Source organism: Cervus canadensis, chromosome 8, assembly GCF_019320065.1.
Source record: "Cervus canadensis isolate Bull #8, Minnesota chromosome 8, ASM1932006v1, whole genome shotgun sequence".
In the NCBI taxonomy this organism is placed as follows: Eukaryota; Metazoa; Chordata; class Mammalia; order Artiodactyla; family Cervidae; genus Cervus; species Cervus canadensis.
The window spans coordinates 85003262-85147440 of record NC_057393.1 but is presented as its reverse complement, the minus strand read 5'-3'; the positions used below and the strand labels follow the sequence as shown (position 1 = coordinate 85147440).

The 144179-nt window shown below is 44.5% G+C and overlaps 2 protein-coding genes across 9 annotated transcripts in view; both read right to left on the bottom strand.

Annotated features, from left to right (window-relative positions):
- The window catches only part of B3GALNT2 (beta-1,3-N-acetylgalactosaminyltransferase 2), a 54384-nt gene extending 21970 nt beyond the window's left edge, over positions 1-32414 (bottom strand). For 2 of the 4 annotated variants that reach the window (XR_006270938.1, XM_043477053.1), the window contains exons 1-5: positions 32053-32309; positions 19598-19745; positions 13458-13558; positions 9145-9338; positions 4082-4177 (exon numbers count right to left, since the gene is read on the bottom strand). Coding sequence is in view for 3 of the 4 variants with exons in the window: in XM_043477053.1 (XP_043332988.1) it covers positions 4082-4177; positions 9145-9338; positions 13458-13558; positions 19598-19745; positions 32053-32164 (651 nt within the window). In the remaining variant the exon portion in view is untranslated. Of the gene's footprint in view, positions 1-4081; positions 4178-9144; positions 9339-13457; positions 13559-19597; positions 19746-32052 lie in introns of all 4 variants that reach the window. The other 2 variants (XM_043477052.1, XM_043477054.1) reach the window with 2 other exon arrangements.
- Positions 32415-74239: 41825 nt separating this feature from the next.
- Positions 74240-141910, bottom strand: GNG4 (G protein subunit gamma 4). 5 transcript variants are annotated; one of them, XM_043477040.1, is made up of 5 exons: positions 141447-141910; positions 141202-141281; positions 110332-110441; positions 107547-107655; positions 74240-78095 (listed from the first exon to the last, which is right to left on the bottom strand). In XM_043477040.1, exons 4-5 carry the CDS (start codon positions 107643-107645, stop codon positions 77967-77969), a joined length of 228 nt encoding a protein of 75 aa, XP_043332975.1. In that variant the 5' UTR covers positions 107646-107655; positions 110332-110441; positions 141202-141281; positions 141447-141910; the 3' UTR covers positions 74240-77966. The 5 variants fall into 5 exon arrangements, with proteins under 5 accessions (XP_043332975.1, XP_043332977.1, XP_043332974.1 ...); XM_043477042.1 differs by lacking the exon at positions 141202-141281; XM_043477039.1 differs by lacking the exon at positions 141202-141281 and having other exon boundaries at positions 110332-110546; positions 141447-141909.
- Between the last annotated feature and the right edge of the window lie 2269 nt (positions 141911-144179).

The following is a 144179-nucleotide window of genomic DNA, read 5'->3' as shown; positions in this document are numbered from 1 at the left end:
GTGAATGCTTGGATATGAAAGCTGAGGATAAATTTCATGATTCTGGTTTGGATACCTGAAAAACAAAAGGAGATACTATGACCCAGGACTGAAAATACAGGAGGTGAGAATGGGTGGATGGAGATGCTATCACCACTAGAACACCCAGGGGAACTTCCAAGTGGAGGCGTTCAGCTGAAGTGCATACAGAGTTCATAAGAAATATGGGCTGCAGACAGTAACAAACAGGTGGTAACAGATGAAACTGCCTAGAAGAATGAATAAAATAAACAGAAGGCTGGATATCAGCTCTTAATGATTAATGTTTAAGAGGAAAAAAAATGAGGAATAGGGAAGAAGGACAGGGTCAGATCAAGCAGAACCAGAAGGATGTATATCATATTGGGTTGGCCAATATGTTCACTCTGGTTTTCCCAAAAGACGTTACGGAAAAACCCAGCAAACTTTTTGGCCCAACCCAACATAAGCTAAGAGAAAACGGCAGTCAACTCAGGTAAGGACTCAAAGTGTCCCCTGGAGGTAGCAATTAGGTCACCAGGAATCTTTGTGATTGTAGTTCCAAATGAACCATATCAAAGTAAAAAGCTATGGTAACCCCAAAAAGCTTCAGCTTGAAAATAGAAATCTGGCAAATATGACAAAGCAAGTAATTCTCTTGTCCAGTCCATTCGACTGACGCTTGGCACCTGACTGCTATTTCTCCCGCCTGGCGCCCAACTCCATCTTCCTCGACTGGGCCCCAGTATAAGATCCGTAATATTGAGCAGGGACTTCCCTGGTGGTCCAGTGGCTACGGCTCAGTGCTCCCGATGCAGGGGGGCCCAGGGTAAACCCTTGATCAGAGAACTAGATCCCGCAGGCCGAAACTAAGAGTTTGCATGTCGCAATGAAAGATCCTGCCTGATGCTGCAACTAAGACCTGGGGCGGCCAAATGAATAAATATTAAACATGTTAAATTGAGTAGTTACCATAAACACTCATTGGCTCAAAAAGTGATCCTGGTTCATTCACTCAACTTACAGAACCTGCCAGTTGTTTTGTTATGAGGGAAGGGAAGAGCTCTACCTTCTCCACCTCTCCTATACCTGCTCCATGTCACTGTTACATTTCTGTTCCCCACTTCTCTCAAACGCCTTCTTCCTACTCTCTGACACAAAGTAATCACTAAGCGAGGAATCTCTACAGATGTGTAACACCTTATTTATGACAATTCCCTGCTAAGATCAAGAAATTAAAGTAAAAGGTAGGGAGACTTCTGGTCTTGAGGTCTATTGGACTTGAGACTTGAGTCTTGAGACTATTGGACTTGAGGTCCAGTGGTTAAGAACCTGTGCTCCCAATCGGGGGCCTGGGTTCAATCCCTGGTCAGGAAACTAAGATTCCACATGCTGCACAGCATGACCCAAAACAAGTATCCCTTGAAAGCGCATATCAAATATGCAATTGCTTCTGAAAATAAAAACATAATTACAAAAGTAAAAGGTGGGAAAGAACAGCACAGTGCAGACTGTAAAAAAGAGCTCTCAAGTTCTCTCACCTGTAACATAAGTGAGCTATCTGCAACCCATGTGGTCCTTCTTCTGTGTCCTATTTCTAACTCATCATGCAAACCAACAGAGTAGCTTAAACATACACAGTATTTTTGCGCCTGTAACCATTAACAATTTCTTATGGCCTGCAGAGATGACTACCGCTGAAGAATTTCAACTTCCATAAAAAATAAGTATGTAAGTACCCATGATACTGACAATACTGTCTCTAGTGACTTGGGTTTAATGAACAGTCTTTTTATTGCAATTAGTTTCCAGGTTCAGGTGCACTACCAAGAGAAATATGAAATTAGAGAAATACTTTAAGAGGAACACACAGCAGTCTCTATTTAAATGTGCAACGCCCCCCGCCACTAAGAATTCTGCTTTAGTGAGTCACACAACAAAAATTCTGCAAGAACCCTGCTTATTAGCTGACAAGCCACACTGCTGACATGTTACTCCAGCAGACTGTGAAGTCTAGAGAGAATATGATGATGAACAAATTATCTACTTCTCCCTCGCAACTGGGATCAATGATCTGTTTTTCTTTGGTTATTCTCTGCTGATGATATATAGGCAAACCTACATCACTATCACTTTTTTCTGTGCAACTAAGTCCAACGAGGGCTTGATGCGGCAAAAATGAATATATACGTGAAATTAAACAGGCTTGCAATAAAACCAGGATTTTGTATAAAAGGAAAGTATTTTATTTTTTTAAAGTTTTTTATTTCAATAAGGCTAATAAGGCTATTTCAGGACATTTAAAAAACAGATATATAGAAGAAAATAAAATTCATCCAGACGAGATCGGGAGCGTTCAGGGTGGTATGGCCGTAGACACAACTGAGCGACTAAACAACAGCCCTCACCAGTACACAAGCTGCCTCAAGGGTAGGGATTGTTGTACTATGTCCTCAAGCAGACCCAGCGCTTGGCATACACTAAGTGCTCAAAAAATATTTTCTGAGTAAATGAGTTAACAGATCAAAGAATGACTTCCTTCAAAAACTGAAATCCGGCATTTCCCTGGTAGTACAGTGGTTTGGGTCCGTACTTCTAAGGTAAGTGATGTGGGTTTGCTCCCTGGTCAGCGAACTATGATCTTACATGCAGCAGAGCAACTAAGCCTGTACCCTGCAGCTACTGAGGCCACACGCCACAGCTAGAGTCCCCACGCTGCAGTGAAAGACCGCGCATGATGCAACAGGGGTCCCCTGTGCTGCAACTAAGACCTGACCCAGACAAATTAACAAATATTTTTAAAAACTAAAAAAAATTAAGTTCTTGGTGAAAATGAACAATGTCTCAAAAAAATAAAAACTGAGATCCAACACTTGGCCAATCCTTAGTTGAACCACTATTCTTAATTAAGAGATACCTTTGATGGTGCATACTTCCTTTAAATAGGGAAAAAGTTCATATATGAATTTTAAAAAGGACACAAACAGGTACACTCATATAATGCTGATGACTATTCAAATGGATACAAACTGCTAAACTATTCTCCAAAAGAAAATCATACGCCTCAAAAATATGTAGAAATTTGAACCCACAATTCATCCTAAGAAAACAAGCAGTTTGGTACCCAAAAGAGAGTGTAATGATGTTCACTACAGTCTTTTTTATAACACTAAAAACTTGGAAATTTTTTCTGTTTCAGTTTTGTTTTTCTTTACATGTTTTTCAACAGAAGTTCACATATAGGTGAGATAAAGGAGCTCGCTTTGACTGTCATGGAATTAACATACACAGTTTGACTACCAGTACTCAGCTCCAAAGATCCGCAGCACATTATAAAATGCGTGACTTTGCTGTTGCTCAAGTGTGAACAGCACCCACGTGACCAGTGGCAGAAAAAGGCTCCCTGGTTAGCCAGCAGGGCTGGTCAATCATCCAGCTTCCACATCTTAACTCAGCTTTGGTGTCACTGGGTGAACACCGAAGTTGACAGACGGTGTCTGCCAGAGAGGACTGGGAAACTGAGCCCTGCACAGCGGTTCCAAAACACTCTGCTCAGAAAGACAGACTGGAATAGCCTGGAAAGGCTGAGGCTGGCAGCTAACGGTCTGTTCATGTCTAACTGTGTCGTACACAATGTGATACAGCCACATATGGGCTTAACTCCAGGGCTGATGAGGCCCTGGCAGCAGAGGAACAGTTACGGTTCCAACCTTGCCATTAGCCTGTCCGCACTTCCCTCCACCTCCTTGTTGTTTAGATAAGCAACCATGAACAGTATCAGTGTCTCTCTAACAACCACACCTACTACTGGCCTTTGTCACTAAGGCAGTCATGCAGGTTCCGCTGAAGCAGCCATGGTGACATGCAATGCTTCTCAAAGCGTGGTGGGGAACCTTTGGGGCGCCATGAAGCTCTCTGGTTGGTGGGAGGAATGCAGAGGGCTGCGGCTTAGTACACCCCTGCTGTAGTGGCATCTGTCACGCTGGAGAGCTGTCCTGGCGGGAGAGCATCAAAGGCCCGCCTCTAAGCACATCCCCAGGGCGTCACGGCCCACGGCAAGACCAGAGTCTCCCCGTTACAGTACCTCAGGTAAGATGAACTGCTCCACGGGTTTGTACCACAGCTTGTTCACCTGCACACCACAGCTCGGAGGGCTGAAGCGGGCAGTGAAGAGGGCCTCCTACAGGGTGGGTGGGGAGAAGACAAGGAGAAATACTTCACATCAGACGCAGCAAGTTTTCACACAGCGGACATTCTAAATTCTCAGTGGCCCCAACCATGGCTACTAACATTGAACTACTGTGGCGTAGACATCATTTGGGCTTTCCAGGGCAGTCATGGTTATTAAGTAAAGCTATTTAAGATCACCAAGGCTGTCATGAAGTTCTAAAACGCTAAATATAAGCCACATAATCTTAAAAAAATAAAAATGACACCTTGAAATAAGGAGCATCAAGGAAAATGTAAGGTGTTAAGTTAAGCCAACTTAACTTAACTTAGTTAACTCCAACTTAGTAAACTTAACTCCAAAGGGTTAAGAATAAACTGAAAGATCATAGACTTCCACATAGAACAGAGGTACTCAGGAATCACCCTTCAAAAAGAACCTTTAGAAGAACAAACAGAAACAAAAATGGGAACATTAAAAAAAGACTGATTCTCATTGTGTCTATTGTTTTCTTTGGGTCCTTCCTTTTTGTTTTAGGCAAGAACATTTCCTTCTTCTCATAGCTATTCTTAGATACCAATTTGCTACAGGAGATGCTTCTGTTAAAGCTATCAAGACCATGCAGAAGTTCAGAATGAAGGGAGTTTAAATGAATTAAGCCTATTTCTTTCATCAACATCAGTCTATGGCAATGCAGTGGCAATACTTTATATACCGTGACTAACTGTGAACCCACTGCAGTCCACCAGATCTCAGTCTCTTTGGAGAGACTCTTTGGACTCTTTGGAGAGTCCTTAACCTCTCTTTGGGTAAAAAAATATGGCAACTAAAAATTAAATCAACATGATAAAAATATTGTACATCTGAATCAAACTACTTGAGTGACAACTCAAAAAGACTATAGGGGCTTCCCTGGTGGTTCAGTGGCTAAGACTCCATGCTCCCAGTGCTGGGGGTTCAGGTCTGATCCCTGGTCAGGGAACTAGATCCCACAGACTTCAATTAAGGCCCGGTGCAGCCAAATAGATAAAGAAATAAAAGAAGTTTAAAAAAAAAAAAACCCACTACATATACTAAGACAATTAATCATGAAAAAAATTCAGGATTGATCCTAATTTCTAGGTAAGGTTGACAGTGGAATTCAGAGTACTGCTCTTGCAGTTACCTATTTGAGCTTCAGTATCAATGCAACCTTTAACCACAATGATATATGAACTCCTATACTTAAGCAATAAAGCTCTCTTCACTAGAATCATAATGGCTGGAATCGTCATTAAGATTTGCTCCCTCTCTTATATTCATGTCATTAAACACATTTACAAACTAAACAAGTTCTTTAGAGGATGAAGGAATACAACAAACAAAAAATCTAATATTAAATTGATCTGGGTGTTTATTGGTGACTCTGACATTGTATGTTAATAACAATCAAACTTAACACACAAAAATTTTTTAAACATGCCTAAAAAAACTGTACAGTGTTCTGCTTCCAGTGACAACAAGCCAAGTCTCCTATAGATAACAATTACGAATAGCAGACAATACATTAAAAAAAAAGAAAAGATCTGAAGGCACTGGAACATACACAAAGGACACACACTGGCGGAAAAGCAATACCCAGAAGGTGAGAAAGTCACTGGATCTGCTTCCCCTATTTTTTTTTTAATGGCTCTCTGTCTGAGGCATACCTCAGGGGGCAAATAATTCTGAAATAAGAACTGCAGTCTTTCTGGTTGCAAATCAGAAGACAGAGTGGAGGCAAACACACCGGCTAACAAGTGAGGAAGAAGAACCCAGAAAGGAAAGGGTCACAGAGTTCTCAGTCCTTCCTACGAACCCTGTCCTAGACTGCGGCTGAGTCAGGAAATACACATTTGAAGCAGAATCTGAGCAGCCCATCTAAGTCCAAGAGAACCGACCAGAGACGTCAGCTGCTGCTCACTGCAAGGGAGAGAGGGTTCAGAATCTATGCCCAGCAATTTAACTGACAGCTAAAAGGAACAAACAAAGCAACTCTCCTCAAAGACTATAACAGGACCCACAATCCTACAATGAATTATTCACAGTATCTAGGATACAATCCAGTTACGCGATGTAAGATAAAACAGGAAAATGTTGCTGTATGCAAGAGAAAAGATGATAATCAACAAAGACAAGCCAAAATGACTCAAATTTAGTATAGCAGACCAGATTTTAAAGCAGTCATTAATACTCTAGCTCAAAGCCACAGAGAAAATATGCTCAACATGAATTTAGAAAAATAAGAAACTTACAAAAATGGGTTATTTTGGAGAAAAGGAAACTACACGTAACTGAAATCCCAGAAGGAACAGACAGAAATGGGGCTGGGAAAAAATTTTCTTTAGGAAAAAGAGCTGAAAGTTCTCTAAATTTGCTAAAAGACATAAATTCACAGGTTGAAGAAACTTGGCAAACCCTGAGCAGAACACACAGAGAAAAACCACACCAAGATATAACACAGCCAAACAGCATAAAACCAAGTATGTATAAGGAGAAAGTCTTTAAAGTAGCCAGGACGGCCTTCTCCTCTAACATACACTTAGCTGTTTAGAGCACAAATTACAATACTGTGTTGTGTGATTTATAGCATACATGGATATAAGGTATATGGCAATTAGAACAAAAAGATGGGGAACAGTAAATGGAATTATATAGTTGCAAGGTTCTTATATTTTACACAAAGGGGTACAATGCTAAAGAAGACTGAAAAAAGTTCAGGACATACATTGTAATTCTTATGTCAACCAGACTGACACAAAATAACACAAAGAGCTGTAGCTAAAAGGAAAATGCTATGCTAAGTCACTTCAGTCCTGTCCGACTCTGAGCGACCCCACAGACGGACCCTCCGTCCCTGGGATTCTCCAGGCAAGAACACTGGAGTGGGTTGCCATTTCCTTCTCCAATGCATGAAAGTGAAAAGTGAAAATGAGGTCACTCAGTCATGTCCGACTCTTAGTGACCCCATGGACTGCAGCCCACCAGGCTCCTCCGTCCATGGGATTTTCCAGGCAAGAGTACTGGAGTGGGCTGCCATTGCCTTCTCTGTAAAAGGAAAATAGAAATATTAAAATGGAATTCTAAAAAATACTCAACCCAAAAGAGGTAGAAAAGGAAGAAAAGAGAAACAAAAAACACAGGATAAACAGAAAACAAATAACAAAAAGAAAAACTGAAATCCAACCACTTTAGTAATTGCCTTAAGTGTAAATGGAATAAATAGCCCTTGTAAATAGCAGGGATTCTCAGACTGGATAAAAAGGAATACCTAACTATATGCTGCCCATAAGAAACACAATTTCCAGCCATATATAAAAGGGATTAATACATCATGATCAAGAAGAATAGCAAGTTGCTTTAATACTCCAAAGTTAATAAATGTAACTCAACCACAATAAAAGAATAAAGGAGAAAAACCCCGGAAACATCCCTGTTGCCCATCAACAGAACAGATAAATACCATGTATTGTTGGAATACAACTCAGCAATTAAAAGAAGGAAGAGGAAAAATCTGCTGATACATACAATAACATGGATGAGTTTCAAAAACATCATGTTGAGTGAAAGCCTTACTCCGAAGAGTGCTTAGTATATGCTTCTATTTATAAATGAACTCCTACAATAGGCAACACTAGCCCGTGGTTTAAAAAAAAAAAAATGAGAACAGTGATTGCCTCTAGGGAATGGGGCAGGGTGACAGGAGGCTGGATTACAAAGGTTTATGTAGTTTATGCACATTACACTCTGTGATTTTTTCAAACCATAAACAAATATTAAAATCTAGTTAATGATAAGCACACTGAAGTGTTTAGGGCTGAAATATTACTGACGCCTGCGAGTTAATCTAAAACACACTTTTTTTTTTTTTTGGCTGTGCTCTGCAGTGTGTGGGATCTTAGTTACCTGACCGGGGATGAAACCTGTGTGCCCTGCCTTGGAAGTGCACAGTCTTAGCAACTAGACCACCACTTTTTAGGAAAGTCCCTAAAATATACGTATTTTTTAAGATGATAGATGGATGAATGACTATAGATGTCATAAAGCAAATACAGCAAAATGTTAACTACTGTAGAATTTACTTGGTAGATACATGGCGTGCGTGCGTGCTTAGTCACTCCAGTCGTGTCTGACTCTCTGCGACCCCATGGACCATGGCCCGCCAGGCTCCTCTGTCCGTGGGATTCTCCAGGCAAGAATACTGGAGTGGGTTGCCATTTCCTTCTCCAGTGATAAAGTATGAAGTGAGTTGAAGTGGTGAGTGAAGTGAAGTCACTCAGTCGTGTCCGACTCTGTGACCCAGTGGACTGTAGCCTACCAGGCTCCTCCGTCCATGGGATTTTCCAGGCAAGAGTACTGGAATGGGTTGCCATTTCCTTCTCTGGATATATGGCACTCACTGTATAATTCTTTCAAGATTTTTATAGCTTAAAGTCCAGGGACAGATCTTTTCAAATATAATGCCTTGCTACACTCCTTCAGACAAACTCTGAACAAATCTGAGGAAACAAATGGGTTTCCTCAAATATCAGAAACAGTAAGCCCAGCTGTCTTAAACTTTTATTTCCTCTATGCTCTTATTATAAAAAAGATCTGACGTATCTGTTAGCCTGTATTATGGTGATAGACTTTTAGGGTTGGAAGGAAGAGGCAATCATACTTGCTTACACCTACGAGTCCCAAATATTTAATAGTCATCAACAGCTTTTTAAATTCCTTAGGCTTTCAGGGATTTTAGGTTGGAAATTTCTAATCTGGTCCAACTCCTCCTTTCCCAGGTATAACATGTTTATTCATCAGTAGTCTCTTCTCAAACCAGCATTATGACACATTACACTACAATGTACCTAATCATAAGGGAAAACAGGTGGAAGTCTCCCAACCTAAGCACTGCCACAAGGAAAAAGCTGATGATTTTGAAAAATAAAAATGGGGAAAAGCATGTTCGAAGCAGTGCATACCTCCTGTTCTGCCTGATAAAGCTTGACAGTGATGTTCCTCTGGAAACCCACATCACTGGCATCGTAAAACACCCCGAGACTCGTAATAACGATTGGATAGAGAACCCGGAAGCTCACGCTGACAACTCGGTCCTCAGAAAGCCCTGATGAAGCGTCTTCCGAAAGACTGAATGCTTCAATCTCCTGATTTAGAACTAAGGAAGTAATAATGAGAAAAGGAGTTTTACACAATCAAACACAATCTTTTACTTTACCAATATGAAGTACGCTTGATAGCAAAATCTAGATTTGTTATATAATTCTTTCACAAATGGCAATACATTTTTTAAGTGCTTCAGAAATACTACTGCTTTCAGAAAGAAAAAAAAAAAACTTTATTTTTTAACAACAAAATTTTCAGCCACATCTTAGCAAAATAATTATTAGAGGTACTTTAATAAACTTTTGCATATGCATATGTGCCTCTGTATGTATAAACACTATAGGGGAATATTAAAGGTTGGATAAATGGGGATATTAAATACAGTACTAACTGTAGTCATAAATAATGAGTACATTTAGTCTTGCTCTGCAAATTCCAAAAATCCTACTGCACGATGAGCAATTTCTGTGATGTCGGGCAGTTATCACCATACAGAAGTAACTGAAATCAATTCAAATGGCACCGAAAAATTCTAGCCATATAGTACTGACAAAGATAAACACGTTAAACACAGCATTTCTGACCACCACCTATGTGCCACATACCATCAAATTTAATCTTTACAACTACCCTATGTGCTTGTGGCATTATCTCCAGTTTACAGATTCAGAAAATGAACTCCAGAGGTGTATCTGATTAAGGTCACAGAAAGTGACAGAGCAGAAATCAAACCCATATCTACTGACTTCAGATTCAGGGCTCTTTCTATTTCCCCAGAGTCTAATCAATGACAAAAGCAGGCCTTTTGGGATAACCTTCTCAGCTACCATAAATGAATCAGGATAGACTACAGGAAATAGTTAATACGGCTGAAAATATCAACGCCAGCTTGAGAAATAATTTGAAAACTTATTTTAAAAGATTATTCTACATTCTTTGTATGTTTTAGAGCTATGATTTTCCAACTCTGCAGGTCACACAGTCCCTGATACAGGTTCCATTAGTTAAAAACATTTGCATTGTTTATAAAATATTTTATAAACATATTTATTCATATTTATAAAACATACATGCATTGTCAGTCAATGTATTCAATATTAATTAAGGTTACATTTTATTTTCAGATAAGCTGAAATTCCGTTTCCTTCCCACACTCCAGAGGATCATTTGGATCCCTACCTTAGAGTTCCTAGTGTGCTATTTTATGCTTAGTAGGTGCTCAATAAAATATGACTAAGTGGAATTGTTGGCTCCTGCTGCTGCTGCTAAGTCACTTCAGTCGTGTTGGCTCCTACCCACTTACAAACATGAGCAGGTGGGAAAAAAGGAGGGTACAGATTTTGTCATGGGTTGGGGCAAGCACTGGCCAGAGAGTCTAGACTCCAAATACACTAGACAGTAACAAAAATTTTTTTCTTTAATATTTTCAGTAAACAGGACATCCAAAGTGAAGCACATCTATTAAATTTAAAGATTATAACATACATATATTTATAAAATATACACATATTGTCAGTCAAGACATTCAATATTTAATAAAAATTACATTTTATTTTTGGATAAACAAAGTGTTTTCTTCCCACATTTACCCAAATGATCCATTAGCCTGTGGGAAGAAAATAGAATTTCTGTTTATCTGAAAATAAAATGTAATCTTAATACTGAATATACTGACAATATGTATATATTTTATAAATGAGAATGTGTAAATAAAATTATAACCATCTAGAAAAATTATTTTCTATCTAAAACAAATGTACCTTGAACTTCAAGCCACCTGGACACAGGATAGCCTGCTGCTTTGATAATCCTATTAATCAAACTTCTACACATCCAGGGTATTATGAAGATTAATGTTCATGATGACTTTAAGGTACTGAAATAAATCTAAATGCCATTTAAATCAAAGCGATAAAATCAGATTCTGAAAAACTAATTTAGCTATACCTATTTTTACAAATTGGTAACCTATATATTACATACGTGAAAATTTTCTATTAATGAAAATCTCCACTCCTTTACTATTAATGAATAATAGCACTTGAAATAATAGAAAGTCTGGTTAAAGGTGTCTTTAAATTTGGCTTGGTCTGGATTTGAATTTCAAACCTAATCTGTTCTCTTACATCATCAGTAATACAATATTTTATTAGGTTCATGGTCCCTTTGGGCCCTCAGTGAAAGTTAAAGGACCCTCTCCCCAGGAAAACACAATTATACATAAAACTTTACTTACAATGTTAACTAAATTCATAGACATCCTAAGTAAGAAACCTCTGTTTTACAATACAGACCTGAAAATATGGTCCAATTTATTTGAAAAGCTGATTACAACCCAATTTTATAAAAAGGTGGGTTTTAAAAACATAACAGTATTAAACACTGAACATATCCCAGAACTAAATACTTCATATGTATCAACTTATTTCATGCTCAAGTCAGTCCTGATACTGACAGTATAACACTTTTACCTCCAGTCTACAGATCAGGACACTGAGGTTGCAAGTGGTAAATAACTGTTTGAAGGTCATACAGCTAGGAAATGGCACAGCCTCGATTTAAAGCCAGGAAGCCTGACTCCAGAGCCCTTACTCCTGACCATTACTGTGCTGCTACCTACACAAGCAAGGTGCACGTAATTATACACACATGACAGCTCTTAAAACACCTGAAGTCATAACCAGTAGATTCAAGATGTGGGGAACTTTCATCTCCCTCAGAACCAGAGCTGAACATAATAGGAAATGCTAATAAATAAAGGTATAAAGTTATCACCTTCCTAAAATTGCTTCCCTGGCAACAGAGAGAACCTAATTAGGACCACCTGTCTTTAATCTCATCAGAGCTCCCACAAATTTTTAACTCTAAGGAATAAAAAAATATTATTGTTTTCTTTTCTTTTTTTTTTTTACTATTTGTTTCTTTTGTAGCTTAGGCAATAGTTCTTAGAGAAAGGTGATTCATAAGATCTGTATCAAGGCTATTATAAATCAACAGGCTGGTGAAATCAGCAGTTTTCTGTAAGTTCAAACTTTTCTAACTCAGGATTTATCTACACACAAGGAATTTCGAAATGCGTGGGAACCATACTGAAAAATAAACTCTCCTGGATCCTAAAATCATATATATATTCATAAGGAATCTTCACAGATGCGCAAAGTGGTTAGTCTGTCAGAAAGGATGAAAGATAAATTTCGATGAAAGTTTGATTTTAGTCTGCCAAAAACAGACCGCCATACTATTCATCTCAACAACTCTTCTTAACATCAAATTTGTACGGTAGTTCCCCCCGCCCCCCCGCCGCCCCTTAACTGCAGTTCCGCTTTCCCAAGTTTTCAGTTATCTACATTTAACTACGGTCCAAAAACATTAAATGAAAAATTCCAGAAATAATTCACGAGTTTTAAACTGCGGGCCCTTCTGAGCAGCATGATGAAATTCTGAGCCATCAGGCTTGGTCCTGCCTGGTATGTGATCATCCCTCTGTCCAGCACACCCCACCCATTAGTCACTCCGCAGCCGTCTGGGTTATCTGATCAACCATCCACGCATTGCAGTGCTTGTGTTCAGGGGACCCTTGTTTTATGTAAATAAGGCCTCCAAGGGCAAGAGTGGTGATGCTGGCAACTCAGATGTGCCAAACAGAAGCCAGAGTAGAAGTGCTTCCTTTAAGTGAAAGAGTGAAAGCTCTCCACTGAATAAGGGAAGAAAAAAACATCATAGTTGAAGTTGCTTAAGATCTACCATAAGAACAATAGTCTATCTGTGAAACTGTGAAGAAGGAAAAAGAAATCTGTGTTAATTTTGCTGTCACAATTCAAACTGCCAAAGTTACGGCCATGTGTGGTCAGTGCTTAGTTATATGGAAAAAGCATTAAATTTGCACAGTAAGATACTCTGGGAGACAGATCATACTCACGTAACTTTTATTATAGTATGCTGTTATAACTGTTCTGTTACTACTTACTGTTGTTAACCTCTTACTGTGCTTAATTCATAAATTAAACTGTATCACAGGTATGGATGAACAGGGAAAAACAGCACACATAGGATTTGGTTCTATGCAAGATTTCAGGCATCCATGGGCTGGGGGGAGGTCATGGAATGTATCACCCGTGGGTAAGGGAGGACCACTGTATACAGCAATGGTAGGGCTGAGGAAAAGACTTACCTGGATTCGTGATGTTGAGTAGTTTGCAGGAATAAGGATCCTCCCTGTCCTCCACAGGCACATTGCAGCCATGAGCACCTATTATGAACTTCACAAGGACACTGAGAGATGTGTTGGCATTAACATCAGTTACTGATCTTCACCTCGCACATGCATGCTTCTTCATGCCCATTTCAGAGCTTTTACTTTGAGACAACTTGTATTTATTAGGATTAATTCTAACTTTATTCTTCTGGTCTAGCAAAAAGGGGGAACAGGCAAATCAGAAGTTGCTAACTGCCAAGCGACTGACGTGGAAGCCCTCTACCACAGGACTATGTTAGAGCAAGCCAGGCAACCAGCACACATTCAGGCCATATAACTGCAAGCCATGGTAAAGACAACTTCTCATGCCCACACCTAAAAACTTGTCTCTATCAGTACGCTTCTTCACTCACTTCCTTCTCTTTCAGAAAGTGTTCCTTTTACTCAAGAGTAGCCTTTCTAGGCCATGGCAGGGAACATGGATTCGATCCCTGGTCCAATAAGATCCCACATGAGTCGCAACAAGAGAAGCCAACGCAATGAGATGCCTGTGCACCACAACTAGAAATTAGCTCCTGCTCACCACAACTAGAGAAAGCCCACGTGCAGCAACAAAGACCCAGCACCGCCAAAAAATAAATAAATTAAAAAAAATAATAATAAAAGCAGTCTTTCTATCCCAGGAGAGGACTTCTCCTCTCTGAGATCTTGCTTCACTAGCCACCTGTAACCCACGGTTCCTTCCCTACACATAATAAATATAATGAAGTCCTGATGTTAATCTTTATCCACCTTCCTTCCTTCCGTGTCCCCATCCTTTCTTTCCTTTACAGTGAAGTCCTATAAGGGAATAACTAAAATTGCAGACTCTGGTTTTCCCTTCTCATTTTATACCACAAAAATTTTAGTTTCAGCATGCACCACTCCCACAGAGATGTCTACTACGAGTAGAACTAGCGACCTGCTGCTCGATCCACACTCCTTACCCTCCCCTACTTGGCCTTCCTGGGCCTGGACGGGGCAGGTCTCCTTAGAGAGGTCTCCTCCTTTTTCCCGTGGCCCTGCTAGGTGGCTCCCCAGCTCCTCCAGCCCAGCCTGTCCACCGCGTGGACCTCACCCCAGGGCTTTGCCCATGGACCACTTCTTACTCAACTCAACTCTTTTTCCTTGCTCTCTTTGGACATTTTTTTCTGGCCTCGTCACACAGCATTTGGGATTTTAATTCCCCGACTAGGGATCAAACCCAAGCCCTCCGTAGTGGAAGCGTAAAGTCTTAACTACTGCACCACCAGGGAAGTCCCTCCCTGGACAATATTTATTCCTAAGGCTTCAACCAGCCTGGGAGTGATTCCTGAATTAGCATCTCTAGCTTGGACCCATCTTCTAAGGAAGAGATTCACAAATTCATCGTACATTTTCAGCTAGACGGCCCACAAACAGCTGTGTGCTACAGCCTGTTCCCATTGTACCATGAGGGCCAACTGTAAAATTTTCAAGAATTTTGTGAGCTGGTTATTAAGCACAGATTTTACTAAAAATTAAATTATATAAAGTTACAATTAAATACATTATATTAAGAACAAATGAAACCAATGCTCAGATTCATCATGTCTTCACTGTCTCACTATCACCTCTGCTCCTGAGGTCATGCCTATCTGCTGTACCTGTGTGGCGGGGGTATTACGATGCTGTGCCGCTGCTTACCTTCCCCAAGTCTGTGTCTAGAGACATACATAGCTTGGAACTGGCCACAGTGGTAATACTTACACCATGGAAACTGGCACGCACTACAAATAAAGGTTTGATTTATTGTTCTGTTGACTGTCCAGAGTTAAAGTGATGGAGAAAATGTTAGTAATGCAGATTACACTTAAAACTTGTGGATACACGTATAACTGATTCACTTTGCTGTATAACAGAGTAACACTACATTGTAAATCAACTATACTCCCAATAAAGATTCAGTTCAGTTGCTCAGTTGTGTCCAACGCTTTGAAACCCCATGGACTAAAGCATGCCAGGCTTCTTTGACCATCACCAACTCCCGGAGCTTGCTCAAACTCATGTCCATCGAGTCAGTGATGTCATCCAACCATCTCATCCTCCAAGATAAAATAAAAAGCCTCAAAAAAAAAAAAAAACAAAACCACACACAGAAAACTTGTGGCCATTCCACAGTGAACAGTACAAAAAATTGAGGAAATACTCTTCCATTGTTCAAAATGTATGATCTGATTCAGCAAAGAGGTCACTCACTTCATTGACTCAGAGTTTTGTCACATACCATAGTTGCCATTTTAGTTTTACACTTTAAATATTCATGTCAGAATTATACTCTTGTCAACTGCAGCAACAAGCTGGTTACAGATACAAAAGTCTAGCAAATGATGAAAACACTCTGAGAATCAACTGGCTATATGAAGTCAGAGACTTTCATAAACATTAGTTTCTGTCAATGATATGCTACACAGCCTTTGTGTCAGTAAAATTTATAACAAACATACACATACAAATAAGCATGCTTTTCTTCAGACAGCCGGTGGATAAACATTTAACAGCACACCCCTGACTGCAGGTACCTCAAACTCAACCAATCTACACCTGAGCTCCTTTCTCATGAAACCTGCTCCTCGCAACTAGTACTCTTTGTCTCGATGGATGATTTCATTATTCTCCAAGTTAGAAAGCTAGCAATTATCCTAGCATTCTCCTTCTCTTTCTACATTCCATAGCCTTATTTTCTTAAAAAGTCACCACTTTAGCTCAGCCCTTAGCAGTCCTTGTCTAAATGGGTCTCCCCCACCCCCGAACTCTCAACACACTGGCTCCTGCCACCTCTCAGTTATAAGCCCTCCCTCCTCCCCTTTTTACATGATATTCACTCTCTCTGCCCCTCTTTCCCTCCCCAGTGCTCTCACACTCATTCACAAACACATACACCCCCTCCTCCATAATCTCTGCACGCCAGCGTTACAGAACCACACAGAAATGTACGGAGTTTCCCAAACACTCCAAGCTATTCTACATTTACTTACATCACAGCACACATAACATTTTATTATACTACTACATCTCTTTCCTTCTACTAAACTCCAAGCCCCCATAAAGACTCGGGCTAGACTGGATTTATCTATACACAGCACGCCACCTGCACACAGGGTAATAAACACTTGAGAAATTGACAATTTACAGCTTCACTACAAAGGTTTTTAATTAAATAGGGTCCTTGAAATGTATGTGGAGTCTGGCTCCTTCAGCAAAATACAAGATTTGAAAGTAAGCCATAACCACAGAAACGCAAAGGCTTTCTTTTACTAACAGCCAATTATGCCAGAATCCTTTTTACAAACTAGTTGTTTAGAATAAAGGTATAAACAGAAATGAACAAATGTGCTAAATTATCGCAGATATTTACCGAATTTAAGCTACCCTAGTCTTACCAGGTCCACAAAATTACTCTGCCCCAGGAAAAAGCATTTAGCTAATATCTATTTTTATATAGATATCCCATCATTTTAATAAAACAAATCACCAAGCTTACTTAATTTAAAGCACTAATGCTATGATATCAAATAAACTATTGATGAGAGCCTGAATGTTAAACCTACTCATTATATGTAGCTCTCAATCATCCCCTCAATAGTAGCTGAGTGTCTTATTCTGCCAAGTTAGGTTCCAGGTGCTGGAAATACACCAGTGAAAAAAGCTGATGCCCCTATGCTCATAAAACATAGTCTAGTGGGGCAAGACAAAATTTGTAAATATACAGCTAAGTATAATAAACATGCTAGCTTGTGATATGTATTATAAAAAAAAATTAAGTCCAGTAAGTGAGGACAGAGCTGGAATGGACTGTTTAACACGGCACGGCCTGCTGAGGTGACCTCTAAGCAGAGGCCTGAAGACAGCGAGGCAGTGAGCCACGAGGACGTGCAGCGGAAGAACGGCACAGACGGGCATGGCAAGTGCAAAGGCCCTGAGGCAGGAGCACATTTACGGTATTCAAGACAGTAATGTGCCCAGTGCAGGGGGAGCAGACACAGACAAGGCCAAAGGCCACAACAGAGGCCTGGGACTTCACTCTGAGCAAGAAGAGAAGTTAGCGGAGGCACATGAGCAGAAAATTGGCATAATTTGACTATTTTTAAAAGGCTCACTCTAGCTACAGTCTGGAAAATAGAACATAAAGGATCAAAGGTGGAAGCAGAAAAGTTCAGACACAGAGGCTCCTGCAATAACCTAGGTGAGGGGTGATGGTGGCCTGGACCAGTGTAGTGGTTCTGACGGCAGTGGGGCAGGTGGGGAGAGGCTGGGTTCCAGATTTGATGGAAAGGAAACACTGAGAAGATACGCTAGTAGACTGGATGTGGGTCAAGATAACACTGTACTATGAATTGCAAAAACCTATTTTTCTGATGCTTCGACATTCCCACCAACAGGCTGTGCGCATCCTGCCCAGATGACCAGGTACACTCGGGTGACGAGGTTGGTCCTGCCACCAATTCGACCTCTTGCCACCCCCGACCCCAACAGTGACCTAGTGACATTCAAACCCAGCAATGAAACGCCCTCACGCCTTTTGCTTGTACTCTCCTCCCTGACCCCAAATAAAGGCGCCTGCTGCTGGGTCCTCCCTCTCTCTTGGCTCCCCACCTGCTTGGGTGAGTCCATTCCCTGGACGCTCCTCCTACATGGTTCCCTGCATTGGGGTGTTGGACCTCTCTCTCTAAGACCTGTGAGCATAATAAATCCTTTCATTTCCGATGCCTCAGGAAATTCCCAGTGTAATTTCCACAGCTGTATTGGAATGATCCTTAAAGACCCCACAAGGGAGACTTACGCCTCCATTCACAACACAAACACCAAAGTTTTTGGTCTGAGAAACTGGGAGAGAGGGGTCATTATTTTCTGAGCTGGGAAAGGCAATCAGAAGTGCAGGTTTCCAAGGTGGTTCTATAGCAGTGATGATTCCGAGGCCCTTCTATTAGCATTTTGATCATGAACTAGAGACACCTGTCTTGAAAAGAAATGGAAGCTGCTGTGAGTAAGATAGGAAATCTATGAATGTCACTACCGGTGATGAGAAAATTCACAACCACAGCTCCCTGGTAGAGCTGCTCGGTCACACGCATGCCAGCTGCGTGCGATCCTGAGGGCCTTCTCTGCTTCTCACTGACGAGAAGTCACCAGGAGTCCAGGCTTCTCTGCCTCTCCTTCACTAGCCCCTCACTGTACAACCTTCAGAGGCTGCTTTCCCTGAGAAGACTCAAAGACCTTGGGCTCCTAACCAATTACTGAGCCATCTAATGCCAACACGTGACATGCTGGTACTTCCCTGACGGTCCAGTGGTCCAAGAATCCGCCTTGCATTGGAAGGCGCTCGGGTTCGATGCCTGGTTGGGGAACGAAGATCCCACACGCCATGGGGCAACTAAACTAAACTGTGCACCACAACGAGAGAACCTGCACACTGCAACAAAAGACCCCGCGTAATGCAACTAAGACCCAACAGCCAAATAAGTAAATATTTAAAAAAACAGATATAGCAACTGTACTCCAATATAAAATGAAATAAAAAAAAACTGCAACATGTGATGTGCTATCAAAGCTCAAGTCTGGAAGGGTGGCTGAGAAAAAAAGAGGATGGCAAACTATACAAATTGTAGACCACACACAACTCAATACCACCGCAGAACAGAATAAACTAAGTGCATCTCTGTGAAGTCAGTCAAAAGCATATTTAGACACAAATTCATCTAATAGAAAACTACTCTGAAACAGAACCTTTTAAGGACTAGTCTTCTAAATAAAAGCAAAAAACCCCCAAAGCCAATAAACAAAAAGCAAACAAACTAACCAAACTAGGTATCTATAAAAACTAGGTATGTGAACCACTAAATATGGAATATAATCCTCTCCAACTATCTTTTGGCCTAAAATCCTGGTTAAGTTTACTTTTGGGGCTCAACTATGTGGAGAAAAAGCAAAATGGGATAGTCCTCTCTCCCGGGAAAAAGAGGCCACATATCTGAATTAATAGCTCTGACTATCCAAGAAGAGGTTTTTCAGAACACTTACTCAATACGGCAGGCAAGGTGTGAACTCAAGAAACCTACCGTTGACTTAACGCTGGATGTTGTATTAAATGCTTCAGCCAGGTGCTTCTTATCACATTGCGAAGTTGATGGTTATTGCGGGCTGACAGCACACCAACCACCACGTCATAGTGATTAGCTTTCCACTGAGGAAATAAGGCCAACTGATCTAGAAATAAGCAACAATAAGCTGAAATGTCATGTCTCAATTACTGTTAAGTCCAACATGTAGCATACAAATGTTTATTACAAATAATATAAATATATGTTGATGCTTGTAAAAAAAAAAAAAGACAAAGAAATACAAAGAAAAACATTTTTAAAGCACTCATAAACTCACCATGATATCCGCTGCTAACATTTTGGTGTAGCCTTTGTGTTTCCATACCTATACATGTATTTGTGCTCACACTGTATGTATGTAGGGCTTCCCTGGCAGCTCAGCTGGTAAAGAATCTGCCTGCAATGCAGGAGACCTGGGTTCGATCCCTGGGTCAGGAAGATCCCCTGGAGAAGGGATTGGCTACCCACTCCAGTATTCATGCGCTTCCCTGGCAGCTCAGCTGGTAAAGAATCCGCCTGCAATGCAGGAGACCCAGGTTCAATCCCTGGGTTCAGAAGATCCCCAGGAGGAGGGCATAGCAACCTACTCCAGTATTCTTGCCTGGAGAATCCCATGGACAGAGGAGCTGGTGGGCTACAGTCTGTGGGGTCACAGAAGAGTCGGACACGACTGAGCCCCTAAGCACAGCACAGCACGTGTGTAAATTCTTAAAAACAAGTGAGATGTTTCTCATGAGAATCAGTTCAGAAGGTCAATATGGCATAAACCGCACAACAGCAAGCAGCAAGAGCCAATTAAGCTACGGTCAGAATCCTGGCTCTTTAGCTATAAAAGTTATTTAACTTCTTATGCTTTAGTTTCCTTAAGCAGGAATGGGTGTACTAATACTTCTCACACAGTTGTTGTAAAAATTAAACGAGAGAATGTGTATAAAGGTCCTGCTTTGGTACCAGGCAAACCGCAGCAATCAAGCAACTAACAACAGGTGTGCTTCCAAAGGTGCAGCCACACATGAACATTGGTGACTAAGTGTGGGAGATACAGTTGAAGGACTACCATGCTGGAAAGAATCAGAACCCTTATTTATGCCAATAAATTCTACAGGCAGCAAACATTTATCACTTAATAGTCTAAAGAATGAAGAGGGGAAATAACATTTCTTTTTTTCTTTTACTTTTTGGCTGCACCACAGAGCAAATGGGATCTTCCTTGACCAAGGATTGAACCCACACCCCCTACAATGGAAGTCAGGAATCCTAACCACTGGACTGCCAGGGAAGTCCCTGAAATGCTTCTAGTTTGAAAAAAAAAAAAATCAAGTGACAAGTCTTTTTTTTTTACTGTCATATTTATGACTCATTTTCTATTGTCATTTAATGGACAAGATTACATTTTAAAAATCTGTCCTCAGAAAAAGATAGAAAGATATTTTGTCCCTATTTATCATCAGCAGTTTCAAAGCTTGTAAGCTAAAAGCCTATATATAGCTCTGATTAGGGATCCCATCTCATCTTTCTCCAGTGGTGAAAACTGATCCAAAATGTGTTCAAAAATAAATCATTGAAGGCCAGAGAGTGTTACTATACTAAACACAATGTTTTATATCCTATAGGATCTAGTTATTCAAAAGACAACAAAACTATGTTACTTCTTCAAGGGAGAATGATTTAAATGCTTATGTAAAATTAGCAATGACAACCCATTCCCTCCTCCTCCTTTATCAGAGAAATACTGGTAGTAAGTACATTTTATCGACAGCAGTGAGGCAAATGCAGTCATCCACACATAACTGACTGATTCTATAGCTGATATGCTGCACAGTATCAGTAAGAAGCTATTCAAATCCTTGTGCCTCAGTTTCCTAATCAGAGAAAACTGACACCAAAAAGCCTTTAGATGCTCTGTTTCATCTGTTTCAAAATGTCTTCTCAAAAGATTAAAAAGCTTTAAAAGATTAGAGGAAAAATTAAATGTATCCCAAATGCCTATCATTGACATCATGAGAAAACAAAGCTGCTGCACAAAAATTTCAACATAACTGAAACATCTCTTTAAATGCCAAACACCACTACCTTATTTTGGATCAGTAATCAAAATAGATCTTTTATTGATGGATTACATGAGGCATAATTCAACCTTTTCTTGGTAACAAAATCTCCTTAAAATTGTTCTCAAATCTCTCTTTCTCGACATTAATTCTAGCTGAAGCATCAACTCAGTTCCTTATCTTTCACTTGGACCTACAAGGGTATCCTAATGGTTTCACCCAGACCTCTTGAGATTTTTCTAAAAATAAACAAACAGACGCGAAGATAACCATGTGGTATGTGAAAATCTCACAGATTATCACTGTAAAGTACTTTTTGATCTTATTTCACCTCTCTCTGCCACTGCCAATCCTCTCTGCTTCTAATCCATGTCTAAGTTGCTTCTATTGAACTGTGTAACTTCATATACATTTCTCTTTTTCTTGCAGAAGAGAAGTACACGGCAGATTTTGGCCTTTAGAGAACTTCTACTTCCAGGAAAACAGTTTTCTAAAGACTCAACCGAAAAACTGTTACAACTAATTAACAAATTCAGTAAGATTACAGGATATATAATATACGAAAGTCAACTGTATTTCTATTCAATATCAAACTATCAGAAAGAGAAATTAAGAAAACAAACCCAATTTTAATTGCATCAAAAAGAATAAAATACCTAGGAATAAATTTAACCAAGGTGGCAAAAGATCTGTACACTGAAAAGTATAAGATATTAATGAAATCAACTGAAAAACATAAAACCAAAAGATATCCCATGCTAATGGATCAGAAGCATTAGTACTGTTAAGATGTCCATACTAGCTAAAGCAATCAACAGATTCAGTGCAATCTCTATTAAAATGTCAAGGACATTTTTTCACAGAAACAGAAAAAAAAATCCTAAAATTTGTATGGAACCACAAAGACCTTGAATAGCCAAAGCCACCTAGAGAAAGAAGAATGAAGCTGGAAACACCATACTGCCTGGTTTCAAACCGTATTATAAAGCTACGGGAATCAACACAGTACAGTACTGGCATTAAAACAGACACACAGATCAATGGAACACAACAGAGAGCCCCAAAATAAACCCACACATATATGGTCCATTCAATTACAACAAAGGAGCCAAGAATATACCACAAGGAAAGGACAGTCTCTTAAGTAAATGATATTGGGAAAACTGGACAGCCACATGCAAAGGAATGAAACTGAACCACTAACTTACCACTATACACAAAAATCAACTCGAAATGGATTAAAAACTTGAATGTAAGACCAGACACCATAAAAGTCCTATAACAAAACACAGGCAAGTAAGCTCCTTGACGGTGATCTTTGCAATAATTTTTTTTAGATGTGACACTAAAAGCAAATGTAACAAAAACAAAAATAAGTAAATAAGACTACATCGTACTAAAAAGCTTCTGCACAGCAAAGGAAACCATCAACAAAATGAACAGGCAACCAACTGAACAGAAGATATTTACAAATCATATATCTGATTAATATCCAAAACACATTAGGAACTCATACAACTCAACAGCAAAAAAACAAAGGATCCTAGTTAAAATTGGGCAGAGGATCTGAATAGACATTTTTCCAAAGAAGACATACAGCCTGCCATCAGGTATGGGAAACGATGCTCAAAAATCACTAATCATCAGGGAAATACAAATCAAAACCACAAGGAAATATCACCACACTTCCTGGCATGGCTATTATAAAAAAGGTAAGAAATAATACATGTTGGAGAGGATGTGGGGGAGAGGGAACTCTCGTGCACTGCTGGTGGGAATGTAAACTGATGCAGCCACTATGAAAAATAGTATGGTGGTTCCTCAAAAAATTAAAGATAGAACTCCCAATCGATCCAGCAAAACCACTACTGGATATTTATCTGAAGAAAATGAAAACTTCCACTAGAAAAGACATATGAATGGAGATGATATGCATGACAGTGAACACGGGGATGCTCACTGCAGCATTATTTGCTATAGTCAAGATATGGAAGCAACCTAAGTGTCCACTGATGGATGAATGAAGAAAATGGATTCTTTATACACGAAGGAATGTTCCTCAGCCACAAAAAAGAAGGAAATCTTGCCATTTGCAACAACACTCAAGATCCTGCAGACATTATGCTAAGTGAAGTAAGTCAGACAAAGACAGACTAATAAAACAAAACACGAAATTCATAGAGAACAGATTGGTGTTCACCAGAGGATGGGGGCAGGCATAATGGTATAAGGTACAAACATCCAGCTATAAAATAATTAAGTTCCAGGGTTGTAAAGTACAGCATGATGACAATAGTTAATAATACTGTATTGTGGAGAGTTGCCTGGTGGCCTAGTGGTTAGGATTCCAGGCTTTCACTGCTGGGGCCTGGGTTCAAACCCTCGTCAGAAAACAGATTCCACAAGGAGGGTCAAAAAAAAGCAAAACAAAACTGTATTGTATTTAAATGCTGCTAAACAGAGTAGGTCTTCAAAGTTCTCATCACAGGAAAAAGAGTGGTGACAGATGTTAACTAAATATATTATGGCTTACTGTATATATTTCAGAATATACACATGTATCAAATCATTCAGCTGCACAACTGAAACTAAGGTTTGTTGGTCAATTATACCTCAATTTTAAAAAAAGCCTGTGGTTTCTTCTACCACATATCATCACTGTGTATCAGTGCAACAGATCTGCGAATACTGTGTTAGACAGTATAAAACTCAAAGTAGACAGCTCCCTGGTGGCCTAGGGGTTAGGATTCAGTGCTTTCACTGCCGTGGCCCAGGTTGCATGGCGCAACCAAGATTAAACACACAAACCCCTCCAAGTGGACGCTACGTGAGAACACAGCCCCTTTCCAGTTCCCTTCTGCACTTTTCATCACCCTCTGCTCACTGTTACAAGCACAGGGTGGCTTGTCCGAGTCTCACATCTGAAAATTGGAAAAAAAAAAACAACAACAAAAAAAAACCCCAAACTAAAAAGTAAACACAGGCAAAATAAGATAATGCACAGAAAAAGAAATGTAGAGAGCCAACAAACTTATGAAAAACAGCTCAGCGTCACTGGAAGTCAAGTGTGAAGGACAGCAATAAGACACTAGTCTTCTCTCACATTCAAACGGACAAATATCTTCTTAAATGACAATGCCCTGATGGTTGGTATTTTCATACAGGCAGTTATTACCAGGAAAAGGCTACTCTCCTATGCTGCTGACGGGAATGTACTCTGGTACAGTATTCTGCGGGAAATTTCCCCAGGATACATCAAATACCTCAGAACTCTGTAACTGTTGTCCTTAGCTAAAAATACATTTTAAAGAAATAACCAGTGATGCATTAAAAGATCTCTATTCATCACAGAGTCATTTCTTAATAATGAAAAACTGCAAACTACATGAATACAACAAACAAGGCACTAGTTAAATAATGGTGTATCCATATGCCAGAATACTACACAGCCACTGACATTATGCTTTAAACATATCATTCAATATTGTCTACATCTTATTAAGAGAAGCAGGTTATGAGATCTATGTACATATGAGATCTATGTACATGTGTACATAGAGTGTGTTAGTTGCAGCAGTGTCCAGCTCTTTGTGACTCCCTGACTATAGTCTGCCAGGCTCCTCTGTCCATGGAACTCTCCAGGCAAGAATACCGGAGTGGAAACTTCCTTCCTACTGGAGCCATTTCCTTCTCCAGGGGGTCTTCCTGACCCCGGAATCAAACCCATGGCTCCTGCACCGCACGCAAATTCTTTACCACCTTAGCCACCAGGGAAGCCCTATGTACTACATGATTCCGTTTACATAAAGCACATAAAGCCGGCAAATCTCTGCATTAAAGATCAGGATCCTGTTACCACTCCTGGTCATGGGAGCACGAAGGAAGCCTCTAAGGTGTCGGCAGTCTTCCTGTCTTTAATCTGGGTGCTGGACACAGAACAACGCACTGGTTACAGCCTGGGAACGGAGTACGTCAAGGCTGTATACTGTCACCCTGTTTACTTAACTTATATGCAGAGTACATCATGCAAAATGCCGGGCTGGATGAAGCACAAGCTGGAATCAAGATTGCCAGGAGAAGTCTCAATAACGTTAGATATGCAGGTGACACCACCCCTATGGCAGAAAGTGAAGAGGAACTAAAGAGCCTCTTGATGAAAGTTAAAGAGGAGAGTGAAAAAGCTGGCTTAAAGCTCAACATTCAGAAAACTAAGATCATGGCATCTGGTCCCATCACTTCTGAGCAAATAGCTGGAGAAACAATGGAAACAGTGACAGACTTTATTTTCTTGGGCTCCAAAATCACTGCAGATGGTGACTTCAGTCATGAAATTAAAAGACACTTGCTCCTTGGAAGAAAAGCTATGACAAACCTAGAAAGCATAATAAAGAGCAGAGACATTACTTTGCCAACAAAGGTTCGTCTAGTAAAGTTGTTTTTTCCAGGAGTCATGTATGGATGTGAGAGCTGGACCATGAAGAAGACTGAGCACCGAAGAACTGATGCTTTTGAACTGTGGTGTTGGAGAAGACTCTTGAGAGTCCCTTGGACTGCAAGGAGATCCAATCAGTCCATCCTAAAGGAAATCACTCCTGAATATTCATTGGAAGGACTGATGCTGAAGCTCCAATACTTCGGCCACCTGATGCAAAAAGCCGAGTCACTGGAAAAGACCGTGATGCTGGGAAAGACTGAAGGCAGGAGGAGAGGGGACAACAGAGGACGAGATGGTTGGATGGCATCACGGACTCGAAGGACCTGAGTTTGAGCAAGCTCCGGGAGATGGTGAAGGACAGGGAAGCCTGACATGCTGCAGTCCATGAGGGTGCAAAGTCGGACACAACTGAGCAACTGAACAACAAATCCGGTTTGTGAAATTACATCAAGTTTACATTTATGTGCACTTTCCTGAATGTACATTATATATCAAAAAAATTTTAATACTAAATAATTCCCCAAACTTGTTTTATGTATGTACATTCAAAAACTGCCCAGTATAGATCATTTTTCTTTCTTTTTTTTAAAACTAATTTCAAAATTTTCTATAAGAAGCTTGTTTTACTTTTATAAGTAAAAAATTTAAATCATGGAATGTGAACAGATGGTCCATGAATGACAAATCCATTCATACTTTGCCAGTTTTATCCTCTTGATCCATTCCTTTAAATTACTGAGCACTTCCTACATTCACTGCTTTAGATGGCAAACATATAGCAATAAACAAATCTTCATAATGTCAAGAATCATTAAAACTATACAAAGCTCCCCAAAGGCAATGACCATTTCTCTTCTTTAATATGTAGTATACCCTGAGAGTCTGGCAATCTGCTAGCCTCTGCAATGAAAGTGGACATCGGAAATTTTATTGAAGACCAGTGGAGGTAGAATTCAAAACTGAGTGTTCAAAATAAGCTCAAAGATCCTTAAAACTGAGATTGAAATTTCCACTCTTATGTGCATGCTCTCAGATGACATCAACCACAGACAGGCAGAAACCCAGAAAATGAAGAAAACGTGCAAGTCCACCACAGATCTACTGATTAGGACAATCATTATACACACTACCAGCATGCTCTCACCAATTTCAGACGACACCCCCCTCCCCCTGCAAAAAAACCACCTCACTAGCATGGGCATTAGCCTCCATCAAACTACCACTCCTCTCTAACATTCACGAAGTGTTCACCATAAATCAGGCAGTGTTCTGGGTGTTTTATTAACAGAATCTTCACAATAACCCTATGAGGTCATCATCTTATAAATAAGGAAACCACAGAAGCGCTGAGACAAGATTAGCATTTAGGGATCATTTCAGATGAACCAGCCCTAGGTGAAACTACTAAGCAAGCTCAATTTGTCTTTGACCTTCTACTTGCCCCATGTCAGTTTCCATTTAACAAACTATGAATACCTTGAGGGCTGAGACTAAAAACCCAGCGCTCTAAGGATTTGTTGAACGGCTATGCTTCTTTCCTTTCTTGGTTTCCTTCTTCCCAAATATCCTAGAGAGAGAAGACTTCTTTTGTCACATCATTTTTCTAAGTTAACTGCTAAATTAATTCCTGCTAAGGCACAACCCAAAAGCAGCACATGAAAATCGAGATATCCTGTATCGTTCTTCTCCAGCTCAAATGGCTGGCTGTGCCTCCATAGTCCTCTCCTCACCCCAGATGCATGGGATTTCACAACAGAAGAGCTGCTTGCTCTTCATCAGCTGTTCTCCTGACCAGGTTTCACCTGTTCAAGGTCCTCTAGAACAGCGTGCCTATGTGCTAAGTCACTTCAGTCGTGTCTGACTCTTTGCGACCCTATGGACTGCAGCCCGCCAGGCTCCACTGTCCATGGGAGGATTCCCCAGGCAAGAACACTGGAGTGGGTTGTCGTGTCCTCCTCCAGGGAACCTTCCCGACCCAGGGATCATACCCGGGTCTCTTAAGTCTACTGCATCGGCAGGCGGGGTCTTTACCACCAGCACCACCTAGAAAGCCCCACATTAGAACAGCACCAGACACTAACCCACTGAGTCACTGCATTCAGCTTCCTGCCGGACTGTGACCACGAGCGACCTCCCCTGACCGCTCTCCTTAACACAAGAGCACACCATTCTGTCCTCTTGCGCTGCTTTATTTTTGCCACCACACTCATCACTCTCCCCTATGACAGTGAATAATTACTTTCCTATGTTCTGTCTTCCCTTCAAAATTGTAAACTGCATGAGGGCAGGGACATTATCTTGATTACTGCTTAAATTCCACACCTACAACAGGAGTTGGCAGTGAGGCAGCTCTCAAACATTTGCAGGGTCAGCTGCAAGTTAGAGAGGCTTTTTTAATATTCAGGGGAGATAAATCTCCCTTTTGAAAAATACTGCCATGACTTAATGAAACTGAAGACAGACAAAGAGGCAGAAAAGAGAACAAAAATGAAACTTAAAATGTAAATACAAGGGACGAATACTAACAAACTTTTGGGTTTTCTCTCTCACTTTAGGCTTAAGGCATAAGGGCTGAAATGTAAAAATGCTCAAATGTTTTAGTTTGAACTGGTGACAACATGATGAGAAAAGGATCTGTGGGAAATTTTAGCAATTGAGATGCTTCTATTGTTTTTAGTTTCAAAAGTACCAAAAGTGCAAAAGGAAAAGTTAGGACTCTCCAAGGTTTCATTTAGATTAAAATACTCTATTTACTATTTGACTGGATGTACAATATCCATTTAAAGTCAAAGTTAACTTACACAGCTAGTACTGAACTCCTCACTGAGAGCTGTGTCCCTTTCCAAGGTCCCCTTCCTCCTTTCCTTAATCTAGCCTGGTCTCACAAGATGACAGATAAGGCAGCATCAAAACTAATGGAGGGGGGTAAAACTTAACTCTTAAAATGAAAAAAACTGTTTACAAAGTTACTTTTAATACTTTGAGGTGAGCCCACAAGAATTAAAAAAAAAAAACAAAAAAAAAACTAGGAAGGAGTAACCCCTTTACCCCCAAGAGTGGTCCAGGGAAGACTGGCTTCTTGAGTGGAAGGTACCACAAGAGAGACAAGAGAGACCCAGTGTAGACTCAGGGCAAAGGGCGTGCCTTTGGGGCTGGGAGCACTATGAGAAAATGTGAGCATGGTGGGACAAGTTCCAGGAACAAAGACAAGCATCAAGAGGGTTGGATATGAAGCCATAAAACTTACAGACTGGAGCAAATAATTTTTAACACAAAAGACCCCAAATAGCCAAAACAATCTTAAGAAAGAAGAACAGAGCTGGAGGAATGAGGCTCCCTGACTTCAGACTACACTACAAAGCTACAGTCATCAAAACAGTATGGTAGTGGGACAAAAACAGACACATGCATCAGTGGGAAGAGAGAGCCCAGAAATAAACGCACACACTTATGGTCCATAATCTATGACAAAGGAGGCAAGATGAGACAATGGGAAAAAAATCTCTTCAGGAAGTGGTGCTGGGAAAATCGCACAGCCACATGTAAAAGAACAAAATCAGAACATTCTCTAACACCATAAACAAAAATAAACTCAGAATGGATTAAAGACCTAATGTAAGATTCAGTTCAGTCGCTCAGTTGTGTGTGACTCTTTGCCACCTCATGGACCGCAGCACACCAGGCCTCCTTGTCCATCACCAACTCCCGGAGTGTACTCAAACTCATGTCCATCGAGTTGGAGATGCCATCCAACCATCTCATCCTCTGTCATCCCCTTCTCCTCCCGCCCTTAATCTTTCCCAGCATCAGGGTCTTTTCAAATGAGTCAGTTCTTCGTATCAGGTGGCCAAAGTATTGGCGTTTCAGCTTCAACATCAGTCCTTCCAATGAAAATTCAGGACTGATTTCCTTTAGGATTGACTGGTTGAATCTCCTTGCAGTCCAAGGGATCTCAAGAGACTTCTCCGACACCACAGTATATAATCTTACATATAATCTAATGTAAGATTAGATACTATAAAACTCTTTGAGGAAAAAACAGGCAGAACACTCTTTGCCATAAATCACAGCAATATGTTTTTGAATCCATCTCCTAAAGGAAATAAAAGCAGAAATAAACAAATGGGATCTAATTAAACTTAAAAGCTTTTGCACACCAAAGGAAACCACTGACAGAAACAAAAAGCCAATCTACTGAATAGGAGAAAATATTTACAAACAATATGACCAATGAGTGATTGACATCCAACATATATAAACAGCTCATACAATTCACCATCAAAAAGCAACCCAATTAAAAAATGGGCAGAAGAACTGGAGACACTTTTCCAAAGAGGAAATGCAGATGGCCAACAGGCACATGAAAAGATGCTCAAGATCCCTAATCATTAGGGAACTGCAAATCAAAATCACATAGAGATATCACTCCACACTTGTCAGAAAGGCTATCATCTAAAAGAATACAGTGTTTTTGCATGTTTATGGACCCTAAAAGATATTTAGGTCATAAATATCCCAAGTACACTCTAAAAATAAATTCCAGTAGAGCTCACTCATCAAACCAAAAAAAAAAAAACTTGTAAAATACAAACACAATGAATCTTAACAGAGCATTATATATATATATATATGTGCTCTATATATATAGCACTCTTTCCTCAGGCCCATTTACAAAAGTCTAAAAAAAGAAAACAAAAACAAAATCCTAACCTGTTAAGTAAAATGTCCTGAAATGCTGCACTTTCATTAAATCATTTAAATAGTATCTTAATTCTATTCAGGTCACACAAACAGTCTTTTCAAAGAGCCTGTAGCTTGTCTAAGAGAAAAGGATTTTAAGAGAGTGTTACCAGAATAAAGAACTCCAATTATAACAATGAGACTGCTTTGAGGATTGCCAAATTAGTTTCTATACTTTCTACTTCTAAGTTAAGGCACAGAGCCATCTCAGGATTGCAAATATTCAATTCTAATCCTTAAAAATACTGCACAAGCAAACAACTGTCTTGGGAAGAAGTGGTAAGAAAAAAATTCCCAATGTAGTTAAAAACCAAAATGACTATTATCTCATCTTTACAACAGCCTTCCAGGCTTCTTTATATAATATGTCCTAGGGCAAGCCCTTAAAAAAGAAGACAAGAAAAAAAAAAAGAAACCTTAAGTCTTAGGAGCGGTGGAATTCATTAACAGCAAATCCACTGGGCTGTGGGCAAAGCATTCTATTTATCAGGCTGTGAAGCGAACATAAAGGTTTTCCCACGAAAGAAAAACTTTTAGAGCAAACGGTTAACATAGTTAAAGAACTCGATACTATCGTGTATGTTTCATTAGCAGGCTTTGCAAAGGAAACTCCCAGGAACAACTCCACTCACAGCCATTCCCTACTTCATGCCTAAATTTGTTCAACAGACTTACATCAGAGTTTTCAAAGAATACAAACTGCAATACCTTTTTAAAGCAAACTTATTCCTTAAAAGCAAAACCCAGCCACCTTTTAAAACACGCACAAAAGTGATCCCTGGCCCGAAGACCTCAAAGTCTTGACCGAATAAGACCAACAATTTGGGCAGGAAAAAAGCAACCTGGTAGCCCCTCGATGGGCTGACCAGCAGCCGCTCGGGGCAGAAGGACCCATGGGACATTGCTCCCGGACAGGCGCCGGGCGGCCCGGGCCAGGCCTGGGGACAGCCGGAGGACTCGCGGTCGCGTGCACCGGCCTTGTGGCCATTGAGAAACGCGGGGAGGTGGGAAGCGCCCTCAAGTTTGCCCGATGTTAACACCCCGCGGATAAAGAGGGTTATTTGTTTCATCTGCGGACCTTCGCGTCGGGCCGCCCTCCCCCCAGTCCGGGACCCGCGAAGGAAGCCGCCGGGAGGCTCGGAGCTGGCCTCCCCGCCTCGGGGCTGCCCGGCCCGGCCCCAGGTCCTCACCTGCCGGGCCAGCCCCCGAGGCGCGGGCGGGCGGCGGGGAGCGCAGCCGCAGCCAGAGGTGCAGCGCGGCCCCGAGCACACACGGGCACAGCAGCACCAGCCAGTTTCGCATTGGCCGCCCCCGCCGGCTCCACCTCGCGCCCCCGCCGCGCGCCGGGCTCTCCCGCGTCCCGGTGGAGAGAGAGGGGACCTGCAAGTCGGGAGGCCCAGGCGCAGCGGCCGACTCCCGCACGACCACTCCGGGGACACCCGCCCTCGCGCCCGCCGCCGTCTAGGTTCCTCTCGGCTCCAGGGCCCGCGACTCACGTTCCTCCGACCGCGGGCGGCGGAGGATCAGCCGGTCGGAGCCCCGCCTCCTCCGCTGGGCCTTCCCCCAGCCCCGCCTACCTTTTCTCTCGCTTGCCCCGCCCCCTTCTCTCAGCCCCACCCGCTCCCACAGCTAGCCGGGAGTTGAAGTCCCACCCTGGGCTCAAGAAAGGAGTGCACCAATCATTCCGGGGCTGATAAACCATATTTCCCATAATCCTAAGAGCTCGCTTCCGTCACTCGGCCGTCGCGAAGGCGAAGCGCGAGCATGCCCACATAGAGCATGCCCGTAACCTTCCTCGAGGCCTACTGCCCCCCGATGGCCGAGCCGAGGTAGTGCGGGACCGCCCTTAACCAGAGAGGGAAACACAGCTGAGGTGAAGTGTGCTGACAGCCTAAGGTGTAGAGGCTTAAGACTCTTCCTTTAAATCACACAGGGCTTCCTTATGCCGAATGCTAGCCTTGAGTGGGCGATGGGATCTTGCTGACGTCTCCTGGGCGCGGAGATCGGGGCGAGGCAGCCCAGTTGCCATCAGCTGTGAATCATCCAGTTTTAGTCCTGGTGCAGCGTGTCCCCGGCTCTTTGCCCTGTCCTGTCCTCTAGGAACTCCGTATGACTAAGATCGCGCCTAGGAGTTCAGTTGTGGAGTACGACAGTGACGGTCCAATCGAGGGTAAAATTCCACGTGCCCCGGTAAAATTCCACTGGCGCTGGGAAGTTGCAAGTAGAACGAGGTGCAGGCAAGCACAGCTGCTGCAGTGCGTGAGCCGGAAGAACGCGGGCTCCGAGACCCCTGTGCGCAGGACCCCTGCCGCGCTCCCTAGGGACGAAGTGCTGCCCGTCGGCCTGAGGGCTTGGCCCCTCCGGCTCGCCTCTGGTCAAACGCACGAGTGCCGTGGTTGAAGCAGTGAGTGAAGGGGCGAGAGGGTTAAGCTACCGATGTTAAGAAGGAGAGGGTGAAAACGAGCACCTGGCTTATGGTGTTCCGTTTATTTGTTTTTAAGGTTTCCCACATTGTGGAAACAGAAGATAACTACGGGGTTGACCAAAAATTTCGGTTTAAGTAAAAATAAAAGACGCGTTTTTCATTTCTACCAAGGACTCTATTAAACATTCTCACTAACCAAAGGAACATTTTGGCCAACCCAATATATTGTTGGAAAAAGCCTTGGTTGAAAGCCACAGAAAATCCACTCAAACAGGCTTAAGGGATAAAGGGTAATTTATTCAAGTCACTGAACAGGCCAGGAGGAGAGGTCTTAGGCACCGTCAGTACCATAGTCTCACTGAGTGGCAATTTAACTTCAGTAATTAAAATTACTTTTTATTTGATTGTTTTGTAATATGGTCTGTATTACGTTTAAAATTTGTTTTAATTGTCGTATAAAAGCTATAAGCCTAAGGAGTTTATACTGTATGTTTGTACTATTTAAGTAAAATAATAAAAATAATTTAATTAATATAGGGTCAGAAGTAATTTTTTCATCTTAAAGGAATTTGTATATTTGTTAGTTGTCTTATTTTATTATATCTCTATTTATTAAGGGCTTCCCTGATAGCTCAGTTGGTAAAGAATCTGTCTGCAATGCAGGAGACCCAGTTCGATTCCTGGGTCGGGAAGATCCACTGGAGAAGGGATAGGCTACCCATTCCAGTATTCTTGGGCTTTCCTTGTGACTCAGCTGGTAAAAAAATCAGCCTGCAGTAAGGGAGACCTGGGTTCGATCCCTGGGTTGGAAGATCCCCTGGAGAAGGTGACAGCTACCCACTCCAGTATGCTGGCCTGGAGAATTCCATGGACTGTATAGTCCATGGGGTCGCAGAGTCGGACACAACTGAGCGACTTTCACTTCATGAGTCATCTACCGCCTATGGGGTCACGCAGAGTCTGACACGACTGAAGTGACTTAGCAGCAGTCATCTCTTGCTACCTAACAAATTACTCCAAAACTCTTAAAATGACAACGGTCATTTCTTATGCCTCACAGGCGGGAGGAGAAGGGGACAACAGAGGATGAGATGGCTGGATGGCATCACCGACTCGATGGGCATGAGTTTGAGTAAACTCCAGGAGTTGGTGATGGACAGGGAGGCCTGGCGTGCTGTGATTCACGGGGTCGCAAAGAGTCGGACACGACTGAGCAACTGAACTGAACTGAACAGTTTCTGTGGGTCAGGAATTGAGGAACTAAATTTTGCTTCAGGATCTCCCATAAAGTTGCAGGCAGAGGTCAGCTGGGGCTGTGATCATCTGAAGGCCTGACTGGTGCTGGAGAACCCACTTCCTGGGTTGCTCACTTCCATGCCTGGCAAGTTGGTGCTCTCTTTTGACCTTTCTAAGTGGGTCTTTCCAACGAGCTGCCTCAGAGTCTCCACACCATGGCAGCTTGCTTCCTAAGAGCTGGAGACCCGAGAGACCAGTGTAGATGGCACAGTGCCTTTTATGATGAGTGCTGGATGACATGCACGGTCACTTCTGCAAGATTCTATTGGTCACACAAACCAGCCTTGATTCACTGTGGGAGTGACCACATGAGTGTGGAGACCAGGAGGCAAGGATGACTGGGGGTCACCTTTGTTGTTGTTCGGTTGCTAAGTTGTTGCTTACTCTTTATGACCCCATGAACTGTAGCATGCCAGACTTCCCTGTCCTTCACTATCTCCCAGAGTTTGCTCAGATTCATGTCCATTCAGTCAATGATGCCAACCAACCATCTCATCCTCTGTTACCCTCTTCCCCTCTTGCCCTCAGTCTTTCCCAGCATCAGGATCTTTTCCAGTGAGTCAGTTCTTCACAAATCAGGTGGTCAAAGTATTGGAGCTTCAGCTTCAGCATCAGTCCTTCCAGTGAATATTCAGGATTGATTGCCTTTAGGATTGACTAATTTGATCTTCTTGCTGTCCAAGTGACTCTCAAGAGTCTTCTCCAGCACCATTAGTTTGAAAGCATCAATTCTTCGGCACTCAGCCTTCTTTATGGTTCAAATCTCACATTCTATATATAACTACTGGAAAAACCAAGTGGGCATGTATGTGCTAGGTTTTGACTATATGGATCTTTGTTGGCAAAGTGATATCTCTGCTTCTTAGCTTCTTAATATGCTGCCTAGTTTTGTCATAGCTTTTTTCCAAGGAGCAAGTGACTTTTAATTTCATGGCTGTGTTCACCGTCTGCAGTGATTTTGGAGCCCAAGAAAATAAAATCTATCAGTTTCCACTTTTTCTCCATCTGTTTGCCATGAAGTGGTGGGATGGGAATGCCATGATCTTCGTTTTCTGAATGTTGAGTTTTAAGTCAGCTTTTTCACTCTCCTTCACCCTCATCAAGATAGTTCCTCTTTGCCTTCTGCCATTAGAGTGGTAACATCTACATTTCTGAGGTTGTTGATATTTCTCCTGGCAATCTTGATTCCAGCTTGTGAGTCATCCAGTCCAGCATTTTGCATGATGTACTCTGCATATAAATTAAATAAGCAGGATGACAATATATAGCCTTGATGTACTCCTTTCCCAATTTTGAACCAGTCCATTGTTCCATGTCTGGTTCTAACTGTTGCTTCTTACCCTGCATACAGGTATCTCAAGAGACAGGTAAGGTGGTCTGGCATTCCCATCTCTTTTAAGAATTTTCCACAGGGTCACCTTAGATGCAGGCTACTGCAATATACTGGGCAAATCTGAGAAACACTACTATTTCTAAGGTCATGCAGTGGTGAAGAATCTGCCTGCCAATGCAGGTGATGCAAGAGACATGGGTTCAGTCACTGGGTCAGGAAGATCTCTTGGAGTAGGAAATGGCAACCTGCTCCATGTTCTTGCCTGGAAAATTCCATGGACAGAGGAGCCTGGCAGGCTACAGTTCTTGGGGTTGTAAAGAGTTGTACCCGACTGAGTGTGCGCGCGCACACACACACGCACACACACTCTGATTCTAAACAGTCCGGGGAGTCTTTGTGTGTGTGTGTTACTCAGACGTGTCTGACTCTTTGCAACGCTATGGAGTGTAGTCCGCCAGGCTCCTCTGTTCATAGGATTCTCCAGGCTTCAGGGCACCAACATATTCTTCATGGCCCCTAAAAGCCCTAAAGACAAGAAAGAACAATTTGTCATCCTGTGGGAAACATGGAATTAGTAGGGTGTGATCATTGTCACCAATATCAGTGTGCCCTTGTCCCAGAATAAGGAAGGAGATAATGTCATGTCTAGAATTTCTTTTTTTTTTTGGTCGCTCCTCACAACCCATGGAATCTTAGTTCCCAGACCAGGGATTGAACCTGTGCCCCCTGCCGTGGATGCGCAGAGTCCTAACCACTAGACCACCAAGTAAGTCCCTACTATGCTTACCTGCTTTCTATATTTTAATTAAGGAAATTGTCAGAAAGTAACAATTGGTTGTTACTAAGGGCGTCCTGCTTTTTAATCTTCAGAAAGGCAGTAAAATGCCTCTCTTAAAATCCTAAAATTTTCATTGTGTGATTAAAGAATTATAATGAGCTAACCCCAAAAGAGGTATAATCCCCAATTTAGGTAGATCTATTAATTCATCAAATACTTACTTAGCACCTACTATGTGCCAGGCAATTTTGTAGGTGCTTGCAATAAATTTATGAACAAAAACAAAGGTCCCTGTCCTGTGATGGTGGGGGCGGGGGGCAGAAGACAGACTATAGATATAATCAAGAAACACATTTTACCAGCATGCGCTACAGAAAATATGAAAAGTAGAACAGGGACAGGAAATTAGGAATGTGGGACTGAAATGGGGCGGATTGTAGTATTAAATAGCAGTATTTAAACAGCTGTTCAGAATTAGTGAGCATTAAAGGGAGGAATAAACCAAAGCATCCTAATATATTAACTAATCACCATGTTCCTTCCAACTACCAAGATGCTTTAACCTACAGGGGAAACGTCACTGGTGTCTGGCAGGCCTATAACAGAGTAACTTTTTAGCATCTTCAGATATCACCACAGTGAGAGTGGCCTGTATCACCTGTTGACAGGACCAGTCACCCTTCTACCTCCTCGTTATCTTTTATCACCTGATAAACTTAAGACTAAAGTGAGTAAAGCGCATAAGAGATGATAAACTACAATGGAAAAGAACATTGAAAAAAGAATGCCTATTTATGTATAACTGAATCACACTGCCGTACAGCGGAAATTAACACAACAGGGACTTCCCTGGTGGTCCAGTGGCTAAGACTCCGGCTCCCGGCCACAGAACTGAGTCCCCGCATGCCACAGCTAAGAGTGTGCATGCAGCAGCTTAGAGTTCCCATGCCCCAACGAAGATGGAAGATTTTGAGTGCTGCAACTAAGACCTCATGCAGCCAAATAAGTAAATATTTTTTAAAAAGAGAAAGTAACGCAACATTGTAAATCAACTATACTTCAATTAAAAAAAAACAAAAAGCCCTGACAAAAGGGCTTCCCTGGTAGTTCACTGGTTAAGAATCCAGCTTGCAATGCAGGGGACACCAGCAGATCCCCGGTCCAGGAAGATCCCACATGCCACAGGGCAGCTAAGCCTGTGAGCTGCAACAACTGGGCCCACACGCAGCAACTACTGAGGCTGAGCGCCCTAGAGGCCATGCTCCACAGCAAGAGAAGCCGCCACGATGAGAAGCCCGTGCCCCACAGCTGGAGAGGAGCCCCAGCTCGCTGCAACTAGAGAAAGCCCCCACGCTGCACCCAAGACCCAGTGCAGCCAAAAATAAATAAGTATTTTTCTAAATTGAAAAAAAAAATTGGTCAAAAAAAGATCATGAGAGAGACAATCTGTATACTGGGAAGAACAAAAAATGTCAAACGCAGAGATGATGTGGACAGTCTGTGGAGTTAAGGTGCTCCTCGTCTAAGACGGGAACAAGATAACAGAGAATAAGAGTTAGGGAGAGGCAGACCAGCGAGGCTTGCTCACTCTGACTGCAATTCAGAGTGAGCAGTGCTACGAGAAGGGAACCCGGACTGTGATGGCAGCAAAAAGGAGGAGGCATTGGGCCCACCCCAAGGCACCCCGGAGGAGGCTATCCCTTGAAAACATAGGGCTGGGCCTTGAAGAGACCAGTTAGCCAGGCCAGAGGGGGAGAAGGGCATTCAGGAGCATCCCAGGCAAAAATAAACAAAACAGCAAGAAAACAACCCCAAGACAGTGTTGACATGGCAATTAGGCAAATGCAAGCAATTTGGCAGGACCATAGGAAAGTTTGGACTAGGAAATGGTGAGAAAGTGAAGAGAAGGCCCAGGCTAGATCATGATTATACGCTATGCTAAGGAATTTGGATTTTATCCTGAAGGCTCTGGGGAAGAATTTTTTTCTGACTACAAAAAGTTGCACAAAATTATAAAAGGGAGTTTGGAAAATACAGAAAAATATAAGGAAGAGATTCTTTTTTTTTCCCACTGCACTACAAAGCATTCAGGATCTTAGTTCCCCAACCAGGAATCAAACCCATGCCCCCTGAAGTGGAAGCTCAGAGTCTTAACCACTGGTTAAAGAAAGTTCCTTTTTCTGTTTTTTTTTTAAGAGAAGAAATTATATCACACCAAATACAAATCATATATTGCTTTTTCCATTAAAATTTTGCTATCATACTATAAATAACAAATTTACATCCACTTATTTTCACCTAACATATAAACATTTTCATATTTAATTAGGAGTCTTAGAAAATATAACTTAATTGAGTAATCATTTGTCTACACTACCTGGTCCCCTATTATTGGACATACAGGTAACACCCACTTTTCTCCTATAATAAATGATATTGGCACTTCTGTGCATAATACTTCACCCACATTTTGGATGATTTCTTTTTTAAATATTATTTTAAGGCTCTTTGTTCATGCTGGCATTGTATCAACATGTATGTCTTCCTCTAATAAGTACATTTCTATCTCATTCTACCTACATTAGCATTAAAAAAATTTTTAATTCAAGGAGCAAAGTATTTTTTCATCAATGAAATTAAATATTTTTATGTTTATTAGGTGCTTCTATTTCTTTGTAAATTACCTGTGTATTTTGCCTTTAATCTATTTGTAAGAGCCCTTTATATATTAATGATATTAACCCTTTTTATTTACATTTGTTAAAAATAGTTTTCTTATTGTCTTTTAATGACTTTTGATATATAAAACATTTAAAACTTTTATGAATTCAAATCATCAATATTTTCATTTTCCCATATTTTAGGACATTTCTAACCATAAGATCTGATCAATATAGGCGTATCTCAGAAATGTTGTGGGTTCTGTCTCAGACCGCTCATATTGCAATAAAGCAAGTCACACATATGTTTTGGGTTCCCAGTGCATATAAAAGTTATGTTTATACTATGCTGTAGCCTATTAAGCGTGCAATGTATTATCTCTAAAAGAATATTCATAGTTTAATTAACAAATATTTTGTTGCTATAAAATGCAAACTATCATCTCACAACTTAGGGTTTGGATAAATACCCGGAAGTGGAATTGCTGGATCATACGATACTTCTATTTTTAATTTTTTGAGGAAACTATACTGCTTTTCATAGTGACTTGGGGCTTCCCTGGCGGCTCAGAGGTTAAAGCGTCTGCCTGCAATGTGGGAGACCCAGGTTTGATCCCTGGGTAGGGAAGATCCCCTGGAGAAGGAAATGGCAATCCACTCCAGTATTCTTGCCTGGAGAATCCCATGGACAGAGGAGCCTGGTGGGCTACAGTCCACGGGGTCGCAAAGAGTTGGACACGACTAAACGACTTCACTTTCATCAATTTACACTCTTACCAATAGCGCACAAGGGTTCCTTTTCTCCACATCCTCACCAACACTTGCTATTTCTTGTCTTTTTTTTTTTTCTTGTCTTTTTGATGATAACCATCTAACATGTGTCAGGTGACATGTCATTGTGGTTTTGATTTGCATTTCCCTGATGATCAGTCATATTGGTCATGTTTTCAGGTACCTACTGGCCATCTTTTTGTCTTCTTTGGAAAAAATTGTCTATTCAGATCCTTTGAATAGAGTCTAGTTCTTATTTGCCAACCAATGAAGTAAAAATTACCCTTGAAAATCTCTTAAATAGCCAAAATAGTATGTGTGATTTTGTGTATGCAAAAATCTGTGGATTTTTTCTTCTAATTCTTTATCATTAATGTTTCTCTGTAGCTCTTCATTCACTTTCTTCCCTAAGGAAACCATCTTGCTTAGTCACTTAAACAATAAGTTTAATTCTTTGGGCTTATAGTTGCTGCTGCTGCTTTCACTCACTAAGTCATGTCTGACTGTTTGCAACCCCATGGTCTGCCAAGCTCCTCTCTCCATGGGATTTCCCAACAAGAATACTGGAGTGGGCTGCCATTTCCTTCTTCAGGGGGTCTTCCTGGACCAGGGGTTGGACCTGCGTCTCCTGGTTGGCAGGTGGGTTCTCAACCACTGAGCCACCTGGGAAGCCCAGGCTAATAGCTAGGAAACCTTTAAAACTAGTCAGATGTTCTTTTCAAGGGTTTCAGGACTACTAGGCAGCCTTTGCCTAGGGCACACACTGCTCAAATAATGTGTACTATTTAAATGATTCTTTTTAGAATCTCTTTCTTTTTTCAGCCAATAGTTGAATTCTTTTAAATTAAGAATTAGCTTAAATGATAATAAACAATCACACAATCTTTGTAGAAGACAACTTTTTTTATACCACCAGATGGAATTCTTAACATTTCAGTCTGAAGCATCTTGTGTTTTGATTGTCCTACTTGTTTAAGGCTTCTCCAAGATGAGTAGGAAAACAGATACTGCCAAACTGTTTTACAAAACGTGTTCAAGGAAGAGGAAGAAGGCTGGTGTAATGGGAGCAGAATGAATAAGGAGGAGAAGAATACAGGATGAGATTAGAGATGTAGTCTCAAGTGAGAATATGATATAAATCATGAAAGGGATTCTCACTTTTACTCTGAAATGAAAAGTAGTTACTTGATGGTTTTGAGAAGAGGAGTAACATGATCTGACTTGTGTTTTAGCAGGATCATCCACATTGCTGTGTTGAGAATGGACTGGGCGGGGGGTACCTACCAGGAGTAGCAGAGGGGGATGATGATGAGTATCGTTTGCACTTTGAGGCAGGCTGCAGCTGCAAGGGCCAACCAGGAGGTGGAGGGATGTTTCTAGACTTGAACCAAATAGACCAGGTAGAGCTAAGAGGATGCAGTGGTATACCTCAAGATCCCCCTTTCTGGATGGAGAGAGGACTGCTAATGACTCTCAACTGAATCTCCTTTTGGAAATAACTCTGAGACAAAGGGTGCTGCCTTGCCCAAGGGTACAGCTGTCTTCCAAGAAGCCACCTGCATACAGTGACTAGTTAAGTATGGTAAAGAGATCTGGGGTCATTCTGAAAAGCCATCCCATGGCCTCTGTTGCAATTGCATCCCAATTCAACTTCTTCCCCTGCCCAATTCGGCTTCCCTGTCACACTTACAGGGCTTCCCTGAGGGCTCAGCAGTTAAGAATCTGTCTGCAATGCAGGAGATGTGAGTTCAATCCCTAGATCAGAAAGATCCCCTGGAGGAGGGCATGGCAACCCACTCCAGTATTCCTACCTGGAAAATTCCATGGACAGAGGAGACTGGTGGGCTACAGTCCATAGGGTTGCAAAGGTCAGACATGAGTGAGTACAGACAGGCACTCCATTATAGGTGTCTCCAATAACCAATAAACCTCTTGTGCACACTCTGAGTTCAAGTCTGTTTCCCAGGAAACCTGATCTAACAGAGTGAGTCTATTAAAACATAAATAAAGGACTTTCCTGGTAGTCCAGTGGCTAAGACTCTGGGTTCCCAATACAGGGGGCCCAGGTTTGATCCCTGGTCAGGGAACTAGATCCCACATGCTGCAACTAAATATCCTGCATGCCACAACTAAATATCCTGCATACCAGCACAGCCAAATTAATAAGTTAAAGAAAAAAATACATAAATAAGACTATCCCACTTCTCAACCTAAAAGCCTACAATGGCTTATCAGTTCACTCACAGGGAAGCTAAAGTCCTCACAATGGCCTTTAGGGTCCTCTAACCTCATCCCTATTACCCTCCGCCTCTTGCCTTTGTTCCGGGGCCATACTTGTTTCTTTGCCGTCCCTTGAGAATGACACGTACATTCTTGCCTCAGGATCTTTGCACTTCGGCTCTGTCTCCAATTTCCTTCATAACTCACTCTTTCTCTTCCTTCAACTCAGCTAAATTGCTACCTTCTCAAGGAAGCCTTCTCCATCCCTTCCACTGAAAAGTATTAATACAACCTCCCCCCACTCCTAATCTCTATTATTCTATTCTACATCACTTATCACTCTCTAATATACTGTCCAGTCTACTTATTTTTATTTTCCCACACAGAGCAAGAACTTCCCTCTTCCATTTTTTTTTTTTTTTTTTTGCTGCCATGTCCCAAGACACACACTTGTAGGCATTCCATAAATATTTCTGAATGAATGACTGAGTGGATGAGTTAAGAAGTCCTTAGCAACTTGACTGCAGTAGAATCCATGATGATGTGTGATTACCCAGGGATAGTCTAATAGAGACACAAGGTTTTAGCTACAAGCAGAGGAAGAGGGGATTACAAAGGATGCTGAAAGAAAGTCAGAATACAGGAGGAGAGCAGGAGAAAGTGTCACAGATGAGAGTGAGGTGGGGAGGGAGGACAAGCAACTGAGAACAGTGCTGTCCATATACGAGGCAAGGTAAAGACTTATAGACTGGGGACTTCCCTAGGGTCCAGTGGCTAAGACTTTGAGCTCCCAATGCAGGGGCCCTGGGTTCAATTCCTGGTCAGGAAACTAGATCCCACATGCTGTAACTAAAAGGTCCTGCATGTGGCAAGGAAGATGGAAGATCCTGCGTGCTGCAACTAAGACCCAACACAGCCAGATAAATAAATAAATGTTAAAAAGAAAGGGTGAATGTGTCCCCCACATTCATATACTGAAATCTCACTCCCAACAGTGATGGGATTTGGAGGTGGGGCCTTTGTAAGGTAGTAAGGTCACGAGGGTGGAGCCCGCATGGTAAGATTAGTGCCCTTATAAGAAGAGACTAGAGAGCTAGGTCATAACCTTCTACCAATTTCTAGAACAAGAAATTTGCCATCTGCAACCCAGCAGAGGGTTCTCATCAAAATCCAATCATGCTGGCACCTTGATTTCAGAGTCCAGTCTTCATAACTGTGAGACATAAACTGCTGCCTATAAACCGCTCTGTCTATGGTACTTTGTTAAAGCAGCCAGAACTAATTAAGACAAAGACAGAAAGGGGCCTACTGATTTGATGTTTTAAGTAAGCGGCAGTATTTTGAGCTACTTAGGGCAGAAGGGAGTGTCCTGTGAGTTGAGGGAAGAATAAAATGCAATTAAGTAGAAATGGTGTACAGATTACCTTTTCAAGAAGCTTGATTGTGAAGGCAGGAAAGAGAATGGGAGCTAGGAAGAAGGCTCAGATTAACGACCTGTGTGGGTACTTAGTTGGGAGAGATCAGACTAACTCAAGTATTTTATATGATGTATGGAAAGATCCAGTAATAACCATATAATTTATCATCCACTTCAGAGTTTTGCGAGAAAAAGGACACCAGACAAGTGTTAATTGGATAGATGCCAGGACACCTGGGACTTGTAATAAACACGGATATGTGCTGTGCTATGCTTAGTCACTCAGTCGTGTCCAACTCTTTGTGACCCCACGGACTGTAGCCTGCCCGGCTCCTCTGTCCATGGGATTCTCCAGGCAAGAATACTGGAGTGGGTTGCCAGGCCCTCCTCCAGGGGAGCTTCCCAACCCAGGGATTGAACCCAGGTCTCCAGCATTGCAGGCGGATTCTTTACCGTCTGAACCACCAGGGAAGCCCAAGAATACTGGAGTGGGTAGCTTATTCCTTCTGCAGCGGATCTTACTGACCCAGGAATCGAACCGGGCCCTCCTGCCCTGCAGGCGGATTCTTCACCAGCTGAACCACCAGGGGCAGAGCTCCATCCAAAGCTCGGGTTCTCTATTGAAGGCAGTCCTCTGTGCACTTGGCAGTCGATTGCATTTTCTACCGGTAGGTGGCAGTAAAGAGCTTGCAGCTTTAAAAAGATTATTTTTTGAAAAGGCAACTAAGTATTGGTAAAGGCCGAAAAAATTGAAGCTTTTGAACTGTGGTGTTGGAGAAGACTCTTGAGAGTCCCTTGGACTGCAAGGAGATCCAACCAGTCCATCCTAAAGGAGATCAGTCCTGGGTGTTCATTGGAAGGACTGATGCTGAAGCTGAAACTCCAGTACTTTGGCCACCTCATGCGAAGAGCTGACTCACTGGAAAAGACCCTGATGCTGGGAGGGATTGGGGGCAGGAGGAGAAGGGGACGACAGAGGAAGAGATGGCTGGATGGCATCACCGATTCGATGGACATGGGTTTGAGTAAACTCCAGGAGCTGGTGATGGACAGGGAGGCCTGGCGTGCTGTGATTCATGGGGTTGCAAAGAGTCGGACACAACTGAGCGACTGAACTGAACTGAAAGGTTACTTTAGCCCCAGGCATATGCTCCAAACAGGAGATTTCAAAAATTGGGAAAATTGATTTTGTACCTTTTTATGAAAAGAAACATCTCTCTCAGCCCTCAAAGAGGAAATAATATCTGAGCAATTATAAAATATGTTAGTTGTGTTTTCTTAGTGAGTCATTTGACCTTTAAAATATGAACTTCTCTCTTTCTCCTAATACAGAGTAATTTCTATCAATGCCATCAGTTCCATTCAGTACATGCATTGCTTATATGAATACATTTCTTATTTGTACATATAAATTTTTAGTCAAGTCCAATTTGGATAGATCTTGGGGGACCTGGCTATTGAGAGGCTACAAATGTTTCAAAATGATTACAGATGATACCAAAATAATTTTTATCAAAAATAAGACAAGAGATAGCCAAAGATTAAACATTTTAGAAGTTGAAAATGATAAAGTGCAAGAGCACACATTAAGTCATCTTGGCAGAATTTAAGACTTAAAATTCAGAAAACAAATGTAAGAGAAAAAGACAGAATTAGAATATTCTTTGCAGGCCCATCAAAGCTGAGTTCAAAACCCAGATTCATATTTGTGAGTTATGTGACCTTGCGCAAGGAAAATACATAACCTCTTCAGGTCTCAGATTCCTAATCTGTGAAATGAGGCTCACAGGGCATACTTTGAACATTAAATTGATTTGAACATGGAATAAGAAAACATATGGGTGGACTTCCCAGGCGGTATAGTGGATAAGGATCTGCCTGCCAATGCAGAGGACACGGGCTCCATCCCTGGTCTGGGAAGATTCCGTATGCTGCGGCTCCCCAGCATACGGCCTCCCTGGAAGCCTCCCTGGAGGCCTCGCGCTTAGAGTCTATGCTCTGCAACAAGAGAAGCCACGGCAGTGAGACGTCCATGAGCCACAGCCCGAGAGGAGCCCCTGCTCGCCACAACTAGAGAGAGCGCTCATGCGGTAACGAAGACCCACTGCAGCCAAAAATAATAAAAGAAATAAATTAGTTAATTAATAAAGTAGAAAACATAAGAGTAAAGTCGATAAATGTTTCCTGCTCTCCTCTAAACATGAAGACAGCTAGACTAAAATGAGGCTATTACAATTTTAACTCTTAGAAAATATATCACAAAGATTAAGAAAATGAAATTCTAACAGTTGCTTTAAAACAAGCAAACAAACAATAAAACTCCCAAAAGGACTGGACATAACTTGTTTTTTTTCAACTTTACAACTCAATCCCAATTATTTAGTAAGAAGTTTCCTACAAGGGAACATGGGGACAAAAAATTGCAACGTTTTGATTAGGGCCAGAATTCAAACACCTAGTGGTGAGTCCTCTGCCTTTCTTAAACTTAATGAATTGTATTGCTCTGTCCTGTCCTCCACTTCCTCTTCAGCTTCATGGAAATGCTAAATGCCATCCACAATATCAACCATATCGAATTTCATGGGTGGTGGTCTCAGTGCTGAAGGGGTCTACCCCATACCAACGCCCTGTTAACATTAGAGGTCATGGATGTTGAGATGTATCCTTTGGCCAATCTGGAATTGGCAAAGCCAGAGTCACTAACGGCTTTGACAACGAATAAGAAGTGTCTGCTGTCTCTGCAAGACTCCCTGAAATGCCCTTATTCTAGGAAATTCTACTGGCTCACTTCATCTCATCATGCAGGCATCTTACCATCTCACATCATCACAAGCAGAAGAATGGTGAATATACTACAATAAGATACTTTGAGGGGAGTTCCCCAGTGGTCCAGTTACTAAGAATTTGTGCTCCCAATGCAGGGGGTCTGGGTTGGATCCCTGGTCAGGGAACTATATCCCTCATCACGTACCTAAGAGTTCAAATGCCACAATGAAGATCGAAGATTTCGAGTGCCATAACTAAGACCCAGCACAGTTAAAGAAATATTTTTTTAAAAGATATTTTGAGAGACCACATTTCTATAACTTGTATGATAGTATACTGTTATAATCATTCTATTTTACACTGGTTGCATTTATTAATGTCTTACTGTGCCTAATTTACAAATCAAACTTTATCATAAGTATGTATGTATAGGAAAAAACAGTGTATAGGAAAAAATAAACTGTATATAGGGTTTGGTACTAGCTGTGGCTTCAGGGTGCGGAAATTGGGGGCCTTGGAACATAATCCCCTGTGGATAAGGGGGCCTATTGTCCATATTTCTCAAATTACAAAATAATTTAATACCCTTTGAGTGACTTGGGTTTTATGCACAAAAGAAGACATTCATTTGTACCCTTCTCTGCCCTGATTTTTTTTCATCTTGTTCCTCCTTGTTCATTTGTTACCTGGAGATATGTGAGAAATCTTGCTTTTAGGAGATCAAAGAAAAAAGTTTTTCTCCCATACCTTTGTGTTCTGTTTAGGTTAAAAATCAACATTGTTTTTCTGTCTGCCTAAGGCACACTATTAAAATTACTTCAAAGCTTCTTGACCAAAATCTGTGCAGAGAAGCCTTATGGCAAATTGCAGCATGATAATTTTGTAAGAAATGAATTTCAAATGCTAGGAGGGAGGATGGTACTGGGTTTCCAAAATGACAGACATTACATTAATTCAGCAAGCGTATCTTAGAGGCATTCTGAGTCAGAGGACAGGATGATATTTTGATCTCAAAAGATAAAAGGGTAATTCCAAATAGCTAATTATGCATGGGGGTTCATTAGCCGCATTGGCATAACTATTAGGGTGAATTTCATCTGTGACAGTGGTGCCTGATCCCATCTTACACACTGCTAAACAGTTTTTCCTTCTGACTTATACACAATGAGATGAAGATGTCTTTCCCCTGATGACTAGTGTTGGGGTACAAAACCTATAATTACCATCCATGGAGACGGCAATCAGATGCTCTGGCGACCTCATCTGATCTCTATAAAGGATTTGGCAGTGCAAGTGGGGTTTCTCGTGAAGTCAGAAGACCTGGTTTGGAATCCTAAATCTGTCACTTACTAAAATCATAACTTCAGATGAGTTACTTCATTCTCTGAGCCTCAGTTGCCTTTTCAGTAGGAAGCGACAAAGAATGCCTACCTCATAGGACGTTTGAAAAAGTAAATATAATACTGCATGTGAAAACGCTCTGCAGGTGCCTAGAAATGGCGGTTTCCTTTCTTCGAGGAGGCTAGAGGAACGCAGAGGGTAGAGAGCTGTGTCAGCCAGTGACTGCTACACAAGAACCAAACCTCAGCTCAGCGTTCACTCTTGTTCATTATCTGCAAGTCAGCAGGGGTGACAGTTGCAGACTGGGAATTGGATGGGGTGGCTCTACCTTGCTTGCCTGGCTCCGGGGTTCGTGCTGAAGGGACAGACACTACCAGTCCATTTTTATGGCAGAGTCACAAGCACAGGTGAGGTTTCTTAAAGCTGAGGCCCAGACGTGTTAGGTCACTGCCTCCCACAGGCCACGCCCAGTGTGTGTTGAAATACACGCTACCTCCAGCAGGGGGCGCTGTGAAGCCACACGCAGAGGGCATGGATGCAGAGAGTGTGAGAACTGGGAAAAACAAGTCACTTCTCAGAGAAGCAAGAGCAGCCCCCTACCTCCTGGGTCAGTCAAGGTCAGGCTAATCGAATGCCCTGGTCCCCTGCGAGTGACGGGATCGGGGTGGGGGAGCGGTCCAAAGAGAGCGTGGTCTGAAGGGTCGGCCACTCCTCATTTGCAAAGCACAGAGGCCCCTGCAATGTCAGATGAACGCCTTGGTCTAAAAATAGACTAGTGACGAAGATGAAAATCATAACAACCATTTATCAAATGGCATTACAGAGGTCGATGGTGAGTATCTGCTCCCTGAATTAATGGACGCCCTGGGATTGTCTTCTCTTTGATCTGGTATCAAAGAGGACAGAAAGGACTCCGGACCGCTCACTTTACACTCCAGGAGGAACTCTGATACGATTCAAGGGAAGATGGAGCTTCTGAAGGACACATGCCGGGATGCTCTGGGGGAAGAAGGAGTGCTAGGCGGGACGAAGGAGAGGGCCACTGTTCCCCTCCTCTGCGTGGGCTTCTCTTGAGCAGTCACAAGTGTGGAAGGACAAGGCCTGGCTGGGGTGCCTTCTGCTCAGGAGAGGCAAATAGGATCATGGTGAAGCCCAAGAGAAGGAAGGCTTGATGCCTAGGCCTGCCTCTGCTCCTTCCCCCACAAACACTGACCCAACCATCTGCTGCGTAAAAGGCTCTGAGCTGAAAGCCTGGCAAGGCAAAGACTAATGGAGAGATGGACTAAAAAACAATCACAGGGACTTCCCTGGTGGTCCAGCGGCTAAGACTCCATGCTCCCAATGCAGGGGGTCCAGGTTCGATCCCTGGTCGGGGAACTAGATCCCACATGCAGCAACTAAGAGTCTGCATGCCACAGTGAAAAGAGCCCACAGACTTCAACTAAGACCTGATGCAGCCAAATAAATAATAAACCCAAGCAGACAACAGTCACAAAACACTGTGGTTAGCACCAGAGGGAAAAGGAAACCCAGGGGCTGTTGGAATACACCAATCTTGGCAAAGTTAAGGAAGGCCGTGCAGAGGAGGTGTGATTCCTGGAATTGGTATGAGAGTTCAGTCCAAGTTCTAGGTCATCAGAGGAAAAGGTGGAATGTTTTATGGAGTTTGCAAGCACAGCTCATGCACACCAGAAATGCAAAAGTGATAAGACAGAAACTCAAATAGGAAAGAGAAGAGGGACTCAGTTGTAGTTCTGTGTATATGCCTGGCGAGGTTTAGCTCCTTTTCGGTCATTTAACAAATATTATGTGCCTGGATCCAGCAAAGTGCAAGGCAGACATGGCTCCTGCCTTCATGGAGGAAAGGACAATCAGGGTCACCACAGAGGAAGGACACGTTGCCTGTGAGCCTCCAGGAAGGGGGTGTGACCACGTAAAGAGCATGAGGAAAGGCTGGCAGAGGAAGGAGCTAGCCTGGTGAAGCCAGGGCAAGGGAGGGGCACCCCAGAAATATAGATGGAGGGTATTACAGAACCCCCCTGGTGGTCCAGTGGTTAAGAATCCACCTGACAATGCAGGGTCCCCCGGTTCGTTCCCTGGTCCAGGAAGATCCCACATGCTGAGGGGCAACTAAGTCTATACTCTGCAACAGAGAAGTCAGCACAATGAGAAGCCCATGCACCACCCCCGGAGAGTAGCCCCCGCTTGGCGCAACCAGGGGAAACGCATGCACAGCAGTGAAGACCCAACACAGCCAAAAATAAACAAATACTAATTTTTTTAGAAGACTGTAAAAGATCATTAAAAAAGTAAGTATTACATAAGGAAATTCAATTCTGCTGTATAGAAAATAAGAAAAGCAACTGGGATGGATAAGAAGCAATGAACTTGTGATGCAGAGGCGGAAATTACATAACGTTTTAAGTAATCAATCTGTAAGACATGAAGATAGAATAAACAAAGCACATGTGTGCTCAGTATAAGTAAAAAGGATGGAGCAAAGGAGAGTGTCAGTGCTACCCAGAAGGGCTGGGAGCACCAAGCCAGGCCTTACATGTTCACAAACAAGAGTCCTGCCACCTCCAGGCTGATGACGCCGCCATTCCTGCCCTGGCCAGAGCTGGTGTCATCTACACTGCCCCGCGCATGCGGCTCACCCCAAGTGGAGGTGAAAGGCCTGGAGGGTGCCAGGCTGGAGGGGAGCCCCTCTGGCTGGGGTGCTGCCCTGAGGCTCTCTGACAGGGGGATACTGGCTCCGGGCCCCTTTCATCTGCCAGGCCCTCCTGTCCAACCCCTCCTCTGGTCCTCATCATCAGTGAGGAAGCTGGTGTGGCAGGGGGAGAAACAAGACAAGCAAACACGCAGAACACGGAGTTCTGCCCTGCCTGCACCCCACTCTGAGTGTGCTGACCTGCCCTCTACCTTTCCGCTCACTTCCTCCTGAGTCTTTTAACAACTTGCTGACTAGAGATGTATTAACACGTCTTGACTGGAGACGCATCGATATTCACTTACATAACGAATCGCTGGCCACAGGCGTTAGTTTCTGCAAAATCCCCCAGTCAATAATGTGTTAGGTTGATGTGTTAACCCACGTGACGCAAGCTCCTTAATGTGCTGCGTGAGGCTTTCTGCGCTGTGGCTTCCAGATTGTCTGCATGGTCTTGAACACCGTGTCAGAATCACTTCCTGAGTCACATCGTGCTTTGTGAGTTTCTTCTGCAGATCAGCAACCTGAGGGAGAAGGGCACCTTCAAATTAAGATGTGTTTATCCAGGATTGGGCTTCCACCAGGGCTCAAAGAAAACAGGGTAAGGGGATCTAGGGAGTTGGCAAGATGTAGGTTGAAGATCCTCTCAGAGGACCTAACTCTCAAGAGTTAGATCATGGAAACTAACTTGATGGCGGACAGAAAGGAGGAAAATAAAGGGCTATGTGAGTGGGAGGAAGTGAGGGATCTGTGTGCTGGAGGCCTCTGAGGGGATGAAGAAGAGGGAAGAATACGGCTGTGAGTGAGTGACAAGCCAGAAGGATGTGAGATTGTGGTGGGAATGAGCTATCTGAATGTGTGCCTTATGTTTATCATATAACCTTGAAGTGATGAAGCATCTATAGTTCAGAATTGCCTCAATGGCACCTCCATCATCTCAGCACTTAATTCTCAGCACTGCCTTTCATGTCTGTGTAATGACTGGAAATCCACTGTGCGAAGATAGCCTTCATCATCTCGACCTCCTTTGCTGGTTAACCCATCACACAGCTAACTCAGAGCTTTTAGTGTAAGTCACCTTTCTACTTCATTATACTACATGTTTATAAATGTCTTGACATTCAAATGGTTTAAACATTTTACAAAACTGTTCTGTTTTACATATATAGAAAGGATAAAAAACAAGGGCCTACTGTATAGCACAGGGAACTATATTCAGTATCCTGTGATAAACCACAATGGAAAAGAATATTTTAAAAAGAATGTGTATGTATATATAAAACTGAATCTCTTTGCTGTACAGCAGAAATTAACACAACATTGTAAATTAACTCAGTTCGGTTCAGTCGCTCAGTCGTATCTGACTCTTTGCAACCCCATGAATCACAGCACGCCCAGCCTCCCTGTCCATCAACAACTCCCGGAGTTGACCCAAAGTCATGTCCATCGAGTTGGTGATGCCATCCAACCATCTCATCCTCTGTCATCCCCTTCTCCTCCTGCCTTCAATCTTTCCCAGCATCAGGATCTTTTTCCAATGAGTCAACTCTTTGCATGAGGTGGCCAAAGTATTGGAGTTTCAGCTTCAACATCAGTCCTTCTAACGAACACTCAGGACTCATCTCCTTTAGGATGGACTGGTTGGATCTCCTTGCAGTCCAAGGGACTCTCAAGAGTCTTCTCCAACACCACAGTTCAAAAGCATCAATTTTTTGGCACTCAGCTTTCTTCACAGTCCAACTCTACATCCATACGATGCACTTGGAAAACCATAGCCTGACTAAGAGGACCGTTTGGCAAAGTAATGCTCTGCTTTTTAATAATGCTATCTAGGTTTGGTCATAACTTTCCTTAAAGGAGTAGGTGTCTTAATTTCATGGCTGCAGTCACCATTCTGCAGTGATTTGGGACTGAGCCCAAAAAATAAAGTCGACACTGTTTCACTGTTTCCCATCTATTTCATTGAAGTGATGGGACACGTGGCCATGTCTTAGTTTCTGATGTCGAGCTTTAAGCCAACTTTTTCACTCGTTCTTCTTCACTTTCATCAGAAGCTCTTTAGTTCCTCTTCATTTCTGCATAAGGGTGGTTGTCTCTGCATATTGAATTTATTGATATTTCTCCTGGCAATTTGATCCGCTTGTGCTTCTTCCAGCCAGTGTTTCTTTATGATGTACTCTGCTAGAAGTTTAAATAAGCAGAGGTATGACAATATCAGTTTGAATGTACTCCTTTCCTATTTGGAAACAGTCTGTTGTCCATGTTGGTTTATAACTGCTCCTTCCTGACCTGCATACAGATTTCTCAAGAGGCAGGTCAGGTGGTCTGGTATTCCCATCTCCTTCAGAATTTTCCACAGTTTATTGTGATCCACACAGTCAAAGGCTTTGCATTGTCAATAAAGCAGAAATAGAAGTTTTTCTGGAACTCTCTTGCTTTTTCGATGATCCAGCGGGTATTGGCAATTTGATCTCTGATTCCTCTGCCTTTTCTAAAACCAGCTTGAACATCTGGAAGTTCACGGTTCGTATTGCTGAAGCCTGGCTTGGAGAATTTTGGGCATTACTTTACTAGCGTGTGAGATGAGTGCAATTGTGTGGTAGTTTGAGCATTCTTTGGGATTGCCTTTCTTAGGGACTGGAATGAAAACTGACCTTTCCAGTCCTGTGGCCACTGCTGAGTTTTCCAAATTTGCTGGCATATTGAGTGCAGCACTTTCACAGCATCATCTCTGAGGATTTGAAATAGTTCAACTGAAATTCCATCACCTCCACTAGCTTTGTTCATAGTGATGCTTCCTAAGGCCCACTTGACTTCACATTTTAGGATGTCTGGCTCTAGGTGAGTGATCACACCATTGTGATTATCTGGGTCGTGAAGATCTTTTTTGTACAGTTTTTCTGTGTATTCTTGCCACCTCTTCTTAATATCTTCTGCTTCTGTTAGGTCCCTATCATTTCTGCCCTTTATTGAGTCCATCTTTGCATGAAATGTTCCCTTGGTATCTCTAATTTTCTTGAAGAGATCTCTAGTCTTTACCATTCTGTTGTTTTCCTCTATTTCTTTGCATTGATCGCTGAGGAAGGCTTTCTTATCTCTCCTGGCTATTCTTTGGAACTCTGCATTCAAATGGGAATATCTTTCCTTTTCTCCTTTGCTTTTCGCTTCTCTTGGTTTCACAGCTATTTGTAAGGCCTCCTCAGACAACCATTTTGCCTTTTTGCATTTCTTTTCCATGGGGATGGTCTTGATCCCTGTCTTCTGTACAATGTCATGTATCTCCATCCATAGTTCATCAGGCACTCTATCAGATCTAGTCCCTTAAATCTATTTCTCACTTCCACTGTATAGTCATAAGGGATTTGATTTAGGTCATACCTGAATGGTCTAGTGGTTTTCCCTACTTTCTTCAGTTTAAGTCTGAATTTGGCAATAAGGAGTTCATGACCTGAGCCACAGTCAGCTCCCGATCTTGTTTTTGCTGACTGTATAGAGCTTCTCCACCTTTGGCTGCAAAGAATATAATCAATCTGATTTTGGTGTTGACCATCTGGTCATGTCCATGTGTAGAGTCTTCTCTTGTGTTGTTGGAAGAGGGCGTTTGCTATGAGCAGTGCATTCTTTTGGCAAAACTCTATTAGCCTTTGCCCTGCTTCATTCCGTACTCCAAGGCCAAATTTGCCTGTTACTCCAGGTGTTTCTTGACTTCCTACTTTTGCATTCCAGTCCCCTATCATGAAAAGTACATCTTTTTTGGGTATTAGTTCTAAAAGGTCTTGTAGCTCTTCATAGAACTGTTCAACTTCAGCTTCTTCAGCGTTACTGGTTGGGGCATAGGCTTGGATTACCGTGATATTGAATGGTGTGCCTTGGAAATGAACAGAGATCATTCTGTCATTTTTGAGACTGCATCCAAGTATTGCATTTCGGACTCTTTTGTTGATCATGATGGCTACTCCATTTCTTCTAAGGGATTCCTGCCCACAGTAGTAGATATAATGGTCATCTGAGTTAAATTCACCCATTCCAGTCCATTTTAGTTCGCTGATTCCTCTCAGCTCTCCTGTAAATCAACTATACTTAGCCAAAAAAACAAAAAATTAAAAAGCCCAAATGTCCTGTTTTAAAATTTGATTCAACAAATGATTACATAGCTGCTGAGAGTCAGACACTGAGGCAAGCCCTGGGGTCTAATGGTGAAAAGATAACATGATGCAGGGAGCTTAGGCAGAGGTCTTGAGGGTGGGGACCTCAGGTGACATGCATATCCATAGAAATATGAGGGAAGGGGGCTGGGCACAACCTTTGAAAGAAAGACAGAGGCCAAGGGCACAACATAAATGCTTAGAACCAAATGGGTCCAAGATGGCAGACAAGTCAACTTGTCTAGACCTTGACCCTCAGTATAGCTCATTGTAACACATTAATAAGCTAAATGACACAGCCAGAGGCGCTACGACAGATCCAAGGTTGACCTCCAAAGACCAAAATGTGGGCAGTGGGCCAACCCCTGGAAATCCCCACCCCCTTCCCCCAAATAGTTGGAATAATCTGCCCACTCGTTAGCCTATGAAATGACCCAGCCCATAAAAGCTAATCACACCACATTTCGAGGCCCCCACACTTGCCCTCTGCCATGGCCTACACTCTGTTTGTGGAGTGTTTTTCTCTCTGAATAAAATCCACTTTTTACCTATCACTTTGTTTCTCACTGAATTCTTTTTGTGATGAGACACAAAGAACCTGAGCCTCAGTAAGTCCAGACACCAGGTGAGTGATTTTAATTAAAAGATCATGGGTTCAAGTCTCAAGGAGGGTTTTGTCTGGGTTCGAATACCAGCACACGGGCTCAAGTTCCAATCTGAGTTAAACAGTTTCATGTATAGCAGACTCAGGACCACCTCCAAAGCAGCCCACTCACTCACACAAGTTTGAAAACCTCTGTCCCACAGGATGCTAACTTTGTCGCATGCAGAACTGAAGCTTGTTTTCATTTGCTGGCTGCTCCCCACAGCATGTGGGATCTTAGCTCCCTGACCAGGGATCGCACCCTTGCCCCCTGCAGTGGAAGCGTGGAGTCTTAACCACTGGACCTCCAAGGAAGTCCCAGAGTTGAAGCTTCTTTGTTCCCTTCTCTGAGTTATCCAAAATAGTGTATTTGGGGAACAGCCTCTGGCTGATGCTTTTTTTTTTTTTTTTTTAAAGATTTGCTTATTTTCTTGTTTCTGGCCATGCTGGGTCTTTCCTGCTGCACTTGGGTTTTCTCTAGTTGTGGTGCATGTGTTTAGTTGCTCCCAGGAGAGTGGGATCTGCCCAGACTGGGGATCGAACTCATGTCCCTTGCATTGCAAGGCAGATTCTTAATCACTGGAGTACCAGGGAAGCCCTGGCTCACGTTTTTACACTTTAACTGTCTCTGTGTGTGTCCATCAAAATATGTCATACTGTTTTGCTTTTCAAATCTACCAAAACAACATATTTTAATTACTGTTCTATAACTTGCTCTTTTCACTCAATATTCTATCTTCAAGGCCTTATTTGATATATGTGGACCTAATTCACTCACTTGGGCTTCTGTTTATTACGAAATTGCACCACTGGATGACTATGTCACAGTTTATTCTGGCATTTCCCCATGGGATGGACATATATATATAAGATTCACAATCTGCTAGGCACGGTTCTAAGGGTTTTACAAATTCTCATTCATGTGTCCTCATAGGTTGCATCATTTCCACCTTCATTTTACAAATGAGGAAACTGAGACACAGAGAGGCTAAGTAACCCATTCAAGGTCACACAGTGGATAAGTGGCAGAACTAAGATTCGAACCCAGATGTATCTGTCACATCAGAGGGTTTATCCTAACTCCTGAGCTGCGTCTCTAAGGTGCTTCCCCACAGGGTCGCAGAGTCGACAGGACAGCCTGCATGCACGGTGAACATCTTACTGTACTTGTTCTTCTGCACATGAGCAGAGGCTCTTGCCTGGAACTGAGATTGATGGGTCCAGATGAGATCTCTCATCGTGAGGAGTTCTCACGGCATTAACTAGACTGAGGAATAAAGCATCAGAGGAACAATTCTGAGGCTTTGACAGAATTGAGAGCAGTTAAATACTTCTTCGATGTTTTATCCAGCTTTTAACCACAGGCTCTTTTCTGTCCCTGTCATCATGTGAGAGGCGCTTAATAGATGATCAGATACTTTGAGAGAAGACAGAGAGGCCCACGTCCAATCAGCGACTCTTCTGAATTGCTTCATTCTCATCACAAATGCATTTTCACACAACCATATGTTGCTGTGTGCTCCATTTAGGAATTGAACAATTCCTCTGTTTAATTTCAGCCCATAAATTTCACTTATTAGTCTGCTAAACCACTTAGGGGATTCTGTATTACTCTGTATATCATTCTATATCCTGGCCTAAACCAACGATTTTGAGCACATTTTTGTAATATTACTACCATAATATTTGGTTTTGTAAACAGCCAGCACAACTGGCCTAAGCCTTTGAGGACGTTTGTTTAGGTTTTGTCTTCCCACTGTCTTCTCACCCGGGGACAAAGTAGAGCACCTTTGTCTGAAAAGGACCAACACACATGTTGCTGTCATAACCAAGGGCACTCATTAAATTCAACAAATAAAATTGTCTTACAGATGAGATGTCCCCAGTGAGCTCAGACATGAAATGGAAATAGAATCAGGAGCATTTTGTTAATCTTTTCGGAAGCCTTTTTGCTTTGGCTGAGTTTAAAACAGCAAACACACAGACCAGGACATGCATCTCAGAAATGGTGAGGTCCAAGCTCGATGTTTCACCAACTTTCATTCATTCCTGGGCCACTTCAGCAGGGGGCCAGGGGAGCTGATTTGTGAGTCTGATGCAGGTACATCCTGCCTCTGTGGGCTTGTATTTGAAGGCTAGCTCTCAGATCGTCAGTAGAGTGGTCCTGAGACAAGCTGGCATCTAAAACCTGGGATTCTTTGTCACCTGGACAAACATTTCCTTGAGCAACAAAATACAAAGACACTATAGGGGACTAAAAATAACTGCATGCATGCCCAGTTGTGGCAAATTATGAGCAAGGAAACACAAAAAGACCAAAAACCCAACTGCCATTTCTGAGGAGTTTGGAGTGAAAGCAAGCAATTGCACATGACCCCTGCACACAGCACCAGCAGCGGGGAGGGCTGACCACCTAAGCCACACCCCCAGCCCCGCCCCTGGGCCCGCCCCCACCCTCACTCCATTTAAGGACCCACCCCCACCCTCCACTCCATTGCAGAAATCAACCCACTCCCTCCCTAAGCTCCAACAAGAGCACCTGTTATTTGTTTTCACTCCCTTATGCTACAGCTCAAGTCTCCAGAATGCCTCCCCTGAATTCCTCTACTGGCCTCTTATTAATTTCTATTGATTAAAGGATCCAAGAACCTCAAAAGTAATAATCACTTAGTCTCTGCAAACTGTCATTTCCTAATTTATAAAATGGGGCTAATACCATTTCCTCAGTTAACTAGGGAATTCAAGTTGCTGGCAATCCAGTAGGGTAATATATGCCTGTGATTGTGCATATGTGTAATGCCAGGGAGGAAATCTTAATTTCCTAGCAGGTCACGAGAGGCACAGTTTTACTGGGTAGATACTGTGATACTCCCTTTCAAGGGAGAACTCCAGCACCTGTAGGTGAACTGGTGCCTTGAACTGAAAGAAACTAACAGCGCTACTTTGTGTGGAACACGAAAAGGGAGGCATCTGTTCCTGGGAGGAAGAAGGGAGGAAGGGACCCGTCCTGCACGGGGGAGGAGTGACGGGGAGCACCCTCAGGTGGTGGAACAAACTTGGCCAAAGGGACATACAGAGTCAGCCATGATACAAAACCTTCCTCCATCACTCCTGCCAAATCTCCAGAAAAACTGACCTTGGACGTGAAGGGGATTCTCTTTTGGAGAATTCAAAGGCAACCAGTCCTCTTAGTGAAAGTTGCTCAGTCATGCCTGACTCTTTGTGACCCCATGGATTACACAGTTAATGGAATTCTCCAGGCCAGAATACTGGAGTGGGTAGCCTATCCCTTCTCCAGTGGATCTTCCTGACCCAAGAATTGAACCTGGGTCTCCTGCATTGCAGGCAGATTCTTTACCAACAGGGCTATCAGGGAAGCCCAGGCCTCTTAATTATACATAATACAAAAGTGGTTTTCAAGGTGGAGGTCAGGGTCCACTGGTGCATCTGAAGGCAGCTTAGTATGCATACCCAGCACTTAACAAGTATATGTGTGTGTGTGTGTGTGTGTGTGTGTGTGTGTGTGTGTGTGTAAAACAGAACAGAAATATATAATATTTTACATATAATAGAACACAAAATATATAATAGAACAGAATGGAAAAGATCAGGGAACCTTGCACAGAGTAAATGCAAGAATACTTTTTGAAATGTTTATATATATGTGTCTTAGTCTATTTGGGCTGCTATAACAAAACACCACAGGTTGGGCAGCTTGTCATCAATAGAAACTTATTTCTCATAGCTCCAGAGGCTGGGAAGTCCAAGATCAGGGTGCCAGTGTGGTTGGATGAGGGTTCATCTCCTCATTCACAGCGAGTGCCTTTTTTCTCCCTTAATTTTTATTACAGTCTAGTTGCTTTACAACGCTGTGTTAGTTTCTACTGTATAGTAAAGTGGGCCAGCTTTTCGTATACATATATCCCCTCTTTACTGGATTCCTTTACCATTTAGGTCACCCCAGAGCACTGAGTAGAGCTCCCTGTGCTACACAAACAATAAATGCCGGAGAGGATGTGGAGAAAAGGGAACCCTCCTGCACTGTTGATGGGAATGTAAATTGTTACAGCCACTGTGGAGAACAGTATGAAGGTTCCTTAAAAAACTAAAAATAAAGCTGGCGTCTTCACATGGTGGAAGGGGTTAGGGATCTCTCTGGAGCCTCTTTTATAAGGGTACTAATCCCATTCACGAGTGTTCCACCCTCAAGACTTAAGTACCTCCTAAAGATCCCCACATCCCAATACTATCATCTTTGGGGTCAGGATTTCAACATGTGAATTCTGGGGTTCTACAAAGATTTTAAACCATAGCACTATGTGTGGCCTGAGTTGTGATATAAAATATATCTCTTTTTGTGGACCATGGTAAAAAAAAAAGTGAGAAAGCACTACAGTATAATTATTATAGTAATTAATACAGAATACAGTATTGTGTATATAGTAATTAATACAGTATATAGTACTGCGATTATAATAGTAATCTTGACAGCTCACTCTGCCAGATGCCTAGAGTCTTTATAAGACGAGTCTTGACACCCTTGTCATTAAAGTACTATTTACAGCTGCCAAGGGGTAGAAGTAACCTTATGTCCATGGAGGGATGAATGGATAAACAAAGTTATGCCCATACAATGGAATATTATTCAACCTAAAACAAAAGGAAATCCTGTCCTATACTACAACACGGATGAACTTTGAGGACATGATGCTAAATGAAATAAGCCAGGCACACTAGGACTGTAGGATTCCACTTCTATGATGCATATCTAAATGAATCAAAGTCACAGAAACAGAAAGTAGGGACTTCCCTGTGGTCTAGTGGCTAAGACTCTTTGCTCCCAATGCAAGGTGGCTGGGTTCAGTTCCTGGTCAGGGAACTAGATCCCACATGCCACAGCTAAAGATCCCGCATGCCAACTGAAGATACCACATGCTGCAACAAAGACCCGGGGCAGCCAAAAAAATAAATAAAATGAAAATAACTATTAAAAAAGATTTAAAAAAAAAAGAAACAGGAAGTAAATGGGGATTGCCAGGGGCTGGGGAGGCCAAGGGGAATCAGGAATATAGAATTTTGGCCATGCAAGATGAAAAAGTTCTAGAGGTCTGATGAACAACAGAACATGCATATCACAAGCTATACCACATACTTAAAAATTGTTGAGGTTAAACTTCTGTTTTGTTTTTTAACACATACACAGATACATCTGTGGAGAAGGAAATGGCAACCCACTCCAGTATTCTTGCTTGGGAAACCCTATGGACAGAGGAGTCTGGCGGGCTACAGTCTGTGGAGTTGTGAGTCTGACATGACTTAGCGACTAAACGACGACAAAACACACAGAAGGAGTCTTCACTCTAAGGTTCCCCACCAGGGGGATGAACAGTTCCTACCTTCCCGATTCTCCCACTTGGCTGCTTTCAAGGTCCTTTGGATCTTTTTTGGCATCTCCGCTGAGCCCCTTTAGACAACCTTCTTGCTCTGGGGTTTGTCTTTGATTTGTGGGACCTCCACTCCCCACCGGAGGCCACCCCGGCCTCCCAGGCCTGAGGGAAGCTGGCCTGGCAGGCTGGTAGGAAATGGCATTGCAGACACCCTGCGCATGCGCATCCCCTACCTTGCCGACCTCACCCACTTCACCGCGCAACCCGGTCACAGCCTCCCCTCCGTATCTCCCCAAACATGGAAAACACCTGAAAAGGTCCTGGGCACTTTGCTTCTTTCTCTTTCCACTTTCTACCCACTTGCTTCCTCCTGGTAAGAGGACTGTCAACTCCTTGAGGACTTGTGAGCTCAGGGCCACCTCGAGGGTCACGTGGTCCACCATGGGTCCATGTGTCTGGCTCCGAGGTTCCTCAGCAGCTGCGCTAACAAAGATCAACTGGAATGGAGGATAGAGAAAACGGAGGTCAGGTCAGGGGGGAATAGTCACATGATTTTTCAGTCCTTTCCCCTTACTGTGGTGGCCGGGAGAGTCCAGAATGCAAATCAGATAGTTTCAACCCCCTTCCCCAAACTTTCAGTGGCTTTCTGATGCCCTCAGCAAAATATTCACACCCCAGCCTCAGTTTTCCAGGCCCCTCATCCCCTCCCTCCCTCAGCTCCCTGTCGGCCACTTCCTTGCTTATAACTCCTCCTCCAGGGCTCCAGAACTGCCTGCTGGGACTTCCCTGGTGGGCCAGTGGTTGAGACTTCACCTTCCCAATGCAGAGGGTGCAGGTTTGATCCCTGATCAGGGAGTTATGATCACACATGTCTCTGGGCCAGAAAACCAACAAATAAAACAGAAACAATATTGTAACAAATTCAATAAAGACTTTAAAAATTATCCACGTCAAAAAAAAAAAAAAATCTTTAAAAAAACTCACATAACTACCTGTAGTTAAAAACCCAGGTAACTTCCTGTAGACACTCCCTCCCACCTTGGACTTTTGTTTCTGCATTTGTTGGGTTCTCGGCCAGCTCTCATTTCTACAGCTTTGCCACCTGGCTAGTTCCTACTTATTTTTCAAGTCTTAGCAGACTCCACAAATAAAGGCAACTTAATTGTCTGCCCCACCATCTAAGGACCCCTCTGGAACAGAGCATTTTTATGGAAAAAAAATAGAAACAAAATATATAGCATCATCTTTTTCTTTCCTTTTCTCACTGAAGCCTATAGTTAGAGCCATTAGGCACTTATTTACTCCTAATTGTGCCTTTGGCTCAAGTGCAGCTCTGGGGACAGTAGGGTCATTTTCCTGTCCCCCTTTTACACTTGTGAATTATTCTTAGCAGAAATTAGTCTTAGCAGAAATGGAGCATTGATCATGAAGCTAGTGAAGCTTAAGCTTCAAGGTGCATGCCAAGCCCTTGCACCTGGTTTGTAATCTGGTATTCGTTTTCTTAAAGTGGGCTACCCAGGTTGTAGAAACCTTAAATAGGCTTCGCAAAACCTGTTTCCAGATCTCAGTGTAGACAATCCCACCTTCCTAACCCTTTAAAATGGGGGTCTTGATCTCTTACATGGGTCCACCGACCCCACACCTCCCTGGGACACCCCTGACCTCGACAGCCTACAAACCATTTTGGCTCTGAAACTGGTGGAGAAAAAGAATCTGTCTTTGCTGTTTGAGTGCCAAACTGCAAAATACATAATAGATGGTAAATAGAAAATGTGATAAATACAGGCATACCTCATTTTATTGTTTTGCTCTATTGTGCTTTGTAGATATTGCCTTTTATTTTTAACAAATTGAAGGTTTATGGCAGTCTTGCATCGAGCAAGTCTATTGGTGCCATTTTTCCAATAGAATTTTTTAAATTAAGGTATATACACTTTTTTAAAGACATAATACTATTGCACACTTAATAGAATACAGTATAGTATAAACACAACTTGTACTGGGAAACCGAAAAATTTGTGTGACTCACTTTATTGCAGTGGTCTGGGACCCAACCTACAAAATCTCTGAGATGAGCCCTTCATAAGCTGATTCAGGGAAACAATGCCTTTTCTTTTAGGAAACAATGCCTTTTATGTTTTAAGATATTCCATAAAACCTCTGGCAGGAATTAAGACTGCAAAAAGAAATTTTGGTGATTTGGTAATTAAATTTTTAAAAAATGACTTAGATTAACTAGCAAAAAGAAAGTTCCTGAACATTGCCCTGGCATGTGTCTGCAGAGTATTGCTGATTGTATTCCATTTCTCATAAGTTAAAGGAATTTGTGGCAACTCCACAAATAAAGGCAACTTAATTGTCTGCCCCACCATCTAAGGACCCCTCTGGAACAGAGCATTTTTGGGAAGAAATAAAAAAGAAACAGAATATATAGCATCATCTTTTTCTTTTCTTTTCTCACTGAAGTCTCTAGTTAGAGCCATTAGGCACTTATGTATTCCTAATTGTGTCTCTGGCTCAAGTGCAGCTCTGGGGATAGTAGGGTCCTTTTCCTGTCCCCCTTTAACACTTGTGAATTATTCCTTCTAAAAACAGGCTAACATAGTGGTTGAGAACACAGTCTGAAGTCAAACTTCCTGGGTTCGAAACACAGCTCTTCCATTTACTGATTGTGTTCTCTGGTCTTGAGCAAGTGAGTTGATTGGCTGATGACAGCCAATTGTTAAATTTTCAGGAACATCGCAAGCCTGTTGATATGTTATTGGTAACTTGACATCAGCTTTGATAGGAGTATTAACACCATGAAAATTGACAAAATTTATAAATCCATACCTGCCCCCTTCCCTAACCTGCTTATTACTATTTTTTAATTTAACTAATTAATTTATTTTAATTGGAAGCTAATTACTTTGCAGTATTGTAGTGGTTTTTGCCATACATTGACATGAATCAGCCATGGGTGTACATGTGTTCGTCATCCTGAACCCCCCTCCCATCTACCTCCCCATCCCATCCCTCTGGGTCATCCCAGTGCACCAGCCCCGAGCATCCTGTATCATGCATAGAGCCTGGACTGGTGATCTGTTTCATATATGATCATGTACACGTTTCAATGCTATTCTCTCAAATCATCCCACCCTCGCCTTCTTCCACAGAGTCCAAAAGACTGTTCTACCCATCTGTGTCTCTTTTGCTGTCTCGCATATAGGGTCATCATTATCATCTTTATCAATTCCATATATATGCTTTAGTATACTGTATTGGTGTTTTTCTTTCTGACTTACTTCGCTCTGTATAATAGGCTCCAGTTTCATCCATCTCATTAGAACTGATTCAAATGCATTCTTTTTAATGGCTGAGTAATATTCCATCATGTATATGCACCACAGCTTTCTTATCCATTCGTCTGCTGATGGGCATCTAGGTTGCTTCCATGTCCTGACTATTATAAACAGTGCTGCGATGAACATTGGGGTGCACGTGTCTCTTTAGTTCTGGTGTTTAGTTCTGGTGTGTAGTTTCCTTGGTGTGTATGCCCAGCAGTGGGATTGCCGGGTCATATGGCAGTTCTATTTCCAGTTTTTTAAGGAATCTCCACATTGTTCTCCATGGTGGCTGTACTAGTTTGCATTCCTACCAACAGTGTAAGAGGGTTCCCTTTTCTCCACACCCTCTCCAATATTTATTGTTTGTAGACTTTTTGATAGCAGCCATTCTGACTGGCATGAGATGGTACCTCATTGAGGTTTTGATTTGCAGTTCTCTAATAATGAGTGATGTTGAGCATCTTCTCATGTGTTTGTTAGCCATCTGTATGTCTCCTTTGGAGAAATGTCTGTTTAGTTCTTTGGCCCATTTTTTGATTGGGTCATTTATTTTTCTAGAATGAGCTGCGGTAGCTGCTTGTATATTTTTGAGATTAATTCTTTGTCAGTTTGCTTATCACTATGTACCAGCACACACCTGCTCAGTTTCCCCATCTGTAAACTAGGAGTTTACATGAATATTGTCATGGAGAATTCTAGGAGAGTTAAATTAAATATGCTTACTTGTACTTGGCAAATACTCAACAATTGTGAGATGCTCTGGGTGTTTCTCCCATTTTACATGGTCCAGAGCCTTTCTGCCATTACTTCAAACTTGGTACCAGCCAGGAGAAGGCAATGGCAACCCACTCCAGTGTTCTTGCCTGGAGAATCCCAGGGACGGGGGAGCCTGGTGGGCTGCCGTCTATGGGGTCGCACAGAGTTGGACATGACTGAAGTGACTTAGCAGCAGCAGCAGCCCGTAAAGCATTGGTAATTAAATTTTAAAAAATCACTTAGATTAACTAGTGCCTTAAAACAACTAGCTCATAATTGATAGGAAATGTGTGGTCTAATGTTTATGAGGCAGACACTGATGTTTATAAAATCAGAATTTTTCTCAGTCTAGCATTGATTACTTTTTTTAAAATTTACTTTTAATTGGAGGACAGTTGCTTTACAATGTTGTGTTGGTTTCTGCCATACATCAATATGAATTAGCCACAGGTATTCACACGTCCCCTCCCTCTTGAAACTCTCTCCTACCCTCCCACCCCTCCCCACCCGACCCCACCCCATCCCCTAAGTTGTCACAGAGCAGCAGGCTGAGCTCCCAGTGATATAACAACAACTTCCCACTAGCTGTCTTTTTTACATATGGTTGATTACTTTTGTTATATATATTTCCTTTGGCTAGCTGTTAGAATTTCTTTATGGAATTTCTATTTTTTCTGCTCCCAAGTAAAGCAAAAGCTACAGAGATAGTTTATACATCTTTTGGTAGTTCAGTAAACAAACATGTTCTAAAAAGTTGAAATAGCTGTGCTAAAGTAAAAGATATACTGATAATTCATGTTAATTATATACAAGTTAGTCAAGATTTTGGTGGGCAAATAAACTCTTGGTAATGTGTTGTTATCTGAGTGCTATAAAAATGTAATCTACATTATAAATATCTGACTCACTCTGACCACTAAAGAATTAATCACATATCTGTATTTAAATATAAATATTCTACTGGCAAAGCTTAAGTTTAGTGTTTTGTTAAATGAGTCTCTCATTTATCCTCAATAGATTTGGAGGAGCTTATTTTCTCTTAGTCTTCATGATTCGTGGAATATTTAGATCTTAAGTTCACTTTCACAGCATTTACATTATAGGAGTGCGCTAGTTGCTTAGTTGTGGCCGACTTTGTGGTCCCATGGACTGTAGCCCTCCAGGCTCCTCTGTCCATGGGATTTCCCAGGCAAGAATACTGGAGTGGGTTGGCATTTCCTTCTCCAGGGGATCTTCCTGACCCAGGGATCAAACCCAAATCTCCCACACTGCAGGCAGATTCTTTACCATCTGAGCCACCAGGGACGCCCCAAGGAAAGTGTTATTAATGCATAATTGATCATCACAGAATCATTATAGATTCTGCATCCAGGATACTCTGTATTAGAGACTTCTTCAACCAAGATGTTTAGAAGTTCATCTCTTCAAACAATTCCCCTCTTCACAAAAAAAATGTAGTCTGCTTTTAGGATGTTTATAAAATGCCAGAGGTCAGCATGGAAAAAGATAACAGCTTTTGGAGGACATGGAATCCTGTTTCCTTCTCTTTCAAGATGCTCTGATGTCAAATGTGTTTGCTTCTGGGAATCCTCTCTCTCTCAGCAGCCAGTTTTTCCAAGCCTTTCTCTGTTAGTGGAACTGAGTGTGGCCTCAGTGGTAGGTTTCAGGGTAATTACTATAATAGATGTCCTTCTCTATACGCAGGCAAGGACATTCCCAGAGGTTGTCACCCCCTGGAAAAGTTTTTCTCCCACTTTCCCCTCCTCCTGCTTTTTCTGGTCTTGAGTTGGGCTTCCTGAGTCCCACACAGTTAGTTCCAATCTGTGTTCAAGTATCCTTGCCCACATCTGTAGAGTTTTGTCCCCAACCCTTCCTAATGAGGCTGACTTGGAAAACAGTACCTGTCACCTGGCTGAAATCTGTGATGTTCTTCTGATCACGTCCACCATCTCTTCTGCTCATGAGGCCTCTGCCCTGAATCCTTAGGCGTGACTTCTGCCTATGGTGTGTCCCAGTCTGCAAGATTAGACTTCTACTGTCGTCTCTACCCCCCATTCCTTTCTGACAAATTCTAGTTCTCCAGACATTTGTGAATCCAGATCTTACTCTAGCCAGGCCCATCACAACTCAGGCTTGGCCCCGTGACCTGCCCTGTGGCTGTGTGCCAGCTACACGAAGTTTATGTGCTCCCTGTCCCTGTGATGACTGACCGCCTGCTGGGATCCTTTGCGTCACTTGTGTCCTCAATCCCTTGTTTGGCTGCTTGCTAATTTCACTTGAACTCTGGGTATCAAATATTTTATGTTTTAATTTTTTGGCTGTACCCCACAACATGTGGGACCTTAGTTCTCCAACCTGGGTTCGAACCCATGCTCCCTTCATTGGAAGGTGAGGTCTTAACTACACGACCACTGGTGAAATCCCTGGGTATCAACTGTTACCCATTTACTCCAAGAGGTAGTCTGGCAAAGTGGTTAAGAGCATGCATTCTGGCACTAAACTATCTGGTTTCTAGCTTTGCCTGTTCCTACTTGGGTGACAAGACAGTCACTCCACTTCCTGTACCTCATTTTGCCATCTTTAAAATGGGCATAATCATTTACTCTAAGTAGTGTTCAGAGGAGCTATAAAGTGATATTTGCAAAGGGCCTAAGAGTTGTATTGGCACCTGGTAAATTCTATATGAAAATTAGAAAATGGTATTAGTTTGCTAGGGCTGCCATAACAAAGTACCACAGACTGGGTGGCTTAAACAAGGGACATTTATCTTCTCACTGCTCTGCAGCCCAAGACCAAAGTGTGGGCAGGGATGGTTCCTTCTATGGTGTCTCTGCTTGGCTTGCACTGTCTCCTTGTATTCTCACGCAGTCTTCCCTCCGTGTGTGTCTGTGTCCTAACCTCCTCTTCACCACACTCATGTTGCATTAGGTCCCACTCTAACAACCTCATTTTGGTTTGATTACCTCTGTCAAGACCCTGTCTCAGGCTTCCCTGGTGGCTCAGTGGTGAGGAATCCACCTGCCAATGCAGGAGACTTGGTCTTGATCCTGATCCGGGAAGATCCCACATGCTGCAGAGCGACCAAGGCCACGGGCTGCAACTGTTGAGCCTCTGCTCCAGAGTCTGGGAAGCCCAACTACTGAACCCACGCACAGCAGCTACTGAAGCCCGGGCCCTCCAGAGCCCGTGATCGGCAACAAAAGCCTCCGCAACGAGAAGCCCATGCACCACAACTAGAGAAAAGCCAGAGCAGCAATGAAGACCCAGTATAAAATAAATAAATAAAATTAAAAAAATTTTAAAAAGACCCTGTCTTCAAATGTAGTCACATTCTGAGTTACTAGGGGTTAAGACACCAACCACATGAATTCTAGGGAGTCATAATAATTTAGCCTGTAACAATAATTAAATAACTGGCCTCAGACCCTGACAAGCCCCTGCTTCTCCCTAGCAGAACCCCTGGGGACCCCCTCCTCCATCTCTCCTCCAGCATCCGGCTGGGACAACAGGGCAACCTCCCTCACCAGTCCAGCCTGACCTCCCGAGCCCTTCCTCCGTGTCCTGCAGGACCTGGTATCTGGAGGAGGGGTCCGCCTCAGCCATTTTGGTCCAGTGTGCGTTCATTCAAGATTGCCCGAGGGGGACTTCCCTCGTGGTCCAGAGGTTGAGAGCCCACCCTCCGCTGTGGGGGATGGGGCCTCCATCCCTGGCCGAGGGGCTGGTGTCCCACGTGCCACAGGGCTACTAAGCCCACAGGCCACAGCTCAGAAGCCCAAGTGCTGCACCTGAGACCCAACACGGCCAAATAAATAAATACTAAAAACCGTCAAAGGTAAAAACCAGGGGAAGATAACAGAGAAAAATCAGCTCAGCCACACAAAGCCAGCACCGCCTGGTCATAGTCAGAAAGTTCCAGCCATCAGAGAGACCCTTAGTGGTTTACTTCCTTGGGTGGATACCGTGGTCCCTTCAGAGATACTGAAGGTTTTACCAAACACTTTGTCCCCCTTCAGATAAGTAGTAGGATCACTTTTTAAAACAGCAATTCTGAAGTTTGCAGACTTACAATTTATAGGCCCGACCAGCGACTCAAACGGTCATGATTGCCAGGTCTTATTTCCCTGCCTAGCCTGAGGCCCCGTCTTCACAAGGCTGCTCTAGGCCTGGGGACCTCCTACACTGCCTTCATATATACAGAAGCCTATACTTCTATTGTGTCAAGGTGCTGGCCTATGAGGCTGCTCAGCTATTGGCTGTTCAGTCTGACCTTCTCTCCTCCCTGTTTGGTGCCTCTTTGGTAAATGATGTTTTTTGGTAAAAGTTTTTTTTCCCCCCCTATTTTTTGGCATGCAAGATCTTAGTTCCCCGACCAGGAAACAAATCTGTGCCCCCTGCGGTGGAAGTGTGGTGTCTTATCCACTAGACTGCCAGGGAAGTCCCAAGAAAGTCTTATTTTAAATGCTGAAACTGGTTTTGTTTCCACAGTAAACAAACAGAGTCTTGGTTTAAATTCTGAAGCTGGTTTGGTTTCCACTATAATAAAAGATATATATGGTGGTGGTTCAGTTACTAAGTCACATATGACTCTCTGCGACTTCATGGACTGTAGCCTGCCAGGCTTCTCTGCCCATGGGGTTTCCCAGGCAAGAATACTGGAGTGGGCTGCCATTTCCTTCTCCAGGGGATCTTCCCAACCCAGGGATTGAAGGCAGATTCTTATACCGACTGAGCCACCAGAGAAACCCTCAAAGATATATATATATATAGTCAGTCACTATTTATTGAGTATGTGTATGTCCCAGACAATGCTGAATACTTATGTTATTCCATTGAATTCTTCTAAAATAGGTGTTGCTATCCTCATTTTGCTAGATGAGGTCATGAAAGTTCAGAGCAGTGGTGGAGCTGGTAAATGGCAGAGCTGGGTTTTAATTTGAGTCCCTCTGACTCCAAGACCTGGCTCCTTAGCATTCTGTGTTTTTTTGGTCTCCCAAATACCTCCAGCCTCGATGATTATGTGTTGACCAAGTGGGGCCTCTCCTTTCCTCTTGTGTTTTCTTGTTGCCATGTAATTTTTTCTGCAGCAAGATGCGCTGATGGTGGTCTGTACTTCTAAGTATAAGAGACCAGGCAGAGCTAAGAGGAGACAATACATTATTTGATCAAAAAACAGGTGTTATACAAGGGGCATCAGCTACAGAGGGCTGTCTTCATCAGGGGCAATGATTTTCTTTATTCTGCCTGGGGATTGGCTTCTACTTAAAATTAAGTTAAATGAAGTTTAACTGAAAAATCAAAAAGAGAATTTAATAAAAAACGTAAAAGCCCCAAGTAAATGATAAGAATTTTCCAAATGCTTGGGAAGGACGAGTCAGAGAATTAGTACTTGAGCGCACACCTGAGCATGGTAGTGACAGGTCATTTTTGTCACAGAAACACTTCAGGATCCCTCCTCCAAACAACAGGCATTTAGGCCTGAGCTAAACTGGCTAATGCTCCTTCATGCTTCACGGGACGATGTGTCTTTCCTCTTCCAGCTGTTCTTTTATCACTTACCCAGGAACTGCCCTCCCCTGGCCTGAATTATTATAATTAAACCAGCGTTCAGCCGTACAGTGTGAAGATGGGTTTATAGCACGCAGATGCTTTATGGTTTTTAAATGGCTTGAAAGCAGAATCATACAGTAAAGCAGTGGTCCCCGACCTTTTTGGTACCAGGGGCCAGTTTTGTGGAAGACAATTTTTCCACAGACCTGGTAGGGGGGATGATTTGAGGATGATTCAAGCATTACATTTACTGTGTACTTTATTTCTATTATTATGACATCAGCCCCACCTCAGACCATCATTCCAGAGGTTGGGGACCCCTGCTATAAAGTCAGGAGGGTTTGGGACTGCCCTGATGGTCCAGTTGTTAAGACTCCATGCTTCCACTGCACGGGGGCGTGGGCTCCATCCCTGGTTGGGGAACTAAGATCCCACATGCTGTGGGCACATAGCTTGGCCAAAAAAATAGGCAGACCCAGAATGGAAAAACATGGAAATATGAAGTTCAGTTAAAGTTGGAAAGACAAATAAAATTGCCATTAAAAATTTAAAAAGAGCATTCTACCAGGTTTCCTAGTAGCTTTTTAAAAAAACATGAAGTGAAGAATATGAAAACCTTTAAACTCTTATACTCCTTGATTTGACTACAGATGCTCTGGTGGTGGTAAGTTAGAAGGACTGATGGGAATTCCAATCCAGCCACTTAGTACTTGTTGAATATTGGGTGAGTTACTTAAATTGTACTTAGTTTCCTCACATACGTCTGAGGAATATACATCTACAGAATGAGGATAATTAACCTTACAACACAGTTGCTGTGAGGATTAAATGTGAACACCTTGGTTGAGCACATTTTTTTTTCCTTTGCAATAAATGATGCACTCAGCAAATAGTGGTTTCCTTCCTTCCTCCCCTTGGTTATTATTTCAGTGTCTTCCGAGGGTTCATTCACACTGGTTTGCAGCTTATGAGGACTTCTAAGTAGACACTCTCAGGGCCACAGAAGTACTGGTAGTGACTTCCACTCGTTCGTTGGGATCATACTTACCAGGTTTGCATCGTGTGCCAGGTGACATGTTGGGGGCCAGGGATAAAACCCTGCCCCCGTGGAGCTGATGGTGTAGTCAGGGAGGCAGATGGGCACTGAGCGACCACACGTACAAATGTAGAACCGCAGCAATGACAGACTGCTTCAGAACACAGGAAGACCCTAAACATAGATTTGACTTGGTCAGAGAGTTCAGGGAAGGCTGGCACCTTTGGACTTGAGATCTGAAGAATAAGACCAAGAGAGGAATGAAGAATGTCCTAGGCTGAGGAAGCAGCAGGTGCAAAAACCCTGTGGCAGCTGGGAACAGGGCTGGTGAAGTGGACTTGAATAACGTCCAGTGTAGATGGAGCACGGGGTTTTGTGGGCAGTGAGGTGTGAAAGTGACTTTGGAGAATAAGTAGGGCCTAAGAGGCCATTCTCGGAGAAGGCAATGGCACCCCACTCCAGTACTCTTGCCTGGAAAATCCCATGGATGGAGAAGCCTGGTAGGCTGTGGTCCATGGGGTCGCTAAGAGTTGGACACGACTGAGCGACTTCACTTTCACTTTCACACATTGGAGAAGGAAATGGCAACCCACTCCAGTGTTCTTGCCTGGAGAATCCCAGGGACAGGGAAGCCTGGTGGGCTGCCGTCTATGGGATCACACAGAGTCGGACATGACGGAAGTGACTTAGCAGCAGCAGCAGCACCAAGAGGCCATTCTGGCTTCCCAAGTGGCTCAGTGGTAAAGACTCCACCTGCCAATCAGGAGACTCAGGTTTGATCCCTGGGTTGAGAAGATCCCCTGGAGGAGGGCATGGCAATCTTTTCTAGTATTTTTGCCTGGGAAATCCCATGGACAGAGGAGCCTAGTGGGCTACAGTCCATGGGGTTGCAAAGAGTTGGACACAATTGAGTACACACACACACACACACACACACACACACACACACACACAAAGGCCATTCTATGTCACTGGAGAATCTTTATTTTATTGAAGTACAATTGATTTACCCTGTTGTGTTAGTTTTTGCTGTATAGTAAAGTGACTCGGTTATACTCTACGACCCCATAGACTGTAGCCCACCATATACATATATATGAGCTTCCCAGGTGGTGCTAGTGGTAAAGAATCCACCTGCCAATGCAGGAGATGAAGGTTCGATCCCTGGGTTCAGAAGATCACCTGGAGAAGGAAAGGAAATGGCAACCCACTCCAGTATTCTTGCTTGGAGAATCCCATGGGCAGAGGAGCCTGGCAGGCTATAGTCTATGGGGCCTAAAGAGTCAGACACGTGTGTGTGTGTGTGTGTGTGTGTGTATGCTCAGTCACTTTTTTTCATATTCTTTTCCATTATAGTTTATCACAGGATATTGAATATAGTTCCCTGTGCTATACAGTAGGACCTTGTTGTTTATCCATTCTAAAGGTAAGTGATCACAATTACTTCAGCATTTGGTTAACTACCATGCATGGACCTGAACACCTTATAAATCAGTAACTTATTAACAGTTAACACAGAATCAAGTGTTAAGGGTTTTATTAGAAATTGGATGGGGTATCAGGTCCTGACCATCAGGAGGTGACATCAGCTCATCCACACGTATCTTGAGGGACATTGAAACTGGGCAGACCTCCAGCTTATTCGCCACCCTTCCTGCTCTGGCTGTGCATCCTGGGGAGGGTGGAGTGGAAGGCACCCTGGGAGAAGGAGCTGGGCCATGGGGCAGGGTGGGGAAACTGCCTATGCCCTGGCGTCTCCCCACCATGCTGAAGAGCTGAAGGAGATGAGGTACGGAGGTGAAGTCTGTCTAGTCTAGGATCTCAGCCCATCTTCTTCTCGGGTTTTGGATTTGTTTTTGGCCAATGACATAGCTTGTGGGATCTCTAGTTCCCCGATCAGGGATTGAACCCATGCCCCCTGCACTGGATGCATGGAGTCTAAACCACTGGACCATCAGGGGAGTCTCCAAACACACTAGTTGTCATTATTTCCATGTCAAATTGGAACAATCATCAGAACAAAATTCCCTCTGACCTTTGGTTTGTTCTCTTCCCATGCCTCCCTCGGAGGGAAGCTGCAGCTGACTTAGACTCACTGTTGAGTTCTGGTGGGCGCTGGTGCTCAGAATCAAAGGTAAGACTGTGGATTCATGTAGCAGGAGTCCCAGCACGAAGTGGCTCTGTGATCAGCCCGGGATTTGATGCATCAGAGCTGCACAAAGAGAATGACCAGGCCAGCTGGGAGCTGAGAGACAAGGGGCTCAGGATCAACCAGAGGTTTGGAAGGTGCCCAGCATTCCCATGGGCGGGGGCAGAGTCAAGGCAGCTGAGTTTCCCTCCATGTATCTCCGGGTCGGGCTGCCGGGGAGACTGGGTTGCATTCAGAAGATGAATCATTGCAAAGCCAGCTGATGCTTGTAGAGCTCTTTCCCCCAGAGGTGATGTCTGGTAACAGGGCTTTGTGGTCTGTTATCCATTCATTCCAGTGGTCAGAAGGCAGGAGAGGCTGAGAGGAAGTCATCAGCCTCACTGACAGAGAGGCTGAGCCAAGAGGGAAATCCCAGGAGGATTCCTCACTGTTCTCCCAACAACACAGATTCCACACATGGCTTCACATGCCCCGTTCATAGGCACTGTCTGCAATGCTTTGGGAGCTACTCTCTGTCCAGAGAGCTGTGGATTACAAATACTTTGGATTTCAGAATGTTATCACATACTTAAATGTCCCACTAATGATGTTACATCTAAAGAGGAGTAAAAAGTTGGGCTGTCAAAAAAATGTCGGGGGTGGGTGACGGGAAATAACCATAGGATTCTCAATTGCTAAGCACACTTTTTATTGAAGTACAACATACATACAGAAAAGGGCACAAACCACAAGTGTACAGCTCAAAGAATTTTCACAAAATAGACATGCCCAAGTGACCAGCAACCAGATCAAGGAACAGAACATCCAAGGAGCACCCTTGTGCCCCCTAAGAGTAACTTACATAACTACTTGCAAACAGCTTTGCCAGCTTTCTCACTTGATGCTAACAGAACTACACGGTGCGGATTTGCCTCCTCTTGTGAGACTCACACACTGTCGTGTGTGTGTCTGCAGAAGGATCCCTTCTCCTTGCTGTGTAGGGCTTCACTGTGTGAATATACTATAACTTGTTTATCCATTCAACATGGGCATGTGGCTACTTTCCAGTTTGGGGTTATTATGAACAGTGCTTCTATGAATTTTCTAGTACATTTCTCTTGGTGAATATACATACACATTTCTTTTGGGTAGACACCTAGTAATGGAGTCTTTAGGTCATATGATAAGTACACTTAACCCAGGCTATTTCACAGAAGAATGAGGAATTTATTGGATGGAGCTTGAATGCTCGCTGAACTGACAGAAAGCTAGAAAGGAGAGTTAGGAAGACAGGCGGGGGCCAAGACAGCCAGTGGGGCCAAGGAACAAAGCAGAAACAATCTGCTCAGGACTGTGTCATCCCTAGACTGCTACCGGTGGACACCACCCCTGCAGCCTGCTAGTCTTGGAAACCTTCATGACGGACCACTGCCACCCCTGGACCATCACAACTCCCCTGAAATGAGTCTCAGCATCCCTTAATTTCTGTGTCACTTGCACCAAACTCACAGTCCTAAGCATGGGAGTCCACAGAGTTCACCCTAGGTCACTGGTCACTGCCTGGTCAGTCTGGTGCTGGAGAAGGGGATGCACCTGAGACAGGGAAGACTTTCCCATTTCAGCATCCATGGTGCTGGAGGCACGGCATTCCACTACAGTTATTTATAAGGGGTGATTTCATGATTTCCCCCTTTAGGAAAGGGGTCAGGTGCTAGACAGTCAAGCTGGAAACGCCGCATGACAACTGCTCACTACAGGCAGCTTCATCAGGTCCCTGCTTCTGTTGGGGGGAGGGTCTCGTCCACACATTTGTGTGTCTCACAGCCCGTGTGCATGAGTTTGCCTTTAAGGACAATATTGAGCTTAGGGATACATTAGAAGGGGCAAGCCACACAAAATGCTGTAGGCTTGAAAGGAAAAGGTGTAGTGAAAGGACAAAAAGCATTTCATGGAGGGATGCAAGGCAGACAGGAGGAGAGGGAAAAGCACACGGAAGGATGCTGAAAGTGAAAACAAAGGGAAGAAGTTTGGTGAAGTCGAGGAGCACATTATTTTTCTCTTGACCTGGTTTAGCTGGTTTCTGTGTTGTCCCACTTTTCCAGTCTCTCTGATGTGTTTTTATGGATTGTGCTTTGCTTGATCAAGTTAATGATGTTGACATGGACCACAGGATAAAGAGATCCTGGTCATAAACCAAAATAGAGGGAGACTGGAAGTCATTATCACAGACAGCATACAATTATGCTATAGTTTGAGCACACAGCTTCCTAACAACACTGGTATTGTCAGGGAACTTTTATGAAATGAAGAATTGATTTCAACAAAAGAAGCAAAGAATAAAAATGTACTAAAATCATTTACAAGGGTAGCAAGTCACTAATTGATCTGAAAATTATATTTGCCTTTTTTGTGGGTGATTTTACATGATTCTTCCAACTGAACCATGGATCTTTGAAGTCATGCATTCTAGATCCCTATACCATATCCTGGCATTTAGTACATTTACTTGTTTTAAATGATAATCAGAGCCTTCATCTATGTAGCACCTCCCCCCGTCTTAGAGCAAAGACAGGAGGAGTCAGTTCAGTTCAGTCGCTCAGTCGTGTCCGACTCTTTGCGACCTCATGAATCGCAGCACGTCACGCCTCCCTGTCCATCACCAACTCCCGGAGTTTACCCAAACTCATGTCCATTGAGTCAGTGATGCCATCCAACCACCTCATCCTCTGTCGTCCCCTTCTCCTCCCGCCTTCAATCTTTCCCAGCATCAGGGTCTCTTCAAATGAGTCAGCTCTTCGCATGAGGTGGTCAAAGTACTGGAGTTTCAGCTTCAACATCAGTCCTTCCAATGAACAGCCAGGACTGATCTCCTTTATGATGGACAGGAGGAGTAACTACCCATTATCCACAGTCTGCAGATTGGAATATTCCAGGCATAGTAGCTTGCCTTGAATCACACAGTGTAGCCACTGCCAGAGCTGGGGTGGGAGGAAGTTTCCAAACAAATGGAACAGGGCAAACTTGGACAGAGCACTCGCTCTCTGTCCTGTGGTTTATTCCCTTCCTTTATCAGGGGTGACAGGAGTTTGTTTTAGGTGGAACCTGCAAGTTTGTCTCAGAAAAATCAACAGCTGTCTAGCCTTCCACATGGGCAGCCACATATCATTTTCCATAAGCTGCCAGAATATGGGACTGACATGTCTGCTCCCAGGGAAGATGGGAAGAGAAGTGTGCTGCTGAGCAGACCCCAGCAACGGTGCTTCGTGGCACACGGCTCAGGTTGTTTTCAGGTCTCCCTACCTACCTGCAAACAGGTAGGGCTGGAAGACAGTGGAACTCAGGGGCTCAGGACTCAGACTGTCTGCACTCAGGTCCCAGCCTTCTGGCTTACTATCTATAGCTGTGGGGAAACTGCATGGTCTCTCTGTGCCTCAGTTTCCTCTTTTTAGAACAGATGAATATTGCTGGAAGATTAAGTAAGTGGATACATGTGACTGCTTCGATCAGTGGATGCTACATGGTGAGCTGCTGCCCCTGACTCGCTCCTCTGGGGCAGGGGCCGCCCTGGTGAAACCCTGCCGGGCCCAGGGCTGTGCCCCGAGCAGGCCCTTACTGATGCAGCCCACGCACGGCAGGAGCCAGAATAGGAGGAAGCAGGATGAAGTGGTATTTGGAGAGAAGAAATGTGCCCCTGGCCTGCTTGGCTGGAGCACGTAAAGAGAAGTAATGGGGCCACATTTACAGTTAAGCTCACTCCAATATCTACCCACACCTACATTTGTAGAAGGATCACCTACAAAGGGAATCAATGACAATCAGTGGGAAACAGGGGTCTGGGCTCTCCCTCAGGGGCTGAGTCACAGGGCCCCCGGATGACCCATATTTAGAAAACCATTCGTGATGTGGGTTCTTTCTTTTTTAAATAGGATGATGGAAAAGCAGGAAATAGAAAACTTCCAGAACTTTCTCCAGGAAGAGAGATGGAACCTTTACCCACAGACTTCAGTTGGTCAAAATGCTCTAATTTGATACTGAATGATGGTAAATGGGCAGCTTATTGAGTACCTTTTCTCTTCTCAATAAATTATCCACTGAAATGTATAAACTTGATGTACATAAACTTGGGAACTGATGTTTAAAAAACTTAAGCCCTTACACCCATACTTATTGTTAACTTGGCACATTTGTTATTTGGCTATAAAACATGTGTATTTTCTTTTCTAATAATGAAAATAACAGAAACCTGAAAAGAAAAGGTGAAACTACAGACAATGAAGAAAACCAATGAAAAGACAGGCAGTGGGGTGATGCTGGTCGGGCAGGGGTGAGTGTGGGCAGAGGTCCCTAAGCTAAGAGCATGCGCAGTCTCTACCAGGGATTTTACAGACAGAAAAGGAGACATTTTCATAATAAACGGAGTCAGAGGATGGTGCAAAAGAACTTCTTCTCTCTGAAGGGGTTTTCCGACGCAGGCACTGGGATGATGAGAGGGTCCTCTCGCACATGAGCCTCACAGTAGGCCAGGAGGTCCGCGGCTGCCTGGGAGACCTGGGGGGGGCACACAGCACAAGGGCAGGGTTAGAGGCCAGTTCGCGGTGGCTCCAAGGCAGGGGTGTCGGTTTGGAAAGTGGACAAGCCTGAGGATAGGCTGTGTTGCATGCACTGCCAATGACAAGGCCATTCCCAGGCCTGGAGAGAGGGCTTGTGCAAATCCAGAGGAGACAGGTTTTGAAAGTTGCTTCCGAGGAAATGTAATAGAAAGAAGCAACCTGACTCCACATTGGATCTATCCCTTTAGCGCTAATCCTTGTGCTCTGTTATCTGGGCTTTGGCAATGCAGGCTCTGCATGTTTCATAAAAGAATGCTCCTCCCGAAGTATACAGGAGAGCCCATTCTCGAGACTCTGACCTTTAAAAGCATAACACGTTTCCATTCACAGAGAGAGAGAAAGTTGCAGGACAGAGAAGAGCCTTTTTCTTGTGGGAGGTTTATGGGAATATTGTGACCAGAGCTATGTGGACAGCTGCGAGAACAAAGGATTCCAACACCAAGAAATTTGCAACAACCAGCCGCCCTCTCCCCTCCTTTAGGATAAAAGAAAAGTGAAGTCGCTCAGTCATGTCTGACTCCTTGCGACCTCATGGACTGTAGCCTACCACACTCCTCCATCCATGGGATTCTCCAGGCAAGCGTACTGGAGTGGGCTGCCATTTCCTTCTCAAGAGGATCTTCCTGACCCAGGGATTGAACCTGGGTCTCCCGTATTGTAGGCGGACGCTTTACCATCTGAGTCACCAGGGAAGTCGTATAAAAGAAACCTGAGTTCTAATTCAGGGAAGCTGGTTCTTTGGGACACCAGTCCACCATTTTCTCCATCTGCTGGCTCTCTGAATAAAGTCGCTTTTCTTTGCCCTGATAACTCGTCTCTTGACTTAGAGGCCCGCCATGTGGACTAGGTGACAGAAAGAGGTGGCACTCGGTAGAAGTGTAGATCACTACCAAGAGAGGTGTGAGGCACCATCAGGAAGGTGTAGACATCTAGTCCTACTCGGAACTGAGTGATGCGTGAAGGCTCCAGGCCAGGAGCCTCACCAACGACTCTGTAAAACTACCTCTAGACAGATAAAGCCAATTCCTGGCCCTGGCCGAGCCAATGTGATTGTAATTATTATTATTAGCGTTTTTGTTTTACTGCAATCCACTCTCATGACCAACCCAGGCACTTGATCCTCCCCAGGAGAACACACACATAAGCTACACACAATAAGTGCACACTGAACTTGGAACGGCCACTCCCCTGAGGAAAGAGCTGCTCCTGGCCAGAAACCTCTTTGATTTTCCTTTCAGGCTTCTCTGAAGCCTGTTGACACTTGGCAGCTGTGGATCACATTATCTTCCAGGTCCAGCAAATGACTGGTCTGCGTGTTAAATCATCCTGCCGATTAGCTTGTTCTGCCTGTAACTGCTTATTAGAGGCTACAGGCTGGAGTAAGTATATAGCAGTCAAAAGGAATCCTTTTCATGCAATTAGTGTCTAAATCTTCCCCAGAACGATAAACACGGGGCAGGTGAATGAAAAATGTTTGAAGGCCCCCAGTACACACAAGCCATACACCTTCCATCCAGGTTTTAAAAACTGGCTGTTGGTACTTCCCTAGTGGCCCAGTGGCTAAGACTCCACATTCCCAATGCAGGGGGCCTGGGTTCAATCTCTGGTCAAGGAACTAGATCTTACATGCTGCAACTAAGAGTTCACATGCTGCAACTATTAATAAAAGTCTCATGTGCCACAACTAAGACCTGGGACAGCCAAATAAATAAATATTAAAAACAAAACAAAAACAATGCCACCAACGCTCAAAACTTAAAAAAAAAAACAAAAACTGGCCCATCTTCCAAAACTTTATAGAAAATCTTCTAATTTCCAGCCCAGATTTACCTATTTCAGCAGTGGCTAGAATATAACAAATAATTTTAGTAGAGATATGTAATAAAATTTTCCTTCTGACGAAACAACTAAAAGTTGAGCCAATGAGTCAACCTAAATCTTCACAAAGTCTACATTTGTTGGGAGTGTGGAATGGAACATCAGGCTTCCCTGTCCATCTCGGCCCCAAGATGACTGTGCAACTTCAGGTAAGTCACTCAAACTCTGAGCTTTAGCTTCCTCATTTATAACACTGGGAGAGTTAGCTATCTCCAAGATCCTGTTTACTCTAAACGGTCTGTAGTTTTAGCTCTGATAGCGCCATGGCAGTACTGTAGAGCCTAAATAAAATGGATGTTGGGTTGAATGAGAATGAAGTTTGCAGTGATTTACAGGACACCCATGCAGGAATCTCCCAGGTGAGGTGGAGGCCACAAATATAGGGCTGCAGGGGACCTGTGAGGCCGTCACAAGGGACGAGAGAACAGGAGCAGGGATGCCCACTCTGAAGCCCACAGAGGTGTGATGGAGGGACTCTGCCGGTGGCCCAGTGGCTGAGACTCCACGCTCCCAATGCAGGGGGCCTGGGTTTGATTCCCGGTCAGGGCATTGATTCCACATACTGCAACTATTATTAGAGTCATGTGCCGCCACTAAAAGATCCTGCGTGCCTCAGCAAAGACCTGGTGCAGCCAAATAAATATATATATTTTTAAAACTCTTGATAGACATACAGAAACCCAGAATCACACCATGAGCACTTGGGTGTGGAGCCTGAGCCTGGCATCAGGCTTGTCACCTTCTGAACCAAAGCCAAGGGTTCTCCCCTGACTGCCTGGGTCGCAATCCCCTCCTCTCTGCTCCAGGCGTCTTCTTCAGCCGACAGAGGCAAGGGGTCTTCTCCATGGCTGCTGTGTTAGGATGACCACAGAATTCACCCAACGGCTCCTCCCACAACCACTGTGAACCGGTCTTCACCACTGCCCAGGCCAGCATGCACAAGAAGGTAGCGATGTTCGAGCAACTGTCTTCCTCCCCTAAGAGCCAGGTCCTCTTAGCTCTAACTTCAGTGACTTCTTCCAGATGCTTCATTTAAGAATGTCTTGGGACCTCCCTGCTGGTCTAGTGGCTAAAACTCCATGCGCCCAATACAGGGGGTCAGGTTTGATCCCTGGGCAGCAAACTAGACCCCACATGCTGCAACTAGGAGTTCAAATGCCACAGCTAAGATCCGGGACAGCCAAATATAATATATATATATATATATATAAAGTCTTATCATCATCCCCTATCTCTAGTTTTCATTTTTCCCATCTATTTCACTTTTGGGGACAAGGACATGCTTCCATTAGTTCTGAATTCTCTATAAACCTTACAATTTCATCTAGGAAGCTGTGTGCCAATCTTTCAGATAACTGAGAGGCTATGGGGAAAAAATAAGGCAAGACTTCTGTTTTCCAGGGGTCTGAAAAGACTCAAAAACTGTAACGTTACTAGAACAATCAGGATGTGCTAAAACATCACAAAAGCACAGCCGCACACCTCTGCAGGGCTACGGAGACAGGGGTGTCAGAGTACCCCACCCCATCCAGTTCCACATGGGGGCAGTTACCCTGGTAAACCTGCCCCTTTTATCCAGAGGCTGGTTCCAGCCAGCTGATCCCAGAGACATGATTTTCTGGCAAGCTAAGAATGGCTCATGTCTTGTGGCAGATCCATGTTAAACAAGTTCAAGAGACAACTTGAATCATATAGAATAGAATCATTAATCAAAATAGAATAGAATCATTAATCAAAATAATAGCTGATATGAACTGAGTCCTTATTATTAATATGTGCCAAGCCCTGTGCTAAACACATAGTCACATGTCTTATGTGTGTATGCATGCTCAGTCGTGCCCAACTCTTTGCGACCCCATGGACTGTAGCCTGCCAGGCTTCTCTGTCCATGGAACTCTCCAGGCAAGAGGTTTGGAGTGGGCTGCCATTTCCTCCTCCTGGGGATCTTCCTGACCCAGCGACTGAACCCACGTCTCTTGCATCTCCTGCCTTGGCAGGCAGATTCTTTACCACTGGGCCAAAGCTATGGCTTTTCCAGTAGTCATGTATGGATATGAGAGTTGGACCATAAAGGAAGCTGAGCACCAAAGAATTGATACTTTTGAACTGTGGTGTTGGAGAAGACTCCTGAGAGTCCCTTGGACTACAAGGAGATCAAACCAGTCCATCCTAAAGGAAATCAGTCCTGAATATTCATTGGAAGGACTGATGCTGAAGCTGAAACTCCGATGCTTTGGCCACCTGATGCAAAGAACTGACTCATTGGAAAAGACCCTGATGCTGGGAAAGATTGAAGGCAGGAGGAGAGGTGGACGACAGAGGATGAGATGGTTGGATGGCATCACCGACTCCATGGACATGACTTTGAGCAAGCTGCGGGAGTTGGTGATGGACAGTAAAGTCTGCAGTCCATGGGGTCACAAACAGTCGGACACGACTGAGTGACTGAACCAAAATGAGACACCGGGGAAGCCCCATTATATGTCTGGCCTCATCTAATTCTTCTAAATACTATTGTTAAAGTCACTCTACAGATGAGGAAACTAAGGCATGAAAGTTAAGAATCTGTGCAATTTCATAGAACTGGTAAGAGAGAGATCAGGACTGAAGCTAAGCAGTCTGGCTACAGAAGCTAAACACTACACTAGCTGCCTGATTCCTTGTTCAGGAAAACTGTACCTGGAAGGTGGCCTGGAAAGTTCTCGTCTGCTAGGCCAGCACACTCTCTTTGTAGACCAGCTACCTGGGAACTCATGTGACCAGAAGGAGAAGTCCTGCAACTAAAATTTCTTAGGTCATTTGCTTAATCCAGGGACAATTTTAAAATAATCTTTTGGTCATGCTGCATGGCATGTTGGATCTTAGTTCTCTGATCAGGGATTGAACCTGCACCCACCGCATTGTCAGCATGGGATCTTAACCACTGGACCACCAGGCAAGTCCCCCATGGACAATCTTGCCAAGAAAACCATAACAGTTGAGTGTCAGCAGCTGGGACTGGCTTCCTCTTCCTACGCCTTGGCTTGGATGGATGCACCAGTGTTGCTCTGAGACTCCTTCCTCTAGGCTGTGACTTGCACGCTATTACAATGCGTTGGCTCTAATTCCTTAGGAGCAGCCTTTTTAAACTAAGGGTTTCCCAGGTGGTGCTAGTGGTCAAGAATCTGTCTGCCAAGGCAGGAGATACAAGAGACCCGGGTTCAATCCCTGGGTCGGGAAGATCCCCTGGAGGAGGAAAATGGCAACCCACTCCAGTATTCTTGCCTGGAACATCCCATGGACAAAGGAGCCAGGTGGGCTACAGTCCACAGGGTCCCAAAGAGCTGGACATAAGCAAGCACAGTACAGCCTTTTTAAACTAACGCCTAAGCCAGAGAACTTGAGAAAGTGAAACTTAAGACCACCACAGCCAGCCAGCTAGGCTTCCCCACCTAATGCAACTGCTTAAGCTAAACCAGCCAAACAGCGCTTTGCTTCAGCATCTTCTCTACAAACACCTTGCTCCCTGCCTGTCAATGGATGGGGCTAACCACCTTTGGTTTGCATTGCCAGCTTCGATTCCACCTATGTCCAAATTAAATCCAAAATTTTTCATGTTCTTCAGTCTACCTGCTAACAACAGGATCCAGCTGGTCCGAAGTTTGCTAAATATCATTAGCAGGTATTTTTTGGTTTAATAAATATCATCACTTTTTTTTTTCTTTTTGGTTTGCTAAATATTATTGCAGCTTCCTTCCTCTTGATCAGTTTACTTGTTCAGATGCTTGTCAACACCCATTCATTGTGGGCAGATTTGACTAATTTTCTGACAGCGACCGCACCGCAAGGGGGCGCTGCATCCCCAACCATCAGGCCCGGGCATGGGAGGAGGGGTTCAAAAAACGGGGCTTTAGGGGTCGCCCTGCGGAGGTGGGTTAAGACTGGTCTCTCCGGTCTCAAAGTTGTGTATTTGCTCCCCTCACAGCCCCGGGTCTAAAACCATGCCATTAACACGTGGCCTCGCTAGCTCTAAGCAGGGTCAACCTCGGGCTTTTTCTGTCATCTATCAAAGGTGATACTGCGCTTGATGCCACGATTTTTCTTTCAAGAAAACAAGCTGTTCTTAGAGTGCCTCCCTTTGTTGTTTCAGGGTCACAGACGTGTTTGTTCAGTCATATCTACACGCCTCTGGATTGCAGAGTTCCATCTGGAGCACTTGCACTACCAGAATGAAACCAGAATTGTCAGCACTGGTACCAAGTGATCAGCACCCAGTTTTGTGTGGATCTGGGGTGGCTCCACATAGTATTAGTTTTATAGACGCACTCAAATTATTGAGAACATCCCACAGCACGGTATGAGCATGTTAAGTCATTTTACAACAAAAGGAGTTTTCCACCTTTTCCCACCTTCGCCAGTGGTTTTATTTCATGCAGTGTCCAAGGTCCCTTTACTCCTGTGTAACTGAAGTATCTTGGATAACCCCTGAAGCTTGCTGTAATGGGATCTGAAAAGATACACACCTGTAACGATCATCTTAATGAGCCTTCCACAGGAAAGGTGGCATCTTAACACACAGTTTAGTATCCGGGCATTAATTAAACTAAAAACTACTCCTCAGATTGAAAGGGAGGGTTTCCTTAATCAGCCCTAGATTGATTTTTTATGGTTCAAAGTCTCCTTCAGTGTATATAAAATACTGCATGCAGACTTCACCATATCCTAGAAACATCTGCCATCTTTGAAACATAAAATAGACAATTTACTTTCAAAGAAAAATTTTTATTCTGAAGTTTAAAACTCCGTTACTGTTTACGTTTTCTTATGGAGCCTGAAGTCTGCTTTGCCTTTAAGTCCTCTGTTACAAAATGCCCAGAGCATCTCTGCCTCCTCTCCTTAGTACTGAAGTGTTAAGAGTTACAAGATAACAGATGTTGAAAAGAGAAAAGAATTGGGAGCTAGGGAACAACTGTGGAATTTTACCATTACATTTCAGAGTAAAAGAGGTGATTAAAACAGCTCAAGTTAGCACATAATCCCATTTGTTGCACTATAATTACAAGCTTCAATGATGGGGAGAAAATGTTGCAATTACTAAGTCACATTCCAGGACAAGACAGATGACATAATTACTATTCCGGCTGTGACACCCACTGCATTTATCCTTTGCATCTAAAGTACAGTGACTCACACCTATTTTTCAGCACTCCTGGTCTATTTAACAATACTACTTGGAATAGATCACAGGCATTCTTGATCGCTCTGCCTGTTCCTCCCGCCCCCCACAAGAAAACAAAGTGGGATTAGAGTCAAAAGCACAGCCAGGTTGCATCCCCCACTGTGCAATGATCGATATCTTTTACAAGGCCAAACCTGGTACAGATGCCAACAGAAGAAATCATAGCCATGTATCCCCAGTAAAACCGTGAGGATACTACAGGTCTATGCCTCACCTCTGGATTCTGAGCTAAAGCTACAGGGTGAATCCTTGTGAATTTTTTTTCCTTCTTCTAATGTTGGCTATTATTTGAGATTAACATGCCAGTTTTGTTTTGTTTTTTAAAGAATCTACCTGCAAGGTGGGAGACTGGGGTTTGATCCCTGAGTCAGGAAGATCCCCTGGAGAAGGAAATGGCAACACATGGACAGGGGAGCCTGGCGGGCTATAGTCCATCAGGTCACAAAGAGCTGGACACAACTGAGTGACTAATACTTACTATTTTTTAATTTTATTATTATTTTTAAAGACTCTATTGAATTTGTTACAAAATTGCTTCTGTTTTAGGCCTTGGAGTTTTTCGTCCCTGAGGCATTTGGGATCTTAGTTGCCCAACCAGGGATCGAAAGGGATCTTACCTGGACCTCCCGCACTGGAAGCACAGTCTTAACCACTGGACTTCCAGGGAAGTCCTAACACCAGTTTTTAAGGGCATTCTCAAGATACTTCCAAAAATTATGCTATAGGCTGAATGTGCGTGTCCTCCCCACCACCCCCTAAGTTTATATGTGAAACCAAAATCTCCAGTGCCATGGAGATGGGGCTCTTGGAGGTATTTGGGGGTGGGGCCTTTGGTAGGTAATTAGGAAATGACAGTTGAAACTTCATGAATGGAATTGAGATGGACTGGGACCTGGGACCCTTTGCTGCAATATTTGCACCTGGACAAACCTGGTCTCCTTGAGCACCGAAATACACACTATAAGGGACTAAAAATAACTGTGCTACAATGTACAGCTAGGGCAATTATGGACACAAGATAGGAAAAGACCAAAACCCAACTGCCACTCCTGAAGAGTTGGGAGCAAAAGCAGGGTCCTGCGCATGCCCCTTGCACACAAGAGCACCAAAGCGGTGGGCAAACTCCCTAAACCACCCTCTGGCTCCACCCCTCACCCCAAACAAGGGGCCCGCTTGCCCCGCCTAGGAGGGTGAAGAAGCAAGGAAACCCGTCACTTCTTTCTTCCAGACCCCCACCCACAGCTGTAGCAGGGGCCCCAGAAAAGCCTTGCTTGAATTTCTTGTCTGGCCCCTGGTCAATTTCTGTTGATTAAAGAAGCCAAGAACCCTGGTAGGTGATAAAATTAGTGCTCTTATAAGAGAAAAGGTCTCTCTCCCCCTCCCTTCCATGGGAGGTCACAGCAGAGCGTATCCATCTGTAAGCCTAGAGAGGCCTCACCAGAACCTAAGTTGGTACCCTGATCTCAGACTTCCCAGCCTACAGAGCTCTCAACAATGAACTTCTACTGTTTGTGTCACTGAAGTCCACGGTATTCTGATTCAGCGGACATCTGGCTTCCAGTGGTTTCCAGCAAATGTGTATTGACTAGATCAATATTGGACATTCTCAATCATTGGGTTCTAGGCCACAAATAGCATCTAGTAGGGAATAAGGTTATTCCAGGAGGAAACCAGAGTGGGTGGGAGGTATGTGTGAATACATGATACTATAACAGAGTCCTTCTCTGAATTCTAAAGTCAAATGTCCAGAATAACGAGTCAGCTGCTGTTCACTATCACCAGCACATAGGTTTTTTTTTCCACATCAAAAGTTGATTGCACATTTGCAGCAACACAGATGGACCTGGAGATGATCACAGTAAGTGAAGTAAGTCAGACACAGAGAGACAAACATCATATGACATTGCTTCTATGCAGAATCTAAAAAAAAAATGATACAAATTGAACTTATTTACAAAACAAACAGACTCACAGACTTGGAGAATGAATTTATGGTCACCAGCAAGGAAGAGTGGATGGGAGGGGTAGATTAGGAGTTTGGGATTGACATGTACACACTGCTATGCTTAAAACTGATAACCAACAAGGACCTACTGTAAAAGTTGATTACATATTAAGAGGCAATTCTGAGATACTTGAAAGAGAGTTTTAATATCCCCAAGTTAATCTAAGTAAGAGCTTGCTATTACACGGCTTTCACCATCAGGAACTGCAAAGCTCCCAGTTGGTTTAGAGTGATTAACCCAGGCCCACCCAGGATCTTGATTTAACCAAACCCTTTTAACAGGTTGGTATGTGTCCTACATGACTCTGACCTCCTGTCAGCTTTGACACATCACAATTTCCCACAAAGGAAGCCAAAATTCAGTCATTTTGCAAGTTTACCAACAGAGTGATTTATTTGGTGACAGAAACTAGTGAGTCACTGAAGAGTCTCCTGGGACTGATGTAGGAGTGAAAGATGAACATAACAAGTGGGTCCTAGCTCCAGTGACTCTAGAAAGCCAGCAGCATCTCAGCAAGGAAGCACGGGGTTATGAGTCAGAAACAACGTCCTAGTGGGGCTGCACTCAGCGCTGCTGAGCTGTGTCATCTGGGCGCTCAGTTTCCACTCCTGTGGAAATAGTGATACCCGGTAGTTTGTGGCTAAATGATACAATAGATGTATTATACGTACAATGTGTTATTATGTCATTACTCATTTGGCTACTTTTTGGCAGGGTGGGAAAGGTGTTTGGGTTATAGACATGAAGTGGTTTTGTTCAGCCACTAAGCTGTGTCCGATTCTGTGCAACCCCAGGAACTGCAGCACATCAGGCTCCTCCGCCCTCCATGGTCCCCTGGAGTCTGCTCAAATTCATGTCCATTGAGTCGGCGATGTTATCTAACCATCTCATCCTCTGCCGCCCCCTCCTCCTTTTGCATGAGGTGATCTCTCAGAAATGATCAGGGCAATTTGATTTCTGAGGTGGCCCCGCCTAAAATGTCCCCTTGAATTGGGAGGCATGTTTCATCTTCTTACTCTCCTACTCACATTCTACTCTCTGATTTAACTGAAAGATTTCTCTCTTTTTATCTGATACCTATTTCTAAAAGTGCTCATTCATAAACCCCGTTCTTAATTTTATGTCTGATTGTAGAATGTTATCATCTGAATCATTTAACTTCTAAAGGTCTGGGCAAGGGCTACAAATGTTTCTGGCAGAGGAAGGAGAAATGAAGAAAAGGGTTAAACCTCAATTGCTAAACTAGCAGAAGCTGGAATAAGAAAGAGTTGCTACAGAGTATAGAAGAGACATATGAAAAAGGCAAAAATCTACAAGCATTGCCTCCAGACTTTTGGCTAGATCATATGACATAATTTATATTTAATTTTTTTAGAAATGCCATTCTTTCTACTATAACATCATCTAATATCTTTCAAAAAATATTTATTTGGCCGAGTGGCATGCGAACTCTCAGTTGTGGCATATGAGATCTAGTTCCCTGACCAGGGATTGAAGCCGGTCACCTGCATTGGGAGTGTGGAGTCTTAGCCACCTGATCACCAGGAAAGTCCCTATTATCTTAATTATATCCCTTTTCCTGGACTTTACCAGACCCTTTAAATCATCCGTCAATGATCTATCAGAACGTGACGATCTCCCCAAATTTGCTTTTTTAAACTTGTTCACAGGGAACACCATGATATTTAAGCCTTACTTCTTTTGTTTTAATAACTACTGATTTTGGCTTCAGAATTTTCTATGCTGGCTTCAGAAACTTAACAGTAAATGTTTTATCTTTTGGGAAAATAAAACCATAAAAAATTTTTGTTCCCAAGAATTCACAAACTGGCAGCACAGCTGCAACTCTTAGGAAATGCTATAAAAAATATGGATAACATGTACAGATGTGAGACCTGGACCATGAAGAACAGGCTGAGCATGGAAAAACTGATGCTTTCAAACTGTGGTGTTGGAGAAGACTCTTGAGAGTCCCTTGGACTGCAAGGAGATCAAACCAGTCTATCCTAAAAGAAAGCAGTCCTGAATATTCACTGGGAGGTTTGAGGCTGAAGATCCAATACTTTGGCCACCTGATACGAAGAGCTGACTCATTGGGAAAGCCCCTGATGCTGGGAAAGATTGAAGGCAGGAGGAGAAGGGGGCGACAGAGGATGAGATGGTTGGATGGCATCACCTACTCAATGAACATGAGTTTGAGCAAGCTCTGAGAGATGGTAAAGGACAGGGAAGTCTGGCATGCTGTAGTCCATGGGGTCGCAAAGAGTTAGACACAACTTAGTGACTGAACAACAATGTGTTAAAGATGTATCTATTACAAGAATTATGAGAAAAAAACCCTGGTCCAAACACACATGTGAAACAAGAATCAAGATGTTGATGCCCAAAGGGCTATGTCAGGAAACTTTTGGACACTTACCACTGGCTCCAGCAAACAGCTCTGGATTATCCAGGCTGCTGGAGGAAATGATTAGTATAAAGACAATCCCAACCAAATTTACACTTCAATCTGGAATATAAGTTATGATTTCTATGCAATGTGTTTCCATAAAAATATGGTCATATTTTGCACCGGGCAGCTAATACTGAAAAGATAGGAAGACAGATTCTATACAAAAAGAATAATGCACATACAAATAATTAAATTGTTTAACTGAACTGACAGTAGTCAAAAACCACTCCTCGGTTTGAAATACAAGTGGTTTAGGCTGATGGTGTGGTGGTGAGATCCTGCATGGAACAAACACAGGAGTCTCCTTTTCTGTTTCCCGCACCAAGTGGTCACCTCGGGCAGCCCCTCTTCCCCCTTCCGATGCCCTGGTACCACACAGAAAGACGTTCCAAGGAGGGACTTCCTGGTGGTCCAGTGGTTGAGAATCCGCCTTGCAATGCAGGGGACGCAGGTTTGATTCCTGGTCAGGGAACTAAGATCCCTCATGCCGTGGAGCAACTAAGCCTGCCCACCACAACCAGAGAGTCTGTGCACCACAACAAAATATCCCATATAACCCAACAAGGATCCCTTGTGCTGCAACTAAGACCCAACACAGACGAATAAATAAATAACTATTAAGAAGAAGAAGTTCAGAGGAGGGAGTGGGTAACTGAGTCCTGTGGGGGTGTGATTTCCAGGAAGAACTTGACTTTTGGAAATAGCTTTATTTTCTTTATGACAATAATAATCGTTATTTGTTTGTAAAATTACCCCAAAGGACAAAGATGGAAGTAAAAATCAACAGAAACTCTGCCATGTGGAGAGAACATTTGGTGAACATCTTTACAGACATCTTACTATCCATCTTTGTACATACAATCTCACATGCTGTTCTGCAATATGCTTTTATAATCACTCAGAGCACACAGATGTACATCATTTAATCAGATGATACAGTTTAACACTGCCTGCATATAACTTAGGTGAAATAAAATTCATATTTTATGGCAAGACAAGAAAAACTTAAGACACAAAAATTTTCTCTGCCATTTGGCTGTCTCTCTCTCCCCACTGTGCACTGTGTATGATGCATGGCACAAACCTCCCCTTTGGCAGAAATACCTGCTCGACCACCAAGTGCAACATTCTCCTAGCATCAATAAGTTCAGTTCAGTTCAGTCGCTCAGTCGTGGCCGACTCTTTGCGACCCCATGGACTGCACCACGCAAGGCCTCCCTATCCATCACCAAGTCCCAGAGTTTATTCAAACTCGTGTCCATTGAGTCGGTGATGTCATCCAACCACCAATGTACTGATGTACAAGCATCAGTAAGACAACTCCTCAAAGATGACATTCCTTCTTGACCTAATAGGGGTCACATGGCCCACCACTTTGTACTTGCAGACCAGGATTGTGTAAACTGTCAATAACACATTATTTGATGCACAGCCTTCTGTCTCGAAAAACTTATATAACTCTGCTTTGACCTCTAACAGGCGGAACGGTTCTCAGAGCTTTCTGAGATGCTCTTCCCGGGTTATAATCCTCAATTCGGTTCTAATAAAATCTTCCCTTTCTTTTTGATTAATTTTTCGTTGACATTATTTAACCAATCCATGTGTATGCTTAGTTGCTCAATTGCCTCCAACTGTTTCTGACCCCGTGGACTGTAGCCCTCCAGGCTCCTCTGTCCACGGGATTCTCCAGGCAAGAATACTGGGGTGGGTTGCCATTCCCTTCTCCAGGGGATCTTCCTGACCCAGGGATTGAACCCGGTCTCCTGCACCACAGGCAGATTCTTTACTAGTCAGTAAAGAGCCACCAGGGAAGCCCAACCAATCCCTACTAATGGACAAAAATATAATTTTTTGACACTATAATAGTGTTCTGATGAAATTCTCACAGGCCTTCATTATTTGTGAGATTGTCTCCTTTGGGTAATCCCGAGAAGAGAGAGTGCTGGGTCAGAGTATGCACAACAAACATTTTGATACATATTCCAAACCACTCTTTGGGAAGACTGTAGGTTTCCACTCCAACTATCAAAAAACTGCTCACTTCCTTCAACAGTTGATAACGATACAGGATTTCAGTGACAATTAAAAACATCAATAGTCTGGATCTCAGTTTGTTTTTTTTTTTCCAAGTGCATCTCAGTGTTTTTTTGAGGCACAACTCTTGTATTATTTTCTGTTTTTTTTTTCCAACTTTTTTTGGCTATGCCACGCAGCTTGGAGGATCTTAATTCCCCGAGCAGGGATCGAACCTGCAGTTCCTCCTGCAGTGGAAGTGCAGGGTCTTAACCACTGGACCACCAGGAAGTCCCTCCTGTATTATTTTTGAAGCTAAATGTCTCTTCATATATCTGACCCTTTACATGTCTCCTTTTCAAATTGCCTATTCATGTCGGTTGTGCATTTTTTTTTTAAAAGGGAGGATCCTTTTCATCTGCTTTATTTTTTCTTAAAAGGGAGGCTGTTTTTTATCTTATTTTTTCAGAGAAATTAAATTTAAAGATATTAACCTTTTGTTACTCAGGTAGCAAATGTTTCCCTTAATTTGTTGATTGGCAGATTTTTACCATATAGATTTTTTTTAATGCAATTAAAACTTTTATTTAATGAACTGTAGATTCTGTAAAATGCTTGGCCTTCCCAAACTCACATTATAAAAAATATTTGCTCCTATTTTACAAGTACTTTTATGGTTTTGCTATATTTAAATCTTTGATTACAGTTATGGACTGAAATGTTTTCCCAGACTCATGTTGAAGCCATAACCCCTGAAAACATTAATAAAGGGGATTCTCCAGGCAAGAATACTGGAGTGGGCTACCATGCCCTCCTCCAGGGGATCTTCCTGACCCAGGGGTTGAAGCTGGGTCTCTTAAGTCTCCTGCCCTGGCACGCAGGTTCTTTACCAGCCTCATTAAAATGGAGCAAGGAAGTCAGGAGGAGCTCTCAGGCAGAACTGTGCAAGTCAATTATAGGAAGCACTTCAGTTTCAAACACCAGCAGAAGAATCCTCACAGAAAAGAAACATCAGTTACAAGCCCGAACAGGAAAAGAGGTACATGGAATGTCCTACAAGAAACCCCAGCAACTTGGCCAGTGAGAAACTATGATCACTCTGAACTCTCCATTTTCTCCAATGGACTTTCATTCAAAAGCACCCCTCCCAGCTTTCTCCTTTTTCTCTATAACATTCCTCTCCTTTGTTTGTTGGACTTGCCTATAGTTTCTGCTGTAGCATGTTCTTCCTGAATTGCAAGTCTCTGCTATTTCCAAATAAATCCATCTTTGCTGGTAAAATAGCTGACTTTTATTTTTAAGGTCAATACTCCCAGTCTAACTGTATTTGGAGACAGGGCCTCCACAGAGATAGTTGGCCCTCTGTACTCATGGATTTTGTATCAGTGGATTCAACCAACAATGACCTGAAAATGTTTGGGGGCAAAAAAGAAAAACAGAAAGTTCCAAAAGCAAAACTTGAATTTGCTACACACCAGCAAGTATTTGTATAGCATGCATGTTGTATTTACAATATTCACATAGCATTTACATTCTATTATGTATTATAAGTAATCTAGAGATGATTTAAAGTATATGAGGAACCTTCCTGGTGGTCCAGTGGCTAAGATTCCGTGCTCCCAACGTAGGGGGCCCAGGTTCAATCTCTGGTCAGGGAACTAGATCCCACATGCTGCAACTAAGAGTTCACATGCCACAACTAAAGATACTGCATGTCATAACTAAGGCCTGGCACAGCCAAATAAATATTTTCTAAAACCTATATGACAGGATGAGTGTGGGTTATATGCAGATACTACACCGTTTCATATATGGAACTTGAGCATTCTTTAACTTTGGTATCTCAAGAAGGTCCTGGAAACAATGCCCTACAGATAAGAAAGAATGACTATAATTCAGGCTAGATGAGGTCATAAGGGTGGGACCCCAATTGAGCAGGATTGCGTGAGTTTATAAGAGGAGGAAGAGACCCGAGAAGGCTCTCTCTTCACATGAGCACAGACGGGGCTGTGAGAGCACAGTGAGAAGGCAGCTAGCCGCAGGAGAGGGGCTTCGGCAGACTACTGAAGTGTCTAAATTGGCAACTAAGCTGCCAACGCCTTAACCTTGGGCTTCCAGCCTCCAGAAGGCTGAGAAAAATTCCTGATGTTTAAGCCACATATTCTGTGGTGTTCTGTTATGCCAGCCCTAGCAGACAAATATGGGGTCCCCTGGTGAATCAGCAGTAAGGAATCTGCCTGCAATGTGGGAGACCTGGGTTTGATCCCTGGGTCAGGAAGATTCCCTGGAGGAGGGCATGGCAACCCACTCCAGTACTCTTGTCTGGAGAGTCCCATGGACGGAGGAGCCTGGCGGGCTGCAGTCCACAGGGCAGCAGCAGCAGACAAATACAACCCATCTGAGGCTTATCTGGATAAAACGAGTGGTATGCAGCTTTGAATAAAGGGTTAGCAATTTCTAGCAACATTAATAATCTGTCCTCTACTAAGACGAGATGCCATCTAGATTGTACTTGAAATTCCCAATACATCTGGGTCTATTTAGGAACTTCCTATTTTTTTCTGTTGATCTATTCCTAAAGGAGTATTATAAATTTTTAAGTACTATAGTTTCATAATAAACTTGTAGGAATACTCTACATATGTTGTGTTCAGTTGCTAAGTCATGTCCAACTCTTTGTGACCCCATGGACTGCAGCACGCCAGACCTTCCTGTCCTTCACTATCTCTCACTCAGAGTTTGTTCAAACTCATGCCCCTTGAGTCGGTGATGCCATCCAACCATGTCATACTATGTTGTCCCCTCTCCTCCTGCCTTCAATCTTTCCTAGCATCAGGGCCCTTTCCAATAAGTCAGCTCTTTGATCAGGCGGCCAAACTATTGGAGCTTCAGCATCAGTCCTTCGAATAAATATTCAGGCTTGATTTCCTTTAGGATTGACTGATTTGAGCTTCTTTCTGTCCGAGGGACTCCCAAGAGTCTTCTTCAGCACCACAACTCAAAAACATCATTTCTTTGACACTCAGCCTTCTTTATGGTCCAACTTTCACATCCGTACATGATTACTAGAAAAAACATAGTTTTGATTATACGAACCTTTGTTGGCAAAGTGATGTCTCTGCTTTTTAATAACACAGTCTAGGTTTGTCATAGCTTTTCTTCCAAAGAGCAAACATCTTTTAATTTCATGGCTATAGTCATTGTCTGCAGTGATTTTGGAGCCCAAGAAAATAAAATCTGCCACTGTTATCATTTTTTTCCCCATCCATTTGCCATAAGTGATGGGACCAGATGCCATGATCTTAGTTTTTTGAATGTTGAGTGTTAAGCCAGCTTTTTCACCCTCCTCTTTCACCTTCATCAAGACGGTCTTTAGTTCCTTTTCACTTCCTGCCATAAGGGTGGTATCATCTGCATATCTGAGGTTATTGATATTTCTTCCAGCTCTTCCTCCTCAAATAGACATACTTTTTAATTTCTGGATATTCTCACACATTTATCTATCTAATTTAGAATAGAATTAAGTTTGCTTTCTCCAAAAACAGTGATAGAATTACTTTCTTTCTCAAGCTCAATAATATTCTGCTGGGTAGATATACAGACATATCTCGTTAATTGTGCTTCACTTTTTAGCACTTCATAGATATTGCATTGTTATTATTAATAATTGAAGATTTGTGACAACCAAGCATTGTCAGACAATGATTAGCAATTTTAGCAATAAAGTGCTTTTAAATTTAAATGTAACATTTTTTAGACACAATGATATTATTACACACTTAATAGACAACAGTATAGTGTAACCATAATTTTTATATGCACTAGGAAACCAAAACATTTCTGTGACTCACTTTGTGGCTTTACTGTAGTGGCCTTTTAATCAAACCCGTAATATCTCCAAGGTCTGCCTGTATACAGTTTGTTTGTCCATTAATCTGCTGATAGACACTTAGGTTGCTTCTACCTCATAGCGTTTCTGCTACCTCATGCTGCTATGAACTGGGTATACAAATTCCTCTTAAACGGCCTGATTTCAGTTCTTTGGGATGCATCCTAAGAAGTGGAATTGATATATCCTATGAGTAATTCTTTAAAAAAACTTTTTAGAGGAACTGCCATACTGTTTTTCATAGTGGCCGCGCCATTTACATTCTTGGCAACAGTGCACCAAGGTTCCAATGTGCTATTTTCTGTTCTGGTGACAGTAGCCATCCTAATGGGTGTGAGGTGATGAAAAACGTTTTAACACCAAATGCTGATATTTCAGCTTCACCTCTCCTGTGATATGAGTGGGAGCCCAAAGATGCAACTGGATGGACTCTACCAAAGGCTTATATGGAGGAGACTCTGAGGCTGGTGGAAAAAGGCTTTGGTAACTTGAAGAAACAGATCAAGAATGACTAGATGTTTGGCTGTCAGCAGGGACTGGTGCTGTAAAAGGGATACTGAGGTCAAGTGGACCTCAGCTATTGTCTCGCCAATGAACATGGGGCTTTTGGTGTCCTAAAGAGCTCTTCACTGGGCTGGGAGCAGACTCTTCAGAGGGCTAACCTTGCAAGTCCAGTCCTTTAAGAGGCTGAGCTTTCAGTTGAAGGACCCTTTCCCAGAAGATGGGTGGGGCAGGTGACCCTGAAGTGGTCCTGGCAGCTCAGCACAAAGACAGAAACCTCACACGGCGAGTGGACACCTGCCCCAGAGCAGGGCCTTCGTTTCCTGAAAAAGTGAAGTGTTTGTCATTCAGTCATGTCCGACCCTTGGTGACCCGATGGGCTATGGCCCCCTAGGCTCCTCTGTCTGTGGACTTCTCCAGGCAAGAATACTGGAGTGGGTTGACATTCCCTTCTCCAGGGGATCTTCTTGACCCAGGGATTGAACTCAGGTCTCCTGCATTGCAGGTGGATTCTTTACTGTCTGAGCCACCACGGAAGCCCTTTTGATGTTCTGAAGAGTTCTTCACTGAGCCAGGTGAAAGCTCTTCAGTGGGCTAACCTTCCAAGTCCAGCTCCTCTAAGAGGCTGGGCTTTCAGCTGAAGGATCCTTGCCCAGAAGATGGGTGGGGCAGGTGACCCTGAAGTGGTCCTGGCAGCTCAGCAGAAAGTTAGAAATCTCACACGGCAAGAGTGGACATCTGCCCCAAAGCAGGGCCTTCATTTCTCCACCCTGATCCAAAAGCATGCTGGCAGCTGTTGTTTTATTTGTGACGTCTGAGCCAGCATAGTTGCCGTTTCCTGTACCTTTTTGGGAGGAACAAAGTTCATGACATGTGGATGGCCTCACCTGACCCTGATTCTCTGCTACTGATCTGGACTGTTCTAAGCCAGTCCATCCTTCAGTGTGACTTGCTATGACCCACGGAGTGAGTGGGATCCCAAGACAGGATGACACTCAGCCCCTGATTGAAGAAGCTCCTTATCTAGTGGGAATTTCCCCAGAAACTTTCTTACAGTCCTAACATTAATAAATATCACCATGATGCACATTGGTATCTTCTTTCATGAAATTCAATTGTGTAAAATGAAGTAATTTTGCAAAAAAAAAAAAAAGATGTCTGTGCATTATATTTAACTTTCTTGCCTAATTGAGAACATATTTATATTGCCTATTGGCTTCCCAGATGGCGTGAGTGGTAAAGAATCCACCTGCTAATGCAGGAAACACAAGAGATTTGGGTTGGATCCCTGGGTTGGGAAGATCCCCTGGAGGAGTGAACAGCAACTCACTCCAGTATTCTTGCCTGGAGAATCCCAGGGACAGAGAAGCCTGATGTGTTACAGTCCATGGGGTCACAGAGCTGGACGTGACTGAACACTTACATTGCCTAGAACATACATGACCCTTGGCTAGGTAGCAAATTCTTTGCAGGATTTTAGAATTTTTATAGAATTTTAGGTTGGCATCTTCTCAACTGAGATGCAGTGTTGTCCAGACTGATATTTCTGCCCTTTCTAGGGGGACACCATAGTTTAATGATGATCCAGGATCTGGGTTGGTATTCTCCATTCATCATGTAACAACTGTAGGCCTAGGTTTTCCTGTCTGAGGACTGGGGTACCAGTAGCACCCACATCTGAAGTCAGTGTGAAGATTCAAGCATGCGACACGGGTTAAGTCAGGTGTATTCATCCTAAATGATAGCTTCCCCTGTGAGTACATTTGATGGGCCCATTCAAGATTAAGCAACCTCCGCGGTGGGCTTCCCTGGTGGTTCAGATGGTAAAGAATCTGCCTGCTATGCAGGAGACCCAGGTTTTCGATCCCTGGGTCGGGAAGATCCCCTGGAGAAGTGAATGGCTAGCCATTCTAGTGTTCTTGCCTGGAGAATTCCATGGACAGAGGAGCCTGGTGGGCTAGAGTCAACGGGGTCACCAAGAGTCGGACACAACTTAGCGACTAACACTTTCACTTTCAACCTCAGCTGTATGTGTATTTCAGGGTTGATCATTTTCTGTTACATTCTTTTCTGGAATATGATGAGCTGTCTGGATCTGCACATTCCAATCTCCCTTTTAATAGTCTCTCCTCAGCAGTATTTTCTGCTTCATCTGGTCTCTCTGCCCCGAACATCAGCATTCAATATTGAAATGTTGTTGTCAGTCTTCATTTCTGTCATCCTCTAACTGCGTTGATCTGTGTCTTTTTTTCTCTCTGCTTACTGTGAGAGTTTCTTAAGTCTGTTCTCTATGTCATTAACTTTGATTTTCTGTAGCATGTGTTACACTCTTTGCTCCTTATTTTATTTTTTTATTGAAGTATAATTGATTTATAATGTTGTGTTAGTTTCAGGTGTACAGCAAAGTGATTCAGTTATACATACATTTATATCTGTTTTTCAGGTCCTTTTCCCTTATAGGTTATTACAACATACTCAGTAGAGCTCCCCGTGCTGCACGGTAGGTCCCTGTTGGTTATCTATTTCATAGACAGTAGCGTCTCTCTCTGTTAATCCCAGACTCCTAATTTATCCCTCTCCTGCTCCTTTCTCCTTTGGTAGCCACAAGTGTGTTTTCTATGTCTGTGGACCTATAAGTTTATTTGCATCATTTTTTTAAGATCCCACAAAGAAGCAATACTACAATTTGCAAAGATATATCACCCCAATGTTCCCTGAAGTACTGTTTAAAATAGCCAAGACATGAAAATAACCCAAGTGCCCATCAATAGACAACTGGGCTTAAGAAGATGTGATATATATATGTCTGTGTGTGTGATGTAATATTACTCAGCCACTAAAAAGAATGAAATATTGCCATCTGCAGCAACATGAATGAACTTAGAGAATAATACACTAAGTCAGTCAGGTAGGGAAAGGCAAATATCATTTATATGTGGAATCTGCAAAATAATATGGGCTTCCCTTGTGGCTCAGTTGGTAAAGAATACGCCTGCAGTGTAGGAGACCTGGGTTCGATCCCTGGGTTGGGAAGATCCCCTGGAAAAGGGAAAGACTACCCACTCCAGTATTCTGGACTGGAGAATTCCATGGACTGTATAGTCCACGGGGTTGCAAAGAGTTGGACATGACTGAGTGACTTTCACTTTCACAAAATAATACATATGACTTTATATACAAAAATAATACAAATGACTCTGTATACAAAACAGAAACAGACTCACAGAGAAAACAAACACATAGTTACCAGAGGGGAAAAGGCTGCGGGGATCAGTTAGGAGCATGGGATTAACAGGTACACACTACTGCACATAAACTAGATAACAGGGGTTTACTGTGTAGCACAAGGAACTATATTCAATATCTTGTAACAACCACAATGGAAAATATTCTGACATATATACAGATAATTGAATGAGTTTGCTATACACCCAAAATAACACAATATTGTAAATCAACCCTACTTCAATTGAAAAATAAAAGAAGTAATACTGAAAAAATGGAAAGGCTGGAAATGCCCAAGAATAGGGGACCAGTTAAATAATTGCACATCAGATGATAAAGATATTAAAGATGTACATTTTAGGAGAGAATTTACTGACCTGGATATATAATCACAGTATACTGGTCAATGATAAATCAAATTGCAAAAAGTAATACATTGATTAACTAAAATTTACATTTTAAGGCAAGATAAGATAAATCAAGCACAAAATTCTCTCTCTCTCTCTGGGTCGCCCCCTTCCCTCCCTAATGTACAGCATGCATTTGCATTACACATTAACCAGAGCACCTCAAAGGTGGGAATGCTTGCTCTATTGTAAAGAGCATTTTTTCCCCTTTCTTCTGATGCTAGGAATATAGCTTCTTAAAAGAACAGCGTTCTTTTCCAATGCTGTAGGGGATCATGGTGACTTGTTGCTTCCTTTCTACCTATTTACCTGGACTCTCTAACCTTGGTTAACTCTATGTAAAATATCAATTTGTCATTTTGATGTACGATCCTTTGTCTTGAAAGTGCACGTGACTGTACTGTCTACTTTTAACAGGTAGAATAGTGCTCAGAGCTTCTGAGAGTCTGTCTCCCAGGTTATCAGCCTCAGTTGGCTCAAATAAAGTTTTCTTTTCTCTTAACTTGATTGTTAATTGAACTTTTGTCAACAAAATGTACGTTATAACTGCAATTTTATAAGAAAACTAGGTATAGTTTATAAGGTAAACAGCTAGATGGAAAAACATGAAAATGTAGTGGCTATAGTTTAAATTTTCTTTATACTTTTCCATATTTTCCAAAATTTTCTAAAATAAGTGTTATTTGCATGAACAGAAAAATTGCATTATTTTCAAAATAAGATTTAATGCCCCTAGATACAGATACCCACTTTCTCACATTCTCATTTTAATTTCTCCCTTTCTCCTTGAGGAGCCTTAAGTATGCTTCAGGGTGTGTCTAATTCTCTATCACTCATTTATGGTTTGTAGAAAAGTTCTACATGGAATAAGCACAGCATATGTAACCTCTATCTTGAACACCCATACATTCAGTTTTTGGGTCTTTGTATTTCCCAACTGAAATGTTTTTTGATCATGTAGCTGCTTTTCCTTTAAGCATCAAACAAGAAAATCTCCAAGACCAAAAGTAAACGGGAGTAAGTCTTTCTCTAAAGCTTGTCTCCTTTCCCAAACTGTTTTCACGAGATTTTTCATACCTGTGATGGAGAAGGACTGTGAACACTTGTTATTTCTTGCGATAGAATCTCTCTTCTTTTATGTCAATACTTGCAGCGCTAACTTCATTACTGCTGCCATGTCTTTGGGTAACTTTTTAGTCCATGCATCACCTGCCCCTCTTCCTGACCTGAGCTCCTTTTTTCAGTAGTCTATAGAAGGCTGGCTGATGGGGACATCCCTGGTGGTCAGGCAGTTAAGAATCTGCCTGTCAAAGCAGGGGACACAGGTTCGATCCCTGGTCTGGGAAGATCCCACGAGCCGTGGGGCAACTAAGGCCATGTGCCACAACCAGAGGAGCTGCTGCAGTGGGAGCCAACGCGCCACAATGAAGAGCAGCTCCCGCTCACTGCAACCAGAGAAAGTTCGCGTGCAGTAGTGAAGACCCCGCACAGCCAACAACAAATACATAAAATTAGAAAAAGCAAGGACGCTGATGTGTAACAGGGTGATCTGTCAACAACCAGCAAATCAAGCTTAGGTTGACAAAATTAATTTCAGCCTAAAGGCAACCCTTTTGGGGGCTGTGAGCACAAACACAGCTGTTTATCTACTGAAGGTGTGTGAGAGAGCTGGGCCTATGGCTGCTTGGCAAATGTCAGCTTCCTGATCCCTGGCTGAGAGCTACTAGTTCACTCAGGGTGTCCATCCTTCTCCAGGGTCTGCCAGGATACAGTCCATGGGGTTGGCCAGTGGCAGGAGAGTCAGGGCACCCTGAGCGGTGCCCAGTGGAGCAGCAGCTCCCGGCAGCCTTCCTGGGGCCTGGGACCTGGCCTGCTCAGGGCCTCTGTGCCTCTTCCAGGGGACAACGACTTCTCTGGAGCTGAAGTCTTCTCTTGGGCTGGATAGGTTGGCTCTGGAGACCATTTTCTTCACATAAGCCTCTTCTACTTTGCTTAGCTCATATCTGCCTTCATTTCTCAACAAATTTTTCCTATTTGATGATCCATGCCATGTATGTCTCTTCCGGTAGAATCTTATGTTGCTTGAGCCTCCAATGGGTGAGAGTATGAATCAGGTTACGGGTGTTCGTTTCCAAGGGACCAAAACATTTTCCAAGCCGTCTTTACGTGCTCTTTGTTTGTTTAGGATCCTGAACATTATTTTCTAAGCTTTCTGTTTTTGGGGAAGCCATACATGTTGAATCTTCCCTGTACTTACAATGAATGAAGTACATATGGATTTAAAAAAAAATTACTATTATTATTTTAAAAATTTTATTGGAGTATAGGTGGCTCAGACAGTAAAGAATCTGCCTGTAATGTGGGAGACCTGGGTTTGACCCCAGGATGGGGAAGATCCCCCGGAGGAGGGCACGGCAACCCACTTCAGTACTCTGGCCTGGAGAATCCCCAAGGACAGAGGAGCCTGGCGGGCTACAGTCCCTGCAGTCTCAAAGAGCTGGACACGACGGAGCGACTAAGCTCAGCACAGAGCTGCTTTAAAATGCTGTGTTAGTGTCAGGTGCATAGCAAAGTGAATCAGCTGTACACACACATCTCCACCCTATTTAGATTCTTTTCCCACACAGGTCATTACAGAGTATTGAAGAAAGTTCCCTGTACTATCCAGTAGGTTCTTGCTAGTTATCTACTTTTAAAAAAATAGTTTTGAGTGGTTACTATCTGCTAGGCACTTTCTTTTGTTTTATTTGTTTTGGCTGTGCCCCAGGGCCTGTGGGATCTTAGTTCCCCAACCAGGGATCAAACCCATGCCCACTGCATTGGAAGCGCGGAGTCTTAACCACTGGACCACGCTAGGGAGGTCCCTAGTTACCTATTTTATATGTAGTAGTGTGTACACGTCAAAGCAGCTGATACAGGTTCTCAAAGTGGAACACCCAGCTTTGCTGGGAAATGGCCTGGTGAGCTCGGAGGTGGGATGGAGAAGTCACCCGAATGCTGGGGTGAGTCAGGGGAGGCAGTCAATAAACATTAAAGGAATGAAGATAGTGTACGTTGCTTTTGGCAAGAAAGAGCTATCTCCAGGGGACCCCTTTGTCTTATCACTAACCTTAAACCAGGCACCCCCATGCTCCACTCATCTCAGGCCCTGGCACACCTTTCAAATCTTTTCGTCACACAGTATCTTGCCTAACTTGTGGGTTCTCTCCATAGGTCAAAGAAGTATAATAGAAATGAAACATAAATAATGAACAGGTGACCAAACCTCTTCCCAACTTCCCCCTCAGGAATCTCAGAACAAACTGTGTGAACAAGACAGTATCTCAGGGAAAATCACAAGGAATCAACAGGCGCAGTGGGGGACAGCTCTGATCCCCCACCCCAGTGCTTCACCAAGATTACTTCCCCTGTTTCCCTTTAAAAATTTTCATGGCCTAACAGAATCCTCAGAGGTGGTTTCTAGGTGACACCAAGTCCCCCGTCTCCCCAGATGGCCAGCATTCTGATAAAAGCAATTTTTTCCTACCAACATTTGTCTCTCTCTCCAGTATTGATTTTTGAGTGGTGATCAGCTGGATCTGATTTGGTAACAGTAGGGAGGTTTAAGAAAGATGTTGAGGGTGAGTGTGGGGAGGGTCTCTGTAACATGTGGGGTTTGCGGGATGGCTGGGGGCTACATGGCGAAGTCTTCATTCTACATCCTACAAAATCTGCAATAAAGTCTACTGCAGTCTATTGCACCAGTGCTTTTGTGCAGATGATGTTTGCGGAGACAGACGGGACCTGAAGATCATAGTGGATGCTTCTACACTTTACCTCCACGAACTGTCCAAACCTCTCTAGAGTTCACACTGGTACTTTTTCCTACCTTTGCAACCCAAATAACTGCATAATGCATATTTTTTCCCTTCTCGCCCCTTTACTTCCCTGAGCTGCAAATATCACCCTTTCCTTCCTTTCCCACGAGATACTCTTCCAAGCAGAGCAAACTATGAAGCCTGGAGGCGGGTTCTGCAGTTGGCAACACACGGTGTGAGCCGTGGGGCTCCTCCCGGGCTGTCCTCTGGGTGTTTTACCCGGAGCTGGCTCTGGGGGACTCATCATTGCCATTATTTTCCCCACAGGGCCTCCAGCTGTTTCCCCTTTTTCATCCCTCTCTCTGGGCTCCGTGGCTGGCACAGCACACAGGGGAACGCCTGGTGTTCCCCTCACTGTATGAGGTCAGAGAGTTCTAGGAACTCCTCTCCTCCTCCCACACAGCTTCCCTCTGTCATTTACCCCCAGGATCCTTTTTCCCTCTTCATCTCCTGCAATGAACTCCCACCCACCCTAGAGAGGCCACTTCTTTTTCCTGGTGACACTCTTCCTATTTCCTCCCTCCCCAAGGCACCTATTGGCTTCCCTGCTGGCTTAGTGGTAAAGAATCTGCCTGCCTAATGCAGGAGATGGGGGTTCAATCCCTGGGTGGGGAAGATCCCCAGAGAACGAAACGGCAACGCACTCCAGCATTCTTGCCTGGAAAATCCCATGGACAGAGGAGCCTGGTGGGCTATAGTCCATGCAGCTGCAACAACAAGGCACTTATCATGGTCAACCTGGGGTTTCCTTGATGGATTCTCTTTCCACATTCTGTTTGTTGTCTGGCTAATTGATATCAATGTACATCTTCCCCCCCCCCCCCGCCAAGTTGTATCAAGTAGATTTTTCCCCAAAGCCCTCCTGTGCCCTGAAGCAAGGGGTGTCTAGTGCTTAAAAATCTAGTGTGAGCTTAACACTCATTAGAATGGCTATTATTTTTAAAAAGGAAAGTAAGTGTTGGCGAGGATGTGGAGCAACTGGAACCCCTGTGCACTGCTGGGGATGAAAGTGAAAAGCGTTAGTCACTCAGTCGTGTCTGACTCTTCGTGACCCTATGGATGATAGCTCACCAGGCTAGTCTGTCCATGGAATTCTCCAGGCAAGAAAACTGGAGTGGGTATCCATTCCTTTCTCCAGGGGAGTCTTCCTGACTCAGGAGTGAGGTTGAGGAGGATGTAAAAAGATATGGCTACCATGGAAACCAACATCATGGTTCCTCAAAAAGTTGAACACAGAATTACTCTATGACCCAGCAATGCCACTTCTGGCTACATACACAAAGGAATTGAAAGCACTGACCCAAATGCTTTCCATGCTCATAGCAGCGTTATTGACAAAAGACAAAATGTAGAAATAACTCAAATGTCCATCAACACACGAATAAGTAAATGGTAGATACATGTAATGAAATACTATTCAGTCTTACAAAGGAATGAAATTCAGACACAGGCTACACTGGACAAAACTTGAAGGCAGATGCCAAGTGAAATAAGCCACAGACAAAATATAAATACTGTATGATTCCACTTATAGGAATGAAGTACCCTGAATAGCCAAATTCATAGAGACATAATGTAGAAGAGAAGTTTCTGGGGGCTGTGGGGGCAGGGGACGGGCAGTGAGAGTTTAACGGGTGGAGTTTCTGTTTGGGATAACAAAAAGGTTCTAGAAATGGATGACCGGACGATGTTGTGGATGTACATAATGTTATTGAATTACACACTTAAAAATGATAAAAGTGGCAAATTATATGTATGTGTATCTAGGCACGATTTTAAAGAATTAACGTTTGGGGTTGTGTGAGCACAAACAGAAAACCACGTGTGACTGTGCAGCTCTGGCTGGGATGTGGTTCCTGGGGGCCACCCCTGTCCTCAGGCGGCCCCGGATCATCTCTTCAGGGATCAAGCTCTGCCAGCTCAGACCAGACCTGTCGCGGGCCCTGTGATCACCGTGGGGGCTGCAGGGCCCCCGGGAGGCCTCTCGAGAGATCAAGGAGCTGCAGTTCCACAACCCAGAACTGCAAGAATGGGACCGCCCGGCCCGTGACACCACCCGAACAGCACGCTGGGCTCCGAGCTGCCCTGTGACCTCCGCTCCTTCTCTGGGAGACTGCCATATCCTGCAGTGACTCCTGAAGAGCCCCTCCCCATGGGGACATGTACTCCACCACGGCTCCTGGGTGCTGATGGTCAGCAGAGAGGATCTGTTACCATGGAGAGCATCTTCCGTGACAGACCAGAACTCCCCACCATGGCAACGGTCCCACTGCCAAAACCAGCGCCCACCATCTTTCCAGTCCTGTGGCCATGGACTTGACAGCTGGGTCTAGCTTCTCTCACCCTGGAGACTACCACACTTACCCTCCAAGTTCCGCTGCGTCTGGTGTGCTGGTGTCTCCATTCTGCCTTTGCCCTCTGCCCACTCTCTGCCCGCTCCCTCCCCCTCTCGGCTTCTCTCTGCAGCTTCTGCTGCCCCCGGCATCTGACAGTGCACCCCACAGCCCTGGCTGCGCAAGAGCTGTTTTTATGACCTGTTCCTGTGCCCACAGCTGCCTTCCCAGCACAACACCCGGCTTCTCTGTCAAGTCCGAGTGCTCGCAATGAGCCATGGTCAGCTCATACTAGCCTTCCCTCCACCCGCATGTCACTTCGCAACCAACCCCCAGCTCATGGCTCCGGGAAGTCTTCTCTGAGCAACGTGGTGGGAACATTCCATTCGTTTTTCTATCCCAGGACCATGCCAAGGGCAGAGCAGGTGCTCAGGGATCTTTGTCCAATGAGTGCATCTCCTCGCGTCCTTGTCCTCTCAGCAAAAGACTGTCCTGTCTTTGAACCACTAGCACCTGCAATGCTCATCCTTAGACCCATTTCTACACCACTGGGCTCCTCCTCTTTTAGAACTGTTTCTTTTCTTGCTCCCTCCTCTAGCCTAGGGATTAAAGATGTTTTATTTGTAGCTGGTGACAGTATGTGCAGATATAGCCAGTCCGCTTAGACCAATGTGTATCATCCTGCATTCCCTTCTTGCTTCATATACACCGTGTCACTTACTGGGCACGTTGCTGCCTCCTTGGATAGCTGGTACCCGAAGGTCCCTGGGGAGGGGGATGGATGGAAGCTGACTGATGGAACTGGTGTTATCTGGTCTTGGCAGTGGGAGCCTCGGGGAGGGACTGTTTGCTCCACCAACAGAGGGCATTAGGAGTCACCCACTGCCCCACGGATTCTGTCCTATTTGGGTGACAGCCCTGGTTTTACATCCTCACAGTGCACAGACACACTGGACTGGTGTTTTCTGCTGTCAGATGCCCGATGCACTTCCAGCTCCATTCGAGTCAGTGACCCTAACTAAGCTGCATCTCAGGGCCACTTGCTCAGCCTGACCTCCTGCTCCCTTTGAAGTGGCATCTGGGGAAAAGCTGGCTTCGTTCCCCCAGTGTGAAGACACCTCCCCGCTCCTCAGTGAAGTGAACACGGTGGGAGGAGGCTGGCACCCTCCTTCCCTTTCCCCCAGGGAGCAGCTGACAAACGCGGACATGATTCAACGCGGCACTTCCCCCAGCACCCCTGTCAAAATACCTGATGTTGTCTCATCTCCAAGTCACTGGACCAGGCAGGAAAACTATGATGGATTGCATGGTTCAACTCCCTCACTTGCTTATGCGCATGACAACTGAGCTAAAGACAGCTGAGATGAACACGGGCCTATTCTAGGCGACTCCTCATGGAATACACGCACACCGTGTATTTTGCATCCCTTGGTTCCTCGGGCACACTTGGAACTCCGGAGCAAACACTCGTCTGTAAATGTTACAGCTGCCAGTGTCGGCTGGATGCTCTACGGAGTGACATGTTCACTCTCATGCGGCTGCTTTGGACTCGGGGGGACTGTCGTGAGCTGTGTGCTGGTCAGAGGGCAGGCGGGCCTGTGCACGCTTACCTTCACCCTGTCCATGCAGGCTTCCATCTTCAGCTGCTCCACTGCTTTCCGGGCTTGGGAGATGCTGGCGGTGCTGTTATTGGACATGCCTTCTTTCATTCTGCTGCCCCTGGAACAACCAAAGTTAAGGAGGCTGGAAGAGTTGCTTGTTTGAAAGCAGAGCCCCCCTCAACTTACTCCCCCTCCCATCCTCTGCAGCTTCTCTATCCAGGCTAGGGAGCCACGGGAGCACACCTTCCTGGGATCAGAGGAAGGAGCGCTTGACCTAGTGATGGGAGCAAGACATGGGCTTCTGGGGCCACCTGTCATCCGCTCCCTGTCGCCGGGGCTGAGAAAGCCTGACAACAGAAGCCCCTGTCTTTCTCCCATCCTTACACCCCACTGCTGCTGCTGCTAAGTCACTTCAGTCGTGTCCGACTCTGTGCGACCCCAGAGATGGCAGCCCACCAAGTGGGATGCAGGAGAACAAGACAGATGGGCTTCTGGTTAGTAATAAGTCATCTTCATTCACATTTTTTTTTTTTTTGGCTGCATGGCATGTGGGATCTTAGTTCCCTGACCAGGGATTGAACCTGTGCCCCCTGCAGCGGAAGCGCAGAGCCTTAACCACCAGACCCCCAGGGAAGTCCACCACTGTCACACACATTCTTTCCCTCTTTCCTCAAGCATCTCTAAAAGTTGGCAAAACAGACTGTTTAGTTTTGCACATCAAGAAAGAGCAAAACCCAGAGAAATGAAGCCAAGAGCCAAAGGTGCCACAGCCAAGACCTGTTGGTCTAGGACCCAAACACAAAGCACTGATGCCTAGCTCAGGGTTCTTTCCCCTCACAGAGCGCCCCCTAGCTGTTTATAGGGCAGAGCACAAGTTTCCCCCGCGAGAGCTTGCTTTATCATTCATTTTAATTTGCTATCATTCCAAAAAGCTTATATTGTTTTAAAATAAGAACACACACACACACCTCCATCCCCTATCCCAAGCACGGAAGACCCCTCTGATGCTAACTGTTCTGCAGGAAAGCACACGCCATAGGCTACTGTTACCCCGTTTAATGAGAAACTCCCTGGAGACCTATGCGGTCAGGCCTGAGAGCTAGCGTGGGTCTCACAGGTTTTGCGTAGTGCACAGGGAGGTGTGAGGGGGCTGGGCCGGTCCCAGGGTGTGCAGACCACACTCTGGGTTTCCTCATTCAAGCAATGACTCTCTGGCCCAGATGAGGCCTGACGTCAACTTCATTTATTTCCAGACAATGCTTGAAAAATAAAACTTGCCTGTTGTGACACATGGCAGCCACCGAAGTTAGAGTTAACAGGGGTAGGTTCCTCTCTTGGTTGCGAACTTTTATTCAACAAGAAGAGAAGGAGAAGGAGTTGGGGGTTTTGAAGCTCGGGGGATCAGCCGTTGACCCCTTACTCTACAGAGACGTGTGTGCATTTCTGCATGTGTGTTTGGGGCTCTGTCCCTGCCTGTGCCCACATGCCTGACGGGCACACTCTGCCGGCCTGTGTGTGTGGCGGTCCCTCTGTGGGTGTTTGCATTTATGCATCCTTGTGTCCACACAAAAGGAGGGAGAAGATACAGGCCAGTTCCAAGCCTCCCCAGCCCAACCGACAAGGGAAAAAGGACCCTGAAATCACTGCCTTCAGGCCCTGATCCTCCTGCCCCATTTCTGAATCCATCCTCCTCTTTCCGCATCACCAGCTTGGGGCTTTCAGAAGTTAGGGGGCTCGGGGGTGGCAGGAACCCAGGGGGCTGGTTAGAGAAAGCTGAGCCCAGGATCCGCAGGAGTGAAGAAACGAAGATGCGGGGGAGGGCAGAGAAGGAGGAGGGGACTCTGTACTGTGTGTGCGAGAATGTGTGGGTATGTGAGGGTGTGTGAGTGTCTGGGCATGAGGGTATGTGTGAATGTGTGTAGGTGAGGGTGTGTGTGAGTATGTGCAGGTGAGTGAGGTGTGGATGTGAGGGTATAAAGATGTATGGGTGGGTGGGTGTGACTGTGCACACAGGTGTATGAGTGTGACGACGTGTGTGAGTGTGTGTGGTCAGGCATCTTTCTCCTCGGGCACATAGATACACTCACACGGACAGCCTGCCTGGGGATGTCCACTTTGTGGTGTGTAATTTGGTAAACTCAGGGTCGGGGGCAGGGCAGCGCACGCTGCTTCAATCCCCACTGCTGTTGATCTGACCTGACTCAGGACGGTCTTTACAGTTTCTGGATGAGTGGATGTCAGCGTGCCTTTTCAGCCTTGCTCCCTAATATGACTTATCTCCACAGACCCTTGTGAAGTGTTGGCTGGCAGAGCTCTGCAGTCTGTGTCTCCAGGAAATCTCTGAAAGACAGCTATTGCCTTTGGCCTGAAGGGACGGAGCAGCTTATGCTTCGGGGGGGCGGGTGTTGGTTGACCCCCCCATACCTTTCCCGCATCCCCTTTGTCATAGCAAGCAGCTGACCAAGGATGCTAGCCTGAGTAATATCTCTATTCCTAGGTGGGGAAGGACACAGCTTGATTTCCAAGCCAAGGCCAGCAACCCATGGAGACAGCTTGTATCTCCTGCTGCTCCCCCATTACCCACTCACACAAGGGATAATGTGAAATGAGGGGTGAAACAGCCTTCATAAGTGCCTTACATCTGGGTTGAGAATGCAGTGATGGCATGAGGACCTGGCCACACATCGAGGGTCCTGACAGCCCGTCTCATCCCAGGCCCACACATGCCCTGCTAGCAGCGACGCCTGCCCTCCAGAGAGAACCCGTTCTTGGACAGGGCCCCTTACTTCCTCACCTGCTGAGAGATGGCACCGTGACAGGCCTGGGCCTGGGCCAAGCTGGCGGCAGGAGCGGCTGACAGTCGTCAGACGAGAGGCTGCGTCAGGGGCCCTGCTGCGCGCTCGCCTGGAAGCACAACCAGAGATGGGTCACCGATGCGGCAGGAGCCAGTTGATCCCCAAACAGTCAGTCCCTCGAAGTCCTGTCCTCGCGGCCAGCAGCTGTCTTCTCCTGGAGCAGGCCACAGGGGAGATGGTGAGCTAAAGCCGGGAAGAGAAGCCCCCGAGCTGACAAAGAGCACAAGGGAACATCCGGAGGCCACAGACCACCAGGGGCCTCCCCCAGCCCCACTTACTGCCCCCACTCCAGCCAGACCTCTGCCAAACAGAAATAGTTTACATGTTTTCTTAAATTCTGAAATGATACGCCCATTGTAGAAAAATGTGAAGATGGAGAAAACTGGCTTCCCTGGTGGCTCAGAGGGTAAAGCATCTGCCCACAGTGCGGGAGACCTGGGTTCAATCCCTGGGTTGTGAAGTTCCCCTGGAGAAGGAAATGGCAACCCACTCCAGTACTGTTGCCTGGAAAATTCCATGGACGGAGGTGCCTGGTAAGCTATAGTCAGTGGGATCGCAAAGAGTCATACACAACTGAGCAACTTCACTTCACCTCCCTCCTCTGGGGCTTCCCATGGTGGTTCAGATGGCAAAAAGCCTTCCTGCAGGAGACTCGGGTTTGATCCCTGGGTCAGGAAGATCCGCTGGAGAAGGGAATGGCTGCCCACTCCAGTATTCTTGCCTGGAGACTCCCATGGACAGAGGAACCTGGCGGGCTACAGTTCACGGGGTCACAAAGAGTCGGACATGACTGAGTGACTAACACACACTCCCTCCTCCAGAAAGGACGACTCTGGGACAATGGAACCCCTCCCCCGGGACTCCTAGCACCCTGCCCTGCAGCATCCATCTCCTGGGATCCCAGTGTTATTGGTGCTCAGTTGTATCTGACTCTGTGACCACATGGGCTGCAGCACGTCAGGTTTCCCTGTCCTTCACTATCTCCTGGAGTTTGTTCAAACTCATGTCCATTGAGTTGGTGATATCATCCAACCATCTCATTCTCTGTCGCCCCCTTCTCCTCCTGCCCTCAACCTTTCTCAGCATCAGGGTCTTTTCTGGTGAGTTGGCTCTTCACATCATCAGGTGGCCAAAGTATTGGAGCTTCGGCATCAGTTCTTCCAATGAATATTTAGGGCTTATTTCCTTTCAGTTTAGTTCAGTCGCTCAGTCGTGTCCGACTTTTTGTGACCCCCATGGACTGCAGCATGCCAGGCTTCCCTGTCCACTAACACCTTCTGGAGCTTACTCAAACTCACGTCGATCAAGTCAGTGATGTCATTCAAATATTTTATCCTCTGTTGTCCCCTTTTCCTTCTGCAATCTTTCCCAGCATCAATGTCTTTCCAAGGAGTCAGTTCTTCACATCAGGTGGCCAAAGTATTAGGGCTTCAGCATCAGTCCTTCCAATGAATATTCAGGGCTGATTTCCTTTAGGATTGACTGGTTTGATCTCCTTGCTGTCCAAGGGACTTCCAAGAGTCTTCTCCAACACCACAGCTCAAAAGCCTCAATTCTTCAGTGCTCAGCTTTATGATCCAACTCTTACATCCATACTTGACTACTGGAAAAACCATAGCTTTGACTATACAGACATTTGTCCGGAAAGTAATGTCTCTGCTTTTTAATATGATGTCTATGTTGTTCATAGCTTTTCTTCCAAAGAGCAAGAGTCTTGTAATTTCATGGCTGCAGGCACCATCTGCAGTGACTTGGAGCCCAAGAAAATAAAAGTTTCTCACTGTTTCCTCATCTATTTGCCATGAAGTGATAGGACCAGATGCCATGATCTTGGTTTTTTTGAATGTTGAATTTTCAGCCAGCTTTTTCACTCTCCTCAGGTCGGTAGGTGCCCAATATGCTACTGGGGATCAGTGGAGAAATAACTCCAGAAAGAATGAAGGGATGGAGCCAAAGCAAAAACAATACCCAGTTGTGGATGGGACTGGCGATGGAAGCAGGGTTCGATGCTGTAAAGAGCAGTATTGCATAGGAACCTGGAATGTTATGTCCATGAATCAGGCAAATTGGAAGCGGTCAAACAGGAGATGACAAGAGTGAACATCAACATTCTAGTAATCAGTGAACTAAGATGGACTGCAATGGGTGAATTTAACTCTGATGACCATTATATCTACTACTGTGGGCAGGAATCCCTAAGAAATGGAGTAGCCATCATAGTCAACAAAAGAGTCTGAAATGCAGTACTTGGATGCAATCTCAAAAACAACAGAATGATCTCTGTTCGTTTCCAAGACAAACCATCCAATATCACGGTAATCCAAGTCTATGCCCCGACCAGTAATGCTGAAGAAGCTGAAGTTGAACGGTTCTATGAGGACCTACAAGACCTTTTAGAACTAACACCCAAAAAAGATGTCCTTTTCATGATAGGGGACTGGAATGCAAAAGTAGGAAGTCAAGAAACACCTGGAGTAACAGGCAAATTTGGCCTTGGAGTACAGAATGAAGCAGGGCAAAGGCTAATAGAGTTTTGCCAGGAGAATGCACTGCTCATAGCAAACACCCTCTGCCAACAGTACAAGAGAAGACTCTACACATGGACATCACCAGATGGTCAATACCGAAATCAGATTGATTATATTCTTTGCAGCCAAAGATGGAGAAGCTCTATACAGTCAGCAAAAACAAGACCAGGAGCTGACTGTGGCTCAGATCATGAACTCCTTATTGCCAGATTCAGAATGAAATTGAAGAAAGTAGGGAAAACCACTAGACCATTCAGGTATGACCTAAATCAAATCCCTTATGATTATACAGTGGAAGTGAGAAATAGATTTAAAGGACTAGATCTGATAGCCAGAGCTCCTGATGAACTATGGATGGAGGTACATGGCATTGTACAGGAGACAGGAATCAAGACCATTCCCAAGAAAAAGAAATGCAAAAAAGCAAAATGGCTGTCTGAGGAGGGCTTACAAATAGCTGTGAAAAGAAGAGAATTGAAAAGCAAAGGAGAAAAGGAAAGATATTCCCATTTGAATGCAGAGTTCCAAAGAATAGCAAGGAGAGATAAGAAAGCCTTCCTCAGCAATCAATGCAAAGAAATAGAGGAAAACAATAGAATGGGAAAGACTAGAGACTTCTTCAAGAAAATTAGAGATACCAAGGGAACATTTCATGCAAAGATGGGCTCAATAAAGGACAGAAATGGTAGGGACCTAACAGAAGCAGACGATATTAAGAAGAGGTGCAAGAATACACAGAAAAACTGTACAAAAAAGATCTTCACGACCCAGATAATCACGGTGGTGTGATCACTCACCTAGAGCCAGACATACTAAAATGTGAAGTCAAGTGGGCCTTAGGAAGCATCACTATGAACAAAGCTAGTGGAGGTGATGAGATTCCAGTTGAGCTATTTCCAATCCTGAAAGATGATGTTGTGAAAGTGCTGCACTCAATATGCCAGAAAATTTGGAAAACTCAGCAGTGGCCACAGGACTGGAAAGGTCAGTTTTCATTCCAATCCCTAAGAAAGGCAATCCCAAAGAATGCTCAAGCTACCACACAACTGCACTGATCTCACACACTAGTAAAGTAATGCTCAAAATTCTCCAAGCCAGGCTTCCGCAATACATGAACCGTGAACTTCCAGATGTTGAAGCTGGTTTTAGAAAAGGCAGAGGAACCAGATATCAAATTGCCAACATCCTCTGGATCATCGAAAAAGCAAGAGAGTTCCAGAAAAATATCTATTTCTGCTTTATTGACTATGCCAAAGCCTTTGACTGTGTGGATCACAATAAACTGTGGAAAATTCTGAAAGAGATGGGAATACCAGACCATATGACCTGCCTCTTAAGAAATCTGTATGCAGGTTAGGGAGCAACAGTTAGAACCAGACATGGAACAACAGACTGGTTCCAAATAGGAAAAGGAGTATGTCAAGGCTGTATATTGTCACCCTATTTATTTAACTTATATGCAGAGCACATCATGAGAAACGCTGGGCTGGAAGAAGCACAAGCTGGAATCAAGATTGCCGGGAGAAATAACAATAACCTCAGATATGCAGATGACACCACCCTTATGGCAGAAAGTGAAGAAGAACTAAAGAGCCTCTTGATGAAGGTGAAAGAGGAGAGTGAAAAAGTTGACTTAAAGCTCAACATTCAGAAAACTAAGATCATGGCATCCAGTCCCATCACTTCATGGGAAATAGATGGGGAAACAGTGGAAACAATGGCTGACTTTTTTGGGGGGCTCCAAAATCACTGCAGATGGTGACTACAGCCATGAAATTAAAAGATGCTTACTCCTTGGAAGGAAAGTTATGACCAACCTAGACAGCATATTAAAAAGCAGAGACATTACTCTGCCAACAAAGGTCCATAGGGGCTTTGGAGGGGCTATAGGATCATCGCTGCTTCTCAAAGGAGGACAGGCGTTGGTATGGCCATCTAGTCAAGGCTATGGTTTTTCCAATGGTCATGTTTGGATGTGAGAGTTGGACTATAAAGAAAGCTGAGCACTGAAGAATTGATGCTTTTGAACTGTGGTGTTGGAGAAGACTCTTGAGAGTCCCTTGGACTGCAAGGAGATCCAACTAGTCCATCCTAAAGCAGATCAGTCCTGGGTGTTCATTAGAAGGACTGATGTTGCAGCTGAAACTTCAATACTCTGGCCACCTGATGCAAAGAGCTGACTCACTGGAAAAGACCCTGATGCTGGGAGGGATTGGGGGCAGGAGGAGAAGGGGACGACAGAAGATGAGATGGCTGGATGGCATCACCAATTTGATGGACATGAGTTTAAGTAAACTCCGGGAGTTGGTGATGGACAGGGAGGCCTGGTGTGCTGCAATTCATGGGGTCGCAAAGAGTCGGACACGACTGAGCGACTGAACTGAATTGGACTTTCACTTTCATCAGAGATCCTAAAGGAAATCCCAGAAACAAAGCAAAAACAAAGCCACACTAGACTCACACTGCTGTTGATTCCCCAGGCTAGAGGGGCCTCCAAATGTGTTTTGGTTTGAGGTGTTTGGCCAGTTGTGTGGCTTCAGAGACACCCATGCCTTCTGTTTCCAAGGTGACTGTTTATTCCTGCCACAGTAATTTGTTACACCTAGACATTTTCCATCCCCCAAAAGCTGTTAGGCTTTTATGGAGTCTTATCCTCATCTCCTTCCCTGTTTTGTTTTCTCATTCTCTGCTATTAGAAAACCCTTTTGGTGCTGTAATTTGAAAGGATACATGCACCCCAGTGTTCACAAAAGTGCTATTTACAACAGCCAAGACGTGGAAACAACATAAATGTCCATCAACAGAGGAATGGGTAAAAAGGATGTACATATATGCAATGGGACACTACTCAGCCATAAAAAAGAATGAAATAATACCATTTACAGCAACATGGACGAACACAGAGATTATTGTACTAAGTTGAATAAGTCAGAAAGAGTTTACTGATACCAGTCATATGTGGAATCTAAAATATAACACAAATGAACTTACATTTGTGTAAAATAAACAAAACAAATATGCATAAAATATACAAAACAAACTGACTCACAGACATAGGGGACGCTTTTGTGGTTGCTGAGGGGAAGCGGGAGGGATGAATCGGGAGTTTGGGATTATGGATGTAAATTATTATATAAAGGATGGATAAACAACAAGGTCCTACTGTATAAAACAGGAAACTATATTCAATATCCCGAGGTAAACCACAGTGGAAAAGAATATGAAAAAGAACATATATATATATCTGAATCACTTTGCTATATAGCAGAAATCAACACATTGTAAACATTAATAAATTTAAAAAAGGAAAATTCTTTTTGGCCTATTTCTGTTTTTTTTCACTTTGCTAATAGTCCTTTCAAGACCCACTTCAGTCTGTTTTCAAGTCACTGGTTTTCCAAGTGGCACAGGATCTCCACTGCTGGTTGGTTTCAGTCAACTGTGGGGGCCCAGTGGGGTCCTAACTGGAGAAGCCAAGGAGGGTCCAGCAGGTTTTCCACCAGGAATCCCCACTCCCACAATAATCTTCCAAAGGGAGCCAGCCAGATGGACAGACATGTCCTGGAGACAGTCCTGGTGTCCACTGTGACCCTCCAGATGAGGAACCAGATAATGGCCATACCTAGACTTCCACGGCCAGGGATGCTTTCTCGTGGAGCTGGTCCCATCTCAGGGACCCGGACCTCCGCTTCCCTCTCTGCTCTGCAGAGAGATCCTGACGTCCTAAGCCTTCCAACTGAGGCGCGAGTCCATTGGCTCTCAGGCTTTGCTGTGCATCTGAGTCACGTGGGGTCACAGCTGGTCCTCTTCAGGCACACACTCCATCAGCGGGGCAGGGAGGGACCCGCAGAAGCAGCCCTGGGAGCTGGGGGGACGGGCGCAGAATCTCAGCCCCACCCAGGCCTGCATGGGATCCACATCAACCCGAGTCATTCACATGTACCTTGTAGATGGAGAACTTCTCTGCTGGACTAGACCTTGAACCCAAGACAGTGAGACTTTCCCCAAGACACCTGAGTTGGCAGTGAAGATGGGGGGTGGGGGGTCACTGCTCTCCTGACCCTCAACGTGAGCCACAGTCCTTTCAAGCTCTGGGGACTCCTCCTTCAGACGATTAATTCCGGTGGCACTTTAAGAGACCACGCATCAGGAAAAGGCTGTATTGATTTCATCCACTTGGCATTTACACACAGTGTCTTCCCTCTGATGCTTGGAGCATCTTTCAGATGTCAGCCCACCAGCCGCTCTGGTCCCTTGAGGGGCTATAGGATCATCGCTGCTTCTCAAAGGAGGACAGGCGTTGGTATGGCCAGGAACCCAGCTCCTCACTGGCTTCCTTGATCTGAAACACGCGTTTTTTTTTAAATTGGAGGATGGTTGCTTTACGATGTTGTGTTACTTTCTGCTGTACAACATGTGAATCGGCTGTACATATACACAGACCCCCTCCCTCACAGGCCTCCCTCCCACCCGACCATCCCATCCTCTAGGGCATCACAGGGCACCGAGCTGAGCTCCTTGTGCTATACGGCAGCTTCCCACCAGCATCTGTTTTACACATGGTAAAAAAACACTGCTTTCTAATAGCACTAAACGTTACCATGATGTTTTCCAAAGCTTTTTTCTCCCCCTGGAGAAAATATACTCATCTCTAAACAAAATGCTATGGTCTCACTGTGGGGGCCTGGGAAGATCTACCAGGTGGCCGTGGGCTGGGAGGAGCCCCTTGTGCACAGAGGTACACGGATGCCTGGGTCCCCAGAGCCAACACAACCCAGGTCCACGTGGACATGACTCTTGCCTGGACAAGAGCAAATCCGGGCTTCAGAGCAGCGATGTTAATTATCCATGGCTGCTGTTTTTCAGATCCTAAATGGAGCTAATTTTGCTCCTGGATGTGAAGCAGGGTAACTGCTGCTGCTGCTGCTAAGTCACTTCAGTCCTGTCCGCCTCTGTGCGACCCCATAGACGGCAGCCCATCAGGCTCCCCCGTCCCTGGGATTCTCCAGGCAAGAACACTGGAGTGGGTTGCCATTGCCTTCTTCAAAGCATTAAAGTGAGAAGTGAAAGTGAAGTCGCTCAGTCGTGTCCGACTCTTCGCGACCCTGTGGACGGCAGCCCACCAGGCTCCTCCGTCCATGGGATTTTCCAGGCAGAGTACTGGGGTGGGTGCCGACGCCTTCTCTGAGGGTAACTGCAGTCACATGCATTTGCGGACGGCAATGCTGGGCCTTGAGGAGCAGGAGTCACGGTCTCCGTGGGGGGCGTCACACGTGGTTCCAAGCATCGGGTTGACGGGTGTCTTCTTACACGTGGCAGCGTACGTTTCTCAGTGGATGTAGAACCAGACGACTTGATGCGGACTGCAGCATATGTGTGGGTTTCTGTGAAAGACTCTGAGGCCAGGGGGCACGGGGCCGGCCTGTCCCCACAGACAGCGCGGGGGCTGGAGGAGAATAACTGAGCCGGGGCTGTAGGGTCACGGGTGTACGCGAGCATCCAACAGAATCCACTCCCCCCTTTTCTCATAATAATATAATGGTGGCTGATAAAACAGATGCTCACATACTGAGGTATGGGGAGGTCATCCTGGCTTACATACATGCATGACTTGAATTTTAGACTAGCTAAAATAGCCTGTTTGTGGCTGATCAAACCTACATTGTACAGCTGCTTTAAAACCAGCCCCCCCAAAATGTTTAAGTATCCTCTTGTATTTTCTGGCCCCTTTATTTTTTTCATTGCATTTTTGTTATTTTAGTTTATTTTTAGGCTGTGCCATTAAGCATGCAGGATCTTAGTTCCCTGACCAGGGATCAAACTTGTGCCCCCTGTATTGGGAGCTTGGAGTCTTAACCAGTGGACTTCCAGGGAAGACCCCAAACATCTGCTTTAATAATTAAAGAAAAGGGCACACTGACCATGTGAAAAATAAAGATTAAATGCCCCTCTTCCTGGGACATTAAGGTTGGGACTCCTTTGGGACTCCTTTGGGACTCCTCTTCCCAGGTGCCAAGGTCATGCTGCCTTCCTGGTCTATTTGTTTTTTAAAGTTTGAAGGAATGTATCCCTAACTTGTTTAATGTTCTTTGTTCTGACAAGATATAAAACTGTGCTGAATACCTTGAGAGGCTGTCTTCTGGGCTATATCTTCAGTACGGCTTCAACAGAATTCTTTTCTATTCCTATTATAGATTGTTTATTGGTTATTTTCATTGACATGGCCATGAACTCAACTTTCTTCAGCATCCCTGGCAGGTAGGCGTGGCTTTGTGAGTTTCCTCACCAGTGGAAAATGAGTGGAAATATAGGGTGCCACTTCCCACCGGGGCCTTAGAATACTATGTGCCTGTGTGTGAGTGTGTGTGTGTGCCTCCACACACCTTCCCCACTCCATAATCTGGACCATGGATGTGTTGGAAATCAGCCAGGGCAGGCGAAGAGAGGCCACTGGGCAGTGGTTACCCAAGCAGGATCCCTGGATCAACAGCCTCAGGATCACCTGGGAGCTTGTCAGAAATGCAAATTCTCAAGCCCTACTCAGACCTGCTGAGTGGGAGTGGAAAATGGTTTAATCAGCCCTTCAGGGGGTTGAGGTGCTCAGGAGAGACTGAGGACTACAGTCCTGGGGCAGGAGAGGGAAAGAGATTATAAAGAGCCTGTGTCTCTGACATGCACTTACAGCTCAGCTGCCCCGTCCAGCTGGGCTGCTCACCTCTGGCCTTGGAGGTGATGCAGAGAAATAGTTCTATGCATTTTACATCACTGTCTTTCTGGGGCTCTCTGTCACAGCAGCTTTGCATCTCCCTAACCAATGGTGGTGGTTTAGTCACTAAGCCATGTCCAACTCTTGTGATCCCATGGAATATAGCCCACTAGGCTCCTCTGTCCATGAGCCTCTCCAGGCAAGAATACTGGAGCGGGTTGCCATTTTCTTCTCCAGGGAACCTTCCCAACCCAGGGATTGAATGCACATCTGCATTGGCAGGTGGTCTCCTGCATTGCTGGCAGATTCTTTACCGCTGGGGCTCCAGACAAGAGTTTCAGTAGAAGTCTGTAGACTGTGCAAGGGAAACACTGTGGCCTTGAAAAGATTTTTGAGTCTTGAGACAAAAGTACTAACTTAATGCTGAGAACTACACAACATGGAAAGAGGAAGAGTCAATATAGTTAAAATGGCCACACCTTCCAATCTATAGAGTTAATGTGACCCCCATCACATTATCCATGACATTTTTCACAGAACTAAGGCAAATAATCCTAAGATTTATATAGAACCATAAAAGGCCCAGAATTGCCAAAGCGATCCTAAGGAAAAAGAACAAAGTTGAAGGCATAACCCTCCCAGACTTCAGACAATATCACAGTGCTACAGTAATCAAAACAGCATGGTATTGGCATAAAAACAGACAAATGGACCAATGGAACAGCATACAGAGACCAGAAATGAACTTACACACCTACAGTAAATTAATTTTTAACAAAGGAGGCAAGAATATATGATGGGGAAAAGACATTCCTTCAGCAAGTGGGGTTGGAAAAGTTAGACATCTGCATGTAAATCAATGAGGTAGAAAACTTCCTCACATTATAAACAAAAATAAACTCAAAATGGCTTAAAGACTTAAATGTAAGACATGACACCACAAGATTCCTAGAAGAAAACAGAGATGAAACATTCTTTGACATAAATCATACCAATGTTTTCTTAGGTCTGTCTCCCAAGGCAATAGAAATAAAAGGAAAAATAAACAAATGGGACCCAATCAAACTTACAAGCTTTTGCATAGCAAAAAAAAAAAAAAAAAAAACAAAAAAAACAAAAAAACCATAAACAAAAGGAAAAGACAACCTATCAAATGGAGAAAATACTTGCAAATGATGCGACCAACAGGGTTTTACCCACAAATACACAAACAGCTCACACAATTCAACAACAAAAAAACAAACAACCTAATGGGAAAATGAGCAAAAAACCTAAATAGACATTTCTCTAAAAGGACATACAGATGGCCAATAAGCACATGAAAAGAACTCATCATCGCTAACAAAGAAATGCAAATAAAAACTACAATGAAGTATCACTTAACACTGGTCAGACTGGCCATCATTAAAAAGTCTACAAGTAGTAAATGTTGGAGCAGGTGTGGAGATAAGAGAATTCTCTTACACAGTTGGCGGGAATGTAAACCGGGCCAGCCATTATGAAAAACAACATGGAGGCTCCTCAAAAAACTAAAAATAGAGCTGATACATGATCCAGCAACCCCACTGCTGGGCATATACCTGGACAAGACTCTAATTCAAAAAGATACATGCACTGCTATGTTCATAGCAGTACTATTTACAATAGCCAAGACATGGAATCAGCCTAAATGTCCACTAACAGATGAATGGATAAAGAAGATGTGGTACATAGCTGAAATGGAATAGCACTTAGCCATTAAAAAGAATGAAAGAATGCCATTTGCACCAACATGGATGAACCTAGAGACTACCATACTAAGCAAAGTAAGTTAGGAAGAGAAAGACAAATACCATATGGTGTCACTTACACGTGGAATCTAAAATACAATACAAACAAATGTATCTACGAAACAGAATCAGACTCACAGATATAGGCAAGAGACTTGTGGTTGCCAAGGGCTGGGGGAGGGAAGGATTGGGAGTTTGGGATTAGTAGATGCAAATTATAGCATTATATGTAGAATGGATAAACAACAAGGTCCCACTGTCTAGCACACGGAATGATATTTAATATTCTGTGATAAACCATAATGGAAAAGAATATGAAAAAAGAGTGTATGTGTAAAACTGACTTGCTTTGCTGTATAACAGAAATTAACACAAGCTTGTAAATCAACTAGAAGTCAATAAAATTTTTTTACTACTAACTTAAGAAATTCTATTTGGAAAACCCAATACAAGGAGGCATCAATTACAGCAAGGATTCCACCTTGAGAAGCTGTATTCATGTCTGGATGACATTTCTGGGCACAGACCAGTGGGGTCAGCCTGCTGAGTCTCAGGGGTGCTCAGGAAAGAGTCAGATCACTGGAGAGAGAGCCCCAGAATAACCCTGGGTTAACAGCCATGCCTGGGGCTGGAGCCACAATTTCTGGTCCCACATGGTGTCTTCACATAGATTTGCTCTCTGATCCAATCCCCACAGGTTAAAGGGGCTATAGGTAGAATGTAAGGAAGTCACTTTGCCACCCTGAGATCCTGTCTGATGCTTGACTCACAGGTGACAATGCTTCTGGCGTGAAAATTGGGGAGAGGCTCTCCCGACGTTCAGAGTCATCAGCTAGGATCCCTTCTCCTCAGCTTTTGGATGAATTGGTTCAGAATGTCACAAAGATATCATGCGCTGAGTGCACATTTTGGAGTACCTCAACCCTCACCCTCACCCTCCCCACCCTCCCCAACCCCCGCAATAATGTAGATTACATCTGCTTCAAAACAAAGGATCACTAAATCACCCCAAGATTCACAACTGCTAAAGTGGCAGAGGGTGCATTCTCTATGCATATACAGAAGCCCAAGTGCTGTTTTAGCCTCACATGGCAACCTTTGCTCTTTCTTAGTCATTCTGGGATGGAGATGACGCCTGGGCCACTGGAGGGCAGTGGCCGAGAATCAGGTGCTGTCGCACGGACCGGACCACTTCAGCTCCGCGCCTTCAGTGGGAACACGGCCCCCTCGGTCCTTTGAGCGGGGGCAGGGCCACTCCCGCTCCTGCTAGAGCTACTCTGCAAATCAAACACAGTTGTGGTCAAGCCTGGTGCATTTTACAATCTGGGTCTCGTTACTCAGCTTACGTCTTGACTGCCTGATGTCATCTGCCTGATCTAATAACAACTAATCACACTGATGCTAACCGTTCAGCATGGTATGTAGTGGAGTAGATTTGAGAGACAAAGGGTCCTTAGCAGGAACACACTGAGTCTGAATGATGCTGGAGCCTGCTGGGTACCAGTCCCCTGGTGACTGCCCTTCTTCTCTGGTCCCTGCTAAAGCCAAAAAACTAGACAAGGTTGGCAGAGCAGCTGTCATACTTAAGAGCGATTGACAAACTGGTGCAGAATAAACAAGAGATTCATCTTCCCTGTGATCCTCCAGCTCAGACACTCCCTAAGTTTTTCTTTGGCCCTTTCAGATGGAGTCCAAAGTCTTAATCAACAGAAACAAGTATTAAAAAGTCTAATAGAGCAGCTTCCCTGGTGGTTCAGTGTTTAAGAATCCACCTGCCAATACAGGGGACATGGGTTCCATTCCTGGTCCAGGAATGTGAAGTTCAAGCTCTCTCATGCCATGGAGGAATGATGCTTGTGCCCTAGACCCTGTGCTTGGCAACTAGAGAAAGCCTATGCACAGCAGTGAAGACCCAGTGCTGCCAAAAATAAAGTAAATGAACAATTTATTAAAAAGTCTAACGGTGCTCCACTGCTTTTACATTGTGGGCTTCCCTGCTGGCTCAAGCAATAAAGAATCCCCCTGCAGCTGAGGCATCCTGGATTCAATCCCTGGGTCGGGAAGATCCCCTGGAGTTGGGAATGGCAGCCCACTCCAGTATTCTTGCCTGGAGAATCCCATGCACAGGGTCTCAAAAGAGTCGGACTGAATGACTAAGCACGGTTTTACACCAGCCCTCACAAAGCATGAAGTGACCTCTCTTTCTGCCTGCTGGGTTACATGTCCGAGCTGCTCAAGCTGGACCGTGATGCTGAAGGAGGTGGGAGAGTTGGTGTCACAGCGGAAATCTGAAGATGTTGCAACCACTGGCTGGCTTTGAAGATGGGAGGGGGACCTCAAGGAACACATGGAGCCTCTAGAGGCTGGAAAAGACAAGAAATTGGGTTTTGGCTTCGGGTCTCCAGGCAGGGCTGGTTTCTTCCGAGGACTCTCGCTGTGGCCTGCAGGTGGCTGCCTTTTTGCTGTGGCCTCAAAGGGTCTTCCCTTGGTGTGTGATGGTGTCCTAATTTCTTCTTTTTATAAAGACACCACATGACCCCATTAATCAGCTCTTTAAAGGCCTATCTCCAAACAAAGTCATTCTGAATTTCGTGGGGCACACAATTCCGCTCATTATTACCCTCTACCCGCTGGGTCCCCCCAAACTCATGTCCTTCTTACAAGAAAATAAATTCACCCCATCCCAATAGGCCAAAAGTCTTAATCTATTTCAGTATTGACTTGAAGTCCAAAATCTCATCTAAATATCATCTAAATCAAGTGTGGGTAAGAACTTGAGTTATGATTCATCTGGTGGAAAAAATTCCTCTCCAGCTGTGAACCTGTGAAATCAGACAAGTTATCTGCTTCCAAAATACCACAGTGACAGGCATAAGACAGACATCCCCATTCTAACAGGGAGACATCAGACAGGAGAACAGGGTCATGGGGCCCAGGTAAACCTGGTGTAGGTCAGACTACGTCACATCCCACTCTGACATGACATTAGTTCAACAGAAAAGCTCCTTTCCAAAGTGGAAAGTGGCTGACGGACGATGATACTTTTGTTTTCCATGTAATTCTTGATTGAGAAAAGGATAAGTGCTCTCATATGTCTGCTCCTAGCATTATTTAAGAAGAACAAATTTTCTGTAGGCATTCTTAGGGCAAGCCATTCATTTTCACATTTCTGGAGAATTCATCTTTTCAAAAAAAAATTAGATGATTTTGTTAGATAGCATCAATATTTTACTCTATATTGTGAGTGTGTGTGTATGTCAATTATTTCCAGTATTATTAGTTTCCTACGAGACTTTAGGAGTAAAACAGATCAAATAAGCTTTCTTTCTGGTCTTTCACTCCATCACTGTTTTGTCTCACCTTTAGCAACCTGCTATTTGTCTTGATCAAGGGTACTACTTACAAACTGGCTCCTGAGCACCAGAGAGGAGGACAGACAGTAAACTGTGGCTCTTGGGAAAACCTGTAACACATTGGTGACTCTCTTGAACCTAGGGAAGAACTGACCTTGAAAGTAGCTCCTAGCAGGGGAGTGGACAAATGTATAATGGCATGTATCCACCATCACAGAAGGGAATAGAATAGTCTCACTGCCAAAAAAAAATCTTCCGAGAACTTGTCCAAAGCCATAGAATGTACAACACCAAGAATACACCCAGATGTCAGCTGTGGGCCTTGGGCGATGATGGTGTGTCAGTATATGTTTATAACTTGTAACTGTGCCTAGTTTGTCGAGGACGCTGATAGCGGGGAGGCTATACACGTGTAGGAGGAGGGGGTCCATGGGAATTCTGTACCTTCTGCTCAACTCTGCTGTGGACCTAAAACTGCTCTTAAAAAACAGTCAATTAAAAAAGAAATCCTCAGTGTTCTGCCAATCCCTGGCAACCACTTATGTTTTTACTGTCTTCATAACGCTGCCTTTTCCAGAATGTCAAATAGTTGGAATCATACAGTATATGACCTTTTCAGATTGGCTTCTTTTACTTGGCAATATGCATTTAACACTCTTTCATGTCTTACAGATGGTCAATGAGCACATGAAAAGATGCTCAACATTGCTAATCATTAGAGAAATGCAAATCAAAGCTACAATGAGGCATGACCACACATTGGTCAAAACGGCCATCACTGAAGTCTACAAAAAAACAAAGGCTGGAGAAGATGTAGAGAAAAGGGTACCCTCCACACTGCTGGTGGGAACGTATGTTGGTGCAGCTACTGTGGAGAACAGTATGGAGGTTCCTCAAAACACTAACTGAAAAAGATACGTGGACGCCTATGTTCATTCTTCACAGCGGCACTATTTATAACAGCCAAGACATGGAAGCAATCTAAATGTCCATAGACAGACGAGTGGATAAAGAAGATGTGCTACACACAGAAAATGGGCTACTATTAAACCATAAAAAGAATAATATAATGCCATTTGCAACAACCTGGATGCAACCAGAGATCATCATACTAAGTGAGGTAAGTCAAAAGAGAAAGAGAAATGCCATATGGTATCACTTATATGTGGAATATAACATACGACACAGACGAACCTATTCACAAAAAATAAAGTTCACAGACAGAGAGAGCAGACTTGTGGCTGCCAAGGGAAAGGGAGGGAGGGGAGGGGGGACTGAGTTCAGAGTTAGTAGATGCACACTGGGCTTCCCCGGCAGTGTAGCAGCAAAGAATCCTCCGCCAAGGCAGGAGGTGCAAGACACACGGGTTTGATCCCTGGGTCAGGAAGATCCCCTGCAGGAAGAAACAGCAACCCACTCCAGTATTCTTGCCTGGAAAATTCTATGGATAGAGGGATCTGTGGGCTACAGTCCATGGGGTCACAAAGAGTCGGATATGACTTAGTGACTAAGCAACAACTTAATGTCTTGATCTTGAAAGGAGAAAGACAAACACAGTAATGCAATTTTCCTTCTAGAGGAAGAGAATTGTTTTAAGACCAAATGACAACTCAAAGTCAGCTGTCTTTATAAAGAGGAAGGAAAGGGGCTTCCTTGGTGGTCTAGTGATTAAGATTCCACCTTCTAACGCAGGGGATGCAGGTTCAATCCCTGGTTGGGGAATTAAGATTCCACATATCTCTGAGGCAGCAAAGCTTGTGTGCAACAAGTAGGGAGGTCCATGTGCTGCAACGAAGACCCAGCACAACAAAAATTTAAAAAATAATAAAGTAAAGAGGAAGGAAGAACTGATACCGACTAACAGGGCCAATCCTTTGCCACGGGCATTAACGGGATTTCTCCACGGTGGTTACTCATACTTTGCAGACAGAATGTTTTGTGAGGCTCAAGTGAACTATACATGGAGGAGAAAATGTTATCAGCAGTGGAAGAAAAAAAACCAAAAACAAACACAAAAAACAGGTCACATTTAAAAAGCCTGAAAGTAATCTGGGTATTTTCCAAGAAAAAAGATGCAGAGTCTGACCTGAGTTTTTCTTTAATGTGTCAACAGACTGCTGAAGATCCCAGGAAAAGCAGTTGTTTGTGGAGAGTAGCCCCTAAGGAGAGGAGGTGGTGACAATCGGCAGGGCTGGGGCTGGAGGCAAGCAGAGACAAATTCTCCGTTCCCAGCAGCCAAAGGAACCACAGCCCCCGGGAGATGCTGAGCTGATCTGACCTGTGTCAGCTTCCCTATGCAAAGCACTGGAGGAGAAAAAGCTCCTCTTGTACCAAATGGCTGGACCACACTGGGAACGCTCTGAGCCATGTCTGAGCAAGACAGTGGGCTGGGGAGGCTGGCTCTGGCTATTTCTCCTTTTAATCAGAAGTCAACTGGCTGTTGTGAAGAGGCATCTGAGATGGGAAAAGTCTCACCGAGAAAAGACTATAAAAAGCAAGAAAATGGGGACCTCCCTGGTGATCCTGCAGTTAAGACTTCCTCTTCCAATGCAGGTGTGGGTTCTATCCCTGGTCAGGGAACTAAGACCCACATGCCTCACAGCCAAAAAATGAAAAAGCATAAAGCAGAAGCAATATTGTAACAAGCTCAATAAAGACTTTTTTTTAAAAAAAAAAGTAAGAAAATGATACAAGTGGTCTGGCTCACATACAAAATCTCTGTAAGTAAATAGAGAAGGATGCAAAGACCAGTGTCCCTGTGAACAGCAAGGGGCTTGGCCATACAAGGGACTCGCCTCAGTCTCCTCTGTTCACCTGAAGCTATCACACTGTTGATTGGCCACTGCGCGTGTGCTAAGTCACTTCAGTTGTGTCTGACTCTCTTCAACCCTATGGACCAGAGCCGGCCAGGCTCCTGTGCCCATGGGATTCTCCAGGCAAGAATACTGAAGCGTGTTGCTTCAGGGGATCTTCCTGACCCAGGGATCAAACCCACATCTCTCATGTCTCCTGCACTGGCAGGTGGGTTCTTTATCACTAGCACCACCTGGCAAGCCCCAGTACAAAATAAAAAGTTAAAAAAAACCCCACCAGTATCCTAATCTGATAAGCAGATAAAATGAAGCTCTAGTACAAGCAAAGGTTCACCGGGGGATGGGAGGAGACTCCAAACCAGAGAAGGGTCGGGGAGGTGGGGGTCCCTATGTGATGGCATAGTCTGTCCCACTGATTGCTAACTAGTTCCCACTCTGCCAGGGAGGGTGAGGGACCAACCACCAGTTTCAGAACTGCCCCCTCCACCTAGGCAGGGAAGACCCCTCCCCTGAGGGTCTGCACTCACTGCCTGTGGAAGGAAGGAAAGCTGCTTAGAGAGTCTTCCTGCTCTGAGGCCAGCAGCTGATATAGGAAAGCAATGAGGAAAATGTCAACAGCAAAGATATTTCTCCACGGGACTCTCCAGGCAAGAAAACTGGAGTGGGCAGCTGTTCTCTTCTGCAAGGGATCTTCCCGACCCAGGGATTGAACCTGGATCTCCCGCATTGCAGGGAGATTCTTAACTGTCTGAGCCACCAGGGAATTCCTGCATATTTAGAAGGTTTACCTTAATAAGACATTGTTAATGAACCACAGAGTGTTAGAAACAGAAGGGATTTCACAGACCATGGTTTCAGTAGTTTCAGCATAGGGGTCCCTTCCAAAACAATACTAACATTGAAAAACGCAGCTTCCTTTATGGCAGTACTTATTCATTTATATACTTGGCTGCATCAGGTCTTAACTTGTGGCAGGAGGGATCTTCAGTGGCATCATGCCAGGTCTAGTTCCCCGACCAAGGTCTCCTGTATTGGGAGCGCAGAGTCTCCCTGGACCACCAGGGAAGTCCCCTTTATGGCAGTGCTTTTGATAACCACTGACTCAGGAGATATAAAATGATCTAAAGAACTCAGTAATAGACTGAGATTCATTGTTACCTTATCACTGTGCAGGAAGCATCACTATGAACAAAGCTAGCGGAGGTGATGGAATTCCAGCTGAGCTATTTCAAATCCTAAAAGATGGTGCTGTTAAAGTGTTGCCCTCAATATGCCAGACAATTTGGAAAACTCAGCAATGACCACAGGACTGGAAAGGTCAGTTTTCATTCTAATCTCAAAGAAAAGCAATGATGAAAATTCTTCAAGCTAGGCTTTGACAGTAGGTGGACTGAGAATTCCAGATGTTCAAGCTGGATTTAGAGAAGGCAGAACCAGAGATCAAATCACTAACATCCATTGAATCATAGAAAAAGCAAGGAATTCCAGAAAAATGTCTACTTCTGCTTCACTGACTATGCTAAAGCCTTTGACCGTATGGATCACAACAAACTGGAAAATTCTTAAAGAGATGGGAATACCAAACCAGTTTACCAGTCTCCTGAGAAACCTGTATGCAAGTCAAGAAGCAACAGTTAGAACCAGACATGGAACAAGAGACTGGTTCAAAATTGGGAAAGGAGTACATTAAGGCTGTATATTGTTATCCTGCTTATTTAACTTCCATGCAGAGTACATCATGTGAAATGCAGCTGGATCAATCACAAGCTGGAAACAAGATTGCTGGGGGAAATATCAACTATCTCAGATAAGCAGACAATATTCTAATGGCACAAATCAAAGAGGAACTAAGGAGCCTCTTGATGAGAATAAAAGAGGAGACTGAAAAGCTGGCTTAAAACTCAACCTTCAGGAAACTAAGGTCATGGCGTCTGGTCCCATCACTTCACAGCAAACAGGTGGAAAAAAAGTGGACACGGTGGCAGATTCTACATTCTTGGGCTCCAAGATCACTGTGGATGCTGACTGCAGCCATGAAATTAAAAGATGCTCCTTGGAAGAAAAGCCATGGCAAACCTAAACAGAACATTAAAAAGCGAGACATCACTTTGCTGACAAAGGTCCATATAGACAAACCTATGGTTTTTCCAGTAGTCATATACAGATATGAGAGTTGGACCATAAAGAAGGCAGAGTGCCCAAGAATTGATGCTTTCAAACTGTGGTGCTAGAGAAGATTCTTGAGAGTTCTTTAACTGCAAGGAGATCAAACCAGTCAATGCTAAAGGAATCAACCCTGATCATTCATTGGAAGAACTGATGCTGAAGCTCCAAAACTTTGGCTACCTGACGCAAAGAGGACTCACTGGAAAAACTCTGAGGCTGGAGAAGATTGAGGGCAGGAGGAGAAGGGGGAAACAGGATGAGATGGTTGGATGGCATCATTGATTCAATGAACATGTGTTTGAGCAAACTCTGGGAGACAGTGAAGGACAGGGAAGCCTGGCATGCTATAGTTTGTCGGGTCGCAAAGAGTCGGACACAACTTAGCGACAGAACAGCAACAATTCAAAAGTACAGCATCCTGTGTTCAGTCTATAGGATTCCTGGTGGAGATGCGAATTTAGAGAACTCTTGCAGTAATTCTAGGTACCACCCTGAGGAAGCTGCAGGCTGGCAGAGGGGAGGTAACTTAAGCCCCTTAACTTCTTTTAACAAGTCAGTGGTTGATTATCTGGCCTCACTACATTGCCCTAGTAATAGTTAGGGAACTTTCCTTTCACTTCAATCTCAGGGACCCTGAGGGTCCTTCCTTTCCCTAAACAGGTAAGTCCAGACTAGGGTGTAGAAGGAGAATATTCTGACACTTCATCTGTGCTTTATTTCCATGCTTCCCTGTTCAGTTCAGTTGTTCAGCTGTGTCCGAATCTTTGCGACCCCATGGACTGCAGCACGCCAGGCTTCCCTGTCCATCACCAACACCCAGAGCTTGCTCAAACTCATGTCCATTGAGTCGGTGATGCCATCCAACCATTTCATCCTCTGTCATCCCCTTCTCCTCCTGCCCACAATCTTTCCCAGCATCAGGGTCTTTTCCAATGTGTCATTTCTTCACATCAGGTGGCCAAAGTATTGGAGTTTCAGCCTCAGTCCTTCCAATGAATATGTAGGACTGATTTCCTTTAGAATGGACTGGTTGGATCTCCTTGCTGTCCAAGGGACTCCCAAGAGTCTTCTCCAACACCACAGTTCAAAAGCATTAATTCTTCAGAGCTCAGCTTTCTTTATGGTCCAACTCTCATACCGATACATGATTCCTGGAAAAACCACAGCTTTGACTAGATGAACCTTGTCGGTAAAGTGATGTCTTTGGTTTTTAATATGCTGTCTAGGTTGGTCATAGCTTTTCCTCCAAGAAGGAATTAATTTCATGGCTGCAGTCACCATCTGCAGGGATTCTGCTTCCCTGTACCTAACCCTTCTCAGTTGGCCAGAGGCATCCACAATGCCTGCTCAGGAACTAGGATTATTACAGCGAGAAGAGAAAAACAGAGGTGTTTTGCTTTTCACCTGAAAGTAGATTCTGAAAGCCCTCCTCAGAAAGGAGTTTTGGGTGCCAAACTTTTGAACTGTACAAGGGAGTCTCTCGTGTATGTGCTCAGTCCTTCCATAACATCTGACTCTTTGCGACCCCATGGGCTGTAATCCATCAGGCGCCTGTGTCCATGGGACTCTCCAGCAAGAATACTGCCATTTCCTACTCCAGGGGATCTTCCTGACCTAGAGATCAAACCTGGGTCTCCTGCACTGACAGGCAGATTGGTTATCACTGTGCCACCTGGGAAGCCCCTCTCATCTATGAGAGGACCCCAGAGGCACCTAGAAAGAGAACAGAGGAAGGCCGGGACTGACCTGTCTCTGGACCCCTGTGTTGAGAGAGAGGAGGTGAGCAGGACAAGAGAACCCAGAGGCCAGGGGGCCATGTGTAAGGAGCGCGGTCACACCGGGAGACCGTGTGGGGGAGCCGGGGGGCCATGTGTAAGGAGCGCGGTCACACCGGGAGACCGTGTGGGGGAGCCGGGGGGCCATGTGTAAGGAGCGCGGGCAACCTTCACACGCCTCAACAACCAAGGGTGCTTCCTGACTCCAGAGCAAACAAGGGGCCCCCTGCAGGCGGCTCAGGGCCACGGGGCGCTGCTCGCTGTGGGAAGGGAGCTGGGAGGGGATGTCTGTGTCCTGAGGTCAAGTATTACTGTGCCGGAGCAGGTCTTCAGGGCGAGCAGCAGATTTCCCCATCAAGGAGGCTATCTCGTGAGACGGATGCATGCAGGCATCCCAGAGTTTCCGGAAAACCTGAGTCCTGCAGGTGGAGTTTGCTGGGAGTCACATCTCCTGGCTCCAGGGGTGAGGCGGGGGAAGTGGGAGAGACCAGCCTGGGAAACGGGGCCCCGGGATGCTTGGGCAGGCTGGGGGTGATCAGACGCAAGGAAGAAGGACCCACAGAAGCCATCAGTGGTTTGTAAAACTCAAGAGACAATCCTGGGGGCCTCCCTGGTGGCTCAGTGGTAAAGAATCCACCTGCCGATGCAGGGGACACGGGTTCGATCCCTGACCTGGCAGATCCCACACGCCACAGAGCAACTAAGCCTGCGCACCCCCAATGACTGAGCCTGTGCGGTAGAGTCTAGGAGCCACAATCACTGACGCCCCCTCCACTGCCTGCCTCTTCCACTCTGCATCCCGCACACTTGGAAGGTGCAGTGAGGAAACATCAGCAGAACAGATAGAGTGAGGACTGTGAGAGAGAGAGAGAGAGAGAGAGAGAGAAGCCCCATCAGGGGCACATTTCACAATGAAAACCAGAGGGACCCCAGGCTGGACGGGCCCTGGGCCAATCTGTGGGCAGCTTAGGTGAGTTGCCATGGTTACCGTGAAGCCTGACCTGGGGCCACCAGAGCTTGGGGGGTGAATAGAGGGTGACCAGGAGGTTCTGCAAAAACAGGAAACAGAGACTCACCCTTTGGGAGAGACACGTTCTCACTGAAGGCTAATAAACTGTCATCCCCGACGTCAGCGAGTGGGGAGAGGTGGCGTGAGCAGCCTCGGATCAAACCCGCCACATCAGGGGGACCAAGGAATTGTAAACAAGGAGCAGGGCTGCAACCGCTCCATCGGCAGAGAATGAGTCACCCAGGGAAGCGGGTGGCGGCGGTTCGCTGTGGCTTCGAAGAGACAGGCGGGCTGAGCAGGCTCAGGCACTGCTGGGCAGTGAGGCGGGGCCCTCCTAAGGGACATGAGAACTTGCAGCAGAAAGAGCATGTACTCTCCAGAATCACTGTTGTTTTGTCCCAAACTGTGCATCTGTTCTCTGAAGCCTCACTACTTGGTTTCCCTTCTACCCTCCAGGTGGGCAGTCTCACCCACCACTGTTATCACCGGGTACCAGTGGCTGTGGTTCCATCTGCAGCCAGACTTCTCCCCTGGAGGGCAGCTCTCCCCACCCTCCATCTCCTACTCCTCACAGCAGGCACAGAGCTCCACGGCTGGGCCCTGCTAAATCCTGCACCTGCTGAGCACCTGCCCCGGGGCCCGCTCCTCCCAGAGAACATGCTTCCATCTGCCACTCACGAGTCTTCATCCCCTGGCTCCGCTCTGCCTTCTCCCCTCTTGCTGCACTCCGTGCGGCACTCTCCTAACTCAGCCTCCACACAGGCTGGTCCCTCTTGCTTAGAAAGCCCTTTCTCCTTTGTCTGCATTGAAAACTGTGACTCAGCTTTCCAGGGCCAGTTTAAGAGCCAAGCTCATGGTCAGGTTCTTGCTGCACCCGCCACTCCCTGGAAGAAGTGATGCTCCCAGCTTCACTGCTCCCACAGCACTTTAAATGGGGCCGTCAGAGTGTCAACCTGGGGTGGGTGAGCTGTTTACACACACGTATTTCCCTCTAGATTATAGTTCTTTGAAGGGCATGACTATGTCTTATTCATCTTTAAATTGCTAGTGCCCAGAATACCTAGTGCATGAACTCAACTGCTTGTCACACATTTAGTAAACGAACATCTTTAAAAAAAAAACTATTTATTTATTTGGTTGTACCGGGTCTTAGTTGTGGCATGCATTATCTTTAGTTGTGGCATGAGGGATCTAGCTTCCTGACCAGGGATCGAACCCAGGGCCCACTGCATTGGGAGCGTGGAGTCATAGCCACTGGACCACTAGCGAAGTCCTTAGTAAAGGAACATCATGAAAGTGTATGATTTATGAACAAGGTCCTACTGTATAGCACAGGGAACTATACTCACTATCCTATGAAAAACTATAATGGAAAAGAATATGAAAAAGAATATATATATATGCATATACGTACAACTGAGTTACTTTGCTGCACAGCAGAAATTGACACAATATTGTAAATCAACTAGGCTTCAATATAACCTAAAATAAAATCGGAAGAAAAAGGTCACATTTTTAAAGAGTTCCCTCCAGTGGAAAAAAAAATGTACGGTTTACATACAGTCTATTAGCCATACATCTACCACTTTGAACAAAATATATGCATTGAGAAAGTCCTTTCCTGGTGTCCAGCAATCTGGATGAATGTAGTTTTCAGCAGGAAAGCTCAGGAAAAGCAGAGAAAGGCCAGCCACCCTGGGAAGGCTGGTCACAGTGAGGATCAGCAGACTCCGTGGGGACAAATCCCCTCACCAGGAAAATGTGTCTGGGTCCAGGCCAACAATCAACTTATTTCAGACACTGTTCACTAAAACAGGTTCCAGCACAAGGAGAGAAGCTGGGGAGTTCAGAGGAGTCTGACCCCGTAGAGAGCACAGTGGACCTGGGGGCTGGACAGGACACAGTGGTCTCTGATGTCCTCTTAACAGGTCTAAGGGTGTGGAGACACAGCTGTGGTCACACACACTGCACGTGGATGGAGAAGCACAGAAAAGTTTGTGGGAAACAGCCAGAAAAAGGCACAGTTCGACAAGACCAACCAAGTGGATAAGAATGGAGCTGAAACATCAAACCCCAACTGCAAGGAAGACGAGGTGAAGCCCCTCAGAGACACAGGTGGGGTGATAGGGTCATCTGGGAACCCAAAGTCTAAGTCAGCAGAAGACTCTGGTGATCCTGTCCTGTCGGATAAAGTTCAGCTGCAGAAGAAAACACAGGAGGCTGATGAAGGCCGGTTATGTGTCTGCACCTCACCCAGTTATAGAAAGAATCTGGAGGCTGATGTCACTGTCAGCATCCCTCTATTATTTCCCTTGAGGTTCAATGCTTTGGAAATCTCCACTCAAGTTCCATCAGCCTTTCCTGGCCACAAAGCCATTAAAACTCCAGAAGCCTGACTGTTTTTACATCTCTGCAACATTTGCTTCCCCATCAAACATACACGGACACACTTCAGTAATCCGTCTCCTTAACCAGGACACAACCCCCCTTCATCCGCATGGCCCCACAGGTGTCAGGGGCTAAATGAGCATCTACTGACCATGGAAGCCCCTGGGTTGTAAGTACAATCAACTGGGGCACAGAGAAAACAGAATTTTCCCAAGACTGATGAACAGAAACTAAAAGCAAAGACAGGTTAGTCATGCTGGTTTAGGATGCTACACTGGCTTTGGGCTTCAGACTTTGCTGAGGAAAGGTTCTGCTAGAAATTCTGAGGCAGATCAGAATGTTATTGTTGTTTAGTTGCCCAGTCGTGTCTGACTCTTTTGTGACCCCGTGGACTATAGCCCGCCAGGCTGCTCTGTCTATGGGATTCTCCAGGCAAGAACACTGGAGTGGGTTGCCATGCCCTCCTCCAAGGGATCTTGCCGGCCTAGGGATAGAATCCAAGTCTCCTGCATTGGCAGGTGAATTCTTTATCACTGAGCCAACTGGGCAGCCTGGGATCAGAATATACCATCCCCAAAGATGCCACCTTGGTATAAGGATTATTTTGAGCTAAAGGCAGCAGCATGCAGGAGGAACTCTCTGGCCTCCCCCTCTCTACCTAAAACCAGGACATAAATTGCCTTTTGTGAAGGTGTTTCCGCACTCCCATCACCCAGGAGAAGGAAAACAACCAGTATTACCAAAGAAAGACATCACCAAGGTGGGCTTACACAAGTAGACCTCACTAAAATAACCCTTATCTGTCATTAACTTTTGCCACACACATACCCACCCCAAATTTACCACCCCTAGAAGCTCAACCCCCACCCCCACCTTTGTTATGTCATTTTCCCACAATTCACCTCCCTTTGTTAAAAGGGTGTATGTGCTCTGAAGTGTACTCTTCGGGTTTCTCTCCTTCCCTTTGTGCAAAGGGCCTGTGTACATGCATAATAAACCCTCCCCCTGTTAATCTAGCTCTATTCCCCTGTTATTTTCACCTGTCAGCAGTTTAATTTGCAGGCCCCAGGTACAGAACATAAGAGGGAAGAGAAAAAGTATCCCCCCTCTCCTACATCTCCATAAAAGGTATACATAGCAGGTATTCCACAGCAACAGGACAGATGCCTGTCCTGGGAAAACACTCCAGAGGACACCAATTCTTGGGTATGCCTGGACCTTCATACAGATAAGATGGGAGGGTGGAGGCCACTGTGAGAGTGGGATCCACAGATAAAAAGGGGGTCCCTCCAGGATATGAGGGTCCTGACATCACCCACTGTCTGCCATCCTGGTCTTTGCCCCTCCAACAGTGTCCAGACTTGAGTCACAGAGGCTGAGGGGCCATCATGGAAAATAACCTACTTGTAACAAACTGCCCGCAGCAAAGCAGCAACTTCCATACTTGCTTTCCACCCTTCTCGATACTCCTGTTCCTCCTTCCTTCCTGTTTTCTGATTCCAGTTCTCCTATTTGAATCTTTATATTCATATATTGCTTTGGCAAAAATCTCTTGATTTTACAAATTTGTGTGATGAAACATGGGAAGAAGTAACTACAGTTGAATCCGGGAGCTACAGAGGGCACATTTATTTTTCACGATAATGCCTTTTGCTGTAGCTGTAAAGGTGTTCTAATAAGAATTTTGGAAAGAATTTAAAATGTTTTCCTTCTTCCACTGCTATGGCCCTGCTCCTCTTCCTTTGGTGGTGACCCTGGGGAGGGGTTGAAGAGAAGGCCCCACAACTGTTAGACATGAGAGCCAGGAGGCAGCCTGGGGACTAAGGAGAAGAGCAGAAAGCATGGTTCCTGCCACTTATTGGATTGAGGGCTACTGCTCTGCGTTGTGCCTGCCTTTGATGGGGCAGAGAGAATAACCTGGGCCCCAGAGGGATGTTTAAAGCATTACTTCTATCGTCTGTCTCTTCTATCTACTTCTTCAGCCTCATAGCACAAGTCCCATTCAGTTCAGTTGCTCAATCATCTCTGATTCTTTGTGACCCCATGGACTACAGCATGCCAGGCTTTCCTGTCCATCATCAACTCCCAGAGCTTGCTCAAAGTCATGTCCATCGAATCAGTGATGCCATCCAACCATCTCATCCTCTGTTATCCCCTTCTTCTCTTGTCCTCAATCTTTCCCAGCATCGGGGTCTTTTCTAATGAGTCAGTTCTTTGCATTAGGTAGCCAAAGTATTGGAGCTTCAACTTCAGTCCTTTGAATATTCAGTCCAATGAATATTCAGGACTGATTTCCTTTAGGATTGACTGGTTTGATCTTGCAGTCCAAGGGACTCCCAAGAGTCTTCTCTAATACCACAGTTCAAAAGTATCAATCCTTTGGAAGAAAGATCCCCTGGAGAAGGAAATGGCAATCCACTCCAGTATTCTTGCCTGGAGAATTCCAAGGACAGAGGAGCCTGGTAGGTTACAGAGTTGCAAAGAGTCTGACCTGACTGAGTACATGCGTGCATGCACACACACACATAGATTGGTATATGCACTTCCTTGGTTAGTTTAAAAAGTCACCATCACCCACAAAAAGCCTGTCAGAATACTCCTGGATAAAAAGGACATTAAGGGCACACCATTGTTGTTTTGCCTAAAGAGAAACCTTTAACCTGAAATTAGAAGATGACTGCTTCTTGGCAGGGAAGCTCTGACAAACCTAGATAGTGTATTAAAAAGCAAAGATACCACTTTGTCGACAGAGGTCCCTGTAGTCAAAGCTATGGTCTCTCCAGTAGTCATGTATGGATGTGAGAGCTGGATGGTAAAGATGATGAGTGCCGAAGAAGTGATGCTTTCAAACTGTGGTGCTGGAGAAGACTCTTGAGAGTCCCTTGGACTGCAAGGAAATCAACCATGAGTTCATTGAAAGGACCGATGCTGAAGCTCAAGCTCCAATACTTTGGACACCTGATGTGAACAGCTGACTCATTGGAAAAGACCCTGATGCTGGGAAAGACTGAAGGCAGAAGGAGAAGAGGGCGCAGAGGATGAGATGGTTGGATGGCATCACTGATTCAATGGACACGAACTTGGGGCAAACTCCGGGAGATGCTAAGGGACAGGGAAGACTGGCATGCTGCGGTCCATGGGGTGGTGAAGAGTCAGACATGGCTTGGCAACTGAACAACACAAAGAGAAACCTTGCAGGTGTGCTGTGAGGATTAAATGAGGTCATCCACATGGTGGGCCCAGAGGAAGCCCGGTCGTTCCTCCACCCGGCTGCCCCATGCTCCCTCTGCTGTCTGGTTCTCCCAGGTTGGGGCACTGGTGACTTGCAGACACCTGGGAAAATCAGGGCTTTGGGCACAGAGTAGCCTGATCACACTCCTCACTTCTCCTTGGACACCCAGGGCCCATTCCTCAAGCATCATATCCTCAACACACCCACCCTCCCCATCCTCACAGGACCCGCCATTTTGTTTGCCAATTTCCACCAGGAAGACTGACTACACACAGCTGCTACCTGACACAACAAAGGCTCCTGGACAATTAAAGTGGCTTGGAATGCTCCAGCTAGCTTGTTGGATAATCTCTTTTTAAGTACCCATTGTTTCCCTGTGTATATTTTATTTTCTTCCAGCAGTACTCCTTGCTTCTACTTTCTTCCTAAATGGAAACTCCATTTGCAACATCTTCACTTCTGATCATTTAAAAAGATAGTTGGTTTATTCTTCATATGGCTTTAACCAGCAACTTAAGACTTTTCAGTTGTTACTGTTTAGTTGCTAAGTAATGACTGACTCTTTGAGACCCCATGGACTGTAGCCCGCCAGGCTCTTCTGTCCACGGGATTTCCCAAGCAAGAATACAGGAGTGGGTTGCCATTGCCTTCGCCAGGGGATCTTCCCGACCCAGAGACTGAACCTGAGTATCCTGTATTGGCAGGCAGATGCTTTACCACTCAGCTATCAGGGAAGCTCCAAGAACTTTCAGTAGCATCACGCTAATTTCTACACTATAACTGATTTCACTGTTTTTCTTTTCTGACACTCATTCAGCTTCTCCTGACTTCCAGTTAAAATTCTTTTGCTGGTTATTGTTGAAAGGATTTTTTTGGTAGTATTTTTGGTGTATGAAAGAAGTTAAATTTCAGCTTCTGGTTTAAGAATACTGAGCAATCTCTCTACCTGAGAGTAACAAGAGGCTTACCTAATAAGCCTCTTGATGTCTGAATATGTCTAGAGTGGAAAAAAATTAAAAATGGAGAAAATGTGCAAGGTTAGATACTAGTAAATTCTCATAAAGGTGTTCTGAGAACGAATCAGGTAATATCTTAAAGACAATTCAAAATTCCATTAAGAAAAAAGGGCAATCTACTAGCACGTAATGCATTATAAGGTAGTCTCCCTTCTTCAGCTAGAACAAAAATGAGACAAGGTAAGAAAAATGTGACAGTGAAATGTGGCTATAAATAAATGAGAATGATCTGTCTAGTAGACTTCAGTCTTTTCTCAGCCATTTGGCTGCATTCCTCAGTAAGCAGTAGTTATGTGGTGAGTCAGCGTGTGTGTGTGTGTGTGTGTGTGTGTGAGAGAGAGAGAGAGAGAGACAGAGAGAGAGAGAGAGAGAGAGAGAGAGAGAGAGACATCACACACAATCACTCCTAAGCCCAACCTCATCCTCCAGAGACAGCTGTCAGGCACTTGCTTCCTGGGAACCCGGGGAACAAGAGGACAAGGTCCAGTTCTCACCATTTCAAAGAATGTAGCAAGATCTGGGGGGCACCATGAATTGTCATTTTGGCTATGAAAACTGTAAAATGAATATAAGGAAAAGCTTATTCCTTGTTTCTCCACCACTGCCTTGCATGAGATGTGTGAAAGGCAATTGTCCCGCCAATCACGGCACTACTGGGAATGACCCTTCTGCAGTGCTTTTTTCTCAGCTGGCCAAACATCTTCCAGGGGCTTTCCCTGAGCAACTGGATGTTAAGGAGGCTGAGGATTGGAGCCATGTGTGGGTGGAGGAGAAAACAGGAAGCTCATTGTCCTAAATAGTCATTTCAGCCCAATAACTCAACGTGAGGCTACTCATTAACTAGGGAAGCACCACAATAAGCCTTGTATTTACATGAACTAGTTATGGCGTGCGATATCCATGTCTCATCACAACTGATAACTCAGCCAACCCCACACTTCAAAAATAATTGCCAGTTTACAACGTACCCTGTCTTGTTTCTCAGGACTGAAACAGGTTTTCCATTTATCACCTCGGTTGCTCCCACAGTAGTCTGCAGGGAACAGGGCCAGATCAGAAGGTGGCTGCCTCCCTTCCCCCACCCCCTCCAAAAATCAGGCAAAGGATTTCCCCAGAGAATCGAAGCCAGCCAAAGAGCCCCAGTCCCATCCCTGCCTCTCTGAGATGTCTGCCACTGAATTTCCTATGAGAAGGAGGCACCACCAGTGAGGGCTCATGAGCAGATGATAAGACTGGCACGTTTTAATGCGAAATCAGCGCAGCCCAGCAGGCCCTTGGCTCCGACTGAACCGGCCAGCCCCCTGCCAGCCTTTGACAGTCCTGGGAGGCGACAGAAAGGGAAGAAAACGAGTGTCGGTGGGGAGCTGGGGAGAGGGTGGGAGAACGCGTGTCCACGATCCACTTTTTCGCTTGATGAAACTTTAACATTTTTGCATTTCTGAGCATCCTAGCCCAGGACACACAGAAATAAGCAAGTCCTCCTTATTTTTAAATTACGAAGTCTTCTCCAGTCGCACCTCAGTCCGCTGCCCCATCCCATCCTTTTGTTATTATTCCCAAGGTAATTTAAAACCGTAAACCAAAGCCCCCCCCCCCGCCCCCCCCCCGCCCCGCCAACGCTGTCGGTTTGCGCGCGGCAAGCGCAGCCCATTTCAGCACCAGACTGGAGGACAGGCGCCATAAGGGGCCCCGTGGTCCATTGACGCCGCCGGAACTGCTCCGAAAGCAGGTGTCCCGGTGATGAGGAATCAAGAGGGCTTCTTCGGGCCCAAAGAAATTTCCCCCCAAAAAATGACCAACTAGCCACTCCATCTCTTCCGCTACTACTGGCCCCTCCACTTCTTCAATGGGGGACGTCCCTGCCATGACCTACTTACGGAAACAGGGTCCCCAGGAGCTTCCCCTGCTTCAAGCCGGACCAATGGGGCGACCGCGACCCCCGGGAGACCCCTTCCACGTTCCGAGTTGTCTGTCCAAACCTGCGCTCGGGCTTCCCAAGGGCTTTGCGGACGGTCCCGGATTCGAGGAGCCCCCGCCGGGCCGCTGATACCCACCTGTGCCGGTGCCGCGAGGGCCGGGCTCGGCGTGCGCGGCCGATTATCACAGGTGTCGTTTCGCGAGCTTCCCCCGACAGCTGCGGGACGACGCAGGCACCAGACCCGTCTCTCCAGTTCCAGAGACGGTCCAGCCCGAGTTTCCCTTTTGTCTCCGGCTCGCCCCGAGCTCACAGGAGCAAGGGCTGTGCCATCCGTTCCCCACCGACACGCCCCGACCGACCCGCCGGCGGGCGCCCACTTACCCGGGCCGAGGGCGCCGCTCACGCTCGGGCTTTGTCTCCGGGGCGGTGCTCGCGGGGGGCGGCCAGACCGAGTGGCATCGCCCCTCAAGCCCGGCGCCGGCTCCGCTCCGGGACTCCCGCACCTCGATACAGACCCGCTAGCGGTGGAAACGCGCGCCCCGCGCCGCCCCTCCTCCGCCCGCGGGGTCTCCGCGCCGCGTCACCGGCCCCGCCCGCCCCGCGCCTCCCGGCCCGGGCGGGGGAAAGACCACGTGAGGCCGAGCCCCGGCCCCGCTGGAGCGTGCAGTCCTCGGACAGCAAGCGCTCTGTCTGTTCGGCACCCCAGGCCGGGCTCCGGGCGCGCGGCCAGCCCCGGCCCCCGCAGAGCGCGGACCCCCGGCCCCGGCCTCCTCGCGTCCGCGTTTTGTCGCCCCCGCACCACGGCGGGGTCTCGCCGGGCGCCCGGGAGGGGCCGGGAAATCCCGCCCGCCGCCGTCGACGTCACTGATGCGTCACCGGGGCTCCCGCACCGGGGCTCCGCGCCCTCCGCGCGCCCCCCGGGCCCGCTGCCCGACCCCGCGCTCAGCTGCGCGCGCTCCCGGCTCGGCCCCGCGCCCCCCGTCTGGCCCGGCTCTCCGCTCGGAGCGCGCGTCGCCCAGGGGCTGGGGGAAGGGAGGTGAGGGGTAAAGGCAGGGTCTTAGGGCCGTGGTCCTCGCGGGCTTTGGGGACCTGAGCCTTTGGCGTCTTCATCCTTGCTTGCGGGTTAGTTCCTGGACCAAGCGTGCTGGGCGCGGCCAGTAGCCATCCATTACTAAAGAACACACAATATACCCACCCCACCCCCAAGGGGGGCAGTGAAAGGAGAAATGCTTAATACACAAGGCACTGTAGATTCACAGGGCATTGTCTCCGTTTACCGGGACGTTGCTAAGTAACCGGAAATGAAGGGACGGCCGCGCCAGCCCAGCGCTTTCGGGGTGGGAACGAGACGCGAGCTGTGCTCCTGGGCTGCGACCAGTGTTCGTAGACAGCAGAAGCTGTTTCCGCTGGGAAATCCTTGGCGATGCTTCTGAACTGTAAGCGTTTTGCGATGGAGATATTTTAAACTTCTCCGTTATTATCATCCTTTTTCTTTAGGGAGAAACAGTTTAGGCGCCGTCCATTTTTCCAATTCCTGGTAAAATAATACAAAACCTTTGGAATAGGAAAGCTACGTTACACTTCAAGCAGTGTTTCCAGATTGGTAGGAAAAGGAGGCCAGTACCTCCCTTCCTTGCGGTAAAGGGCGCGAGGTCCACTGGTTTCTTAGATCTCGAATCCGAGTTGACTTGACATTTGCCTCAGACAAATGTGCACCTTCCAAGACGCCAAGTGTCTGACGCAAATGCAGAGGTCAGGAAGGCCCACCTGGGGCCAGCAAACATCTCACGCAGATATTTTTTTTCCCCCACAGCTTGGAAATGCCCATTTAAGGCACATAATTAAACTATGATAAAATGACTCAGCCAGTGCACTGACCTTTTTGGAAAAGTGAGAAGGATATCTGAGTACTGTATTTAAAATTCAACAAATCTAAAATTGGGCTCATTATTTCCACCCCAAATCGATTTCTTCTGTATTTCCTTGACTCAGAGGCACCACTCCCCAGGTAGCTGGCTAAACTTGAATCCTCCGTTTCCTTAGTATCCCAACTCCCATGTCAATTAATTCCAATCAGTCAATTTTAAGGGAAATCTATACCTACACTTTCAGATTCCTCACTTAATTGTCCATTTTAAAGAGAAAGAAGAAGAAAAAAAAAAAAAAGAGAGAGAGAGAGAAAGAAGAGGATCATTCGGAGCCAGTGGCTCCCCCAGTGAATCCATTGACCAGCAGGATCAGCGTCACCCGGCAGCTTGTTAGAAACGCAAAATTTCAGGACCAACCCCAGCCCTGCTGAACAGGAAACTCTGGGCACGCGGCCCAGCAGTTGGTGATGTCAGCGTTCCTCTCTAGGTGATTCTGATCCTGTCTTATCTCTGTCCATCAGCCAGGACTGCTGTGTTCACAAAAATTCAATTAACCATCAAGCTAAGAAGAAAAGGGAATTTTATTTGAGCCAAACTCAGGATTACAACCCAGAAGATAGAAAGCTCTGAGAACAGTTCCACCTATTAGAAATCAAAGGCACAATCATATACTTTTTCGAGACAAAAGATCGTATATCAAAATGGCATGTTGATTTTTTACATGAAGTCCCCTAGCGATATAGGATATTATAGTCCAGGTAAGCCCATACATAACCCCCTACAGAGCTGAGAAAGAAGCTTCTTAAAAGAAGCTGGTCTTTTACGAAGTTACATTGATAGAATCAGAAAAAAGGGTGGAAAATATCTTCCAGCAGGCACTCTCATCTTGGAGAACCGTCTGGTTAATATGCAGCAGAAATGTGCACTGCACATGGGGGGGAGGAGATCCAAATGAACAGAAAGAGACAATTTTGTGTTTAAATTTTCTTGTCCTGCCTAAAAATGTAAATTTTATTTTCTTAGCTGCTGTCACCTGCAACCTGGCTCCAGACCCTGGACATCCGTTTCCCTTCCTTTGCCCTGGGGTCTGGTATCTTTGATATCCATATAGCCCCACAGATTTCTTACAATGGTGTTTGCATGATGTATCTTTTCCCATCCTTTTAAACTTACTTGTATCTTTATTCTTAAAGAGGGAATCTCTCTTCTTGTAGGCAGCAGAGAGTTGGATCTTGCTTTTGTATTC

Bases quoted from the DNA above. Each gene is read 5' to 3' on its own strand.
- GNG4 (XM_043477040.1), bottom strand. From the start codon at position 107,645: ATGAAAGAAGGCATGTCCAATAACAGCACCGCCAGCATCTCCCAAGCC. The intron at 78,096-107,546 runs GTAAGCGTGCAC...TGCCCCCCCCAG, and splicing joins CCTGCATGGACAGGGTGAAG to GTCTCCCAGGCAGCCGCGGA.